This window comes from Phyllostomus hastatus, unplaced genomic scaffold (assembly GCF_019186645.2).
Source record: "Phyllostomus hastatus isolate PE091 unplaced genomic scaffold, TTU_PhHast_1.1 phas_scaffold_28, whole genome shotgun sequence".
In the NCBI taxonomy this organism is placed as follows: Eukaryota; Metazoa; Chordata; class Mammalia; order Chiroptera; family Phyllostomidae; genus Phyllostomus; species Phyllostomus hastatus.
The window spans coordinates 2,128,319-2,272,497 of NW_025334022.1; the positions used below are offsets into that span (position 1 = coordinate 2,128,319).

General features: G+C 39.4%; 1 protein-coding gene across 4 annotated transcripts; it reads right to left on the reverse strand.

Annotated features, from left to right (window-relative positions):
* Nucleotides 1-5,674: 5,674 nt before the first annotated feature.
* AMOT (angiomotin) lies at nt 5,675-76,661 on the reverse strand. Of its 4 annotated transcripts, XR_006783274.1 has the most exons (15): nt 76,219-76,661; nt 68,671-68,740; nt 54,819-54,966; nt 51,969-52,902; nt 44,151-44,634; nt 40,359-40,503; nt 39,414-39,506; nt 36,787-36,932; nt 20,340-20,489; nt 19,380-19,570; nt 10,259-10,381; nt 9,264-9,496; nt 7,505-8,152; nt 6,978-7,151; nt 5,675-5,986 (listed from the first exon to the last, which is right to left on the reverse strand). XR_006783274.1 is itself a non-coding variant. In XM_045817697.1 (14 exons), exons 4-14 carry the CDS (start codon nt 52,838-52,840, stop codon nt 7,054-7,056), a joined length of 2,793 nt encoding a protein of 930 aa, XP_045673653.1. In that variant the 5' UTR covers nt 52,841-52,902; nt 54,819-54,966; nt 68,671-68,740; nt 76,219-76,661; the 3' UTR covers nt 5,675-7,053. The 4 variants fall into 4 exon arrangements, 3 of the variants coding, with proteins under 3 accessions (XP_045673653.1, XP_045673651.1, XP_045673652.1); XM_045817697.1 differs by having other exon boundaries at nt 5,675-7,151; nt 44,151-44,244; XM_045817695.1 differs by having other exon boundaries at nt 5,675-7,151.
* Between the last annotated feature and the right edge of the window lie 67,518 nt (nt 76,662-144,179).

Consider the following 144,179-nt stretch of genomic DNA (forward strand, 5'->3'; position numbering starts at 1 on the left):
AACAAGGCATGATAATGATTCCACTATAATAAGAGCCCAAGATATCTGGGTTTCAAATCCACAATCCAGAGTTAATTGTTTTACCTCTTGTGGCCCCAGTTTATTATGATTGTAATGGGAAGCTTTTGAAAGATTTTAAGCAGGAGACATGTTACTAATTATATATGTTGCTGAATAAATATAAAAGCATAGAATAAGTTAGGGGCAGATGAACTTACGTGACTATGCTATTGAAATAGTCTAGGTGAAAGATAATATTAGCTTAAAATATTATCCCAGCAAAGGACATATGGAAGTGCCCTATACTATTAACAGTAGAGTTGGAAGGTAGTGAATAGTTTTGCAATTTATTTTGTTAGCATCAGTGATGGATCAACTATAAGAGAGAGGGAAATGTCAAGGATGATTCATGAGTTTCTGTCTTCTGATGAATGGTTGAGGTTTTAAGGAATATGAATGATTTGAAGATTCAGGTATTTGAACATAAGGCCAGATCAGGTAGGTCAGATCTAAAAATGTAGGAGGAAGTGGGGCATCAATGGACTTGGGGTCTCTTAGAAATCAAAGGGCTAATAAATAGGGTCAGAATAGAACCAGGAGGGTGGACGCCCATGGCCAGACAATGGGGTACTTGTGTTTGTGATTCACTTGGTGGAGCAGTTCTGCATGTTGACCAGGTCTGGGTTAACACAGCAGGCTGAAGTGGACTGGATTTGAGGTGAAGGTCAGAGGAGTTGTAGAGGTCAACAAACTCAATAGGCCAAGATGCTGATTGGGTCAGTTGGGGCTGGAGAGGACAACTGGACAACTGTAATCCAAGGGCCAAAACCTTGGGTTAGTGACCAAATGCATTGATGAGAGAAAACAAGAAATAACTGGATAATCCAATGGAGGATGATGAATTATAGCTTAGAGCCTACACTGGAAAGCCTTTAGAAGTAAATATCTTCCTCTTTGATATGTGGATTGTGGGAGAATGAACCCCTCCATTTTTGAGAATGTAGGTTTTAATATAAGGCAGGAGCATGGATCAAAAAAAAAGTTTGTAAATACCAGAGCACAAATATGCTATCATTTTTTTTTTGGTTGGCAAGTTATATATTTTGTTTCCAGGAGTAGCACTTCCAATTTTTTATTAAAATTTTTATATGAATAAATACTGGAATATTTCTGGATAAAATTCTATAATGTCTGGGATGTGCTTCAAAATAACAGGAAAAAGTAATATAGGGTGGATGGGTAGGGGTTATAAATTAAGCGAGATTGGCCATGCATTGATAAGTTTATAATGAAACTCAGCAAAGGACACATGGAGGTGCCCTACACTATTCTGTTTGTGTGTTTGAAATTTTCTTTAATAAAAATTTAAAGAAACCATTTCATCTTTACAGATTCAGCCCATTGTTCTGACTGGCATCTTTTTATATTCTCACTTTGTGAAGCTCTTTTATCCCCTCTCCATGAGTTCCACAGGGATAGGTATTTATCCTTGTTTTATTGATAAACCTCTCTGATCTTAAGGGACTTTTCCAGGGCCTCGCTTAGTGGCTGATTTAGGACTAGAACTCCATGTTCTTTTGACTTATGGACCAATACCTACCACCCCAGTGAGTCTGTAAATTTCCATTAAGATGTTAAAATTCAGAGTAGTTCTCCAGGGCCTTTGACATTAGAAACACAGTCTTCATTTGACTGCAGATCTGACATAATGAGATTGCTTTTACACATATTATTCCTTCTGCAGGGAATATTCATCCCCATCCCCTAGTTCACCATTTTAATGCTCACATATACTTCAAAGCTCAACTCAGTGCCCTATCTTCACATTCTGTCTATGCCACCCCATCTCCTTCTTTGCATTTTTTTCTGTATCTTGAAACTTGTTCCATTTCATATATCACCATGAATTTTAACTGTGTACGCAGTTTTCTCTAATAAACAAGAATCAGACTGTGTTTTTAAACTTTAGGGCCTTTTACATAATGACATATAATATGTAGTTATTCAACAACTCAAACATGCCTGAAACCATTGGTCAAGACAACGGCAAATGAAAACAACATGGGAGCCAAAACAAATACCATGGGCTTGGTCAGTTTGTACATCTGAGGCATGGATATTTGTGATGTGGTATGAAATTCTAAGGTTGTGGAGAACATTTTCTTTTTGGAAACTCACTGACTTAGGGGTCTTCACTCAAATACCAGGGCGATTGCCAATAAATATAGAGTGTTTGAAGAGCAAATCACTTATACTTTTTTCTCCAATAAAAACCTTCCTGCAGGAAAAGATGGAGGTGGAGAAGGTGTAAAGCAGGAGGTGTCTGTTTCTGCAACTGTGTAATTCATGGACTGTACAAATTGCTTATCACAGGAGGGCAGGTCCACAGGAAAGGAGATGAAGTACCACACAGATAACAGATCAGTTACAATACTGGATAATGTCTAGAAAGGCATCAGTGTGATATTTTTGAAGGAACACTTGCTTATTCTTCCCACAAATGACTATTCATTAAGAACCAGGCACAATATATTTCTGAAAGGAATGCTTCACAAAACTTTGTAAGAGGTTGTGGTTAACTTAATACCATCTTCTTTGTCCTGAAAAAAGAAGGTTGGGCTTTCACTCAGAGTTTTTAAAGTACTTATTATAAATATGGAGAGGAATGCAGCCCAACTTAATTAAAAAATAAAACTTAGAATGAATTATATGCCTTCTCCCATTTATTTTGTAACAGCCATCAAGTCTATGTTATTGCAAAAAGTGTCATTTACAAACCTGTGGGAATCTCATCATCTCAGTCAAGCTGGGACTCAGTGGTAAACAGGAGGCACAAGGAGGGCAGTGTAAAGGCAGCTTTAACATTTTCAGTGAAAAGAGCCAACTTGTTTGTGGTATTGATTTGCTTTTAATGAGCTCCCTCAACCAAAACTGATGAATTGGCATAAGAATAAGGGTACAAAGGGAACATCAAGGGGCCTTCCAAAATGCTAACAAAATGATGAATTGTATGCTTTGGGTGGCCATCACTTTATCCCCTGGAACCAGGAGATAAAAAGATGCAAAGCTTTTAATATATGCTGCCTGAAAGTATTTAAAAATACACACACATACACACACACACACACACACACACACACACACACACACACCGATTAGAGCATGCAGCCAGTGGTGATGTCTTAATACTTTACAATCAAATTCCATACTTGAAGCAAATGCAAATTCTTCTGCATGCTGCCTTTAAAGGGTGATTTCTCTGCATACTGAATTGAAAGTAATCACTAATACAAGCTCAGATAAAACATCTGTCGGGTAAATACCAAAGCACTTTCCACACAGTAATGCATTTCAAAATAGCTAACTTTATTGTCAGTGAAAAGATAGGCACAAAGTGGATTCAAACCTGCTTAATTTTATTGGAACTAGCTCAGCTGATTATAGAATGGGGTCTTAATCATTATGGGGTAACATACATTTCAAACCAAAGGTGATTCTTCTCTAGCCATCTGCCAACCCCAGCTATCCATTTTACAAACACATGCTGTTAACCAAAAGGGATGTCAGAAAGAGGTTTGATGGCTTTATGTAACCCATTGCTGCTACCAGGGAAAAAAAAAACAACAACAAAACAACTCCAAAACACTGGTCCTACTGATAATGGATGGCACTTGGAAGATACATTCCAAGGATCACGCCGTGTTGAAATTGGTGGCAATTAGTCCACAGCTGATGCCTTCCTTTGAAAACATGTTCAGTAAGAATGCACACATTTAAGTAACATATTCTATATGGGAATAAGCAATTGAAATAACAGGAGATTGTATGACTAACAGACATGAGGATATAATGTATAAAAATTAGTGTATTAAGTATACACTTTAAGTTGCCACATTATTAGTGTTTAGACTTTTCATAAAAAGTAGTTTGCACAATAAGTTTGTTCATTTTCCAATTGTTGTACATACCCAACTGTGTAATAAGAAAAAGAGAATGTGACAGGTCTCTTAGCATGTGTCCTATGGCAGATGATGGCAGGTATTTCAAGTTCCTGCTGTCCTCTCATCCTGAAGCTCAAAAGAAGCACTGAAAACAAATCCTTCATTAAAACAACAATCAAGATACATGATTTTATATGAAATCTCAAGCTACTTTTATTTAATAAAAATTGTTAATAAGAATATTATATCAAGTAAAGTTTGTTCTAATGAAGTTTTTCTGTACATGGGACATTGAAGTAAATCTGACTTAGAAGGTCCCCAGAGACCGCCTTGCAGTGTAAGACAACAAGGTCACCCTCCTGTTCTGAGGTGTCAGTAAAATGCATAGATAAGTGGGAGTGCAGAAAGATCCCCCAAATATCACATTGACACAATTGTGAAAGGGTGGCTACCTTGAGATTTCTCCCATAAACCTAATTTTAAAAATGATACCTATTAGCAACCTTCTAAAAAGGCTTATTAATCTATCTTCTTCGTAAACATAATACACTGACATGGACTTCTTCCATCTCTTAGATGTGCAATTTATTTTAGCAAATTACCTGGGATTAAAAACTGAGCCAAAAGGACCCCCTCTGGTATGATGGGGCAGAGATGTTGTGGAAAGTTCAAAATAATACTTAACTAAGAACTTCCTTCTTTCCCCAAAACATATGAACCTAAAGAGATGGCTGCCACACAGTGTGGAATGCATGACATTTGTCACCTTACAGAATGTAATTAAAACCATGGCTCCCAAAGCTAGCAAAAATTCTGGCAATATGTTATAACCATAAAGAGAGTAAATGAAAAGGTTGATTTTTATTTTTACTTATTTAATTAGATAGAAAGTAGCAGTCCTAAAGTTTGCTACTTGTTTTTACTATTTAAGTTTTTTTTCCCCCTATGACTAAAGGGTAGTGCAAATGAGTAGGAATACAACTTTACTTTTAATTTTTATTTGGGATTCACTTAATAACTGAGGACTAATGTGTAGGATAATCACTTCATTATTTAAAATGTCAAGACTGGCTGAAAGAAAATCACATCCCTTTCCCTCTTATCTCTTCCTTGCCCCCACACAAAATAATTTCTTTGGAACGTAATTAGGAGTGACACAAGAATACTATTAAATAGGTCATTCCTACACTTACAGAGGAACCCTGTAAAATAATCCAAGACAGCCAATCTCAAAGTAACAGAAGTGAGGTTGATTTCTTATGGCAGATGTTTCATGTGACTCTATATTGAAGTCAGAGTCAGGAAAGAGGAAAACCTTGCACAAGGCATTGCAGGAGTGACAAGATAGGAACTCAGAACCCTAGAGAATCTCCTCAAGGCAGGAACATTTTAGAAAATTCTTGTGCCCTGGGCTGTGAAGATACCTTTTCATAAAATGGGGCTTTTTACATATGCAGGTTTCCCAAAATAAGCATGGTATTTGGCAGAGTGGAAAGCTGTGTTGTACGATCTTGAAAAGTCACTTAAACTCTCCAGATGTCAGATTCCTCATCACTAAAATGATGGGGTAGGGCTATTGTATTGCTAAAGTTCCTTCCAGCCACTATGCCTCACAATGTAATGTATCAGACCTATTCTTCTATTAATCTGGTTTCTAACTAACAGATCCCCAAACCTCTTCCCCTCACCCTTACATATTACCCCCATTCCCCACACCTCCCCCATGCCCCTTGAAAACTGATATTGACATTGACTGTGTATTTATCATCTGAATGAAGGATAAATGACAGACAGTAGGGACCTGTGGCAAGAGGCAGCCCTTCTGTGTCCCTGGAGGCAACCCTTAGGCCAAGCTTGGAGCCATGACCTGCTTGGTCCCTGTCCACATGTGCATCTCCTGCTGCTCTACACAAGTATTCCAAGATGGAGTCACTGGCCATGAGAAGAGGTAGCTGAGGACACTGCTGCATCCCACCTCTCTCCCACTGCAGCACAGTACTTTGGGCTTCTGATGCTATTCCCTTGGAGGTGATAGTCAAATATGCCTAAGAATTTAGGAAAACAAAATGAGTTATTTCAAAATAGTCACCAGAAATTCAAAGCATTCAACCTGTCACCAAAAATACTTCCTCATTTTGCAAATGATAGGCAATTTGAGACTGGTGAAACAGCCAGTGAATTTGTGCTAAAGAAGAAACAGACATTAAGTAGATTGGTCTCAGGAAAGGCAAGCAAGCTATTCATGGCTAGACACAGACCACTGAGGTCTACATACAGCAAGCCCCTCATGCAATTCCCCATCAAGGCCCCTAAGAGAGTAAGTTTCAGCTAATTTACTATCCTAGCAGCTGAAAGCAATATATTAATTACCCAAATGCATAAATTACTCCAGAGTGTGTGTGTGTGTGTGTGTATATATATATATATATATATATATATATATATATATATATGAATATATGAACCTCCAAGAGGGAACCAAAAGAATCTACTTCCAAACCACCACTGAAATGAAGATAAAAACAACTACTTGGCACAGGGTAGCTGAAAAATTGGAAGGGAAAATTAGCTCTAGCACCCTTCCACACCAATACTCCCTGCCTTTCCTCCAATTTACATGGCTCCCAAAACTATTCCCTTTCATGACACTGAGGCAAGAACTCTCTCTGGATGCTGTCTAAATGGTAACTCTACAAAACAGCACACAGTCAAATTCTCTCTGGCTTTCCACTTCTGAACTACATGATACACACTGTCTTCCAAACCTACTGTGCTCTTCAAGAAAAAAATATCTGGAATATGAAAAAGATAAACAAGTTTAAACACATTGAACACATTTGGTGTATATCCAGCTAGTAACATCCCAGAATTTGTATGAATCCAAGTGATAATCTTTAGAGTATGTTCTCATTAATCTGTCTTTAGAGGTACTCTCTAAGTGTACCAAAATAGTTGGAGTTCATATGGTACTATGTAAGTACTATAATGTCTCAATAAAAAGTCCCTTTAAAAACATTCCCCAACCCTTGTCCTCACCCTCAAAATAAAAACAAATGGAAAAAAATGATTAAAATCATTCTTGCTAATAAATTGCAGCTCTTGATTAGGCCATTTAGATGAGATATTCCACCATTTCTGCATCAGGCTCTTGACCCAGGATCTGAACAGCAGCTTTTCTTTCCAGTGTACTGGAGTGGAAAACAGGACCATCTAAATAGAAATAAGGGATTATGAAACACTTAGGGACAGCATAAATACACAAATTTCTAGAAATGGACAGTTTTAAAGCCCTTATAAAGCCAATGGCCAAGTGAGACTTGCTTGCCACCCTGCCTTGTTCACCTGCACATTTATTTACCTCTATTTGGAGAAAGGCCTTGACTCATCCCTGTTCCCATCCTGGTGTCAGGTATGTCATTTACAAACTCCCCACCCTCCTCTCTTCTGATTAATCCTCTTTAGAATATGAAGAACCTCCCTCCAAAACCCAAACAGCAGGCATCAACAAACAAATCTGTAATTGAGGGCAGAATCAAAAGCTACCTGGTACAGAAGATTATTACCTGTCTTATCTGGATTACACGTCAAATTTGGTATAGACAAACGCTGTGGTCCACAAGCAGCAGCTGGAGTTGCAGGAGCCTCAGCCTGAGCCAAAGCTGGAGCTGGAGCTGGATTAGCAGCTGCAGCTGGAGATGGATTTGGTGTCTGAGTCTGAGCCTGAGCAGAAACCTGAGCCACTGTTGGAGTCAGAACTGGAGCTGGAACAGGAGCTGGAGCAGCTGGAGCAACCTGAACAGCAGCGGTGGCAACAGTAGGAACAACAACAGTAGCAGCAACAGCTGGAATCTGAACAGCGGCAGCTGGAGAAACAGCAGCAGCAAGAGAAGCAGCGGTAGCAGTTGCTGAAGACGGGACAGCAATGGCAGTAGCAGCAGCAACAGCCACTGGAGCAGCAGCTACCATGGTGGTGGTGTTGGTAGCAGCATTGGCAGTGATGGCAGCAGCAGTGGTGGCAGTGGCAACTGTAGCAGGAATAGAGATGGGAGTAACAGCTGAAGTTTTGTTTGGTTCAGTTCCCCGTTCTGTTTGGGTGCTGCAATCTCGGCTGCCTGTCTTAGAGTGAGCTGAGAGCAAGGGAGTCGAGGGCGGCACAGGTGAAGGTGTAGAAGGGACAGAGTCTGCACGGTAGTCTCCACCCAGGAGAATGCCTACAGAGGAAAGACAGAAAAAGGTTAGAAAACTATATTTTAATCAAATATAGATATGCCATTATCTCTTTTTCCTTGTAGGAGGTTCAGGAGAAATATGAATGGGTCTAACTCTTTACTTTGTACTCACGCAAACCCAAAAATCAGTTTGTCAGGCACCTCCCCCATCATTGCTAAAATTTTCTTGCAGACTTGATACATCCCTTCTGGTTCTCATTCTCCAAGCCCCAACACATTATATTAAACCTTTAAGTGTCTTGGGTAGGTGTTTTGATTTGTTTTTCTAATGGTGATTGCTTTCCAATGAGCTGTCAGAATGCTTCTACTTGGTTCCACTTATAACCAACACCATCCATTACTAGACAGATGGAAAGGATTGGTGGAAGATGTTTGTAGTTATTGATGAGTGTAATAATAATTGTGTGATCTAAGGTTCTAACCATGACCATGGTCCCCAAAATGCCTACTCTAACCAAAGGACACTGAAAGTGTCAGAGAACCAAGAAAGGTATTAGAAGCGACAAAAAGAGTGAAAATTAAAATACCACAGCTTACTTCCTCAGGCTCTAACAATGTGCCTCATGGTATCTCAAATACTTCTGGGCTTGTATTAGAGGGGAAGCAATGGACAGGGAAGAACTGAAAAAGTACATTCTATTCTCATATCAGACCATTCTGCCACCCAGCTCCAGTTAGCTTAACAAGAACTCTGAGTCCTCGAAATTTGTGGGAGAAAATAACAGAAAAAAATTAAATTAAAAAAAAAATTACTGCAGGAAGGGAAGGCTGCATGGGCTTTGAACAGACAAAAGATCCCACATGGTAAAGGCTAAATCTGAGAATTTTTAGAGGAAAAAATTTTTCTTCCCACCTAAATAGAACTCAGGATTCTTATCTTCTAAGGCCTTGGCTTGAACCAATGTTCTCTCTCAGTCAGACTTCACACTGTGGGGGAGATGCTAGCTGCATCTCAGGAGGACAAAACCCCAATGCTGTATCTTCCTCTCTAGAATCTAGACCATGACTCCTTTCCCTTGCTGTGTGAGCACATATCTAAGTCAGAGCTCTCTCTAAACATGTCACTTTAATCTTCCTTATTTGTTGTCATTACCTAGGCTCCCCTTCCAGCTTTTGTCATCCCGTTTCTCTTCGATAATAGGGGTGCCAGTCAGGGTGGAAGAGTGGGAGAGCAAGCCAGATCCAGCATTGGAAATGGACATCAGAGACTTTGCTGGCCGCATGGATGACAGCTGCTCTGTCTTGCTAGGCTCCTTCCGGGAACGCTGCTGGAGTACTTTGATCATGGCATCCTTCTCAATAATCTGGGCATGGAGAGTCTTAATCCTCGGAGTCAAAGACAAAAAAACATATAAATACCATGTTGCTGCCTCCATGTTCTGGTTTCACTGCCTACATGGGCTTGAGCTTCTGTTATTCTTTTGACTAAAGGGTATCCTAGTTATCTCTCAGTTGTAAAACAAGGAAGAGTATGCTACATTTCTTGAAAATGCCTTTCTGCACATCCAAATGGATAGGGAAGAGCATCCAGGAGTTGTTGCTTAAATTTTAGGAAGCCAAAGTAAAATATTGGTGAAGAAAAAGCTGTATATGAGAGTAAACTGCTAATAGTGGGTGGTAGAGTAAAGAATCTGAGTCAACAGAAATGAAGTCAGTGAGAAGGTAAGAACTTCTTTAGATGGGCCACAACCTTCAGGTAATAAGTAAATAATCTTGAGTTTATAAGAGACATCAGGTATCATATGAATGGATGTCCTTTTACTGAGCACTCTGATGTGTAGTGCTAGAAAGAATACCCCAGAGTGCAAATATCAATAGTTTAGCTCTGGCAGAGGGCAGATGGAAAGCAATTATCAAGGCCAGCGGGGGAAAGAATTACTACTTGGAATTCCACACTGAGTGAGAATACAGGGTAAAGGTCACTGCATCTCAAATCCTAAGTAACAAGGTGGCAGGGGTGTAGGGGTGGGTGGGGGCACATTATCAGGTTTCCCAGTTGTGAATGAAGATGCTTGCCCCTTCCCTATTGACCTATCTGGTCTCCATACTAACTTCTCAGATCCACCAAGGTCCAGATCAACCTTTTACCTGCCCTCCATGTCAAGGCAACGCTTGTTGGCCATCAAGATTTCTTCTTCCTCCTTCTGAATACGAGCTTCTAGTGCTGTGTCATAGCTGGTGTTAGGAGAGTGACTGATGACTGTTGTGTCCCTGGGAAAGAAAATGGCAGTAATAATAATGGGAGGGCAGCAAAATCCATAAATCCTATATCCTTCCTAAGTCAAAGACATTGCTGGGAAAGCCCTAAACTAAAACAAACTTATTATGAATGATTGGTTTCTGGGTAACTTACTAATAAGAGCTTTCAAGGTAGGAAAGTCCAGCTTTCCGAGTTAGAAAAGGTCATTGGCATGGATGAAGCTGCAAAACTCCGTAAGGGGTTCTATGAGAGGTATGCATGGGTTTGCCTTCAACACCAAGCAGACAACTATCCAAAATCTTCTGGTTTTTAGATTATGCTCAGGCAACAGAAATATATTGATATTTATATGTTTACTTTGTATTATATTACATGTAAGATATTATATATTTCCATTTGATTCCCATGATAGTCATAAAATAAAAAGCTATACTTTGAAGGAAGTTGAAGAATATATTAAACAGCTATTGCTACAGATGAATAGCACCTGAGAGATAGAAAGAAAGTACAGACATATCAACAGGGAGGGCACATGAGCTGAGTGAGAAGCAGGATAATTATTAATAATTAATAATTTATTAATTATTCTTTGAGTCAGTGCCATGTGATCCCAATGTAACATATATCTTAAATATTCTGGTTCCAAACCATTGAGTCTCCTCCAACTGACTGTTCTCTTTCCAGAATCCCAACAGCATGAGGGATCATCATGTTCTATCTTAAAGTGTCTCAGATCACTGACTCAAAGAATAATTAATAAAAAAAAGTGTGTGTGTGTGTGTGTGTGTGTGTGTGTGTGTGTAAGAGAGAGAGAGGAGAAAAAGAAAAGGGTCTAGCCCATGGGTAAGGCTGATGCCTAAATACCACAAGTCAAAAACATATGGAAATCTTTCATTCTGTTATAAGTCAGGTCATGCATGTTCCTTTAGTTCATTTACAACTAGCAGTAGAGAAAAAAGAAAACAAAATGAAGAAAACTGGACCTTATTTGAATAACTTTGAAAAGGAAAAGAGGCTAGGAATAATATTGGTGTAATTATATTGCTCTCAAAGGAAATCAGACAATAGGCTGGGAAAACAATGACCTGGCACTGCTTCATTATATTTCCTATGAGAATGCACATCTGTGGGAGAACTCCAGGCATATTTTCTGCTGGCAGCTAGCTGTATTGTCTTAGCTTGGAGATTGTGACCAGTGCAGATGAAAGTAAAGGGGCAGTGGAATGAAGAGGCAGAAAGTTGGGATATTTTGGTGTGCTCCTGCAAAAATACTATTCCTCCAAACACTTGTGCCTTATATGCAAGACTGAAACGATTTGTTTGAATATGGAGATAACTGGAGAGCAAGAAGGGAAAGGACTACAATGGCTCTCATGATTTGCTAAATTCAAAATATTTTAGCATCTCAAAATTCTACACTTGCTCTGGTGCAGTTCACATACTTAAAGACCTACTGGGAATCGCCCTTGTGTTCAAAGTACCCAAGAAGAACTGGTATTGTGTTGTGTTGAGAGCATGAGCTCTGACTATAGTCCACACCAGGGTCAAGTCCCAGCCTTCCCAAATACACTGCCACTAACAAACTCTATGAACTGAGGAAGTCAGTTAACTGTTTGAAGTCTCAGTCTCCTCATATGTAAAATGGAAATAGTAATTGTGCCTATATCTCATGGGATCTTTAGGAAATGAAAGTGAAGTATGCCAGACAGAGTAAAAGTGTTCAACAAAGTTATATATTATTAAGAGAGAAAAGTATATGTAGAAGGTGAATAGCATTCAAAAGAGTATGACTTGAAAGAATTCCAGCTCTTGGTATAATCCTGGCAATTCCTGCAGTACAGAGTTCCAAGGTGATGGCTAAGGCTTCCAAGCCAGACCTCTCTAAAAAGTGCATGGTATCTATGGACACTGGGAACTTGAGCATATGGTTTGTCACTAGGGAAGCCAGGGCTGGCTCACTGCCATGTTCATTGCATAAAAGACCATTTGCAGGATTCAGAACCCTGCCAGCTAATTGATATGAACACTGTGAGCTCCTCAGGAATAGAGCCTGAAAATGTGGGGCACTTACTGAATTCTTACAGAGCTGCCAGGACAGCCTTCAACATCAATCTTCTTTCTAAAAGATGGGCTACTAAGCAAATGACTTAGGCCAAAGCAAGTAAGCACAAAGTTTGAAGGAGCAACTTTACCTAGTAACTTCCAATACTGTGAGACAATCCTTATGCACATCAGTAGAAAAAATGCCGAGCTTGAAAACATAACCTGCAAATCACAAGCCCTATATCTCTAAATTTGCGATCTCCCATCTCCAATTCTGAAGTAAACAGTTTCTGGAAATTATCTCTTTAGTCATTTTCTTGCTCCTTCCTTTCTCCAAAACAGTTATCCCCATCACATTACTTACATTGCTCTCTAAAATGTCATCTATGACTTCCTAATTAAAACATCAAGTGGCCATTTAAACTTCAAGTTCATCTTTTCATATAGGTAACATCATTTTGTTTATTTAATATGTGAACTCAACCATGAGTGTAGTGCTATAGGAGAAGTTACTAGGAGGCTGGGGAGTGGCTAGACATGAATAAGACTAGTCCCTGGCTGCAGGAAACTTGTATGGGGAGACAAAAAAGTTAATAATTAACGACTACAGAAATGAGTTTGGACTTTACTCCAACAGGCACTGAAAATAATTAGAGCTTTTCAGGACGAATGCAATGATCTCAGCTGTGTGTTAGTATGATAGCATTATCTCCTCCTGAAATGTGTTAGAGGGATTAGAGAAGCAATAATACTAGACTCAGGCAGACTGGTCAAAAAGGTTATATTGTAATAATCCCAGCAAGAGATAATGAAAACAGGAACCAGTGAAGTGGCAAGGGAAAATGGAAACAGACTATATAGAAGGCACATTTGCTAGAACTTGGAGACTATTTAAATTCGTATGTTAGGGTGAGGGAAGAATGAATAAGAACTTTGTTGTTTCTAATCAAATGACTACACTAGATGGCATACCACACATTTTCTGAGATAAAAAACTGAGGAGAGATTTTTCTCAAAAAACACTATAATGGGCTTTGATTTTAGGTACACTGGAATTAAGGTGTCACATAAATGACATATAGCAATATCCAACAAGTTGTTGCAAATTCTAACTTTAATTCTAGAGATATCAGAGTTACTATTTGAAGCTATAGTACAGAACAAGATAACTAAGACAATGGGGAATGGGAAAAAAGCTGAGGATGGAAACTGAGAAAGGCCTACAATGAAGGAAAAGGTAGACACACATAATGTGTGTAACCAGCTTCTTTCTCCTGGTTTCCCTTTCTTCCTTCTTTTTCCAGGTTTACTTTGCCCAAAATAAAAATAAAACCTGAACATTCTGAAAAAGGTAACAACCTGACTTAATAAATATAAGCTCATAAATTACATGGCTGGTCTATCTTTTATCCTTTTACTGCTCTTCCGAAATAAATTCACTGTTTGTGAACTGAAACTAAAAATCTGCACTGCCAACTCAGTTCTTCTGGGATCGAACTCCTATTCGGTAATAATTTTCCTCATCTATATTAAGCATTTAGAGAGGAATCTCTAGGGACACAATAATACAGAGTCATACTATAGGCCCTATTATGTGATTATTTATAATATTTTAAGTGACTAAATAATAAGCTTCAAATAGCAACTCTTGAACAGGTAATAATCCCTATTTCATTATCTTTGAAATCATCAATATCTGGGAGACTCTGGGAGCAGAGTATAGTGGTTTAAGGTGTCAAGAATGTAGATTTAAATCTTGTTTCTTCTGTCTCTTGATAGTTGTGTGTGATCTTGGGCAAACTATTTAAACTATGCCCCTGTAATTGTAAAGTGCTTAGAACAGTACCTCATATAGTAAATACTCCATGTGATTTCTTGCTTTGACATCTTTCTCACTTCATAGAATCAAACTGTTGGAAAGGGTATAAATAAATCACCTAATATGTATTCTCTCCTGAGGAAAGATAGTTGTCTATCCCTATGTTAAAAATCTGTATTTTATTATTTGCAAAGGCTAAACACTAGAAACAATTTGAATATCTTCATCAAGTGAATGGATAAACAACTGTGATAAATCCGTACTATTCAGCAATAAAAATGAATAAACCATTGATACATGCATCAACTTGGATGAATTTCAAAATAATTATGCTGAGAGAAAGGAGTCAAGCAAAAAGAGTACATACTATATGACTCTTCATATGACATTCTAGAAAAGGCAAAATTATAATGACAAACAGCAGATAAGCTTTTGGGGGGCAGGTGTGGGAAGAAGGGATTCAGTTAAAGAGGAACAAAGATACTTTAGAATGTGTCTACTGTTTTTGTTGTGGTGGTGGCTACATAAGTGTATACAATTACTAATATTCATGAAACCATACACTTATAATAGGTGAGTTTTTAATATGCAAATAATACCTTAATTGAAAAAATTCTACAACTACCAATAATACCATCCAAACAGCATGTCAGCCCTGGCTGGTGTAGCTCAGTGGATTGAGCGTGGGCTGGCAAACCAAAGGGTCGCTGGTTCGATTCCCAGTCAGGGTACATGCCTGGGCTGCGGGCCATGTTCTCAGTATGGGACACATGAGAGGCAATCCCACATTTATATTTTTCTCCCTCTCCTTCACCTTCCCTTCCCCTCTCTCTAAAAATAAATAAATAAAGTCTTTTTAAAAAAGAAGAAAAAAAATGTCATAGTCGTGCAAACTGTTATTTACATATGAGCTGTTATCATAGGAATATATTAAGTGTGAGATACTAGCAGAATACTAGGGGAACCCCACCCCAAAACTGGAATTATCTTCCAGAGGGCAGGCCCCTTGTAGTACAGGCTTCCCCCACTAGGTGAATATTCTAGGAACCCATCTGTATCAGTGTACCAGCTGGTGTTGTAGTGACAGGGTATTTTTGGCTTCAGTGAATTTTTTTGAAGACTCTTTCAATGTGTTTGCCCATTTCATGTTGGGTGATTTAAGAGTGTACCTGCCCACACCACGTTGAGTATTTGTTGAGGTCCACCCTGCCTGGTCCCAGGAAAATGTAAGAGGCCTCCGAACTAGGAGACACTAAGGAGACAAAACTTATTTCTCTGGCATGGACGCTACATGTTCTGTGCCGGCCCCCAATACTTGATCAGTTAGCCAATGATGGGTAAGATTTCCCATGGGGGGAATTGCCTAAGACAGGCATGATCACTTGAAGGCCTCAAGGAAGGACTTGGGGGGCTGTGGAAATGAAGGGGTGACATCGACCCTTGCCCCCTTGGGCTTCGTCAAAGCCCGAGTCCTTGTTCTTAGTTGTGAGAAATCCAAGTCTCCTGGCTGTCTTTGCCTCCTCTGCCTGACTCAAGCCTGTGGAAATAACAGGGGTGGTGCAATCCAGACCAGAGTCGGAGGACCCCTGGGGTAATCAGACCTGAGACATAGAATACGAAAGATCCTGTAAGATCTTCTTGCTGGAGGATGCTCTTTAATTAGAATATGAAGGCACTGGAAGGAAATGAAACTAGTCTTTTAGGTCCTGTAGTCTTTTTAAATGATAAAACCCCAAAAGCCCAGAATCCCAGGGGGAGATCTGCCACTCCCTTTCAAAGCTAACTACTTGTTTTATCTTCCTTGTCAGACTGTAGTTAAAAAAACTGTATCGGTATGTTTAATAAAAGCCTGCTTGAGCAGGAGAATGAGGCACTCTCCACTTAGAGAGGGTGGCCAAGGCGCTCTCCACTAGAGAGAGTGGCTGTTTTGTATCTATTTCTCCACAGGACTTGGTTGTCCGTGTGTATGTTTTCCTCGTGTTTTGACAAGCATCTGCAGCGATGGATGCCACTGGCCTGGTATCCATCTCAACTCTTCAGCAGATTTTGACTAAAAATGGCATGACCCCAATGTTCTACCCTCCCTATTCACCCAATCTTTCCCCAAGCGACTATTTTTTGTTTCCCTGGAAGAAAAAAGCCCTCAAAGGGAAAACAGTTTGCTGATGTTGAAGAGGTGAAACAAAAAACAACAGAAGCACTAAAAGGTATCAAAATTGATGACAAGCTCAAATACCATATGATCTCACCTATAAGAGGAACTTAATGGACACAACAACAAAGGCTGACAGTGACCAGAGGGGAGAGAGGAGGGGGATAAGGATGGAAAGAAGGGAAAGGGACAAGTCAAAGAACATGTATGAATGACCCATAGAAATGGACAACAGGGTGGGGATTGACTGTGAAAGCCAGGGGACAGTGCAGGAAGCAAAGTAGGAAAAATTGGGACAACTGTAATAGAACAACAATAAAATACTTATTTAAAAAACTGTTTTGAGCACTGGAAAAAAAGTCTCAATAGGTATACTGCATCAAATGGGGAATATTTTGAAGGCGACTAAAGTTGAAACATGTAAGAATAAATACACATTTTTTATAAATAAATTCAGTGTTTGGGTGGGACACCTCATACTAGAACCCAAGCATGCCATTAAAATGGGGCATTAGATTTAGGAATTTCAATTATAGATTTCTCTTTCCTTTCTTTTTTCCCCCTTCCTTTCTTACTCAAATATATGTTGGGTACTCTCCATCTGCAGCCAATATCCTGGGCATTTAAAAATTATTTTGGAAGAAAATAGAATACTGTATAAAGCTTTTACCACAAAAAAAGAGCAGATCTTAGTCAATACGTATATTTAGGGCTTGGTGGAGGGAGAGTGAAACCATCAGACAGAAAAGGAATAGCAGAGGATGTTGGAAGGGAAGGCAGAAGAGCCTACAGTTTCTGAAATAAAGTTTTCTGAATGTTACTTTCCAAATTTGAAATCTTATAAAGGAAAAAAGTAAGAAATGGAAACCAATGTCTATGGCAGGGCATTAAAGGATACTATTTTTGTAAACACAGTATAATTCTAGAAATGAAAGGATTTGAAGAAATCATCTAGCCCAATTCTTTCTTTTTTTACAGGAATTTGAATACAATCTGTCAATCTCTCCCATGGGTTGGAATAATAGGCATGCAAAAGGCACACAGAACCAATATGGAACATTTGCCTGAGGAACTGTCATAAGGTGTTCCTACTAAAAGGGAACTGGCTGGTTTTGTACTAAATAATAAGCATGCACATTTTACTGAAAACAGAAAACTTTCTACCTGGTGATTTAAAGGAATTCAATTTAAATTAAATCTACTTTGTGGGAGCCAACAGATTCTGGAAAGAAAACCATTTGAAAGGGGTTTCTCCAAAAGAAAGAAAGGGAGGGAGGGAGGGAGGGAGGGAGGGAGGAAGGAAGGAAGGAAGGAAGGAAGGAAGGAAGGAAGGAAGGAAGGAAGGAAGGAAGGAAGGAAGGAAGGAAGGAAAGGGGGGTTGTTTCTTCATACCAGGCCCCAGTGACAACCTCCTCACACTTTCCTGCATCTTGACCTGGAGTCTTATTCTGAAGTCAGTTTCAGCAGTGAACCGCCCAGTACAAAGAATCCTGGCTTTTCAACATTTTCTCACACTGCCTAACTTCATGAACCATATCTTTCTAAGTTTCTGCCCAAAGATAACAAAACTACCTTAAATCAACTTTTTGGTGTTAGGGTTTCCTGAATAAATTCTGAACAAGTGCTGGGCACAGGTGTTTCCTTGGGAGTAAGGAGCTAAACTTAGAATTAATTCTGCTTCTACTCTACCTACAAACTTCTCAACCATTTTCTAGCATAGCAGGGGTTTCTATGCACTCTGTCACTACACTGGAATGTACTGAGCACACTGTTCTCAAGAAACAAAGACAGGTAAGCTTAAATCCATGAGGAACCCAAAATCAAGACATAGGTGATTTTAATCTATTTATGGTTTACAGAGGATATCTGAAAACAGGTAGAGCACATCAGAAAAATGTATGATGTCTTCCTGGAGAAATGGGAATAGGTTTACAAACTACCAGTCCAGCTCTTAAGCTGGCCTCCCTCTGATTTGGCACAAGAGAGACTCAAAACTAAGAGTATCAACTGTCCCCTCCACACACACATATCCCAGCTCAAAGTGTGGCAAGCATTTCCAGACTCTTTCAGCTCACTATGTTCAGGAGAATATTAAAAACAACACTGTGGTTCTTAGTAACTTTCTGCATAGAGACCTAGCTGGGTGCAATATGCTATAGCCCACCTTAAATACCAACTCAGATCAATGCTCTGTCTTTATCTTCACAACCCATATCATCTCAGTTTGTATCTAGTGTTTGTCATTGTTTCATTCTTCCCAACTAATGATTATGAACAGCAGAGAGCCAGGCAAACTAGATTAGGACATTGTTTCCTCCAAATATCAAAAATCAATGTTTATACTGTGAAAAGGGGAACAAATAAGTAAAAATATTTTTTAAATCCTCCTGCCACGTTCCCTCCTTTATGAAATAGAATGTGATGGCTTACATGTGATAGACTCATGTACACAGAGAATGTAGCCTTCAAATATAGACTTTCTCAAAGGGCAGGGATGGATTCATGTTAAGCATAGCCTTTGGCATACCTTGGATGAGCCAGAGGTATCAAATGGCAGCAGCCACTCCCGAAAGACATTTCACTTCTGAGTGGCATTTCTCTGGAGAGCTTTTTACTCCAGTTTGGGGACTAAACAAAGAAACCTACACATGTGGCTGAAAGAAATTGTGGCTCTGGCAAAGTAGGTGTGCAAATGTTCAGTTGGTCCCATCTACAATTGTTCTGGCTCCTGAGGAAAACTGAACTATGATTCCAACAAGTTTATATGTAACTTTCATTTTCAAATCCCTGACCCTCTGCCTCTACAATCATTCAGTTCCTGCATAACCAGATGAAAGAAAACACTTAAGCAGAAACTGGGGTGAAATACAGAACATTATGGAAGAAAAAAGAACACACTGGAAAAATCTATTAATCAGTCAACTTTCCGTTCTCCCCAACCCCCAACACCCACCCTCTGCCCTTCAAGGAGTCACTTCACCAGCAAAGTACTTACCTCTGAGCAGCTACAGTTGCAGCAGCATCAAGAGCAAAATGTCTCATCACGTTCTCCTCTAAATACTTCTGCTCCCACTTAGTCATATCAGCTTCCAGGGCCAAGATTCTCTCCTCCTTCTCACGAAGGAGCTCCATCAGTGCAGCAGCATTGTATTCCGAAACATTGGTGGGCTGAGAGTTGCCCTGGCGCTGTTGGGGGAGATGCCGAGACCTCTCAGATTAGTGGAAGAAGCATGGTGAGCAAGTCCCATCTGAAGAGTCCCTGTATTTGAAAAGGATTACTGCCCAAGCCACTTCAGTTTGGATTCTGATTCCAAAGCAAAAGGAATTTTTTTCCTCCTAAGCCCACAGGACTGTCTGTCTTGGGCTTGAATATGAGATTCCCTTAATCAGGTAAAAAGCTTGCCATATCAAATTGTCATGCTGCTCAGAAAGTGGATCAATGTTTTACAAATCACAATCCCTAACTGCCTGTATGGTACACAATGAAAGTGGGAAGTACAAATCTAGGTTGTGGTCTTTACCTTGCCCCTGACTTGTTGTTTGACTTTCAGTGAATGACACAAACTTTTTTTGGTCTTGGTTTTCGTTCACGTGAAAATGAGGAGGGGTATGACCAGATGATTCTAAAGACCATTTCCAATTCTAAAATGATTAGGAGTCTGTTTGTATAGCATCTTCACTTCTTATTGAGTCTACTGTTTCTGGGGTTCATGTGCAAAAATAAAAGGTGCAAAATAATAGCATTAAGGATTTTGCTGGGATTGGAAGCTAAGTAAGCAGGCTTCATCTTCACAATTAGGAGGCACTGTGGAGTAAGATCAGGTGGGGCAAAAATCCTAAAGATGAGCATGAGGTGTTTTTTTGTTGTTGTTGTTTTGTTTGTTTGTTTTTTGTCTTCATGTCAAACACCAAGGGAAAAAAAATGAGCAATCAGGAATGTTCAAGTTCTCCAAACCTGTTGAATTCTGAGGGATTCCAGTTCTCTCTCTAGTCGTGTCCGGAGACGGTGCTCCAGCTGCTCACGTTTTTCACATGCTGCTTGGAGCTGTACAAGGGCCTGCTGCATCTTCTCCACCTTATCTACATACACCTGCTTCTTTTTCAGCTGAAAACCCAGGTTCAGACCATCACAAGATTCAAGGAAAGAGAACAAGATCAGTTATGCAGGTTCCTGCCCCCCAATCCAGCCCTTTCTTTAGATCTTTTCCTGTCCAGCTCTAAAAGAGTAAATCACGAGGTTTTTCATGATGAGTAGCAGACTGCCTTGAATTTATCACACAGAGAATGTGACAAGGGATAGGAATTAGGGGCCCCTTTTTAAACTCTTCCTCCTTCATATCTTTTTCTAGTAATAGAGTCCAAGACACACTCTACTGATGGAAATAATAGTACATGGCCAGTTCCTAAGATTCCTATTTTGGACGTCCTCACCTTTGCTCTTAATTTCAAACTGCAATATTCTGAGGGAAGGTATATCTTACTTTGGTCATTACAATAGAGAAATGCTAAAAAAAAAAGAAAAAGAAAAAAGAAGAAGAAGAAGAAGAAGAAGAAAGAAGAAGAAGAAAGAAGGAGAAGGAGAAGGAGAAGATGACTACTCTCCAGGGAAAAAATTCGGCATGGGAAGGAAGCTCACACCCCTTTTATGGAGAAGTCTCCTCTCCTAGTGAGAGAAAAAGGGTGGTCAATTGTTGAAAATACAAAGAGTCTATAATTGTTTTTTTTTAAGTCCTGGTCATTACCTTTTATTAGAACAGAGATCATTTGCAATTTCTGCCTCACACATGAGCCTTGCCTTAGTTGATAATATTGGACTATAATCTTTCAACCATTTTTTCTGACACCTTTAAAGACTCCTAAAGACTCAAATTAATAAATCAAATCTAAAGCTAACTAAGTCAAATAAGAAAGCCTCTCTGAGGCCTTCTTCCTCTCTGAAAGCCTATGAACCATATCTGAAAGCAAAGGCAGAAGTAGGCTGGGACTAAGAATTTAAATTCTTGTACCCATGAAACTTACAAGCCAAATCCTGGCTCCATGGTAATGAAGGAAAGAGTGGCTCCCTTTAAAGAATGTATACACACCCTCAACAACTAAGAAGACAGGGGAATGTGCATCCTTACCAATTTGTTACTAAATAAACAGATATGCATTTTTTAAGACTTATAGAATACCTTTCTTGCTAATGAAATCAACCCATGGACTCTTTATAAAGCAGAAAATTTTCCAATTGTCATCATCATTTTCATGGAAGCTGGGGTTAGGGATACTTTCACTATTATGATTTAAATCTGAAAACATTATTGATAAGTGAATCAAAAGGAAATTCAAAAATTCAGCTAAGCTGTAACCCTTCAACAAATTCTTAACCCCTTGGGCTCTCTACCAGCATTGCCGATACCCATTTAGCTGGGGCCAAGACAGCAAAACCTGACTTCCCCATTGCAGAAACCAGGTAACTGATTAACGGTAATTAGTCCTAATCAATACTATCTAGAATGCCCAGTCAGACACCAACGGTATGTTCTAACGGGGAACTCTCCTGTCTTATAACTGCCCTCTCCTCAAATTACAATTGTTGAACTTTCTCCAGGTAAAGGAAAGCCTGTATTTTATGTTCGTAGCAGCCCCATGGTATGTTTTCCCTTAAGTGACTGAGAAAAGAAACTTTAATTTTTTTTCTAGACTTTGAGATTTCCTCTCATTCTGAGGTCTAATTCAATCTAACCTTATAAACCAGATGAGATGAGCTATTAATCTAGGTTTTTTTTATCCATTAGCCCTCTTCCTAAGAAGTAAAACAAACAAACAAAAATTATCATTCTCTTTGCCTCAATAAGCTTAAACCTTCCTTTCCTTGGATCCATAACTACTTACTGGTAACAACACTGACTAGGGTGATGAAGACCTTAGGCCATGGATGCCTCTGCTTTCCAATTTGCTAAACTTCAAATAATTGGAAAGCAGGATATATCCTCTATCTTTCACCTTTTGGGTTCTGCAATCCTCATAAGCTATTTAAAGTTGAATGTGTTTATTTGTGAATCACTCTGAAAACTCTAGGGGAGCAGTGAAATGTTAATGCGAAGAATGCTAACTATAATTACAGAGGCTTACAGCAGTTATATTTAAAGGCAGTTAAAGTTACATAGCATTGTAGTTCTTGCCTTGATGGTAAAGTACTGCGATGTAAGCTCAGAGAACTGAAAAATAAGCAGTCTAGAGTCAGGTAAATTTCTCCATGCTCTGCCTTTCTTGCAAAATAAAACGTCAGTATCTATCAAAAGCATCCTCAGAAAATTCTATAGTTGAGCCACCCTTCTGGAAGGGAAAAACAATAAAGGACCAGACAGTTTTCTGAGTTGATTGAAGGTAGGCATGCAGACCAGACAACTTCCACAAAGCAGACCCAGAAAAATGCCATTACACTTTCTTTCTTTCTTTGCCACTGGGATGATGTCCCCACAAGGTACAAGGACCTCTGTTGCTGGTATAATTCCTCTGCCTCCTTTAAAAGAAGAAAGAGTGCAGTGCACTCATAAACACCATGATCACCTAGTAAATGCTTAATCTCTAGATAAATAAGGATAGAAAAAGATAATTCTTGCCCTGGCTGGGTATGCCACTAGGTTAGAGCATCGCCCTGATACACCAAGGTTGTGGGTTCAATTTCCAGTTAGGGCATATACAAGCATCAACCAATGAATATACAAATAAGCAGTACAATAAAAATTGATTATTCCTCTCTCTCTCCCTCCCTGTCATAAAGAAACAAAGAAAGAAAGAGGAGAGGGGAGGGGAGGGGAGGGGAGGGGAAGGGAGGGGAGGGGAGGGGAGGGGAGGGAGAAAGATAGACAGACAATTCCTGGATGCTACCAATGCAAGACCCTATAAATGCAATCAACAAAGTCAGCTATCATTTAAGTTACATACTGTTTTCTAGATCTCACCTATATGTAGAAAGAAGTAAAGGTCTATGGTTTATTAAATTCACCACTATCTTAGATGTTATATGCCTCAGTTTTACCTTTATCATGGAAATCCCCTCTTTTTTCACCTCACATCTATAAACTCATCTCCTGTGCTAGGTTTCTGAAATGTTAGATCAGTATCTAGGACATCCCTGGTCCCCAACTTCACTTTCCAATGCTAGCAGAAATGTCAGTGGTTCTTCTTATGTAAGGAGAGGGGCCATGCCCTGACTGGTGTGGCTCAGTGGATTGAGTGCCAGTCTGCAAAACAAAGGGTCACCAGTTCAATTCCTGGTCAGGGTATATGCCTTGATTGCAGGTCAGGTCTCCAGTTGGAGGTGTGCAAGAGGCAACCACACAGCGGTATTTCTCTCCCTCTCTTTCTCCCTCCCTTCCCCTCTCTCTAAAAACAAATAAACAAATAAATCTTTAAAAACATTTAAAAGAAAGAGAGGAGGCATATAGTCAAATAGTAAAAGTCATGAGCTCTAGCCTCAGACTGCCAAGGTCAAAATCTTGGCTCTCCTATTCACTAGGTATCCAACCTCAGGAAAAGTACTTAATCTCCCTGAGCTTCCATTTACTCATCCATCAATAATATGGAGATGATAATGCAATATACCTCTATAAAGATCAAATGAGATAACACACGAAGTATTTAGTAGAATGTCTGGTACAGAAAGTACTCAGAGTTTTCCTTTTTAAAAGAAAAAGTTAATGCCAAGTCACACATGCTCTTGTATTTTCAACTTTTCAACATTCACTCCAGATAGCCTTGCCATGGTTCTCATGATCTCAGTAATTCTAATTATCATATCAATCTCTAATTACGACACTAATAATGCAGAATTTTTTTCCAGAAAGACATTAGGCCTGAAACACTTTATAAACAACAGCTTCAGATATCTTTATAGGGCAAGACCCTTCATTAGAGATACAATTAAATGAAAGCAATGAGTAGCTACCAGGATACCATACATAGTCTCTCAAAATGATATGATTTAGGGGCATCTCCACTTTAGGAGAAATACATACTTTTAAGGTATTGTTTAACTAAAGACCCTTACGCAGAGTGCATAACCCACAACATACACACATGCATGCTTACACACTCACAAACACAGATACATATCAGAACTTTCTATTTGACAGCAAAATGAAAGGGAAAAGAACAAGGTGGTAATCGGAAGACTTGGATTCTAGTCCTAGCTCTACTCTTAATCATAATATGCTTACCTGTTTTCAGCTCCAGAGTCCCCATTTGTAAAAAGTGAGGGAGGTTTTAGGACTCAGCAAATCGAAATAGTCAGCAGCAGGCCAAATCCAGCCATGCCCATTCACTTATGGATTGGCTATGGCTGTCTTCCTCCACTAATGGCAGTGATGACCAGTTCCGTTTGTAAAAGAAACTATATGATCCACATAACTGGAAATACTCTCCAGTCCTTTACAGATAGATTGTCAGGCCCTAGAGTGATTTTCAAACTGTTCCAGAGTACTAGTTCTGTGGAGTGCTTTAGAGGTCACTATGGTGGGTCCCCTGATATGTATTTTATATATTGGGGTTTTACATAAAATTCCATTTCCAAAAGAGATTGCTAACTCTTAGAATGAATATTATTTGTATGTTGTCTATCTTCCCCAGAGAATGGAATTCCCATTTTACCCCACTCCTTCATTTTTCTCACACTTAATACTTGAGCATGGTTACATAACTTAAAAGATTCATGAGGACCCCATGGTATTTCATCCCTCATTGCCTTTAGATATGATATTCTGCCTCTTAGAAACACCCTGTGCACTAGGTTTTAAGAAGTTTAAACAATACTGGGCTAAACAGATGCTCTAGATGTTCTCTAATAGCCTTTTAATTCACAAATATTCTATGAATCTAAGCTTCTTCCTTTCACCTTCAACACTAACCAGTATGTAGGAGAACTAGAGAAAATGGGACCCTAGAATTCCATACAAGCATATGCATGCAAGAGACAGAACATAAATGTGTATAGTTTCCATGGGATCTTAGATGACTTATTTCTCTATGTTTTCAGTGTTCAAGGAAGTAAAAGTTCACTTGAAATGTTTCTAAAGCCAAGGTGGGGACTCAGGTCTAGAGATGGGTGGCCACGGGTCCCTAGAAGCAGTGAGGTAAATCCATCATTTAAACCAAATTCCCTCTATATACTCAGCAAATTGGAGACATCATTCTATCCATTCAAATTTTCTTACCAAATGCCAATTTTCAAAATCTTGCAAAGCCCCCTTTTCCTTGCTTTTCCTAATTCTATATTCTCCTACTGTGGTCCCTTAAGTCACTCTTACTTTCTGTCTTAATCATTTAGACCCACCTTTCCTTCCAACTTTACCCCTCACCTTTTGCTATACCCCAAAAGTCCAATTTATGGTAGTTTACTCTTTTGCCTCTATACCAATAGTTCTTATTTGGGCACAGTTTTCCCTCCAGGGAACATTTAGCAATGTGTGGAGACATTTTCGGTTGTTACAGCTGGGGGTAGGTTGCTACTGGCATTTTGTGGGTGGAAGCCAGGAATACTGCTAAATATCCCACAGTGCAAAGGACAGCTCCTTAGAAAAAAAGAATTATCTGGCACCAAATGTCAATAATGTTGAACTTGAGAAACTCTGTTCTATACCTCAGCACTATTGGAGATCTCCATCATGCCATATTTTCAACAGTTACTTTTATTCCTGTTTTTAAGGCTATCATGATCTCTTTCATCATAGAACTCAAGCTGAGTGTAAGATTTCTCACTTTGACACTTAACGTACTCCAGACTGCTTTCACTTTCTCCCAAACAGCTGGATAGTTTAGTCATTATAATTATTTACCTTTTCAGTCTCAAAATTTTGGAATTGCTATTCCATTCTTTCCTTTGTCCACCATATCTTATCTATCACTATGTCTTAATTCTAACTAACATATCCCATATTCTTTTATTTCCTTATATTTTTATAGCCTACACAGTTTAAATCCTTATTTCATAACTACGTTATTATAATAACATATCTCCTTACTTTCAGTTACCCTCTCCCATCTACATACAAGCACACATATCCACACACACAATCAATCCATCCTACAGTTGCTATAACAGAGCCCCCCAAGTAGTACATTATTAAACTGCCTTATTAAAGAAGAAAAGAAATCTACTACTAGCATATCCATTCAAGCAGTATTGATTAGGTAACTGCTATATCCAAGACACTTTTATTCCTCCTCTCTCATTTGTTTGGACAAGAGCTCTTCTCTCTCACCCATATATCTCAAACCACTTAATGCTTTTCAATTCACCCATGGTCTACTATCAAATTGTCCCCTGTCCAGCCTAAGTATGCCTCTTAAAAATGCCTGTAAAATGCCTCTTAAAAATGCCTTAAAAATGCCTTTGATCAATATTCTAGGCTCCTACTGCTTTAAAATTTAACCAGGCCTACAATGCAAGTGATCAACCTTTGCATCATCCTGGTCATTTTATCTTTTCTTAACATACTAATAAATTCTACAGGAGTCCTTCCTTGTTTTTCCCTAGAGTATCTCATACATAGTGTGTACACTATAAGCAATCATTTCATAAGATTTATTTAATATATATGATGAGGTCTATCCAGAAGGCATTGGGCACATAATATTAAAAGTAGAAACATTTATTGAAGAAGTTACAAGATACAAGAAACACTGTATACAGCACAATGATGCCTCAGTCCCCTTCAAAGTAGGCACCTTGGGACTTCACACAGTTCTCTCATTAGCTGCTTTGTTGTATTTTCCTGAATCTCACCTACAGCCTGAAATCTCTTCTCTTTCAAAAGTGATTTTTGTTTTGGGAAAAGCCAGAAGTCACAGGGCACCAGATCTGGGCTGTAGAGGGGTGAGTCACCTGGGTGATTTGATGTTTCACCAAAGAACTCTGCATGCGACGTGATGCATGAGCAGGCGCGTTATCATGATGAAGCTGCCAATCGCCAGTTGCTCATAGCTGCAGCCTTCTGAATCATCCAAATAGTTTCCATGGAGGAATGTTCAAGCTTAATGCAAAATTTGATGTAGATTTATTGTTCTATTCACTCATTTTGAGTGCATGACCACACAGTACACATGCTCACTCAATGGCATCTACCGCCCCCACTGACTAGTCCAGTGAAGTCAATATTGTTCATACATGCACATTCCAGTCCACTCTCCTTGGCTGCCAAGTAACACTGATATTATGCAAACTATTCTGGTTATATTAACATTGGCTGGACTTTTTCCAGAAAGATCTTGTATATTCATTCATTCATTCAACAGGTATTTACTGAATGATTATCACATGCCAGGCCCTATTTTATAACTGAGAGCAGGAGTTACACAATGGGAAGCCAGACAAAGTTCTTGTCCCATTTGAGGGCATTATCTCATAAACCACTTAAGGCCAGGGCCCTTCTATTTTCCTTCAAATGTCTCATAGATTCTAGTTCTACTTCATTGCTTACTCTTGGTGACCAGTTAGTAAATAATTATAAAATACACAAAAAAATGAGCATAGCTTAGCTAACTGCAAATATACAAACAAAAAAACACACATTGTTAAATGTGTTTACTCTGATAAGTCAAAATAAGGGTTTCAAATACTTTCTATTAAGAGAGAATTTTTTTGAAGATTTTTTATTGTTATTCCCTTATTGCTGTCCCAATTTTTCCCCCTTTGCCCTCCTCTGCCCATCCCACCCCCCATTCTTGCAGTCAATTCCCACACTGTTGTCCATGTCCACAGGCAATTCATACATGTTGTTTGACTAGTCCCTTCCCCTTTATCCCCCTCACTCTTCCACTCTAGTCACTGTCAGTCTGTTCCATGTTTCCACGTCTGTAGTTCTATTTTGTTTGTTAGTTTATTTTGTTCATTAGATTCCTCTTATAGGTGAGATAAGTTTTCAAAGGGAAAAACTAGGAGAAAGAATAGCAGGAAAGTAACCTATTGAAGAATAGAACAAATACTCGAGCTCAATCATACTTTTCCATTGCACTTCTGCAACAATTTGAACCCATTCCCAAGCATTTGGAAGATATTTTAAACCCCTTCTGACTCAGGAAAATCTGATCCTTGCAAATGAATACCATGTGATGGCATCTCTTCCCTCCTTCCAACAACTGTGGATGTCTTTCAAATTCAGTTTTTAAAGGATGGCTGTATAGAAAATTACTTCTAGGGACCCTAAAGCTATGAATTTGTCTCAGCCGTCTGCAAGGAAATGATTTACCATTAACCTTCTCCATTTATTCACTGATAAACAAAGCACAGGCTGGGATATTTTGGAATTAAGAGATTGGGTTTTCCACTAGATTTATCACTCTAACTGTATAATCTGTATGCACTTTGATTTGCTAATCTATCAAAAGAATATAACACTTGAAAGATTTGTAGAGTGGGGTACAATAATATATTTGGAAATGTTTTCAAAATGTTAAAAAAATTGGGGGTAGGAATGAATAGGTAGAACAAAGAGGATTTTTAGGGCAGTGAAAATACTATGTATGCTACCATATTGATAGAGACATGTCACTATTTCCAGGGGTAGGCAAAAGTAGGTTTGCAGTTGTGAGAGCATGAAACAGTTTATTCTTGTATTACTATTTATTAATTATTCCATTATTTTCCATATAAACACCTGTAAACCTACTTTTGCCCATCCCTGGGCAATTATGATGCATCAAACAGGTTCATCAATTTTAACAAATATACCACTCTGATGGGAAATTTGGATAATGTGAGGGGCTATTCATGTGTGGGGACAGTGGAAATATGTAAAAAATTTCTTTGCCTTCCCCTTAATTTTGATGTGAACTTACAATTGTTATAAAAAATAAAGTCTTAATAAATAATGAAAAAAATATATAGGTAGGTAGGTAAATGGGGTAGACTATTATTACTAGCTGGATGAACCCCAACATATACAAACACTCCACTGACTAAGGGACATTGAGAACCAATAATACAGAACTGGGTCCAGTGCCACATAACAAGAGGACATCTTTTATTGTGTCTTTCCATCTATTGCCCACAACTTCAAACACTCATTGTATCACTAATGTCACAAATGAAGTGTACTTTCATGCTCCTCTTCTTTATATATGTAGTTATATGTTGCTCCATGAGCTTTCATGGATTTCTGTTTGATTTGATTTAGCCTTACCCAGGAGTCCCTGGCTCCAAGTAACAGTTCCCTCTGAAGCAATTTGGTAATACGCTACCCTGGTATTAGCAAGCTGCCTCTGTCCATTGCCAAGTGAATGTGGTCTACTGGTAGATATTAAAGGAATTAAAGAGTAGAAACCATCTCTAGAAACCTGCTACCAAGGGGATGAAGTTCATTCTGGTAAAGAAACCAAAGAAAAATGCACAGGGCTTCCAATTTGGGAATTGTAAAAGCCAAAATCATCAGGAAAAACTGAGAAAATCAATAGAAAGATCAGTCCATCTCTATTTGGCACAGAAGCATACTTCTTAACATACTGGTTGGAGTAACACCTATTTCAAAGAAAATATGCTGTCATAAATATAGGAAATGCCATCCTTAGATGAAATGTCCTTCGAATAACCCAACGAAGTCATCAAAACATTCTGGAAGATTCCTGGTGGATATGTACTTTACATGAATTCCTATCAACACTCTAAATGCTAGATTTATAATCCATGATAACCATTGTGTAAGTTTTGATTACACCAAGAAAATCTTACTGTTTGAAGAGTATTTTGGATTAAACATATCAATGTCAATGCCTAGAATACCTTCCTTTAATGTTGAGAAACAAGGACACTAGTTATGGTAGTGCATGGATAGGTATGATGGCAGAAAATTATGTATCTATAAAACCAAAGACAACACAAATCAAATGAGTAGAAGATAGCTTAGAAATAATAGGAAATATTAGCCATAGACTGTTAATGGTGGAAATGGAGTAAACAATTTTAGTTTAGAGACTTAAGTAAAAGTGACAAAAGGGCTCAAGAAAATGTACTGCCACTAAGAGTTATCACTGTGATGCCTAAATCATCACCAGCCATTGTAGTTCATAAAAGGTTAACACTTGGGCCCCAGCTGGCATGGCTCAGTGGGTTGGGCATCGTCTTGCAAACAAATCAAAAAGTTACTGGTTTGATTCCTGGTTGGGGCCCTATCTTTTCTCCTCCCTTCTCCCTCTCCAAAATAAAAAATAAAAATGAAGAGAAAGAGAAAGAGAGAAAGAGAGAGAAAGAGAAAGAGAAGGAGGAGAAGGAGGAAGAGAAAGAAAGAGAAGACAAGACAAGACAAGACAAGACAAGACAAGACAGAAACAAAGAAAAGGTTAACACTTGGGCCCCTTTTTTCCAAATTTCTGTGGTTGTCATTCTCACCTAAAGCCAAAGAAGGAGACTCACTTATCTTTCTGTCAGCCCTCTCACGTTCCACTCTGCTCCTTCCTGTGCACTTTGCTCAGTATAAGCAGCCCGCCCACAGCATCTTTCCTCTTTGATCTTGCCAGGGCCCTTTTCCCACCATCCCTAAAACAATTACTCAAGTGGTGGTTCAGCTCTAGATCATAAGACAGAAGCCAGCCAAAAGCCTAGGCTGCCTTGAGTCTTGTGAGTGAATATGCCAGGCATCTGTTGAAACTCTCCAGAGAGGTCAAATTAGTGGAGGGAGGGGAAGGTCTTTTTGAATGGGAGAATACCACGGTTGCTGTAGGACACAAAGTTCTTTTGACTTGGAGTTTAATGAGCCTCCACTTCAATAGAACCTACATGTCCTGAAAGATAAGGGTAAGGATGGAAGGGCCCCATTTGCCTTAGCTGGCTGCCTATAGCATAGGCTGAAGATTGGTGGCAAGCCCTGGGTCATAGTAACTCACAAAAAGAAAAGGTCTGCTCTTTAGTTGGACTGCTATCCCCTTCCCTGCAAGATACCTCCCTCCATGTCAGCAGACCAGGGTCCATGAGAGAATCTTTGCTGAATTTTGAAGAGAAAGCTGTGATTGCAGGAGAAAGTTTTCTGTAAGCCTGAGGCACCATTTCAATTATAGAGCTTACAACACAGTGATAGAGTATCATGGGCAAGAGACTTAATAGGATTAGAAAAATGGAATGGATTTCAGAAGAAGCATCTACATTATGACTTTGTAGAGAGAAAGATAAATAAATGTATGCATGGATTCTCAAACCACTGAAGTAGGCATAATATTTCCCTGACTATCTTATTAAAACTTTTAAATTTTTAAAATTTATTTATTTTTTGAGACTTCTGGCAAGATGGAGGCATAGGTGGACGCACCATACCTCTATGCACAACCAAGATCAGAACAACAACAACTTAGAGCCAGAATAACACCCAGAACTGACAGAGAATTTATCTGAATGGAAGTCGGACACCCAAGAAGTTGAAGTAGACCTGTTCATCCAGGCCGGTAGGAGGGGCTGAGAGGAGGAGCGGGCACGGTCCCGGCGCGCGGAGATTGGGGGAGAACTGGGTGCATAAGGCAACTGGGAGTGCGTAAGCCTTCCAGGACGCAGCGGTGGACCCTGAGTATGCAAGCAGCGGCTGGCGGACCCAGTGAGGCGGCATTGTGGACCAGGGCAGAGAGCGCAACCCAGGATCCCAGAGAAGGGACTGAGATCCCAGGAGAACGGAGCTACCGCCATTGTTGCCCCCCCACCCCCACATACAACGTCACAATCTAGCGACTGGGGTGCCCAGCCCAGGTGAACACCTAAGGCTCCGCCTCTCACCATATCAGGAGCTACCAGACCGGAAAAAAAAAAACAAAACGGAGAGAGAGAGAGACATATCTCCAACAGAAGAACAGATCAGTCCCGTAGGACTCATCCTTTTGAGCAACCAAGAAATAGCCAATCTATCAGATGCACAGTTCAAAACACTGGTGATCAGGAAGCTCATGGAACTGGTTGATTTTGGGCGCAAATTACATGAAAAATGCAGGTTACCATAAAAGAGATGAAGGAAGATGCATGGAGAACCAATAGTGAAGAGAAGGAAACTGGGACTCAAAACAATAGAGTGGACCAGAAGGAAGAAAAAAACAACCAAGCAGGAAAGAATGAAGAAATAAGAATTCAAAAAAACGAGGAGAAGCTTAGGAACCTCCAGGACATCTTTAAACGTTCCAACATCCGAATTATAGGGGGTACCAGAAGGGGAAGAGGAAAAGCAACAGATTGAGCACGTATTTGAACAAATAATAAAGGAGAACTTCCCCATTCTGGCAAAGGAAATAGACTTCCAAGAAATCCAGGAAGCTCAGAGAGCCCCAAAGAAGTTAGACCCAAGAAGAAACACACCAAGGCACATCATAATTACATTAGCCAAGGTAAAAATGAAGGAGAGAATCCTAGAAGCAGCAAGAGATAAGGGGACAGTCACCTACAAAGGAGTTCCCATCAGACTGTCAGCTGATTTCTCAAAAGAGACCTTGCAGGCAAGAAGGGGCTGGAAAGAAATATTCCAAGTCATGAAAGACAAAGACCTACATCCCAGATTGCTCTATCCAGCAAAACTTTCATTCAGAATGGAAGGGCAGATAAAGTGCTTCTCAGATAAGGTCAAGTTAAAGGAGTTCATCATCACCAAGCCCTTATTTTATGAAATGTTAAAGGGACTTATCTAAGAAAAGAAGATAAAGAAAAAACATGTATAGTAAAAGGACAGCAAACTCACAATTATTAACAACCACACCTAAAGCAAAACCAAAAGAAACTAAGCAAACAACTAGAACAGGAACAGAACCACAGAAATGGAGATCACATGGAGGGTTAGCAACAAGGGAGTGGGAGAAGGAGAGAGGGGGAAAAGGTACAGAGAATAAGTAGCATAGAATGTAGGTTGCAAATAGCTAGAGGGAGGGTAAGAATAGTATGGGAAATGTACAAGCTAAAGAAATTATAAGTATGACACATGGACATGACTAAAGGGGGGGATATGGGTGGGAGAGGGTGTGCAGGGTGGAGGGGAGTGAAGAGGGGAAAATGGGACAAGTGTAATAGCATAATCAACAAAATATATTTAAAAAATATATTTATTTTTTAGAAAGAGGGGAGGGGGGAAAAAGAGAGGGTAATATTGATATGAGAGAAACATGGATTGGTTGCCTCTCGTATGTGCCCCAAACAGAGACTGAACCCTCAACATAGGCATGTGCCCTGACCAGGAATCAAACAGGCAACTTTATCCTTTGAAGGATGATGCCCCACCAACTGAGCAATACCAGTCAGGACTATCTTTTTTAAAATTAAGATATAACTGACATATAACATTATATTAGTTTCAGTTGCACAATACAATGACTTGACATATATATTAATCTGAACATCTTGCCACAGTGCATAGTAGTTACTTGAGTTACTTTGTACTTAGGCTAACAAAATATTCCCTAGACAAAAGGCTTAGTTTACATAAATTCCCCTATTTAATATTTGCTAAGTAGACGAATGAGGTTTTTTTTGGAAGAACTTGTAAGAAAAATTTATGCTGTCATTTATAAACCATAACCAAACTATTGGTTTACATGAGACATAGGCAGTGATCTGATATATCCCTCTGCCTTCAAATATGACTTGACTTGAGCCATCTCAAAGAGCAGGATACATTTTTCTATTCATAATGCCCTTCTTGATTTAGAAATCTACTAATTTTGTTAAGGAATCAAAATAAAGACCCCTTACTACATTAGTTCTAGAGCTACCTATTCACCTTAAATACCTCCTTAATGTTCCATACTTAAAAATTTACCCCAGGAACAACAAGCCCTTAATGGGGGACAAGTCACAGCAGAAAAGCAAAACTTCAAAGAACTAATACCAACTCTGAGCAAGCCTTGCTCTCAAAAGCTGCTAAAACAAAAGAGGAAATAAGAATCATTGTATTTTCCCTGCATCATGATTTCAAGCTTCTTTATGTGCTAGAGGTGATGTGACTTGAGAGTCTTGAAGACATTACATGGCCTCTGTTTCTGGATTCTCTCAGGAAGAAGGCTATCATCCTGTTCTACCCATCAAATGATGTACCTCCTTTAACAACAGCAACTCAATTTCCCAACAACTAGATTGCATGAAAAAGTACAAATTGGCTGAAGACTAAAATATAACAATTAATTAGCTTATTTGAGATATCTGGCCACTATATTCAATCCTAGGCCAATATTTAGGACTTCTTTTAAAATTATAAATTGTAAATTTATATATTTGGGGACAGGGCCATGGAAATCTAAAAAATCTCTGGAACAAATGCCCAGAAAAGCCTAGAAGTTGGCATAAAAGCAGAAATGCATTTCAGGCAACTGGTGCAGGGAGAGCTGCACAGTAGGAACTACAGATTAACATACTCTCTATACATGTATATTATTTTCATAATTAATAATCAGTTACAATTGAGCCCTCAAACAATGCACGCCAACATGGTTAGAGAGTCTTTGTCCCCATTTTCTCCAACTAGTTGGGTACCCTTCCTGGAGGGGCAAAGTGAGGTTGTTTCATATACCTCAACCTCAGAGCAGTTGGAATAAGCTTCTTATAGTCTGTTGAAAAGGAAGGGCACAATGGGTAAAGCAATTTTTTTAAAATTCAAAGAAGCAAAGGTTACTAAATCTGAACAAGTGCCCACATTTTCTTTTTGGGAATGGAACCAAAGGATGATTCAGACAGGGAGATAGGCAGCAGAGTCTAGGGAATGAAGAGTCATGAAATTCCAGTTTTATTCCTGGCTCTACCCAAAACTTGCCATGTGACCAGCAGCAAGCTACTTCTTTTCAGCAGGTCTCTCAGTTTTCCCCTCTCTAAAAGAATACAATCTTATTCTCATCCTATAATTTATTTACTCTGTGATTTCCATGCAAAAACAGGGTGGAAGGGAACATATGAGGTGTACCAAATGGCTAAAGGGTGTGCTAAGCTCCCTAGATTTGGACACCAGGAATATATAAGTACTCCTCATTTACAATAAAACATCTTAATGATATTTCTGATGTAGACAAGTCATGAAGCAGGGCATTAGCCTGATTTTACACAACTTGAAATTTAACAAGCAATTCAAGTAAAAGGACATCATAGGTTAGATAGTATTACCTACTAGAACAGTATAAACCTATAACCCAGCTCCAACAAGCATTTTAATACCCAAGAAAGGAAGCAAAGTATATCTGTAAGTCAGGATAGTTCTAGAAACTAGAACCATTCTTACTCAGAGTGAGAGGAAACAGGCAATGAGTGAAGGTAAGAAAGATAACTCATACAATAGCCAGAATGCTGAGGGCTTGTTCACTAAACACTTTGGTTTCAAATTTATATAACTTTCAACTTGTTTTAATGGGGGCTTTTTCTCTTAAAACAATTCAAATTTTAGAATAGATAAGTCAGTGAGATATGAAATTTTGTTTATGAAGTTATACTTTAGCACCTTTTTTTTTTGCTGGAACACACCCATGTCCTGAAGCGTAAAACATCTAGGAGTCAGCAGTACTCCAATACAATGACAACTGACATCCAGAATCAATTAATAACAAGCCAGTAGCAAAGCTTTCTGTATTTCACACAAACACAGCTTATTGTTGAAATTAAGTAAGATCTACATCGAGACTAATCAGATATATATTAATCATATGTTTAGTAGTTTGGGGGCCCTTGCATTTGTCAAGGGAAGGATCCAGCATTGCACACAAATAAGTGACAACTTCACCCCATCACATACCTACATTCCAGAACCTAGCCAGTAAGAGTCAGGACCCATCTTTTGGCTTGCCATAAAATGTAAACTGTCCCTGGGTCCCATCCTGTCTGAGACCCTCCAGATTGCTTTTACCCTAAAATCAATCTGCAAAATGAGTCCAACAAAAAGAGGAAGAGTCATCAAGATTCATTTTTCACCTGAGGGAACCAACATCCCACCATTCTAATTTCAAGACCATTGGAGTACTTTATTTTATTTATTTATTTATTTCAAATATTTTATTGTCAAGTACAGTTGCCTGCATTTACCCCCCACCACTGCAGTACTTTAAGTTATATGAAATAATTTTCTAGCCCATCCAAAATAAAGCCCTGTAAGGGCAGATATGTGTGTGAATATATCAGAGGTCACAGGCTTAAGGCAGGGCTAGGTACACAGTAAGAACTTAGGGGGAGGTTGTTAACTTATTATACGAATGAGCAAATGGAAACTGCTCCTTCACTGTGGTGATTTTCTATTTTGGAGTAAAAGGAAGAAACTTGTGGAAAAAAAGAAATCAAAAGCCACATACATCAGCATAGATATAACTAGAAGTATCAAATGATACTTTTCTGGTGGGGGACTATGCAACTGCTAGTTCAACAAAATTGGGAGCCCTCGGTGCCCTTGATTTCCCAACTCTTCCACTGTCAGGCTATGTGAGGAAACAACACATACCTCTTCCTCAAGCTTTACCACCTTGGCCTGGGCGTTGCTTAGGGCCTGGTCTCGGATTTCGATGTGCCGCCTTTGGTCCTCGTTGGTAGAGCGGGCAGTGGCCAACTCTGCTTCAAGCTTTTCCTTCTCCCGCTGGCTTTCCTTATCTATCAGGACATGAAATACCAACACTGGCATTCTAAATCTGGCTCAAAACCTTACCTGAGTATAACTGTCAAGCATATCCATTACTAAATATTCTTGTGCTCTAACACATAACAAAATGAACCAGGAAACCAAGATCGCTGGCTCTACCACTAACTTATTTTATAAATTAAGAATAGTCACTTAACAGTGGTTGCTGTGCAAAAGCAATGAGAAAGTAGCTATAAAGACTGTTACAAGTATTTCACAAAGGAGAATAGACACACTCATCAGAAGAACAAGTAGGCTTCTCTAATCAATTTTATATCTTCAAATGGTCATGTATTGGCAAAAGAACAATTAAAGTACTACCTTTCAATTCCCCCATTGCTTCTTCATGAAAGTACATTAAATCAATCTAAAAATTATATTTCATAAAATGCATAACACCTCAAATCCCACCTTAATTCACTAACATTTTTTTTAACTAAGATCCATCCATAAGTGCATTGTATCTACAGATGACCATAAAGTTATTCTCCATGCTTTTCTAGGTCTCTCCCCTTTTAACTAGGACAGACCTTGTACCAGAAACTTGAATGAGCAGTTTTGATTCTCATTTGGAGGTAGAGTACTCCCTCTTCTTGAGACATTAATACTTGAGTTTTTAGGAGAAACTTTAATAGGGCAGCCTCGCCTTCCTGCCCACTCTGACTTTACATATCTATTCAGGTATAGCTCGGCAAAAATGAATATTTGTTGAATACTTAGTGCATATCAGGTATTGATATGAACTTAATCCTCAAAACAACCATATAAGGAAGATATTATTATTCTCTATTTTGCATATGAGAAAACAGAGACGCAGAAGACTTGAGTAACTTGCAAAAGGTCCCACAACTGGTAAAATAAGTAGTAGAGACCATACTTAATTAAGTCCAAGCTCTTCTAAACTCTTTCTACTGTACAGTAGTTTGAGCACACTCCTCAGGGAGGCTTTTCAAGAGGGCTTTCTTGGCTCCTGCCACAGTTACTACTGAAAGCAAAGTCCAGAGGCAATAGAAATTAAAGGGCCACAATTCATGACCTCTTCTGTGCCTATGAGGTAGAGCCCACTTTTCCCTTCTAAAACCATTTAACACTTTTTCACTCTGCTGTTAGTACAGTTTGATCTGATACATTACCACATTTTATAAATTAGTAGCAGTTACCAGAACACCTGAAATAACTACTCCACATAGGGAGGTGCGTTGACTAACAGATCCAGCCCAAGAATCCAAACATTTTTTGTTTTATTTTGTTGTGTTTCATTTTGTCCTGGGAGGCTGCCACCCTTTCTACCAGTGAACTAGCTTCCAGGATAACTGTGACACCAGAAAAGCAACTTCACAACAATTTACACTAGGCACTGATAACACCAGAAAAACTACATTCCTTCCTCTAAGACATACTAACAATAGAACAGGAGGTTTAGGGAAATAAGAAAGAAACTGCCCCAGTTCTGAAGCCAGAGCACAATGGAACAACCCAAAAAGGGAGGGCAATATTACAAGTGAAGATCAAACAAACTTGTAAAAGCTGACTGTAAGCTACATGGAATGACCTGAAAGGGCCATGGATAGGCCCAGCAAAGATAGAGCCTGACAAGTCCCACCAAGAACTACTCCATCTGGGAGCCATACTAGGGAGGCTGAGGGCAGAGGACACCTACTAAGGGCATCTGCACAAGTGGGGGTAGTTCATGTTTCCTCTGAACTCATCATTCTCTCTATGGACTCAATCCACTGTGTAGTTTTTATTGCTTGTTTTATAGTGGCAATTGGAAAGAATGAAACATTGTCTAACTGGGTAGAGTCCATTAGGGAATGATAAAGAAGAGATTAATTCATTGTTCTGGTCTTAGGAGTATTTCCACACAAAGGAAAAAACACTATTATAATGAAGACATAGTTCTGCAATCCCCCATACCCTCCAACTCTGTAAACAGAGTCAATAGTTCAAGCCACAGCAGTGTTCTCCCTCTAGCTACCCTTGTAGCCCACCAAGGAGTAATGATATGATAATACAAGGTGTTTTCATTAAGAGGGTTCCAGGAGCAGGTTAGGTATGCAAACAGTAACCATCAGTCCTGTGTGCTAATCCCATTTCTACCAGAGCCAGCACATGGAGCCTTCAACAACAAATCCTGTCAACATTAAAGGACCCCAAGGTCACTAAGGTCCTTTTCAGCTACCCATGACAAAAGCATGGATTTCAAGAGATTTCTCTGGTTTAATAAAAAAAGAAGCCATGTGGATGTGACTAGATGTTGTAGCAAGTAGCTTTCTTGGCCTAGATAGTAAAGAACAAATTCTCCCAACTTCATGCCTGAACAGGAAAAAATATTCCCTAGATGAAATTCACTCTGTCCTGGCTGCTCTGGGCTAAAGAGAACTGTGTGACCTTTTCCCACAGCTCATTCCCATCCACATACTAATGCCGGCTGCTAAAACTTTCAGACTTACTTTTTGCAAAGAGATGAGAGATGGTTTTTCTGGTATCCTCTGTCCCCTCATATTCCTTCTCTGCAAGCTGCTTGTTGGCAGTTTCCAGACGCTCTGTGGAATTGAGACAATCAGCAGAGCCCCATATACAAATTTCCATGCACATGCTGTTGGCCCTTTCAATATTGATCTTGGGCAAAACAAGCCTGATTCTTCTTGTTACACAAAAAATGGTAACATAGACATAGGTTTGCAAATGTGGATCGCCAAACAATACTAGACCTCTTCCATGCCTATAGCAAAGAAAGAGGAGTTGAGTACTTAACAATTTCACTTCTTGCTAATAAAACCTAAGTGCAGAATTCTAAATTTCAACAAAAGAATCAATCCTGGAATATATATTTTTCATTCACCTGGAGAAAAACATCAGTTATTCAGTATAAAGTCTTTAAAATCATGTAATGTCAAAGCTGCAAGGGGACCATAGGCAGCATCTAGTTCAGATCCCTTATTTTATAGATAACATAACCTAAATTCAAAGGTAGAAAATAATATCCCCAAGGTCAGTCATCAGTTTTTAAGGGATTTGAAAGCGTTATTTCTCAACATTTTCAATCTTACTATGTTAAGGTAAAAATACAAGGAGGGAGTCCTAGAAACAATGTAAGATAAGACCAGCCTCTGTAAAACCTATAAAGTAAGAGAGGCAGCACCAATTATGGCGGTGAACCAGGTGGGTCCAAAAGTCCTAGGCTGGGTACCATCTGATTAACACATCAGCTCTTCCCACTTGGATTAAGCAAACTTGGGGCCAAGTGCTATTGTAGTCACAAAAATCTGGCCTGGTGTGTGCCCTATAATTTACTAATCATACTAGTAGGCTGAACAAACCTAAGAGCCTCAGTGTATGCTCCATAGCCCTTCCCTTCACCATCTTGACTTATGCTTCAGAAGTAATTCCCTCACCTCTCAGGTCCCTGTTGAAGTCATGCATTCTCCGAATCTCCCCCTCAAGCTTGTTTCTCATGGCTTTCTCCAGGGCTTCTCTTTTGGAGGATGACTTTACAAGATTCTCATATGCCTCTGAGACACGCTGGATTTCTGTCTCCACCTGAAAAAAAAGACAAGATAATGCAAGTGGTTGGAGCAATGGAAAAAAAATGGTCTGAAAACACATGCAAATCAATGACAGCTTTGCCCAGGGCTTTTTAGATGGCCAGGAGGCAGAACACTAATAAGAAAAGTTTCCCAGAAGGATTTCAAAATTCAACCTTAAGCTCAGTAATTATCTCACTGGGTCAGGACAGTTCCTCAGGTTAAAAACAAATACAGTTTCTGCCTTCAGAGAAGCTGGTAGGAGAGAATAAATTTCATAAATATAGTTATAAATGATTTTCATATCTTAGTAAGAATTGTTTAATTTTGAAAATAATAATGTATATAGTATATAATTAATGTTATCCTAGAGCACTTAAAGGGCTTTCAGATTTATTTCAATTTACCCTGATAGCTGTCTTCACAAGGATACCTATCCCCACTTAAGCAGAGAGGAGTTACATTGCCTGTCCCAATATGAAGTTAGTGGCAGAAGCAACCCGTAGAAACTCTAAGCTTCAGACTCATAAAATAGTTCAGTTCAATTTAAAAAAAAAAAACAAGGGCCAAATATTTAGAAAAAATCTTTAAGACGCTGTGGGTGCGTAAACATGAGTGAGAACATTATCATTGCCCTCAAGGAGCTTTTGAATTAATTAAGTAAAGAATACAGGGAAAGAAACATTATTAAGAAAAGTAGATGTAGTCCTATAAAGTGCAGGGGAGGAAGAGGTTATTCCTGGTTGGGGGTGAAGGAAGAAGAGGACAATTTCAGAGAGGAGGTGGCATTTAGAATCAGATCCTAAGAGCTGCATCAAGTTTCAGTGAGCAGAGGTGAGAGGAAGGGTATTTTATTCTGAATTTGAGAATGCATTCCCAGAATGACCAGTACTCCTATTTGTCTAGACACTGTAGGGTACACAGAAGGAAGCTGATGAGATCTGGCTGCACAGATAGACTGGAGTCAGATCATAAAAGGGCCTTAATGCCAGGCATTTGAACTTTACTCCATAGTCAGTGGGAAACCAGCACAGATTTTTGAACAAAAATGCATGGAGTTGTATTTTATGACACTCCTAAAAATCTCGTAAATGGGAAAAAAAACACAAAAAATCAAAGGGAAAGAAAAGATTTTGCCATGAATCAGCCCCAAACAACAAGAAAATAAGAAATTAGACTCCAAAGTCTTTCTGGAACCAGTATAGTTTCATTGCACATATAATAAAATAACCATAGAGATATTTGCATATAATTTGTATAAGACAAATAAACCCCATGGTCTATTAAGCAATTTTCAGATTAAATTAGATCCTTGCAAACATTTTACATTCCCTCTCAGTTTTCCACTATCCTCCTTAACAAAGCTCAGGGTACTTTATGGGGAGACATATCAGGTCCCCAGTGGGAGACCTGAGGAAAGGTGGGTTTACCAAACAACTCAGATTCCAGCTGCCCTTGCTCCAAAATTATGCCTGATGCAGGACTGCCTGCAAACAAATGAGGCTTACACCACAGAAAAGAGCAGACTTGAAAGTGTTTTTCTCCTTGCAGATGGCACCAACATAGCAGCACAGAAGGGGAAAACTGGTGAGTGACATTTAGCGACATGATCTGCAAGGCTTGAGCCTGATAAAGCTTCTGCGTGATATTCAAGTGCTCAGTAGAGAAAACAAACATTTCCATTTGAAAGAGCAGCTTGGTGTTGGTCTACTCTGGGCAGCCTTTAGAATACAAGGCTTTCCAGTTCCCCACAGAATGCCACACCTGGAAGGCAGTTCCTCCACTCATATTGTTCAGAGTACTATGTCAAGATCTTGTACCAATCCTTCCCCTACCCTCCTGTGTAAATACTGTACCCTCCAAAAGGGCAAGTTCTATCCCTGTCAACAGAACCTTCCAGGAAAAGAAGTCACAGAAGGGACTATCCTCTAGTTTGCTCGGCATGATGGTCAGGGCAGGGGAGAGGGAGGGTAGTGGTGAATTTACAGACTTATTCTGTTTATTTATTTATATCCCTCATAAACTTTGGGCCTCCTTATTTGTTCTAACTCCATCTAGTATCTACCTCATTCTCCCCACTTTCTTTTCCTCTTCTACCTCACCTGTGCCTCTCATCCACTGCAGTACTGGGTTGGCCTTCACTTACCCCAACACTCAAGCTGTTCTAATTATACTCGGTTGAGGCATCTTTCCCCATACTTGGGAATAAACAACATAAATGTTATTCTGCTCCTCTTCCTGTCACTCTTCCTCTCCCTCAAAAAAATTCACCTGAGATCCTTTGGTGAAGAGGGCCTATAGACAATCTGAGTCCATCCTTCAGTTATTGCATCAAAGATGTGGCTGGGGTCACCCTGAATAGAGAGTTTGGGGAAGGTATCAACTGTTAAACCTAATCAGCCAAACCGTGCCAGTCTGCCACTAATAGGTGAATATGATCCACTTAGTGAACCAGTGTTAAAAGGGTGGCGGGTTTTATAATTAAATGAGTGAAGGGAGAAAATTTTAAATTGAGAGAAAAGCCATTGAGAAACAGTTCTCATTTAACCCCAACAACCCTGATCCTGATTTGGGAACATTGTTGGTAAGTGTTTTTACTACATAAATATACTTAGCTTATGGTAAGTCCTCCTCTCCTCTTTAGGACCCAGATTTGGTGTTTACAAATTTTCAGCTTCATTCAGACCCCTGAAATTTCCACTTGTTGGTATCTCCTAAGGACAGAGTTGTTGAACAATACCAAGAAACCTTCCCTCCCTCCCCTGCTCTCCCCTCGATGAACAGTTCACATTTTGTCTGAGATCAAACCACATGGGCTCTACAATGACAAAGGCTGCAAAGAGGCAACCAAAGGCATAACCCTATTCACCAACAGCCCCCTGGAAGCCAAGAGCTAAGGTTCCTAGCTTAGGGCATTCAAGAGATAAAAACCCAGCTGCAGGAGACAGGAGGGGCCCAGGAAAAAATGGGAACTGGGCACATTCATTCCTTTTTCTACTTCCTCAGCCCAGGGCTGTCACCTGTCACCCAGCTGTGGTGTGAAGCCCCTCCTCACCCCACACACACTAGAGAAAGAGAACAGATGTTGACTTTAAACTGAAAGGAAGGACCAAAGCAAAAAGGAGGATAAGGAAGGGAGTGTTGAAAAAGTTACCACGGGAACTCACACTAGGAAAAGTGCTCTAAGCCCTTTGCAGAAAGAGGCAGGGAGGATCTAACTTCAGTGGTGAGATATTTCTAGGAACTATGGTTTTATATTTACAATTCAAATTCAGTGTTTGAAAAAATACAATCAAGACAAAAGTCTTTACACTGGCAGGTCCTTTATCTACACAGATATCACCAGTGTTCTCGACCTTATGAAGATGCTTCTTTACCTACTAGAATTCTAAAACAATCAATTAAGTTTACTCAAGGCTATGGTGTCTGGGAAAACTGTACAAATATGTTTTTTTCCTCCACATAAATGTTAAATGTTACTTCTCCCAGAAAGACAGGCAGAGGCATATTCCAAAATTTGATCCATATCTAATCTTCAGATATAAGAATCCTGAAGACCTGCCCATAAGTCTGCAGGTACCCACAAATAGAGACTTTTACATCGATATTAAACATGTAAGATTTAAAGGAGACTCTAATATCCCAACACGAGGAGGGGCTCACCTTCTGCAGTCTTGCCACCTTCTCATAGCATCCTTCCAACTCCTGACGCAAGTTTCGGTTCTCATCTGAGAGGATCTCAACCATCTGCTGAGCTCTGGAAACAATGGCAAAAGGGTCTGCTGGCATTGGCTGATAAGAAGCAGAAGACTGCTGAGCCCTAGGCATAGCTGAATAGGCTTCTGCTGGCTGCTGCTGGTGATGGTGGTGGTGGTGGTGCTGCTGTTGCTGCTGACTCAGGCCCGGCTGAGTGAGACGGTAATGATCACCCTGGTGAGCCTGATTAGGAAGGAAATGTTGCTGCGGCTTAGGTAGGTGAGCTGAGTGGTCTCCTTGGTTTGGGATCAATGGATGTTGGGCAGGAGATAATCTAGTGGATGGTGGAGACTGCAGCAAGGGCAAGGAACCCCCAGACGTGAGGGAAGAAGTAGGGCTGTGAGGCTGAGAGTTCCTGGCTGACAGCGTCAATGAGATGTCCTGTATTGGCCTGTAAAACATGGAGGGCATGCTAAGGTTAAGCTATCTCTGAAGGTACTGGAGGAGAAAGGCACAAGAAAGTCAGATGAAGAGGCTTCCAGTAACCCCAGGACACCTGCAACATGAAGAGTGGGCAGTGTTAGACTAGGACTATGGGATCTCTGCCAAGACCTCTATAATCCTTTCCAGGCCTGACCTTCTGTGACTGCCTAACAGACAGGTATGTCATCCCATGGAGGACTGAACCAGATGATCTTCAAAGGTTGCTTTGTGAAAATCAAAGTGATGTACGCCTATGCACTTGGTGTTCAAGTTGAGGGATTTTAAATGTCTTCTACAAGGTAATTTTTTTCACCTCATTTTAAAGTAAACCTTTTCTGACATGCTACATGTGCTCTGGTACACATAAATAATCAAATTTAGAAAATGTGTTCCACTTGTCCAGAAGGAAATAGCAAAAAGTAGTCAAAACTAGCCCCCTTTCTTGCTATATGCAAGTCTCTTTGATAATAAACATTTCCACAAAAAATTACTTGAGGATATGTAGATTCTTATTAGAGATACCAAATAATTGTTAATGATTATAGTTATTAATAGTTGGCTGATGTCTACTAGTAGTAATAATACCATGGCTTTGAGGGGATTATATGCAATATTATTATACAATTTTTGATGTACTGAATAACAAACTATAAGAACTGGAAAGGCCTCAATGAAATGATTTAGGCCAACTCTATCATTGGACAGAGGGAGAAACAGAGGTCCAGAAAGGGGAAATGATCTGTCAAATATTACAGTGAGTTAGTGGTGTGCCAGAGTAGAACCCTTGTTTCCCAATTCCCATTTCCAGTGTCCATCTACTACCATAATATATGGATTTTCACACACTGATGTTCAGATTGCCAGCCTATTGCTTATAGAAAGTTACACACGGCCTGGGAACCAGTGTCCCAGGTTCGATTCCCAGCCAGGGTACATTCCTGGGTTGCAGGCCATAACCCCCAGCAACCGCATATTGATGTTTCTCTCTCTCTCTCTCTCCCCCTCTCCCTCCCTTCCCTCTCTAAAAATAAATAAATAAAATCTTAAAAAAAAAGAAAATATATTTATATAAAAAAAAAGAAAGTTACAGAAAGAGAACCTTGGTACATTGTTTAATGTAGTTCTCCCATTTTTATACCTAACACCGTACTACCAGCCATTAAGAGAAACAATCAGAGTATATGAATGGATCACTTCCATCATCACCACTACCGGAAGAATATCTGTCAATATACACTAATGACAAAAAGCTTATACACCCCACCCCAAGCATGGCCAGTGAACCTCATACTCCCACATCCTGTGGATGCTTGTACTGTAGTTGATATATGTCCATCCAGGGAAGACAGTTGGCTACAGGCATGGGATTTGGATCCCAACAGAGTTTAAAGATCTTTTCTACTGCTAACTAGCTGTGTAACATCGCTCAAGTTATTTTATTTGCAAGAGCCTATTTCATTCCTGAGGTTGCAAATGAATGACAAAAATACTGGGCTCTTCTCATTTTGGAGCTGAACAGGAATTACAAAGAGTCTCTTATCTACCTCTCAGTGAGATTGGTTGACCCTGTTAGTAATTTTACATGTGGGATACCCATTTAATCTTTACACTAAATTGCAAAATTCATGGTGAAACCAGGACAAGTCACCAGAAGCAAATAACTTTTAACTGATATTCTGGATGCTAAAGCACATCCCTCCCATACATATTCCAATTATCATTATTGTTCATTTGTATATTCCCTACAAAAGATCCTCACTATTAGGACTTTTTACAGCTACAAAATCATTCCAAACACTTACTCATGGATACCCAATTACCTGGATGTTCAACAGAGCCCTCAAACCTGCTCAAGCCCTAGATTCTGTCTCTTAGCCCCATCAATGCCTCTGGTGTCCCCACATTTTTTAAATTTCATACATGTCACTATAAAGAATTACTGAGTTTTGAAAAGGGCATGAGAACTATTTGTGGATAGAAAAAATTACATGGTTCTCATGATTACAACTGGAAAGTTACTACCTTTACATAACCTTTTTTCCAAGAACTCAAAGCACTCATCCAATCAAAAGCCTGGGAGCTGTTTGTAAACTTATTTGGGGAAGAGTCTTTCTCCATTTTCCATACTGTGGATCCTTAGTTTCCTTAAAGGTAAAATTGACTATGTGCTCTTCTTTTTCTTCAAGGAAAAGCTAATATTATATATAATAATTATTATAATTGTATGATATTATATATAATATAAATCACTTTCAAAGGTAATTTTAGTTTTGGGAAAAGCCGGAAGTCGCAGGGTGCCAAGTCTGGGCTATAGGGGGGCTGAGTCACCTGGGTGATTTGATGTTTCACCAAAGAACTCTGCACAAGACATAATGTTTGAGCAGGCGCATTGTTGTGATGAAGCTACCAGTCACCAGTTGCCCATAGCCGTGGTCTTCTGAATCATCTGAATAGTTTCTTCAGGGGAATATTCAAGCTTAACACAAAATTTGATGCAGATCTGTTGCTCTACTTACTCAGTCATTTTGAATGCAACAGCCACACAGTACACATGCTCACTTAATAGCATCTACCACCCCCACTGACTAGTACAGTGAAGTTGTCATTGTTCACACATGTCCATTCCAGTTCACTCTTCTTGGCTGATTGGTTACATGTCACAGAAACTCTTCTCCTTATATTAAAATGGCTAGACTTTTTCTGGATGGAGATTTTATATTTATATTTACCTCTCCCTAGAGGTAAATATAATGTCCCAGGATTTATTGGGGCTTTTGAATATGTTGGGCAGAAAACAGGAGCTTACATTTCATGGTCTCCAATATAGTCCTCAAAATTTCAAAATTTAAGGGAAAAATGACCATATTAACCTTCATCTTCATTGTCAGAATTTGAAAACCCAAGGCCTGGGAGATGTTCTCTTTTAAAGACTGAATGCCCAGTTCTGAATGGGCTTCCTCCCCACCCTCTCCAGCTCCCTTGGGCCCCAGGAGCAACCTAGGCCTCTCCTTCAAACAAATGGGCCACTGGTCTCCCTCCTGCCTGGATGCTGAATGGACCCTCCATGCACTGTAAAGGTTCACAGCCTCCTGGAGAAGACCACAAAATCTGTGAAAAGAGGCATTCAGAGTCAAATAAGCCCAGGACTGCAGTGGCCCTGGCCATGACTCTAGGCACTGCCTAAGAGATAAGTGGAGTCAAGGTAGCTACCCCTCAGTTTCCCCAGGCTGGAAAAGGAAGCCGATTTAGTGCACCATGGTGTTGGGAAAACCAAGAGAGTCCATCCCTGGCAGGTTTGCAAACATGAAGCAAGGCTTGGGCAGTTGCAAAGGAAGAGAAAGCCCTCCAGGCAACGAACTCCCTCTGGGATCCAGCATCCACACACCACAAAAAAGCGGGACCACATTAACTCTTGTGAAGTTCCTACTTAGAGGAGAGGACTGAAAAATGGCAAGGGTAGGGGAGAGCTGGAGGGGTGTCAGAGGAAGTAAAAATACACTCAAGATTAAGTAATAAGAGTAACAGCAATAATAAAGGTGGTAGCTGGGTTAGTAGCACACTCCCCAGCACAACAGCATGAATTCCTGCCCACTGGCATATTAACCAGGAACAAGCCTCGAGCAGACAATAGAATCATATGATCCCATGGAAGCGCAGACCTGCCTCCCTGCCCCTTCTCTCCCTTCATCTTGCCCCTTCTTAAGACAACATGGGTCCCTAGTGCTCTGCAGAAAAGGGAAAAGGGCATATATGCAGGACTGAGGCCAATGGCCAAAATCAGCATCCCCCCAGAGCAGGGAGAACTCCCTCCCAGACATAGACAGCTTACAGAGACACAAAGGGATAGCAGAGGTAAGTCCACTAGGTTGACATAGCACCTTCCACCCTGCTACCTCACTGACTGGAGGCCCCCACATCCCTAGCCATGCAATCACCCACCCCCCACACACATACTACATACTCCTGGCCCACATGTGTACAAGCCCTCACACTCTCACCAGAGCAGGTACCACCAACAGCCTGGAACCCAATTTAGTCTCCCTACAGAAATTGGGCCTTTTCCAGGCTCTGAGATGGTAAATATGTGAATCCAGGAGAGGGCTGCAAATTTTTTATTGTTTCTCTTGCACAACCAGCTCTGCTCTGAACTGCAGGGTTAGGTCACCCTTAGATTCCACTAAACAAGGATTTCAAGAAACCTCAGATCTGGGCATGATTTCAACAACTGAAAGGAGGTGGCTGTTTTACAAACAGAAAATACTTAATTTTTAAAGGCAGTTGATAAATGTATAAATCCCAAAAATAGGCTCAGCAATTAAAAAGCCAAAGATTCAGAAAATGTTTAACTCTTCACATGGCTTGCTTGGCCTGGTTTGCTATCTGGAGATCTGAGCATTCAGGTTATTTATTTTTTAAGTGGGAAGGAGGGCATATGGAAGATGAAGTAATAAAAATGTTGTTTTTAACCTTTTGTTCATTTTAACAGCAAATCTCTAACATTTCACTGTACCTTGAAAGGCAAACAAAAGTTTTTTTGAACAGCACTTTTTTCAAAGAGCTTGCTTTGCATCCATATCTGTAATTTGTGGATTAAGAACTAAGAATGTAGGCCCTGGCTGGTGTGGTGCAGTGGATTGAGCGCCGGACTGTGAAGCAAGGGGTCACCAATTTGATTCCCAATCAGGCTACATGCCTAGGTTGCAGGCCAGATCCCCAGTGGGGGTGAGGCATGTGAGAGGCAACCACATATTGATGTCTCTCTCTCTCTCTTTCTCTCTCCCTTCCCCTCTCTCTAAAAATAAATAACATATCTTTAAAAATTAAAAAAATAAAAACAGAACTAAAAATTTAGTCTTCTAATTATTTGGTGCTAGCAGCAGTTACTTGGAAAGGTACTCACAAACCTATTAAAGGAGATAAGGAGGACAAATGTATCACCACTTAAAAGTGTACATTCTGGAATGCAATTCAACTACCTCCCCTTGCCAGTTATTTGTCAATAGGTTTCACTCCCTTGTCCCATGCCCTGCAAACATTTTATTGCCAGAATTTGCCTGATGTAGACCCAAACTTCACACAGAGCATCTTTTAAGTTTGAATATTCATCAAGCATATCAAGCACCCTGTTCCTCTCCCATAGGGAAAAATAAAAACTTTTAGATCAAAGCTGTGTATTAAAATACTGCTCAAGAGAGAGTAATCAGCATGGGCTCTACTGCTTTTGGGGATAGAAAAATAGAGCCACAGATAATGCATGAGGGAAGAGAAATACAGTATCTTCCTGTAAAATAGATGCAGCTAAATTTCTCTGGTGGTTTAATCAGTATGGGAAGAAAAAAAATCCCTTTTTGGGTTCCTTATTATTTATTTGGGCAGATCAAAGGACTTTTCCATCTAGCTTTAAACACTGTGGGAGCCATTTCAGATCATGAACAATACTGGTGAATGAGTTCTGAAAATAGCTTTCCTGGGAAGGGGGCCCATGTGCTCAGTGGGGCTTTGGATTCTGCTCCACACCCCAGCCAACACACTCCCCTCACACAAAGCAACAGACATCAGCCCATACACATACAGTAGGTAGGGAGTCCCACAGACTCTTCCATACTAATGGGAAGAACAAAACAAAAAAAACCAGCTTCATTGACATTTTGCTGGCTTGGACAAGTTTCCACTAAACTAAGCAATCCAAGAGACCAACCTCTCCCTGGGTCTTCCGTTTCATTGGGCAGGTGGGAATTAGGTTCTTGCTCTCATTTAAACTGGGATGACCCTGTCTATTACCCCATTTCCTGTTCCAAGCCACTTATCAGAACTTAGGCTCCTGCTCTTTGAAAGCTGCACAGAGAAGGTTGAAAAAGGGTTAGGAAATGAACCTGAGTTAAGGAAAAAATATCCTAAACTGGAAAAGTTAGGGGTGGAGCCCAAAGTGAATTGCCTCTAGCTAAAAACTTGGATCTGGAAGGAGAAAATGATGAAACACCAGGAAATGCAGAGGCATGCTCTTACCTGACCTCTACTCCACCCTCATAACTGCCTTGTCTCCTGAGTCACCCAGTGAAGAACTTCAAGCCAAGAGGCTTTTCCCCAAAGGAATGAGAAGGAGACAGGAGGCAAAGAGACATCAAAGAGATAACAGATCTAATCTAGGAATCCCTTATAGATAAGGCCACCTTAGGTCCAGGCACTTCAAATCTCATGGCCACCCATAATTACCCATGGTAACAGAGCAGGAATACCACATGACTTCCATCTTTGTTTCCCATGGTTGAAACATTCCCTCTGTCCCATATGCTGACATACTACTGATCACAGACACAGTCCCAATAGTAACAATAGGAACAATGAACGAAATAATGGAATCTAAGGTCTGGTTGATACAGTTGGCCCTTAAATAAATCAGAAGTATACATGAATAGGCAAAAGCAGGTTTGGAGTCGTAATACAACTAAATAATACAATAATTAATAAATAATAATACAAGAACAAACTCCATCTTTCACACACTCACAGCTATAAGCCTACTTTTGCCCACTTCTATATTTAAGAAGAACTAAATATATGGAACAGTACAGTACTCCTGAACTAACAGCAAGTGGTACAAAAGACTTGGGTGTATTTTGTCTTCTATATTTTAGCATACAACCAAAATTTCTATATAATATGATGTAAATTTAAATTAGATATCTAAAAACATAATAGGCAACTAACAAAGTCTCTGCAAAAGAAAGATAAAGCAATGCAGACTTCATAAACTAAAAGGAAGTACAAGACAAGTTGACAAGTTACATTCTGAACCTACATATGTATAGTTTCCCCACAGTAATATCTGGGTGTTTGTTTGGTGCTTAAAAGAACCACAGTAATTCTTAAGAAAGATGTGTTCACAAAAAATATGTGATGAGAGCTTTGCAGAGGCAAATAAGTAGAAGTGACAGGATATTCCAGACAAATTAAAGTTCAGGATAATTTGCTTCTGCTCCTAAAGGGCTTAATAAGTCACAAGATGGAACATTGACCCTTCTTTCAATATCCTAAGAGATGAAACAGCAAACACAGCTGCTGAAATCATCCACTAGGCAGTTGAGGCCATACTCAACCTATAAAGTTCAGGGAATGTTAATGCAGTGCTAATTATGGATAGAAATTCAGGTTGGCAGTAAATTTATTAAGTCAGGGGCCAGCCATGCATTGCAGAGTCTGTTGTCCCAAACCCCTGCCCATTCCTTCCCTTCAGATTCCTAACACACAGCAGACGCTGGTTGGGGAGGAGGTCAGAAAATTATAGAAAGAGAACTCTCTTACCTGGCTGCTCCATACTCAGGGGGATGCTGGTACCTCATCAGTTGTCCCTCTGTTCTCCCTGGCTGGTTCAAACGATGTTCACTATAGAAGTGCCCTGGCTCTTGGGGCTTACACACTACAGACTGGGGTGGCATGCCCTTGAAGGGATACTCTGGTGGGGGGCCTCGGTGTTCCATGCCCTTCAGGCTATGCTGACTTGCAGGCAGCCCTTGAGCCTTGTAGAAATCACTGGAACTTGTGGGACTCTTGTAGATGTCATTGGGTTGTGGTGGGGCTAGGGGAGTGCTGGTAATGGGTGGATGGGCCTTAACTCCACTGGTGGCCAGAGACATCTGCATTAGTCGTTCACTCAAAGAGCGGACATGTCCTTGCTTAAGGTCTCTGAGTCCTTCATCTTGGTGCATCTTCCCAGGATGAAGCCGCTGAACTGATGGGCGTCCCTCAGTCCTCATCTTCTGGTTGGTGACTCCAGTGACATAAAAAGCAGCTCCAACACTGGCATGCTGTTGGCCACGAAAGTACTGGGACTGGACTTTGGCTTCTTCATAGGTTGGGAGTTCTTCATTATTTTGCATACGAGGGGAGAGCTGCTTCTCCATGATAATGTTTTCTGACTGGATTTCCTGCCCCTGGGGTTCTTGTCTAGCAGGATGTGCCACAAGCTGTTGGTGGTGATCCTGGGAACTCAACACATCATTCTGAGGACATGGGTTCCCACTGCCACTGGAGAAAGGAGGGCCATTTCCTGTGGCTTGCTGGTGTATGGCAAGCAGGTTGCGATTCTCACTAGGATTGCCATAGCGAAGCTGCTCTTGTAGCAGACGCTGCAACACTGTGGTTCCTCCACTTGGCTGTTCTTCAGAATTTCTCATCTCTATTGCCGGTGGTGCCTTGTGAAGAGAGAGAGAAATTGGGCACCTGGGCTGCCCTTGACCTAGGAAGGGGAAACAGGAAGCTTAACACTCAGTTGATGGATAAATCATTCCTCTAAAGGGGAAGAAAATGGGTATTTGGGGTGAGGATTCCATTGCAGATACAGAAAATTGAATCTAGAATTAATAGATTAATTATTTGTGACTCTTGACTCTAGCATTGATATGATGAGGAACTTGGAGGCATAAGCAGCTTTGTTTCCTGTTTCACTTTCAGCATGGGTTAAATGTTCAATCTTGACTTAACTACTGAGAGGACTGGGAAAGCCTGGAGCAGTCAAGTAGAGTAATCATAGAGAACAAATTCCCTAGGTCCTTGCTTATAATGTTTATCTCTCTGTATTGTATTTAAATAAAAAAAATATCCAACTCTTATGGCTGAGGCAGTGTAGGCAGGACAGTAGAGAGAAGTTACCTCATAGACAGGATCTGTAAAGCAGTTCAGTATGTAAAGGAAGTTATAAAATGCTAAATAATAAGCAATATAAATAAAAAGTCGAGAGAGCTTGGCTTGCACCAGATAGAAATGATCCCTGCTTAATGAAAATAATTTTCTCTGATCTCATAAAGCTCTGAAACACACACACACACACACACACACACACACACACACACACACACAAATCTTTTTTGTATTGTCCATTTTGGATGCTCCTTGGCTTAGTAAGAGAAAGGCTTGGGACAATCGTTATTGACAAAGTTTCTCTTTCAGCCACTTTGGGATGTTGTTGTTGGGTAGGATGAGTTTAGAGGGAAAACCCTCTTTCATTTGAACTGTGACTCTGACAGTATTTAGAAACTGAAACATAAGAAGGTCATCCTTTTGGAAAGGGTATAATTATAATATCCTTTCCCTACCACTAATTTTTCTTAAGGAAGTAATGTGGATTGAGTGAAACATAGTAGTAAGACAACTCAAGATTCAAATTCTAAGCATGCCGTGGTTTTACAGGATAACCCAAACAATTGATTCCTCCTTTATTGTCTTTTGTCCCCATACCTGAAGATTAGTAGAGGTGACCTCTCACTCTGTCTCTCTCTCACTCTGTATGGTATATTAGTACACACAAACTCATTACAAGCTCAAAAAGTCTTTGGACACAATCTGTCTCTCACATTATGTACTGCAATTTCACATTACTGTTTAATAATGATACTTTCACTCTAAGGATCTTAAGTAGTATTGGATAATGGACATGATGTCACACAAAAAGTCACAATAAAGGTCAATCTAACCCACCTTCAGGTTCCTAGATCAGAATTCTGGAATTTTGATTCCAAGGCCCTGGTTTCTATATTAAATAGCCTCCAGTCTCTCTGGAAACATGAACCCCTTTCTTTTAATGTTACAGGGAAAGAGTGACCCAGAAGATGTATATGGTAGATGGAGAGAAGCCATCTGCTCTCCTTTCACACTTCTTGCATGCTTACTGCTACCTACTTTCCAATTATTGGGCAGAGTAGTTTGACCCCACAGTTAACCTTGCAAAGGCCCCTTTTAAGTTGCATTAATCCAATTTTGGGGGAAGTGTACACCAAGGGTTTGAGCAACCTGCAGTCGAGTTCTCTTTTCCTCCCTCTCAGTGACCCATTCAAACTCCTGTATTTAAACTATCAGATTAGGAATTTCTGATAGGCTGACAAGTATAACATATATATCTCTTTTGATGTCTAAAAACTGGAAAGATGACTACCAAACCACTTTTCCTTGCTCACACAGTGGAAACAGGAGTATGTATGGTTACACAAAAATCACTTATAAAACCCTCCTGCAAGGCAGGAAAATCCAGACACTGAGCTGCCCCAGACCCTGAAGGAAGTACAATACCCCCTCCCATTCCACACCCACCCCACCCTGCATGCACACAGGCATGAACACACACACAGGCAGACACGCACATATACCAATGATCCATACCTATTTCTGCTTTCTTTTAGGCGTAAAGCCTTGATCAGGATAGGGAATTCTTGCTTATGAGCAGCTCCAGAAACCGCAACAGCAGATTACCTCTCCCCTAACACTCAGGTTCACGTTAAGTGCCGCCAAAGTCCAACCAGTGGTTACTCTGAAATGTTCAGGAAGGGGAGGGAGGAGAAATAAAAATGTTGTTTCCATTTTGCCACCAATGGCCAACAGTTAAACAAACCAGTCCTTCCAAGGGAATAACTTGTCTTCCCATGTGCTTATCTTTTATATGAGTGGCAGGGTCCATTTCCACCAGGACAAAAAGGAACCTCACTATCTAGCAGTATGTTCAGGAGATTGGCCAGTCTTCAGGAGGTGGAAATGTGCAGGTCTGAGACTTGAAAGTTTGCTCTTTCTAGCCTCACAGCCACAAAAAGCTGCTGCTTCATTTCTGAGTTGGATTGACGGGTGATGACAGAAGCCACAACCACTGTGACCTTTAGGGTGCAACCTTTAAACTGCTATCAGTGGTAGGACAGGTGAGTGAGGCTTACTGCCCCACATCCTAGAAGGAAAGGCAGTCATCAAAAGGTAGGTTTTTGGTCAAAGATAAGTGCTCAGTGGAACTCCTGATTCAACTGCTATAGCCTCAGATGGGCAGAAGCAACCCCAAATTCCTTTTTAACCAAGTCATTAAGTATCTATTGCAAACTGGGTATTCCAGACATATGCCAGTCTCATGTTAAACTCAATGAGGAATACAAAAGACACATAACATATAGTTCCTGCCCTCAAAGAGCTTACAATCTGATCAATGGCCCATTCATTCTTACCGGAGTAGCAAAGGCAACTACCCTTCTCAATGCATAGGAGCAACCCTTGTCCTTCAAGAGGATGCCCCCACTTGCTTTCTCAGCACTTGCACAGCTCTAGTATCTCTGCAAAAGGAAAAGACTAGATTCACACTATAGAGATTAGCTGCAAACACTGACCAGATATGGATTTGAGATATAGTTCTCAGTTCTAAATACCATTTTGTCCCTCAGAAAAGGCCTGCAGGTCCCACCAAAATGTTTATCAAACAGGCATTTGTGTTCAGGTGGTGTTCACATGATCCACATACTGATTTTCTGTCCTGGCTTATCCGTGACTCACTCTTATCACTTAAAGGAAAGGCTTTAACCTGCACCAGAGACACCATTTGTGGAGCAAGGCAATGCAAACAAAGCACACATGCATCTCTGTATTTTGAGAGCATGTCCAAAACATCCAAATTTTTAAAAAATCCACAAAACCACACAGTGATTAATTTAACATTATTGCCTTGCAACATTGCCAAAAATAAACTGAACAGATACAGAGTGAGCAAACATGGAAATCTATCTTTCCACCTTGTTTCAGCCCAATGTGTAATCACAGTCAAAAGCAAAACAGTCTCTAATCTACAAGGTAATTATTTGGGGGTGTCTTCCCTAATTTCAAAGAGAGGAACTTGTAATTGGAATCAAAGCTGGACTGTTGACACAGCTATGGCAAATAACCACTGTGCTTCTATTGTCCAATTCTGAACACAAGTTGTCTTTTTTTTTTTTTCAACTGAAACATGCAGAAAACAGCCCAAGTCTTTTAAACTAGAACCCCTGGATAAAAACTACCATATAATTCTTTGCCAATACTATTTAGGTTCTTCATGTTAATCTTGATGGGCTTGCTCCTGATGCCTAGCTCCTCACCAAGAAAACTTTACTTGTCCAAAGTCTTACTCTCTTCCCTTAATTTTATCCTCTCTCTTTCATATCCTTTTGAAAACCCAAATAATTTTATGTCAATCAGACACAGACTGTCCCTCCCCATTACCACACCCCCTGGCCTTTTTTGTTTTTGTTTAAAAGAGGAAAAGAACTCAGCCTAAGGAAAAAAAAAAGCTTTGATTTCTCTCCAGTTTGCTGATGTTTTTTCTTAAAGAACTTACATTAATCTACACATTAAGAGTAACATAAAAAGGAAGACACTACCCCATTTATTTATTAGAGAAATGAAAGGAAAATATTCCTGTTCTCATGTGCAAGAACTAAAGTGGTATGAACTCTGCAACCTTTAATCTGCCCACAGCTTTAATCACAGCAACTGCTAGGGGTCTGACATCATCTTCAATCAGTAAAATAACCTTGCTTTTCCTGCACACACTATTTCTGAGGATATTTGATAGAGGAAGATAGGATATCCATGGTTTTCTCTTTAAAAGTGCAATTTGAGTCTATATATTCAAGTTCTGTAATAATAACAGGGCAGCAAGGTCCAACTAAATTCTCACTCCATTTGCATTCATTGGCCTCTTCCAGTATACCTGGGAGATGGAGCCAAAACACATTAGTGAGAGCCCAAAGTTTTCCAAGCCAAGTCCCAGAAAATCAACATTACAAGGTGGCCAGGGCAGACCCAATTTCTACCCTTCAAATAAATTTTGAAATATGCCTATAAGACCTTCTCTCTACCCCTTCTATCTTCTCCTCCTATTCTGCCCATCCCACACTCCACCAACCAGGATGAAAAATCTAAGTCTAAGAAACCTGTTTCTCTGCAAAATCTTGGTCAACTTGTTCAAACAATTTTACTTCCAGCTAAATTGAAAGAAGCCAGTTCAAAGTTTTCCCTATATCTGCATGTATGTACATGTGCATAACACACACACACACACACGCACACGCACACATGCACAAACTTCCCAAACAAAAAGAGAGGCAAAACGGCCCACTGAATTATCTCATGTTCTCTGAGATTGGTCCATATTGTGGCCTGAAGTGTCTAGCGAACAGCTTTCCCAACAGTCTTGTAACTCAAGATACTAATTCACTTCCTTTGAGAACTAAAAAACAATGGCAATCTACAGGTTATTCCTAAACTTTCAGTGGATAATAGGCAGGCAGTATAAATACCATGGTTAAGAGCCCAGGCCCAGAGTTACCCTGTCCAAGTTGAAATACTGGATCTATGGCTTACTAACAGACCTCATATGTGTCTCTTGATGTCCTCAAGTCTCAAATTTCACCATCTGCAAAATAGGGATAATGGTGCTTACACCTCATAAAGTTTTTATAAAGATGAAATCAGATGATCCCTGTAAAGTGTAAACACAGAGCTTGGTACATAGTAAAGGCTCAATAAAAGTTAGCTGTTAATATTATTATTTCTTTTTTTTTTCCCCTTAAACACTTTTTTTTAATCATTGTTCATATACAGTTTTCTCCTTTTTACTCCCAATCCAGTCCCCCCCCTCCCACCCTCCCCACTTCCCTCCCATTACCACCCTCCCCTTAGTCTATGACCATGTGTCCTTTAAGTTTGTTCCTGTGAACCCTTCCCTCTGTCCCCTTAAATTCCCTCTTCTCTCCCCTCCAGTCACCATCAGCCTGTCCTCTATTTCAGTGTCTTTGGTTACATTTTGCTTGTTTCTTTGTTTTGTTATTTAGGTTCCTGTTAAAGGTGAGATCATATGGTATTTGTCTTTCACTGCCTGGCTTGTTTCGCTTAGCATAATGTTTTCTAGCTCCATCCACGCTGTTGCAAAGGGTAGGAGCTCCTTCTTTCTTTCTGCTGCATAGAATTCCATTGTGTAAATGTACCATAGTTTTTTGATCCATTCATTTACTGATGGGCATCTAGGTTGCTTCCAGCACCTAGCTATTGTAAATTGTGCTGCTATGAACATTGGGATGCATAGGTTCTTTTGAATTGGTGTTTTAGTATTCTTAGGATAGAGTCCCAGCAGTGGAATTGCAGGGTCAAAAGGCAGATCCATTTTTAGTTTTCTGAGGAAGTTCCATATTGCTTTCCATAGTGGTTGTACCAGTCTGCAGTCCCACCAACAGTGCACTAGGGTCCCCTTTTCTCCACAACCTCTCCAACACTTGCTGTTTGTTGCTTTGTTTATGATGGCCATTCTGTCTGGTGTGAAGTGGTATCTCATTGTGGTTTTAATTTGCATCTCTCTGATAGCTAGCGATATTGAACATCGTTTCATGTGTCTTTGGATTTTCTGTATGTCCTCCTTGGAGAAGTGTCTGTTCAAGTCCGTTGCCCACTTTTTAATTGGATTCCTTGTCTTCTTAGAGTGCAGTCGTGTAAGTTCTCTATATATTTTGGAGATTAGACCCTTGTCTGAGGTGTCATTGGCAAATACGTTTTCCCATAGAGTTGGTTCTCTTTTAATTTTCATACTGTTTTCTTTAGCTGTGCAGAAGCTTTTAATTTTGATGAGGTCCCGTTTGTTTACTCTTTCCTTTATGTCCCTTGCTCTAGGGGACACATCAGTAAAAAAGTCTCTTCATGAAATATCTGAGATTTTCCTACCTACGTTCTCCTCTAGGACTTTAATGGTGTTATGTTTTATATTTAAGTCTTTTATCCACCTTGAATTTATTTTTGTATATGGTGTAAGTTGGTGCTCAAGTTTCATTTTTTTTGCACGTGGCTGTCCAGTTCTCCCAACACCATTTGTTGAAGAGGCTATTTTTATTCCATTTTATGTTGCTGCCTCCTTTGTCAAATATTAATTGACCATAGAGACTTGGGCTTATTTCTGGGCTCTCTGTTCTGTTCCATTGGTCTATGTGCCTGTTTTTACGCCAGTACCAGGCTGTTTTGATTACAGTAGCCTTGTAATATAGTTTAGTGTCGGGTATTGTGATCCCTCCTACTTTACTCTTCTTTCTCAATATTGCAGCAGCTATTCGGGGTCGTTTATAATTCCATATAAATTTTTTGAAGTGTTTGTTCTATGTCTGTGAAATATGCCATTGGTACTTTAATAGGAATTGCATTGAATGTGTAAATTGCTTTGGGTAGTATGGACATTTTGATGATATTAATTCTTCCAATCCATGAACACGGTATATGTTTCCATTTGTTTCTGTCTTCCTTGATTTCTGTCTTCAGTGTTGTGTAGTTTTCTGAATACAGGTCTTTTACCTCTTTGGTTAGGTTTATTCCTAGATATTTTATTTTTTCTTTTTTGCTATTTCAAATGGGATTTTTTCCTTGATCTCTGCTTCTGCTGTTTCATTGTTGGTGTTCAGAAATGCCCTTGATTTCTGGATATTGACTTTGTATCCCGCTGTTTTGCCAAATTCATTTATTAGGTCAAGCAGTTTTTTGGTAGAGTCAATAGGATTTTCTATGTATACTATCATGTCATCTGCAAACAGTGATAGTTTTGTTTCCTCCTTTCCGATTTGATGCCTTTTATTTCTTTTTCTTGTCTGATTGCTGTGGCTAAAACTTCCACTACTATATTGAATAGAAGTGGTAAAAGTGGACAGCCTTGTCTTGTTCCTGATCTTAATGGAAAAGGTTTTAATTTTTGCCCATTCAGAATGATGTTGGCTGAAGGTCTCTCATATATGGCCTTTATTATTTTGAGGAATGCTCCCTCTATTCCCACTTTGCCGAGTGTTTTTATCATGAGTGGGTGCTGTACCTTATCAAATGCTTTTTCTGCATCAATTGATATGATAATGTGATTTTTCTCTTTGCTTTTGTTTATGTGATGTATTACATTTACTGACTTGCGAATATTGAACCATCCTTGCATCCCTGGAATGAATCCCACTTGGTCATGGTGTATAATCTTTTTAATGTATTGTTGGATGCGGTTTGCCAGTATTTTGTTGAGGATTTTAGCATCAATGTTCATCAGGGATATTGGCCTGAAGTTTTCTTTCTTTGTTGTGTCTTTATTTGGTTTTGGAATTAGGATGATGTTGGCGTCATAAAAAGAGTTTGGGAGATTCCCATCTTTTTGGATTTTTTGGAATAGTCTGTGAAGGATAGGGGTTAGCTCTTCCTTAAATGCTTTGTAGAATTCTCCTGTGAAACCATCTGGTCCAGGGCTTTTGTGTGTTGGGAGTTTTTTGATTACTGCTTCAATTTCTTTGGTTGTTATTGGGCTGTTCATACTTTCTGCTTCTTTTTCATTGAGTTTTGGAAGATTGTATTTTTCTAGAAAGTTGTCCATTTCATCTAGGTTTTCAAATTTTTTGGCATACAGTTCTTCGTAGTAATTTCTTACAATGCTTTGTATTTCTGTGGTATCTGTTGTAATCTCTCCTCTTTCATTTCTGATTGTGTTTATTTGGGTCTTCTCTCTTTTTTTCTTGATGAGTCTGCTTAAAGGCTTGTCGATTTTGTTTATCTTTTCAAAGAACCAGCTCTTGGATTCATTGATCCTTAGAATTGTGCTTCTAGTCTCTATATCATTTAATTCTGCTCTGATCTTGCTTATTTCCTTCCTTCTGCTTGCTCTGGGCTGTCTTTGTTGTTGTTCCTCGAGTTCTTGAAGACGTAGCGTTAGGTTGTTTGTTTGGAATATTTCTACCTTTTTTAAGTGGGCCTGTATCGTTATGAACTTCCCTCTCAGAACTGCCTTGGCTGTGTCCCATAAGTTTTGGGTTGTTGTGAGTTCGTTTTCATTTGTTTCCAGAAACATTTTGATTTCTTCCCTAATATCACTCTTGACCCATTCATTGTTTAATAGCATGCTATTTAATCTCCATGATTTTGAGTGTTTTTGGTTTTTTTCCTTCGGGTTGGTTTCTAGCTTCAGTCCCTTGTGGTCTGAGAAAATGCTTAGTATGATTTCAATTTTCTTGAAATTCTTGAGGCTTGTTTTGTGTCCTATCATGTGGTCTATCTTTGAGAATGTTCCATGTACATTTGAAAAGAATGTATATTTAGCTTCTTTTGGATGGAGGGCTCGGTATATATCAGTAAAGTCCATTTCATCAAGGGTATTGTTCAATGCCACAATATCTTTGTTGATATTTTGTTTAGAAGATCTCTCCATTTTTGATAGTGGGGTGTTAAAATATCCCACTATAATTGTGTTGCTGTCCATATCTTTCTTGAAGTCCTCTAAGATTTTCTTTATGTATTTGGGTGCTCCTATGTTGGGTGCATATATATTTACAATATTTATGTCTTCTTGATGGATTCTTCCCTTGAGTATTATGAAGTGACCTTCTGGGTCTCTCTTTATGGACCTTTTTTGGAAGTCTATTTCGTCTGATATGAGTATTGCTACCCCAGCTTTTTTTTCCTGTCCATTTGCTTGGAAGATTTGTTTCCAGCCCTTCACTTTCAGCCTGTGTAGGTCTTTTTATCCTGAGGTGGGTCTCTTGTAGACAGCACATATGTGGGTCATTTTTTCTTATCCAATCAGCTATTCTATGTCTTTTGATTGGAGCATTTAATCCATTTACCTTTAAGGTTATTATTGATAGGTACTTATTCATTGTCTTTTATGTACGTGTGTTCCTCTCTCTCTCTCTCTCTTTCTTCTGTCCTCCTTAAAGCAGTCCTTTTAGAATCTCTTGCAGAGCTGGTTTAGTGGAGGTGTATTCTTTTAGACTTCTTTTGTCTGGGAAGCTTTTTATTTGGCCTTCTATCTTGATCGAGAGCCTTGCTGGATATAGTAGCCTTGGTTGCAGACCTCTGGTTCTCATTACCTGGAGTATTTCTTGCCATTCTCTTCTGGCTTGAAGTGTTTCCATGGAGAAGTCAGCTGTTAGCCTTATTGGGGCTCCCTTGTATGTTACTTCCTTCTTCTCCCTTGCTGCCTTTAAGATTCTCTCTTTGTCTTGAAATTTTGTCATTTTAATTATGATGTGCTTTGGGGTGGTTCTCTTTGGGTTCCTCTTGATTGGGACTCTCCGTGTTTCCTGGATTTGTGTGACTTTTTCTCTCGTCAAATTAGGGAAGTTCTCCTTCATTACTTGTTCAACCAGGTTTTCGATCCCTTGCTTTTCTTCTTCACCTTCTGGTATCCCTATTATACGGATATTATTACGTTTCATATTGTCTTGCATTTCTCTTAATCCCTCCTCATTCTTTCTGAGCCTCTTTTCCTTTTGTTGCTCTTTCTGGATGCTGTTTTCCACTTTGTCCTCCAGCTCACTAATCCTATCTTCTGCTTCATCAATCTTGCTTCTCATTCCTTCTACTGTGTTCTTCAGTTCAGAAATTGTATTCTTCATTTCCTCTTGACCTTTGTTGAGAGTTTCTATTTCCTTTTTCATGTTTATATAGTTTGCAGTGAGATTGATGTAGTTTCCCTCTCATTTCTGAAAGCTCATTGTGAGTTCATTGAACTTCCTGGTAATCATTGTTTTGAACTCACTATCTGATAGTTGAGTTGCCTCTATTTCATTTAGCATTTTTCCTGAGGCTTCCTTGTTTCCCTTCAGTTGGGGGTTTGTTTCTTTGTTTTCTCATTGTTCGTGGGTTTCTTCTTTGTTCTTCTTGTTTGTTAATTTGATCTGTTCTGATTCCCTGTAATTCTGGTGTGAACTTCTGTGGTAGAATTTTTGTGTGTTTCAGTGGTGCAATCTCCTTCGTGTATCCTGGTGGTCACAGCTTCCCCCTACTCTTTTTTGGGATCAGTTGGCGGAGTAAGGCAAAATGGTTTAAAACAGCAAGATAGTGTACTATGATATTTACTTTAGCAGCCAGTAGAGAAGAGATGGGTTATCCTTTGGCTCCTTATAGTGTAGCCGTGATCCTCCACCCCACTATCCACATTTTAGAAAGGATGGAAAGAAGGTAAGACTCTTATTGGGGCCGAGAGGATTGTTAGTGGATCTAGAAAGCTGTGAGGCTGTGGGAGGTCAGCTTCTAAGGTAGGGTTGGACTAAAGATTAGTATATAGGAGTAGTGAGTAAAAGAATAGAGACAACCCCCACAATAGTATAGTTCAGAAAATTGCAAAGTGGGCTGAGATCAGGTAGGGGTATTGAGAAGCATTTACAATTGTATGGACTAGGTCTTACTAGCAGTCATAGTAAAGTGACAGTCTTGTGGCAGAATCGATGAGGTCTAGATAACAAGAATAAAGAGTATAGAACCTTGAGAAGTGTATTAATGGAACGCAGATGAAGGATAGTAACTTATCAACACCTTGTGACTGAGATACCAGGGGGAACCTATCAAATGACAGTATAACCAGCCAAGCAAAGAAGATTATACAGAAAGAAAAAGAATACCAAAATATTATTAAAATAAACAATGTCGGAAAAGTGAGAAAAAGATAATACAAATTTACAGTAACTTGCAAGATTAAAACAAAAGGAAAGAAAAGCAGAAGATGTGCAGGAGAGGTAAATTTGGAGTGGAAAGAATAATATTAGGTTGAATGGAAGAGAAACATAAGGGTTTGCGAGATAAAAATAATGAGAATTGAAAAAATAGTCACATAAAACACAAGATAAAATCAGTCAACCAACAACAGCCAGAGAAACGAATCAAAACCAAACAAAACCAACAAACAAACAAACAAACAAACAAACAAACAAAAAACCTCTTGTTGGTTTCTAACTGGCCAGACCAGTTTTTCTGATCTTGCTAGCTTCAGCTGGCTGAGGGGCCTTTGAAATGCTTCTCTCTCTCACAACCAGAACTCAGCAAGTCTGTCAGGTACCCGGGGCACTCCCAAAAACACTGGCGCGCAAGAGTCAAGTCTTCCCGACGAAGGTGCGGGAGCCCAGCCGTTTCCAGCTCCATGTTCCCCGCCGAACGGCTCTCCGACGGAATATTGGCACCTTTCCTGGCTCTCCCGGTCGGGCTGGCTGGAAATCTCTGAGCCACCACTGAAGGAACGCACCCAGCCCCTCGTCCCTCCTGGGATCGAAGCGCGCGATTCTGGCCTTCCTATTGGGCGTGAGCCGAGCACGGCGGGCTTGTGCTCTCTACCGATCTGCACTTCCACGGGGCTAGAGATGCCCCTGGTCCTGTCGGCTAGAGGCTCTCACTTCTCGTTCTCTGGGTGGGTTTTCATATTCCCTGGGCAATTTTTTCTCAGTCCAACTGGCCAATCTGTTCCTTCTAGCAACCCGTTCTCCCCTGGAGTTGCTCATCCCCGTATTCGGGGGAGGGAGGGAGCAGCAACTTCCCTCTCCCGGGAGCCCTGGGGCAGAGCCCGGAGCACCGGGCGGGCCTGGGGTCTGTGCACCCCCAGACCCCGCGCTGATCTCTGGGCCCCTTTTGTCCTGTAGCCATCTCCTTACTGTCTGGTTTTCCAGTGAGTGCAATAATTTCTGATGTCCTGCTTTCAAAAGTGATTCGGCAACCCAGCCCACTTGCTCTGCCTCTCCACCGATCCACGAGTTTCCCCCCTCTTCACAGAAGCCGAGAAAAACGCTGCCTAGAGTAAAGCTGCCATCTTCCTCCTCTGTTAATATTATTATTTCAATGTGGCTTTTTTTCCTAGAAGGCTGCAGCAATTTTATAAAGTAAGGTTGTTTTTGTAAAACCTTTATTTTCAACTCAGCCTGTATGCAGAGGTTCTTCAGTCAGTGGATGTACAAACAAGAAAAACTTTTGGGAGACCATCCAGTGGTCCGACCCCCTCTTTTTATAAATGAAGACACCAGAGCTTAAAAGTGGTCAGAGCTAGGGCTAGAATACAGGTTTTATTATTCATAGGAGAATAGTACTTCCACTAAAATACAGGGTCTGGCACAAATAATGTCCCTTTTTTATTACAAATTTTTATTACAAAATCATATAAACATGTAATTATGTAACAAACAATATCACACTCAAGCACAACATGACATTTTAGGTGAAATGTTCAAATTGTTGTCCATGTTGTGTGAGAGATTCACATACCCTACCAACCACACTTAAGCAAGTCTTACTTCTGCCAGACCCTGTTTATTATATAGTATATTAGCTTACACATTGGAGATGTTTAATAAATATTTATTAAATTGAATTGACTCTAGTTTTAAGAGACTATGACCTGGCTTAATGATACCGCCAATTTTTCAATTCAACTGGAAGTAAAATGACAATGGCAGTGGGGGAAATCCAAATAGGTAAGAGGGATGTATTTAGTAAAAAGTATGGCAGCAGAAGCACCTTACACAGTCTCTCCTTTTTAGATGAGGATATACAGATAGGTCAGGGAGTAAGAGGAACCTCCACTGATCAATGTTTCCAGGCCCCTGTTCTAGGTATTGTCAATATAATAACTTGGTCCTTACTCTTACTTATGTCTAACACTAGCTTAAGTAAAAGCTTTGGGTCAGCCCCATCTCTTTGCTCCTATCTCTACCTCAATCTAGATTAGGTTAGAAATTTGTTTTAAGAACCACAGTAAGGCCTTGGCATTTCCAAATCTTACTGAGAATCAGTGTCACTTATCTGTTTCTGAGATGGCAACTTAAAGGTATGCTCAATTTGATCCCAGTTTTATTTTTCTGTATTATAAAGCAATTAAGTTATCATGTTAAAAGTCAACAAAATTGATTAACCCTAAAATGTATACTACTGGGTGACTAGAAAAATACTGTTGCCACCAGCCCTCCACCTCTCTCCACACACATCAGTTCCAAGGGAGGAATAAATAGAACAAGCTATCACATTCCATTTCTTCTTGCCTCAGGAAGAGTATAAGCAGTCCACAAAATCAGACGGAGCATAAACTGAGAAAAGTTTCAGAATATAGCTAGAAGCTGTCTGCTTTACCAATATCCTCTCTTCAATGGCATACTACCCACTTTTATTTTTACCTTATTTTATAAGTAATATATGCACAATACGCAAATACTTATAACAAAGAAAAATCACTCACAATCTTAACAACTAAACCCAAACATTGTTAACATAGAATATTTCCTTTAGCTTTTTTTCTTTGTGTATTTGTGTTTTTGCAAAGCAATGAAATATGAATGTACATATAACTTTGGATCCTACATTTCACTTTATTATAAGCACCTTCTCCACGTTGGGGCATGAAGTTCATAACAAACATTGCAATGACTGTGTAATAGTCCATTAAATGAGTGTATCAAGATTCACTTACCTATTTTCCAATTATTCAGACATTTAAATTGCTTTTAATTTTGTTCTAATCTAAATAAAGTTACAAAAACATCTTTGTGATTTAGTCTTTTTTCAATATTTTGGATTGTTTCCTAATGATAAAATCCCAAAACTAAAATTAATGAGTCAAGAAGCATGAATGCTTTTTACCCACTAAAAAAGTAAACAGACTAAAAACCCACTAAACCCACTAAAAAGGTAAAACTAGCATAACACCAAAGCCCCATGAAATCTTCCCTTCACTTAATGAAAAGTTATCTTCCTCCCATTTCTCCACCACAGCAAAGCAGGAGTCCCAGGAAGGAAAAGAGCCAAGAGAAGCAGTGTAGTAGTATCCCAGTGGCTTTCAAAATGGCAGAGTGGAATATGGGCTCCCTTGTGAATCCAGCTTGCATGCACTTGTCCCAAATTGCCACCCAGACAAGAAGCTAATTAGTAAAAGCATCAGGTGGGTAAGAACAGGTTCATGGCCTCTCCTTTTGAAGAGGCCTGTAATGGTTTATCTCATGTTTCATTTTTGCCTTTGGAATGAATGATCTGACAGTCAGCTTGAAGGCATTCATTCAGTTCTATTGACCCAACCTGCTAAATTCTCAGAATTAAATGGATTAAATTGGTTAGTTTTCAGATACCAATATTCAATATATTTTAAAGGACAATGTGCTATATAGATCTAAGCATACATAACCAATGAGCCTGTGTACCTCTGTTTTCAGCCACAGTTAAAGGAGGTACATTTAAGGTCAGCACAATTTAATATTATATGGCTAAGTGGCACCTGTCTTAAATGGTCAATGTGTTATAGACAGAGGTTTGTTTATTTGCACACTCAACCATAAAAGTCATCTAGTCCTAAGGCAAGGGAGGAAACAGGCCAGAGATGCCTTAGCAAGAGCAGACACAACAGGCATTTCTTCCCCAGGCTGCTTAGTGAGAATTCTCTGAATAGGATAATGCTTTCCACCTTCTCCTTTAAGGTTTTTCCCTAGTCCTCCTCCATCATCCCCCTGTCCCCAACTCCACTCAACATGGAAAACTAATTCTCTCTCCTCAGTGTTTCTACTGGACTTTATATACATCTCTATTAGGGCACTTATCATACCTTATTTTCTACAAACATTTATCAAGCACTTAACTATAGCCAGACACTGTATAGGCCCTAGGGTGGATTTTAAAAAGAGAAATAACACAGAGTCCAGTCCTCAAGGAGCTCCAAGTCAAGCAGTGGGGCAGGATCCAACAGGAAACCAGAGGTATAAGCAGATTGCTCTGGCAACACAGAGGACCCTGCAAAAACTCTGAGCCACCTAAGCAAAGCTTTGCAGAAGAAAAGACCTATGAGCTGTGTAAGAGACATGGAATCTGATAACCAACTTGAGGTTGGGGAACATGGAAAGGAAGGTATCAAAGATAGGTTGAGATATATTTTGGAGAGTGATTAGCATATGAATAACAGCTAAGGTCAAAGAGTGGGCTGGACCACATAGAGCAGGAACAGAATGGAACCAAAGATGAATCTAGGTTGGGACCCTGAAAATAAGTGAGCACATGTTAGGTACTTTGCAAGTGTCAGAGTGAGAGAGAAATCCTTTTATTTACCCATGGCTCTCCCCCTGCACCCCTTCCCCTTATACCTTCTATCTAGACCTTGGGATACACTGCTCCAGGAATGAAAGTCCCTAGTTGGAATACAGAAAGGAAAAAGAAGTTAATTTTTGTCCTTTAAGCCTCTAAGTACCCAGGCAGAAATCACTGTAATAGTTTGATCCAGAAAATGAAGTTGCTAGACTAGAAGATCTTAGAAAGCATGGGCTAAGTGCAAGTTTTTACTGTCATTCCTAACAGCCAGAACTTTAATTGGTAGATAAAATATGCTTAATAATTGCATATTGAGTAAATAACAACTTCCCAAAGACTTTCCTAGAGTCAACAGAAGAAGAGAAAAGGAATGAAAGTCAGAGAATAGCAATAACAATAATACCATTACCTTTACTTTCTCAGTCTTTCTTCTAAGACGAAATCTCTTTCACTTCTGTTATTTGTCCTTCGCAGCAGCTCTGTGAGGAAATAAAGGCAGATGTGATTAATTTCATTTTACAACTGCCAAAGCTTAGATCCAGGGCAGATAGCTAATGATAACTAATTTGACCAAGGTTTCACCACGGCTCACTGGTGGGGCCAGAATAAGAATCCAGGTCTTGTGACTTCCTGCCCTGTGCTGGCTTATTAGACACAAACCTCTACAGAATTGACTCTTAAATACTGGACTCTCCAGTATTTAAGAGGACAGTTCACAAGATAAATTCATTAGGAAAATAGATTTCCCCCAAACTCCAACAGTACCATGAACAAGTTAGTGGACTGCACCTAGAAGAAAATTTCCCCTTACCAACACTGTAACAGCTAAATATAATTTGCAGCGGTGCTCCTCTAACATAATTGGGAGTTCCCTGTTTTGCTGTACCCCTTTAGAAGGGAGTCCCATTTGCCTTCAGTCTGTTTTTTTGTGGCTGAGTGGGGCTCAGGTGCTGACTACAGGTGTGGAATCCAGCAGGTGCAGGGACAGGAGCCAACGTTTCATATCTTCATACCAAAGGGCCTGAGTCATTCCCCAAAGTCAGCCCTCCTCACCCTGACTTGCAAGCCATAAGAACCTGCCTTGACTGAGTTGCCATTGCAAACAAAACTAAATCTAGACCCTGCTTTCCCAGGAAAGACTAGAGTAAAATCAATTAAACTACAAGTAATATAACCCAGCCAAATTGACCACTCTCCAAAACTCTAGTGCAGACATATGCTGCAGGTATAGTGTCAGGGAATATATGTACAGAATGACTGACTCTTACTATTTTGGGGGAAAGTGAGCATCACAGCATACCCACATTACATATTTAGCTACTGAGCACTTATTCTATTTCAAATGGCCCTGAAACCTCAGGAGCAAGCATTCATTCACTTTAAAAAGGTGGAGTACAAAAGAAATAACATGCTAGGAATCCTGTGCTCCAGTTCCCATCACTCTCCTTCAGGCTGCCAAGGGATAACTACTGGTCTAGTCACAAAGAGTACTGGGTCAGAAAAGTCATCACATTGACCTAATGGAAGCCTAACTGAGAGCCCAAGGCAAATAAAATGTTCTTGGGAGTAAAGGGGTATCATCAGAATTTTTTCAGGTCCAAAAATTGTTTGCTTTAAAAAAATTTGCCTCTCCCAAATGCATACACACAGAGCAAACACAAACTAACTGAAGAAAAAAAAATGTTATCTTAATAAAATGGTTTGTTGTCATTTGTCATATTTCTCCAATTCATACAGAAAACTCAAATTAATAAGCTTTGGTTTACAGTCCATGCTCAAGAAAGTAAACCTGGCTACTAAACTGAAATGTGATCATAGTATATAAACAGATTGAAACAAAAATCTGAACTAAAAACATAATGTAATAATGAGAAAATTAGATTTCTTCATATAGGTAATTTAAATAATTTCCCCCACCTGTGATTTTATCGCAGGTTCCTATCACATGAAAAAACGTGTTATTAATTCAATACAAACACATGGCTCTTAAAAACAACCCAAATGATTAATAACATACTAATTAGCTTCCTAATAGAGAAGGTTTTAATTGAACTATTCTATAATAACCTTCATCAAAGTTTCCAGGGCAACTTCACAAAAGGATGTCAAACCTGACCCATATTTTTATGCCCTTAAAAATAATTCTCAATGCACAGAAACACAAAAAAGCTTATTTCTTTTCAATGCTGTTAACACTCAGGCTACTAAATTTTCTGATGTCAGCAATCCCCTTCCCACAAATATTCCAAGTATGCACAACCGTCATTCTCCTTTCAATTATGTGGTTTCTCTGCTCCTTTACTGATTGAGTCCAGGCCTCTCAGATAATGAGAATCATGTGCAGGGAAAATGTGCTCTTAAAAAACACATACATCAGTTTAATCTTCATTATGATGGGAGGGGAAATCATTTGTTCATATCAAAATGATCAAAATGTATAGGTTGCTATGAGTTATACAAAGAAAAAAAAGATTGGTTTCATTGCCTAAACTTGGGGGGCAGTTATTGTGATCTGAAGCAACACCAATACAAATAAGAGAGACCCCCCAAAACACACCCTTTCCAGCTTGGACACACTTATATTTAATGTTATCTTAATGTTGCTTTGGGGGGTATTTAAGTCCTGACATACACATGGAAATGAGCCACAAATTGTACAGCAAGCATAAATATTCCATTATTAATAAAAGCCAGCTGTGTATAAAACACAATGGCTGGGTTTCAGTTACTGGCTATCATCAGTATGTGTTGTGTCACAAGCAAATATTACTCAAAACTTTCTCCTTTAAAACACCCACACACTTACATACAGATAGACACACAGAAATTTGCTTTACTCTTTTTAATCTTCTGGAAGAGCTCTGAAGAACTCATTAAACTTTATGGTACATTCCAACTAATGTCTCTTTTGTAAGCTATTTTTAATCACCTTGGGGGATGTCAGAGTCCTCTTACTAGAACTTCAACTTACCCCATAGAATGAAATGTTTAATTATTTTAAGAACCAAGAGGGTCAATAATACAAATAATGGTACAACCAATTACAGTCAATAAGGCAATGAAGCAAAGGACACTGTAAGAGAGCAAATCTTATTGAAAGTCAACACCTGCTCAGGACCCTATAATATGCGTGCTGTGCCATCATGCAAACACCTTTCTTCCAATGACCTCAAAGCTTGTGCCCAATATGAAGCATGCCTGAACACCTCTGTGAAGTATTAATATCCTTACTTCCCAGAAGAGTAACTGAAACTCATAGTAGCTAATTCATTTACCCTGGCTCACATGGAAAATCAGAGAAGGTTGGGCAGAGAAACCAGATGCTAGCTTCAAGTCACACAGTGTAATGATATTTCATGAAGTGAGGGCAATAGTGAAAGTGACTTTACAAATGTGAAGGACAATAGATAGAGTTGAAAATCTACCAAAAAGTAGATTTTCAGAAATTATCTTAGGAGATATTAGCAAATATATCCATCTGCATTTCCCCATGAATACATATCATAAAAAATGTTCCTGTACTGAATTTGGTACTAAGTACTAAAAAATCTATACTTCATCTTCCTACTCTAATTAAAGAAGTTTAATCCAATTTACGATAAACCACCGGTTTCCAAAAATGAGTCCATCAAAAAATTGAAGATCATATGTATAACTTTACTATCAAAGGAAAATTAAAGGACCCTGTAACTAAACTTCCACTATATGGTGAATGTCTCAAACGAAGAACCCATTTAAAGTGTGTTATCTTACTACACCTACATCTCTATTTAATTGTCTACAGTCCTTAGTTTCCTTACTACTGTTTTGTGCAACTTAAATGTATTGTTTTCAAAGCTGTAAAATCTTTGTGTGTTCTTGCTTTGCTTTTCTCATTTGGGAGATTTCATAGTCTACGCAAATTTGTACCCTCTTGATTGGACATCATGCTGCAGTGATTTGAGGCTCATTGTTAGTGATTTAGACAAAGCAAACTGAACCCTCATTTGCTTTTTGCTTAAAAAGAACGATGGAGGAGTGATGGCAGGTGAAGAAAGTATAATTAATAGCCCTGCTAGCTGCATGATCACACCTAGTCTCTCCTGGCATTCGAGAAATAAACATGTGATTTTTCATGTAAATTCAGCCAGGTTCTGACTTCATGCCTCCACACAGGTTTACAAAGATAAGTCTTAGGTGGGCACCTATTTAAAAGCAACAGTGGACATTTCTATGACTATGTAAAATTCACGTAAGTTCAGAAACAAGGACTGAAAGGAACTAGAAAAAAATGAAAGCAGGTGATCTGTTAGATGATGAGATTCTTGACAAAGTTTTGGGCAGGGTCTTAGGTTTTTAATTAGATATGCTGTTAAAATAAAAAACAGAATGCATTTATATTGATATATCATTCCAGACTTTTACAAAATATCCATATGACATGATTGTATTTCTTACAACCGTTGTACCCCATTCTAGTAGGAATCATTCATATTCACACCAGAAACCGAGGCCTAGGAAGAGAACCATAAACTCCTGAAAACTGGTTCTCAAAATCACCCTGCCCAACCCTCACAATTCACAGAGGAAGAAATTTGCTAAGGGTGGTAAACTGAATAGCTTCCTAGATTTAAGTTGCTGTTATTTACCTAAAGCAATTTTCTGTTTCCTTGGGTTAGTCAAATACAACAACAGAAATTAAAATATTTCACATATATGGTGTAGACCTTCCCATTATTGCAGTTACAAAAATCTGTGAAATCTGATTTATTTCCAGAAAGTCATACTAGCTCCCTTCTATAAGTGGTTGTAGGCTAGGACTAAATGTGGCCAGCATTATTACAGGCCAAAATGATTCAGACAATTAATTCCATCCCATGCAACAAAAATGTTTCAAAGGACAACTAATGAATGGCCTTACTTAATTCAAACAAAATCATTACAACAAAATTCTAATGTCTCCTGTTCTGCAATACATGTTTCTGAGAAGGCTCAGTTACAGTGAATTTTTATATATCAACTAATAGCTCAAAGGCACTAAATAGGAAAGCTAGTTCTTTCAAAGAAACCTGTAGTGATTATTTTATAAAGCAAATTACCTCCTATTTTCCATTTTTTAAGACTAGATTTTATGTGTTGTGAGTGGACAGGGCAACTTGCCTCCTTTCTCTGGTTTAAAAGGGTTCCAAAACCCACCACAAAGCAGAGTAATACAGTATAAACAGTCTGTTTATTGAACTCTTTGTTCCTTAGACCGAATTCTAACCCTTGACTTGGGGGTAGGAGCCTAGAATTTAGACCCAAGTCTACAAAAGACAACAAGGAATAAAGAAGTAAGCAAGACTGAAGACATCATCTCAGAGTAGTAAACCAACAACAACAAAAATTTCTGGGGACCAGAAATCCATGGAACACAATTCTAAACAAGTTGGTTTAGTCCCAAGCTAATTAACTTGTCAAGCAGATCTTCAAACCCACTGGATCCATGGGGATAAAAAGGTGATATAATAGGAGATCTGGTAACATTTACCAATTTACTATCCTAAAAGGCTCGGTCATGGACACACATACCTCTCCCCACCCTTTTCAGTGGTTTTAAGCTAATGGGTACAAAGGACAATGTCTTCCAGACTGTCCCTAAAAATAGGCTGTTCTTATGCATTCCAAGTGCTCAGCCCACATGGAGGAAGCTACCTGGCCATAGGCATTTCCAAAGAGGGAATATATCCTCTATTCCTCCTCATTGGTAAACACCCCCACAACCAACAAAATAAAAGAACTTCTAATTATCCTGAGAATGTAGGAGAAAGAAAAAAGAAATCTTAAAAGGGAAGTAGAAGAGTGTGAAAAACTCTTGTCTCCAAATGGAAAAAAACACATTAAAAAGCTGGATCAAAGGAAGAAAGGGGGATGGGGGAAGACTGCTTAATTACAAAGACACCCTTTTAAAGAAGGCACAGGCCCTGGGAGAGCTTTAGGAGAGGCTAAGAAGCAGATGTACCTACTTAGAATTCTGGCACTCAGTGGGACCTCAAGGTCATAGTATCCATCCCTCTGCTTTCTGAATAGATTGTTCTTAAGGCATTCTAGAAAGACTCTGATTCATTCTTTACAAAACTTCAGATAAAGTAACTCCACAAGAATCCTTGGTTGTCCATCAGTCTAATAAATCCTATTTCATAAACCAGAAATGCGATTTCAATTTCCAAATTCGAAAGAGTACTGAATATGATTTTAAAATTCCCTTCTAAAAATTTTAAATAAGTAAACAGATACACAGATTTCACATAAAAACTCTATATACAAGCATGGTCAAACATTTACTTCATATCGAGAATATTGAAGTTAGGAAAAGCACTTTCAATTTTAGAGACCCAGTTTTTTTCAAAGAAAGAAGTATCTTAAAATGAAGTATGATGTAGGGCCACAGACAGTCTGTAAATGACACAGCATGAACCCATACAAAATAGCTGGAACCTGAGTTATCATCTGTAAATAGATGCAACTACTTTACAACCACCTGGCTATTAAAATGTCCCAGGACAGTTATAAAATATAGTTTGGTCCGGCCAACTTATCCCTCTCAGCTGATGTGAAACATGATAGCCTTTAAAATTGTCACCCTGTAAGGTTCCTTCTCTCCCTTCCTGCTTTCCTTTCCCCCATTAAAATCAACCAATGAAATTATTTTAAGATATAAGTCAATAATTTGTTCCCAAATAAGCAATGGGGTTGTAAACATCTTGGTAACAGGTCTTTGAACACCGCCATTCTTGTAAGTCTGCCGTGCTTGCCCAATTGGAGATAGGTGAAAGATGGGTGAAGATTTATTCCCCATCCAAAATGGCATCTCAAATTATTCTTAGCTGCTAAATGAGGGTGCTGAAAGGTCTAACTGAGGTGGCTTCAGAAAGGTTGGCTTGAGAAAGTAGTATTCACAAGCCTAGCTCAAGAAGACTTAAATAACCTTAGTCCTCCATTATTGAAGATTATGGTGATTATCTTCCTCTCTGAATGGGAGAAGAGGGTTATATTAAAAAAAAAGTTTTACAATGCCTCCCAACTTCCACTCTTCATAGTGGGGCAGAAGGAAGAGAGAAGAACAAATCAGACATTCCAAGGTGTCAGAAAATTCTTTCTAAAATACATGCTAGAGATTAGAAATGCTGTTTCTCACAAACTTTCCCTTTCCTCTCTCATTTGATTGTATTTCATCCCTTACTGCAAATTATTATTATATTACTAGTAGTAATTTACCAGGGATTGCTCACAATCTACAAAGACTGTCACTTTCCCTTCTCTTCATTTTCATATATGGACAAGTCCATGTTGCTGTTGAAGCACCAACATAGTGACCCAGGCTTGGGACCCTGAAGACACCTGCACAATCCCACAAAACTAATCATTAACATATAAGGCAGATAAGAGGCAACCTCCTACACACACACACACACACACACACACACACACACACGCACGAGTGTTATTATTGTAGATTACTCCCAGACTTCAAGGCTTCAAGAATTCAGGGCCCTCAGGGGATGGGAGTGTGAGCTCCCACCCCAGCCCCAAGCATTTAGGAGGAATGCATCTAGCAATCTGAGATAAGCACAGACTTCCCTGCTAAGCTAAATGTAGATTTCAAGTTCCCTCAAGTTTTTAATTTCTTTTGTGCTTCACAACCTCGAGACCTACCTTCCTACAAGAACCCCAGGAGGCAAGAAAGTACCACCAAGTTGTGGTACCCACTAGCATCTGGTACCCACTAGCATCTCCATAGGACGGGAAAGGGGCACCCATTTTTAACCAATTTAACTTGCTGCACATCTCGGAAAACTCATGACCAGCTGCTAAGAAAATATAAAACATGGGTATCCCCACACGCTTGTAGATCGACTCACACCGAGGGCATGGTCAAGTTCATGCCACCATGGATCCTGCCCCAGTTCCCCACAAAAATTAACCACGAGTCTCCTACCCCTGAAGGCAACGAAGACAAGGTGATGACTCTCGTTCAAGTGGCTTCGTTCCTGGGCCAAAGGCCAGGGATGAGCAGGGGGGAAGCCCCAACCCCCGGCTGCTCCTCTCCTCGCTGCTCTCTACGGGTCCTCCTCGGTGGCGGTGGACAGGCAGGATACCGGGCCGGAGGGTGGGGCAGCGGATGGTAGGAGGCAAGACAGATTGGAGGTGGGAGTGAAAGGGGCAGTGAGAACCAAGAGAAGATGAAGCGAAAGAGAGAGGAGATGAAGAAATAAATCAGGGACAACCAGCTAGGGGAGTCAGAAATCTCCTCGGAAGGAAGGGGCGTGACTGCGAGGAAGGCAGCTCCAGGGCAAAGGATAGGAGGTAGGGAAGGGGAAGGAATGGGTGGCTTTTCTTTAAGCGGTGAGCGGCTAGAACCGCCCAGGAGCAGGAGGCTGGGTGGGGGTGGGGGGGGGGTGGGGATGGGGGTGGGGGGGTCGGGAGGATGGACTATGGTAGGGGGCGGAGTCGAGGGCGGGGACTAAAGGGAGGGAGCCTACTTTGACCCTGGAGCCAGGGGGGCGGTGGGTAAGAGGGGAAGGAAGAGAGGCGGGGCCAGAGGGCGGGGGAAGTGTCAAACGAATGAACAGCGGGGTCCCGCCCCTTCGGCGAAAGCTCCGGGTCCTCGCTCTTATCCTATTAACGTGGCACCATTCGGTTACAGTCTACACGAGGACTGGCTGGAAGGAAGGAAAGGGTTTTGCAAGACAACAATAATAATCTACAGCAACAGCGCAGCAGAGTCGCGTGGGAGAGCCAGTACAGCTCCTCACCCCACAGCAGGAGGAAGGGAAAAAAAATAGAAATGCTGAAAAGTCGCTTCTCGCAAAGCTTACTTAAAATATGCGGAAAGGAGCAGCACTCCGCTCGTTTGTTTTCCTTCCCCTCTTGCTTTCTATTGCCAGCAGGCCCCCACCCAGGTGGCAGCACTGGGAGGCACCCTCTTTTCTTCTTCCCCACCCCCACGTACCCACCCCCCTCCCAGTGGCGGCCGCGCTAGCGTCAAGGATGGCGTGGGAGGAACTCTGGGGAGTCTCCGCCTCTTGGAAGGGCTTGACGTCCGACCTGGTGCAGCAAGCGAAGTGTAAGCCCCACCCACCATTTTTTGCAACTACCGGTTGGTGAAACCTAGCCTAGGATTTGCTTGCAATTGGTCGCATACGCCATCGATCCAATCCTTTTTTCCCACCCGCCCTCCAAATTAATGAAACCAAACAAGAGGCTATTGTCTAGCTCTCCATTCTCCCCCAGCTACAGCTGAGAAGAAAAAGATGAGGCGCTTGACTTCTCAGAATCCTAAGAGTGTGTCGGCCGGCTCCCGTGCACCCTTATGGCATTGCCTTGCCCTTTGGGAATAGGTTAACTTTTGTTTCCCTTTTATTCATTAAGCCATGAGGGGGGTAAAGTACGTGAAGTGTCATCACGTTTCCTTACAGCGAAAAAAATGATGTTGCTTAAGAACACAAGATTAAGAACATCATCCTGGGACACTGAAAATCAACCATTTTACATGTGGGAAATGCAAGCACAAAGAAACAGTGCAGGGGTAGTAAACAGAAACTTGTCAAATAACATGGAATTTGGAAGTAAAGAACTCATATAGGACTGTAGCACTTATCAGCTAATTGTGCGACTTTTTAATTATTTTTTAAAGATTTTTATTTACTTATTTATTTTAGAGAGATGGGGAAGGGAGGGAGAAAGAGAGGTAATGAAACATCAGTGTGTGGTTGCCTCTAGCACACCCCAAACTGGGGATATGACCTGCAACCCAGGCATGTGCCCTGACAGGGGATCAAACCAGCGATGCTTTGGTTCACAGGCCTGCGCTCAATCCACTGAGCTACACCAGCCAGGGCTAATTATGCGACTTTTAAGTCGTTTAACCTTTCTGAACCTTAATTTTCCTATGTAAATAAAGGCTGTAAGATACACCCTATTAACTTAATGGCACTGGTATATGAAAATAAAACGAATAGTGTGTGAAATCTCTGTAAGTCACAAAGCATTCACACCCATTTGTGTTTCTACTTGTGCATGTCACATAGTGGAGAGACTCACAAGTGTTTGAAAATCAAATATTTTGCTCATCTGTTTTAAACATTTACATCCAAGGTGTGTATGTTTCATGACTATATTTTTTAAAGTCAACCCGTTTCTTACAGTTTTGGGGGTGGATATAAAGTTGGCTCCCTGAAGTTAGAGTAATAAATTACCCTTTTTCTAACCAGGGTGGGTGAGATTTATTTTTTAAACAGTTCTTCAGTAGCACTGCAGCTTAAATCTATTGTACTGCTGGTACTGAAAAAGGAAATCATGCTGGGTATATCAGAAGTAAACTTGAGAAAACAAATATGAGGGAACATTTACCATGGAAACCACCATTCTCTACAGATCCATATTTCCTAGAAAAATGTTAGAAAGAGGAAGCAAGTCTAAATACATGTAAAGGCCTTGACAACACAAATCTATTATAGTGAATTCATGCCAATGAAAAATTAACATCCAAATCAAGCCTACCTAACAGGAGTTTTGTGAAGGGCCATGGATCAAGGCATGCAAGACAAAGTGTGCTTGCTCTTAGGGAACATTGTCACATCATGAAGAGAATCTCAGTAACCTCAGTATGTAGAGCACTCTTCTAGTGCTGCCGAAAGATTCAGAAGCAGAAGCATGGGCAAAATGTACTCTCGGTATGATTATGTGTAAAGTGAAGTTATTCGGATGATTTTTCATGGGCAAGGTGAAATTTAGAGTGTTAAAGACATGGAGACACCTGTTTTATGAATCAAGGGAAGATTATTCTTGCTTTGTTATTCAGAGCTGGGGGTGGACAGCAGAGCTTGACAAAGTAGGTAAATGCTGCAGACTACTACTGGCAACAATGGCAACAGGATAGTTGTTAAAATTAACAATGTTGTTAAAATGAAAAAAGTAAAATATAAACATGGTAAAATTAAAACTGTACTAAAAAAAGTGAAGAATTCCTTTCTACCACTCCATTCACATAGTTCTTTTCTCCCTTTCTCTCTATGCCTATGTGTAATCTTCAAAATATATTGTCCTTTAAATATCCTTCCATCTCAGGATAATTTCCTTTACCTCATTCCTAGTCATGATAGCTCAGTATTCCATTACATAGATATGACAAACTTCTTTTTTAAAAAGATTTTATTTGTTTTTAGAGTAGAGAAAGAGAGGGATGTGTGTCGTTGCCTCTCACGCATTCCTTACTGGGGACCTGGCCTGCAACCCAGACAAGTGCTCTGACTGGGAATCTAACCAGCCACCATTTGGTTCACAGGCCGGCACTCAGTCCACTCAACCACATCAACCATGGCAATATGACAAAATTATTTTTCTCATTCTCCTTCTGAGAGGTGATTTTGGCCATTTCCCATCTTTTGCCATTACAGAAAATGCTGGGGAATGAATCCTAGTAGCAAAGGCCTGGTGGCTTTGTTTCTAGGATGCCTGCCCCCAGCCTTGAAGTTGCACTCAAAAGACTTTTCCAACCTCCTTCCCCACAGCTAAGGGGCCTTAATACAATGAAAATTCCTAAAACACATGATTTCCCTAATACTCCCTCCTCAAATCCTGCCTTGGGCATTATTTTTCTCTTAAAATTTAAATTTTGATAAGGAAGAATGAGCAAAGCTCTGAAATGAATGGTGGATCAGGTTGTATGTGAGTCCCTTGTTAGCCTGTGGCAAACAACAGATTTTAGGGGTATCTTGGAGGCTTTGTCCAGGTCTCTAAGCGTCTTAGGTATTCCTTGTCTCCTGATACTCAACACTCTCTTTCGTTTTTACCCTGAAAACCCTCCAATTTGTTTAAACTGAATTTGAATTTAAAGCTATGTTTTGCTAGCTCTACTTAAAAGGAAGGGGGAGGGGAGGCAAACATCAACAAACATTGATTGAGTTACTATTATGCACAAAATTGAAAAAGCCAGGAGGGATGGTACTTGGCTCCTGCCTTCAAGGTTATATGCAGAAAAAGACAACTAATAAACATTTATTATGCGCTAAGTAAATGGGATGGACAATGAGAGCTGTGAAAGTTGAAAGCAGGGAGTGAAAACTAGTTCCAGAGTGTGAGTTTATACAGCAAAGTATGCCACGCACATTTAATTAATCCCCAAAGCATCCCTATGTCTTTATATCATGACTGTAAAATATGGAGAAGCCTCTGGCAGATACCAGGAGAATTAACTGCTAACTGGAAAACACCTTTGTAAAGACACTGGGCTGCCTAAGTACATTAAGAACCTCCACATATTGATAATGGATATAATGATCATTTTAAGCTTAAAAGTCAAGAGTCTCCATTCCCAATCACCTGTCTTGTTTGACCTTTATCTTTTTTCAATAAAACACAACTCCTCCTTTAATATGCAATAAAATCAATGTCTATGCTCTAAAGGAATCAGTCTCCCCTAAAAACATTATGCTAAGTAAAGAAGCCAGACACAAAAGGATAAATATTGTATGATTCTACTTGTATGAGCTACCTAGAATAAGCAGATTCATAGAGACAGAAAGTAGCATAGTGGGTAGGAGGGCCTGAGGAGAGGGAGAAATGGGAAACTGTGCTTATTTAATGAGCACAGTTTCTGTTTGGGATGATGGAAAAGTTCTGGAAATAGTGGTCATAGTTGTTCAACATTTTGAATGTATTGAACATCACTGAATTGTACACTTAAAATTGTAAATTTTAGATAGATTGTAGATAGATATATAGATAGATATAGATGATATAGATATATGCACAATAAAAAATAGAGGTAACAACCCTCAGGCTTGGTGTTAGGAAGCAAGACCAATGATGGAGGCTGCCAAGAAGAAGGCAGGACCCATGTATATGGGGCAGCTTTTCCATGGTCAACACAATGGGAAATGTAGGCCCAATGTGGCAAGGACTTCTGATTTTTCAAGAGAAACCAGAAATGAAATGTTTTAATGTAAAATCTCCTGGTTCTTAATTTTAGCAACTAATAAATGTTTTAATTTAAAAAGTTTGTCTTTTGAATGCAATACTTTTGCCCAATGTACAGGAAAAGTAGGAAGAAGAACACAACTCACAATCTATTCCTCAATCCCTGGCTAAGTTCTTTTAGAAGAAAAGACCACAAAGCTATAGTGCTTTGTATTGAATGACATTCTTACTCACCCATCAAGTCACTGTGAGTGTGAAATGAATGCATCTTCTTCTAATTGCCTGGTGAACAACTAAATTATTTAATGCATTTGGAAACAAAAGCAAAGGCAAGCACCTATACCAGATAAATAAATCATAAGGATTTATTACTTTACATAATTCTCCCCTCCCACCCTATAAATATGTGAGACAAAAACTGAAAAGCAGCCTCCTCTAGCACACCTCCTAAAACCAGTCTCCTATTTCTTCACAAGGATACTAGCCTTGCTCATGTAGAAGCCAGCTGATCACAAAATAGCAGCTTTATCTGAATGCGAGAGGAACAAAGGGACACATGTACAATACAAGCATTGAGGTAAATGTTTTTCCTTTTGGATCCCTCTCCGCCCTTCCCACTCTTTCCATGCATGCGCGCGTGCACACACACACACACACACACACACACACACAGAGTCCAGACACAGGAAGTTTGAAGCCTGATCCATGTGTGAAAAACAACAATGTGGGAATTCAGGAAACAGCACCAGAACTATGCTCCAAGGCCAAGACTTGCTGCAGCATTTGGGAGCCAAGTTACTCCTGGGGTACTTGTGGGATCCAGCATTTTGGAAATAAATTGACTGTAGAAAAATAAAGCTGCCTGCAAGTCTATTCCCCAAGCATCTGGTAGGGTCCTATTTGAGTAACCTGGGTTTGCCTCTTTATGATTTATGCAGGGCTTCACTTCAGCTTTACTAAATACCATATCTCCTTCAGCAGCTTGAGTTTCTGGAAAGGGCCAGACTGGCCATAATTCTCAATAGGGTTTGTTGGCAAAATCCTAGGTTAGCTGGAGCAAGAGGGAGGTAGGAAGACCAAGGAACACATATCAAAGTCTGCACTCCAAAAAGTGGTGGAATAGGAGGAAGAGTATGACTTAGTCAAGTGATAAAAACAAATCACTGAAAGTGAGTCAGATAGAAATGAAATTTCTGAGTCAGTAACTCTTTAAGTGTACAGTGTTTGCACAATTGAAAAGAAGTTCATGGTCCAGCATTACTCTTTGTAAATAAACTCTTGATTGATTTGGTGCTTTCTGTGTCTCTATAGTTGCCAAACTGTCTGAGAGTTGTTATCCCAACTGGTGGAGGAGAAGTAGGCTGTGATTGCAGTGGAGATTTATCTTCTCTGGCACACTGCCCAACTTGAAGAACTACACACAGAAATTAGGTCAATGCCATTCCCATGTGATTTAAAGCAGGTCCAACTTGCAGACCTCAATCAGCTTCCTCTTCTGATCTGCCATGGTCTTGTGATATTCACCAGGAAAGACCCTTGTTAAGGTGAAAATATGTAACCTGGGAAGGGTTAAATATTAAACCATCTTTGGTGTGCTCTGATGGAAAAGGTATAGACTTTTGGAGTCTCTCAAGGCTGGATGCCAGTCACAGCTCCAGTATTGACTAATGAGGTAAATTATTTAACCTCCTTGGGCCACAGTTCCCTCATCTGTAAAGTGGGGGTAATTTGTCCACCGTGAGGGGTTGCCGTGAGGATTAAATGAAATAACAGTTAGAGGCCATATCATGGTGCCTAGCATCTAGTAGTCACTTAACACAGTTTATTCCTTTCTGTCCCTCCATTCAGTCTTTTTAGGGAATTCTGGGGGGTAGGTCCATGGGTTTGCTTAGTGGCCTACAGGGATCAAGTCCATTGTAATCACTCTTGCCTATCAACCTTTTTCAGCAGTGCAATGTGGTACTAAGTATATGGGCTTTAGTACCAAAAGGATCTAGTATCACAGTATGTGTTCTGTTGCTCACTAGCTATGTAACTTTGGACACATTTGGAGCCTGTTCCTTCATTTGTAAAATACATAGTATCAGCACCTATTTTATAGTGTGGTGGTGAAGATAAAACGACAGCCATATACAAACATTAGCTGATATTGTTATTTGTAATATTTTGTGCAATGAGCTGACTAGTGTTTACTTCTTGTTGTAACAAGCAGTTTGTAATCTAAACTAGTAAATGGTTTCACCAAGTGTTGAAAATCCTTAAGCGATGACAGCTATGTGTCCCTGGCTTCCTAGTCTTGGGTAAAGAATTTGGGGTGGTACTAGAGCATCTGTAGAAACCTTGGTCCCAGGCTGTTGGACCTCTCCATTTCCCTACAGGATTTTCATAGTGCTTTGAAAGTAGGTGAGCAAAAAGAAGGACTCCTAGGAGGTACTAAAGGAGGTCCTGGGATAATAGAATGTTGTCACTGTGGAGTGTGGGCCTGGGACACTCAGGTCTATAGCTCTTCAAATCCCACACTTTCCCCTTCCTTAGAATACTTACATATAATTTTTTCTGCCTATGACACTACACATAACCCCTGCACTCTATCTACTCCTTTCCTGCTCTTCATCCTGCTAACTCAATCTTATTTCTCAGGCTTCAGCATAAATGTCACTTCTTCAGACAATTATCCCCTGAGCGGTAACCTCTATCCCAGTCTCATATTTATGTTTAAACATTCATGTTAATTGCATATTCTATATGATAAACAGAAGTAGTTTTAATATAAAATGATATAATATTTAACTTATTCAATAGGTAAATTATTTAACTTTGTCTCCCAGTATAGAAAATTATTGGTCAAGGGAGAAGCTTTAGGCTTATTCTGTAGCACTGTGTATACCCGGCACCTTCTTACTTACTTCCTTTGCTTCCTTATGGATACCCATAGGATGGCCTGAGTTAGTAATTTTTTATAGTTATCCCTGTCCTTTGGTGGGAATATTGAACTAAATGATCTTTAGGTTTCCTTGTAACTCTTGACTGCTGACAGTTTTCAGAATGCTGATGAAATCCTAGAATGTGAAGCTATAGCAGAAGTGTCAGCCACATCCTCCCACCTCCCAATTCCTTGATCTTGGTGTATAACAGGGAGTTTTAAAGTGTGATGAAGAAATGTGGGTGTAAACTCTTTAATCAGAGGTAGTATGTTTATTTCGTGCCTAGCAAATAAGTGAGATCAGAAGAAAGTGCAGGCATGAGTAGTAGGGAGTAGATTAATTAGAGTGTGACTGGCTGTCTCGGTGCCTGTGATGGCAAGAAGATAGTTCCAGATAATTTTATGGATAATGTTGCTTCCTATACCCCAATCAGAACTGCAAACCAGGAATAGATTTACTAAAAGGCAGCTCAGTGTAGTTGCAGACAGACATTTTTCATTCAGGCAGTACTGAAATAGTATCTCCACAATCAGCTGGTTATATGACCTTGGATAAAGCACTTAAACTCTCAAGTCTCAGTTTTAAAATTTATTGGTTAAACAAATATGTATTGAGTATTCACTATGTGTTCAACACTGTTCTAATCATTTGGGATACACTGGTGAACAAAATAGGCAAAATCCCTTCCTTTATGGAGCTTACATTTTGGAGAGATGTGGGAATTGTGGGTAGACGTGTAAAGATCTTTGAGGATTTGTGATGTTGTCCACACAGTCTTGGACCATGGTAGGTACTCAATAAATAGTATTTTTATAATAATAATAATAATTAGTAGTAGTAGTAGCAGTACTATTACATTTTAACAAAGTGCTCACCATCTGTGAAACCACGTAATTTCTATACAAACTTAAATTTCTATCCAAGGGGTTGCTAAAAGACCCTTGAAGAAAACTCAGGTGAAGCCAGGTAATTTCTGTATAAGAGATAACAGAGACGAACAAAGTTCTTGCAAAATAGTAATAGTAAGTGGCTTGTATGAGTTTTTCCATCCTAGGTGGCAGTTTTTTTCTACTATGGGTTTCTCAGTAGAGGTTTACTACAGCCAAATTTACTACAGGGTGGCCCTAAGCAGTAGGTTTAAACTCCATTTGGGTAAACTTTTCTCCTTCATTGTCTCCAGGTGATCAAAGAGCATAAATATGGGATCATGACATGCCTTTATAACACAGGTGGCGAACACAGGGCCTGTGGGTTGAATCCGGCTCTCCACCTTGTTTTATTCGGCCTGGCACTGTAACTGGAAAAGACACCGGTGTTCGGGCTGCCTGTCACTACCAAATTCAACAAGCAATGACAGCGATTGAATCTTTTATGGCTTTATTCAGATGGCCAGCGATCCGAGAAGATGGCGGCTTCATACCCTAACAAACCATCTTGCCGTCTCTTTCCTGGCCAGATCTTTTATAAGGGGGGTGGGGGAGGACAAGAAAGGTGCGGTGAGGGCATTGAAAATCAGGGAGGATTAGGTGAGCGAAGCTGCAGCCTTCCTGTTCTTGGCAGTTAGCTGTTCGCAAGGGGTGGGGAGTGGTCACACAAAAAGCCCGGATGCCTCCAACCTGTCCCCAGGCCATAATCTCTAGCCAGTGCCCCAGGAGGTCGGCTGCTTTTCTCAGGAGCCAGGAAGGGCCTTATCTGTAGTTTCTGAAACAAAAGCTTAACATACACATTACTTTCTAGACTTACAGCTTTTTACCTTAAGCTAAAATTTTCCAAGTTTTGAGTCCCCTATCAGCACCTTATTTCTACCTGGCAGCAGCATCAGCTCTCACTTACCTGTTAAGGAGTAGTTACATTTATACAGTCCTAAAATTACATTTGGCCCTTTGAAGGCAACCACGAGGCTGATGTGCCCCTAGTGAAAATGAGTTTGACAACCCTGCTTTACAATTATTTTTGTCATGCTCCTACCCAGGTGACACTAAAGAACCAAAGTTTTAATAAGAATTCAATACCTCACCTCTCTAGTCCCACAGTCCCCTTTCTAGAAGCATAGTGTCAGAAGGGGACAAGAAAAGGAATGTGTTCATAATTTTTCGTGGTTCATAGTTTCTAGCTTGATTTTAAAAAGTTGCAGTTTTACCTTGTTACAGAATAACAGAACCATAACTTATGTTTCACAATTTTGGTAGTTCATTTCACAAGGTGTCATGTTTCATGCACTATCACATTTCCAGCATTTCCATTACTGCCAGGAGCCAGGAAGCCTGTAGGAGTGGGGCAGGCATTGATCAGGTGTTACAGTAACATTGTGTACTGGGCTAGCAGCACCCTCTCTTCCTCACCCTTAACCTAGGTTTCAGTTCTTACCATAGGTGGCCCTCTATCAGATTACTTATTACATTATTTTGTCATTATTTATTTTCTGGATTCCCAACTAGACTTCAGGTTTCCCCAAGGTCACAGATAATGTCTTATTTGCTGTTGTATCCCAACACCTAGCACATACTGCATCTGGCACATAGAGGGTGCTCAGGAAATATTTATTGAGTGAAAGAAACTTGTATTTCATGACAGATTTTTGTGTAAATGAGGCATTTGTAATCCTTTTCAATTCCCCATCCTGCTGAGGCAGTAGATAGTCAGGAGGGAAGAAACTCCAGAGGTGCCCCAGGGCTAAGATAAAAGACATTGATACAGGACAAAGAGCCTGTTCTAAGACCGGTTATTCCTGCTTTCTGGAAAGGCACTGAATCATGGTGAATCATGAATGCATCTGGGCAGATGTTACAGGACCCCTGCTTCATTATAATATCATTATAATAAATTAATATTGTGGGGCTCCCTTCCCTGGTGACCAATCATGGAAAATCAGGGGAGACCTCAGGCACAGTAGCTTTAAAGTAATATAACTACTTGTACATGTGCAATAAATCCCTGCCAAAATAGCCAGGAATTATCCACTTTATAAGAATAGAATCCCTCCAGCCCCAGAGGTCAGTCTCTGTCCAGAGTTGGCCAATTCCCATGTTCTGTGGAGTGTACTATTGCTTAATAAATCCGCTCTGCTATAAACTCTGTGTGTTCAGTTTAGTTCTTTGTACATGAACACCAAAAACCTGGTTACCCGTGCCCACCTGTGATACTACTTTGTGTTTAAATTGAAAATCAAATATATTTTTCTCAGCATTTTGGTAAACTGAGTAGATAAACTCATTGCTCTAGTGTATCCCTCTGCCCCAGGTGGAAACCCTTTAAGGCCATCCCAACCCCAACCTGGCTTTCACAGGTTACCCTAAACATTAAAATAAAAACTCATCACCCTGTTTCCTTGGAACACAAACTCTAGATTCAGAACTGTTTCAATTTAAAGGTCTTTTCAATTCCCAGCCTTCTGAAAGCCTTAAGTTTTTTCACAATTCCTCCATCCTAACCTAATTGTTCATTTCTATCCCACCCTCTCCGATTCGCAACTGAGCCACCTCTCCCAGCAATGTACTTCTTTGCCAGCCATTTCCCACCTTCATGTTTCTAAGAACACTGGCAGTAGTGTAAAAGTAGCACTAGGTTTGGAACCTTGAGAGATTTGAGTGTGATGCTGCTACTGGCAAGCTGTGAGAACTTGGACAAGTAGCTCGACCCTTGTAACTCTCAATTTCTTCATTTGTAAAAAATAGGGAGAACAATCTCTGTCCTGTCCTTTAAGACCACACTGGCTTGTTGTGAGCTTCAGATCAAACAATGTTTGTGAAACCTTGATAACTTAAATATATGGTTATTTTTACACTAACCCTTCCTCCACTCAATTAGGCACCAAGCATTTATTCAGTCTTAAAGGCTCTAGCTTGGGGGTATAGTGGATGAAGGAAAGCATTGTTCTTCCTATCATCTTGACAAGTTGATCTAAGCTTAAGAGTTATTGCCCTCAGGTCTGTTTAGTAAGCATGGGGGAACCCCTCCCTTGGTTTCTCAACAGCATATTTTTCAGGTGCTCTTTAGATGCTATGTAGTTTCTACCTTCAGGCCTGTTTTCTTCTCCCTAGTGAAAAGTGGTTCCTGTGGAGGAAAGGGAAAGCCAACATGTCTAAATTCTTCCTCTCTTCCATCAGAACTCTCAGAGTCCCCAGACTACAATTTTTCAGGCATAATTCCTTTACATCCTTAAGGGTCTACTATATAAGGTATTTTATACTGATCCTAGGCAGGTAAACTACATTTTGCAGAGATTTTACTTATTCCCAAAGTGCAGGCTTGGTTGCTCCGTACAAATCCTAGGACATCCCCCCTCTGTCTTTGTGGTCAAAAAAAAAAACACCCTGAGGGTTTGTTTCTCCTTGAGCCCTGGCTTTACATTTGGGTCTACTCTGAAAGCTCCTAGGGGAACTCCCCAGGTTCAATTTGACCAGATGTTTAATGTCCTGCTCAAATCACATTCCCAATTATTTTTTTTAATTTGAATAGTTTTTGCACAGACCCTTATATTCACTCAAACTTGGCCCTTACTCCAGCTAGTTCTTCATGGTGGGAGTAGTTGCCTTATTTGCAGGCTCAGGATCCCTGGTTCATTAGTCTTGGATTTACTCTTTCACTCATTCAAAATCATCTTCACATTTATCCTAGAGCACAGGTTGCAAACACAAGGCCCACGGGCCAAATCCAGCCCTCCACCTTGTTTTATTTGGCCCAGCACCTTGTTTATACCCTGCAGGAGCACCAAACTCCTTGCCCCTAGTTAAGTAGTTACATTTATACAGTCCTAAAATTACATTTGGCCCTTTGAAGGCAACCGCAAGGCTGATGTGGCCCATGGTGAAAATGAGTTTGACATCCCTGTGGCCTAAGAGGGTTTCCACCCTCTGATTCTGTGGAATTGATTTTACCACAATAAGTATTTTTCAAGTAAAGATCAAATTGAAATTTATACCACCATCTTCTAGAGCAAGAGTGGACAAACTACTACTAAGAATTTTTTAAAGCATTTTTAAAGAGTTGTTAAAAGAAATAGAAAAGAATGTGTATCTGAGACTAGGTGTGTAGCTTGCAAAGCCTAAAATATTTACTATCTGGCCCTTTACAGAAAAATTTTGCTGGCCCCTAGAATGTCCCACAATATCCAAAGCAGAGTTTTAAGCAGTTTTGACCTTATCACCTTCTTTCCCAAGTTACAGGAAATTTCTGACTTATTTATTGCCATATTTTACCATTTCATTTATGTGTTCCATTCATTTTCTAGTCTAGCTGTGAAGAGTTTAAAAGGCTTCTGTTGTACCTCATGAACTAAGGTTTCATTTCTTTCCCCAGGAATAAACTAACTTCCTTTGGTGAAATTAGCTCCCAGCTCCCTTCGCTCCTCCCTTTGGCTTGGGTAGACACTTGGAAAGTGGGAGATCCTTGTTTATTTTCCCCAGGTCTTAGAAAAATGACCAAGATAATTTAAAGATGGAGCAGATGTGCAGGGAAATTTCTGTGGGGAAATTTCTGTGGAACACTAAACCACTGAGACACTTAAAATACCACTGCAAATGGAAACTAACTGTTCTACCCACCAGGTGATTTATTTCCATAGCTCTTTGGAGAAGGCAGGATCGGTTTACTAGGGCTCAGCTTACTCAGCAGAAGGGCTAATCTCCTCTGCTAAAATGGATTTTCTGCCAGAATTTAATCTTACTCATTGGTTTTCTTTGTGCATTACCTTCATAGTTACAGAGGGAGGGCCACACCCAAAGACTGTTATCAGACTCAAAGATAATCAGCAGTTAGTCCAAACACAAATACTTAGTGAATAACTATGAGATACCTAGCACATGATTGGGGGCCATTTGGGGTACAAAGAAGTCTAAACTTGGACTCAGCCTCCAAAAACTCCAGTATAGCTGAAGATACAAATGCTAAAATAACTGTGTAAGGGGTTAACTAATACAATTCAGGTGAGAGAATAACCTCAATTTTAGACAGTCTCTCTGGATTGTCCTTCTGATTGCACAAATATATTTGTCAAACAACTATTTTATTTTGAAAATGTGAATGCTGTAACCAGGTTTGCTGTAATAGGGAAGAGAGCCCCATGAATTTTCTTGGCAAAGAAGGTATATTGAATGTGTTCAATGAAGACACCTTGAATTACTGTAGGTAGAAAGTTAGAAGGGGACATCCCAAGCTCATGCAATAATATCATTGCTGAGGGTTACAATCTGAAAAACTCTGGTTTGTTTCCAGTAAAAGTGAGTAGACAGTATGGGTAGAGGCTAGGTAGGAAAATTTCAGCTGAGCTATGTAATTAAAGTTGACCTGGAGAAGAATATACTTGTCAAAAATGACCCCTGTGATAAACTAGGACCAAATTTTTGGTTTTTAAAATTTATTTATATATTTTAAAGTATTTTATTGATTATGCTATTACAGTTGACCTATTGTTTTCACCCCTTTATGCTCTTATGCTCTGCACCCCCCTCCCACCAGCATTCCCTGCCTTATTCATGTCCATGGGTGGTACATATATGTTCTTTGGCTTCTACATTTCCTATACTATTCTTAACATCCCCCTGTCCATTTGGACCTACCAATTTTGATTCTTACTCCCTGTACATTTTCCCCCATTCTCCACCTTCCCCATCCCATGTGATAACCCCCCATGCGATCTCCATTTCTGTGATTCTATTCCTGTTCCAAATGTTTGCTTAGTTTATGTTTTGGCTTGTTTTTTTAGGTTCAGCTGTTGATAGTTGTGAGTTTGCTGTCATTGTATTGTTCATATTTTTGATCATCTTCTTTTTCTTAGCTAAGTCCCTTTAACATTTCATATAATAAGGGCTTGGTGATGGTGAACTCCTTTCACTTGACCTTATCTGAGAAGCACTTTATCTGCCTTTCCATTCTAAATGAAAGCTTTGTTGCAGGATAGAGTAATCTTGGATGTAGGTCCTCATCTTTCATGACTTCAAATACTTCTTTCAGCCCCCTTCTTGCCTGTAAGGTTTCTTTTGAGAAATCAGCTGATAGCCTTATGGGAACTCCTTTGTAGGTAACTTTCTCTTTATCTCTTGCTGCTTTTAGGATTTTCTCTTTGTCTTCAATCTTGGGTAACTTAATGATGATGTGCCTTGGTGTGTTCTTCTTTGGGTCCAACTTCTATGGGACTCTCTGAGCTTCCTGGACTTCCTGGAAACCTATTTCCTTTGCCAGATTGGGGAAGTTCTCCTTCATTATTTGTTCAAATAAGTTTTCAATTTCTTGCTCTTCCTCTTCTCCTTCTGGCACCCCTATGATTCAGATGTTGGAATGTTTAAAGTTGTCCAGGAGGTTCCTACACCTCTCCTCATTTTTAAAAAATTCTTCCCTCTTCATTCTGTTGTGGTTGAATGTTTATTTCTTCCTTCTGCTCCAAATCATTGATTTGGGTCCCAGTTTACTTCCTTTCACTGTTGGTTCCCTGTATATTTTTCTTTATTTCACTTTGCATAGCCTTCACTTTTTCCCTCTATTTTGCAACCATACTCAACCATTTTCTGTGAACATCCTGATTACCAGTGTTTTGAATTCTGCACCTGATAGGTTGGCTATCTCTTCATCACTTAGTTCTATTTTTGGAGTTTTGATCTGCTCTTTCATTTGGGCCATATTTCTTTTTCTCAGTGCACCTGTTCCTTTGTAAGGGGCAGAGCTTTAGGTATTCATCAGGGCAGGGCAACTCATGACGCCGTGTTGTGGCACTGCTAGTGGGGGAGTGTTCAGAGAGGGAACAATGCTGCCTGCTCGGCTCTCAGCTGGCTTTCAGTCACTTCCCCTGCTACCCACATGCAATTAAGCCCTTCTGGCTCTGACTCCCAGGTAGGTTGGTTTGTATACATTCTAGGACCCTGTGGGTCTCTCCAACAAACTCTCCTGTGAGACTGGGAGTTTCTCTTTCCACCACAACCTCCATGGGTTTTACAGCCAGAGGTTTTGAGGCTTTATTTTACCATGCTGGAACCCTGAGTAGTGTGGTCTGTCTCCTTCTCCAGCTGTTCCTCCTAATTTATCCACATGCAAATGTGGGAATGCCCAGTCTGCCAGCTGCCCCCTTGCCTGCCCGAGTCCTCCAGCCACCACCTTGCCACACATCCTCTCCACCCCAGCTGTCCGTGTCTGCCCCTCCTACCAATCTTAATGAATGTTTCTTCTTTAACTCCTTGGTTGCCAGACTTCAGTACAGTTTGATGTTTTGGCAGTTCTGGTTACTTTTTGTTTTTAAATTTGTTGTTGTCCTTCTTTTGGTTGTGCGAGGAGGCAACGTGTATCTACCTATACCTCCATCTTGGCTGGAAGTCTAAAAATAATTTCAAACATCAAAGTTGTAGGAATAAAATAGCACATAGAACACACACATACCCTTTACTGACAATAGTTTCACCTATTGTTAGCATTTTACCCATTTTCTTTTACGTAACTATCAAATCTATCTGTAGTCCCAAACCATTTGAAAGTAAGTTGCATGCAACATGACCTTTGCCTCTAAATTATTTGGTGTATAATTCCTATTTATACAGATATTCTTTTTCATGCCACAGTACAGTTAATAGCTTCAGTGACTTAACATTGGTATTATATTTGAACCAATCTACCACTTGTTTGTAAGTGTTTTTTGATTAGTGCAATAATGGCATTAATTACATATTGTCTTCCAATACAGGACCCAATCTAGGATTGTGTATTTAAATTAGTTTTCATGTCTCTTTAGCCTCATGTAATCTGGAAGATTTCCACAGGTATGCTTTACCTTTTACAACATTGGATGATCCATAATTTTTTTTAAAAAATGAAATGGAATACTTTTACAAAGTATAGTAGTTAAGAACATTAGCTCTGAGAGTCCAAGCTCTGCACAAATGAGGTGTGCAAACTTAAGCAAGTTACTTAATATCTGTCTCAGCTTTCTCATATGAAAGATAGGGTTGATAATGGTACTTCTTAAGGCTGTTGTGAGGATTAAATGAATTGATACACATACAATACACTGAATAGCAGCTAGCATATAAGTACTCAATAATGTTATACATATATATCAATTTTTCTGATTCCAATGCTAAATCAAATTATATAAATTTACTGAGTACTTCTTACTTGCAAGATATTTTACTAGAAACACACAGAAAGAAAATGGCCTTGTGAATATGGAGTCAGAGATTGGAGTTATACTGACACAAGTCAAGGAATACCTGTGACTACCAGAAGTTGGAAATGGCAATGAAAGATCTTCTCCTAGAAACTTCAGAAGCAGTGTGGCCCTGTTAACACCTTAATTTTGGACTTCTGATCTTCAGAAATGTGAGAGAACACACTTCTGTTCTTTTAAGGCATCCAGTTTATGGCACTTTGTTAAGCAGCCATAAGAAACTAATGCATGACCTTATTTGGGTACCCATGAGACATTTACTGCATGACTACTGTGTGTCAGGCACTATGCTAGGCATGGGGGAATACAGAACTAAGACTGGCCATATTTTCTTGTGTTAAAGCAGACTTCAGTTTTCTTTGACAAATTAGGGCATTTCCAGGGCCCCACATATGTCTTTTTCTACCCTGTGACCTGGCAAAGACATATATTTTTTGCCTTATTTTCTCCTGTATATACACTGTGTAAGTGCTCTAAAGATCAGATTTCTCCGGGCATTTCTGACAATTCCTTTTATCGAGGGGCACAGTCATTCACACAGCTCCCTCCCATCTGGGGTGGCCATCAAAGGAGAGTGGAAAAGAGAAAGTTTGTAGGAATGCTCTTATTTTGTTTCCTGCCTTTACCTTACCCAATGAATCCATATTACCAGTGGCATTTCTCCTGCTTTAAAGTGAGGAGCTCCTCACACACTTTATGAAACACTGTTCAGGCACCACACTGTGGCACTACTTCATTCCTCAAATGTAATAAAATACAGTTAAATTTATATCACAATATGAGCTTTCACTTCAGGGTTTATTGTGAGTGTGGGGGGAAAGTGGATATTAAATATCAAGTAAATATTAACCCCAGTAACAGAGTCTAGGCCTTATCTCTTGGACCTTGCTGCCACCATGATAAGCCCTTAGCAAATTGAGGAAGTAGGCAGGATTTGTCTTTATTTCACTTCTACATTTATGGTTGAAGACCCCCTTTTATATTATGCTCCACTTTCTCCCCTCTGCTTATCCCCAGTAAGTGCCTTTCTTGAGTCCTTGTTACATTCTTTGTTTGGCTCACTGTGGTAACTTTGCCTGCTGGGGTACTAACTGATAAGGGATCAGCATAAGGTATTAACTTTCATAAACTATTTTATTTATTTTTGTTCTAAAACATTTTAATATATTTTATTAATTATGCTATTACAGTTGTCCCATATCCCCCTTCACTCCCCTCCACCTTGCACACCATCTCCCACCCACATTCCCCCCCTTCAGTTCATGTCCATGTGTCATAAGTTCTTTAGCTTCTACATTTCTCATACTATTCTTACCCTCCCCCTGTCTATTTTCTACCAACCATCTATGCTACTTCTTCTCTGTACCTTTTCCCCCACTCTCTTCCTCCCACTCCCCTGTTGCTAACCCTCCATGTGATCTCTATTTCTGTGGTTCTGTTCCTGTTCTACTTGTTTGCTTAGTTTGTTTTTGTTTTAGGTGCGGTTGTTAATAATTGTGAGTTTTCTGTCATTTTACTGTACATGTTTTTTATCTTCTTTTTCTTAGATAAGCCGCTTTAACATTTCATATAATAAGGGCTTGGTGATGATGAACTCCTTTAACTTTACCTTATCTGAGGAGCACTTTATCTGCCCTTCCATTCTGAATTAAAGCTTTGCTGGATAGAGCAATCTTGAATGTAGGTCCCTGCCTTTCATGACTTGAAATATTTCTTGACAGCCCCTTCTTGCCTGTAAGGTCTCTTTTGAGAAATCAGCTGACAGTCTGATGGGCACTCCTTTGTAGGTAACTGTCTCCTTTTCTCTTGCTGCTTCTAGGATTCTCTCTTTCATTTTAATCTTGGCTAATGTAATTATGATGTGCCTTGGTGTGTGCTTCCTTAGGTCCAACTTCTTTGGGACTCTCTGAGCTTCCTGGACTTCCTGGAAACCTATTTCCTTTGCCAGATTGGGGAAGTTCTTTATTATTTGTTCAAATAGTTTTCCCCCTTGTCGCTCTTCTTCTTCTCCTTCTGGTACCCCTATAATTCGGATGTTGGAATGTTTAAAGATGTCCTGGAGGTTCCTAAACCTCTCCTCATTTTTTTGAATTCTTGTTTCTTCCTTCTTTTCTGTTTGATTGTTTCTTTCTTCCTTCTGGTCCACTCCATTGAGTTGAGTCCCAGTTTCCTTCCCGTCACTATTGGTTCCCTGTGCATTTTCCTTCATTTCACTTAGCATAGCCTTCATTTTTCATCTAATTTGCGACCAAATTCAACCAATTCTGTGAGCATCCTGATCACCAGTGCTTTGAAGAGTGCATCTGATAGGTTGGCTATCTCTTTATTGCTTAGCTGTATTTGTTCTGAGGCTTTGATCTGTTCTTTCATTAGGGCCACTTTTTTTTGTCTTGATGTGCTTGTTACATAGTGATGGCCAGAGCCTTAGGTGTTCACCAGGTCTGGCATCCCACATAGCTGCAGTGTGGCTCTATTTGTGGGGGAGGGTCTGAGAGGGTATAATGGTGCTTGCTCTCCTCTCTGCTGGATTTCAGTCCCTTCCACTGCTTCCCTCAAGCAAACTGAGCCCTTCTGGTGCTGATTTCCATGTTGGTAGGTTTGTGTACATTCTAGGATCCTGTGTATCTCTCCAATGAACTCTCCTGTGAGGCTGGGAGTCTCTACTGGCACCTCAAACCCCACAGGTATTTTCAATTTTTTTTAGAGGCTTTATTTCCCTGCGCTGGAGCCCTGGGTTGTACGGTCTGTCTCACTCCCTAGTTTTGCCTGGTTTATATGAGTGCAAGTGTGGGACCACCTGGTCCACCAGCTGCCTTGCGTGCCATGCCCGTCCAGAATTCACCACCTCGCTGGGTTCACCCGCTGCCACCCCATGCCCAGGGTTGGCCAGCCACCACTTTTTTTGCTGTGACCCCTCTCTGCCCCTCCTACTGGTCTGGATTAATGTGTCTATTTTTACTCCTTGGTTGCCAGACTTCCATACAGTTCAATTTTCTGTCAGTACTGTTTTTTTTTTGTTTCTAAATTTTCATTGTCCTTATTTTTGTTGTACAAGGAGGCACAGTATGTCTACCTATGCCTCCATCTTGCCCAGAAGTCTCCCTTATTTTTTTTATTTTTTTAAGATTTTATTTATTTTTATTTTTTAGAGAAGGGAAGGGAGGGAGAAAGAGAGAGAGACATCAATGTGTGGTTGCCTCTCACATGGCCCCCACTGGGAATGTGGCCCGCAACCCAGGCATGTACCCTGAATGGGAATCGAACCTGCGATGCTTTGGTTTGCAACCTACACTCAATCCACCGAGCTACGCCAGCCAGGACTTATTTTTTTATTTTAAAGGAAGCCTATCTTAGAAATTAAAATTCCTCACAACCAAAAGAAATATAGCTCTAATGAAGAACGGGCATGCAGTTGATGAGCCCTTTTGGGGAGGCCCTGTACCCTGTCATGTTCACATACTCAGTTACAAAGGATATATATGAAGCATGAACTCTTGGCCTGATTGTGCCACACATTTTATTTACCTAATTCAGATCCATGTATTCTTCACAACAACCTCATGAAGTAGATATTGACATCCTAATTTTAAGGAAAAGAAAACTGAGGGAACAGAAAATTGAAGTGACTTCCCATGGTCACAGAGCAGTAATGTGTAAAAGTTAGAACTACCATATTTTGCTATGCATAATGTGCACTATTTTGCCCAGATTTTTGAGTGAAAATAAGTGTGTATATTATACATGGGTAGTACTAATTCTGTGTCTATATGTTTTTATTCTTTTGTTTATGCTTATGTGTTAAAAGTGTAACACTAGAATGCAATGACATCTGTTTGCAAAAAATACACTGAAATATAGTAATCAGTTTTTGTTTCTAAATGTAAATAAATAAATAATTGAATTAAAAATTAAAATGAAAGATTTTTTTTCTTGAAGGTTTGGGCCAAAAATGTGGGTGTGTGTTATACACGAAAAAATGTCTGTCTGCTTCCCAGTCCCATACTCTTTCTTCTGTACAGAAATGCCTCATTAAATATGTTATAAACCAAAGGAATGCCTCCTTATCTGCAAGATTCTGCTTTGATCCTTATGGGATGAGGTGGAAATGAGTACAGCATGCCCATGCCCTCTAAGAACTTAAATATGTTTCCTTCAAATAATATCATGTAGTCAGTGCCTCAAGGCCACTCTTACACCCCTAGAATATCTAATAGATTGTCTTACAAAGGTCTAAGGAACTCTCATGCAGAGAGTCAGTCAGGGTCAGGGAGAAAAGGGATAGGTGGTTCGCTATGCTTTCATTCAGTTGCTTTCTTGAAAGCAAAAGTCTAAAAGTCTTCCTTGTACAATATAAGTACAATTTCTCTCTGGGTAAGCAGTAGCCTCCTGTTAACCTCCACTACACTGCTAACATCCCACCTCCCAGAAATCAGCTGACTCTCCTGAATAGGTTGCACTTTTTCTCTTTTGAAATACAAATTCTTATATCATTAAGGCTTGGCCCTCCAAGCCTTAGGCAGTTTCTGTGGTATTGTCAGTATGACTTCTTATCTACTCATAGCATCCCTGAATCCTCCACATATGAACATCCTCCCTGCACCCATATTTTCAATCTCCTGTCACCATGATGTTTTCCCTTCTTGTATTTATCAAACCTGCTCTCCAAAAGGAATCAGTTTTCAAACTTTTATATATCATATGAACACATTCAAATTCATTCATCCATCCCAGTAACAAATACTCTGGAAGATGCTATATCTAGACATTATTGATAGGAAAAAAAAAAAAAACATGAACACTTTCCCTTAAAGAACTCATTTTCTAGTGGGAAAAATAGACAGATCATAATGATATAGTAAAACATCATTCATTTTATTTTTTTATTACTTTTAAAGGGTTTGTTTACTTAGTTTTAAAAAGGGGAAGGAGGGAGAAAGAGGGAGACAGATATCACTGTGTGGTTGCCTCTCTCACACCCCCTACTGGGGACCTGGTCTGCAACCCAGGCATGTGCCCTGACTGGGAATGGAACTGGTGATGCTTTGATTTGCAGGCCAGCACTCAATCCACTGAAACACACCAGCCAGGGCATAATTAGTTTTATATTCAAAGCAAGACCATAGTACCATTGAAAATAGCTGAACATCTAATCCACACTAGGAGAGTTGAGGAATCGTTCCTCAAAAAAGTAATGGATAAGACAAGTCTCCAACAGTCAACTAGTAAAGAAATAAGCAATGAAAAGGTAAGGATTTCAGAGAGATAGTTGTGGGGGCAGGGAGTTTTGTAGATCTGTGGTTCTGGCTAGGGTAGTTAGGCAATAAGGTGAATGGTGGTGTCATTCACGGAGATGGGTAATACAGGAGGTGGCAGATGAGAATAATGGACAGATGATATGTTTGGTTTTTTACATGCTAATTTTGAGATGTCTATGTAATATTCGGGGGATTTTATCAGGCAGGTTGATACACAGATCTTATAAGAGATGTGACAGGTGGTATTGATTTTGGAATCATTAGTCAACCTGTCTCCTTGATTTTCTGTGAGGTCATAAAATGTCTTTGGCTTCTGAATACTCAACAGCAGGTAGAAGAGACATTTGTATTGGGGGAAAACCTCCAGGTATCTTTGAAACATTTTCATAGTCTTGGCTATTGGCTGGTCTTGCCCTGCCAGCTCAGTCTGGCTGCTCTTGAACCAGGATAGGTGTGTGGACTTTGTTTGTGAACTATGATGTATGTAATGATTAAGGTATTCTTCAGGGGGTGGTGAAAGACACAATAAAGTCAAGCTTGGTACCTGTCAGTCTTGATCCCTCACTAAGAAGCATTTATGCATCAAGAAGAACAGGATGGAATGTATAAGAGGTGTATTCCTGGCACTGGCCTTCTTTGTTCTTAATGCTTTGTAATGTCTTCCTAACCTCTAGTTTATACACACTCTAAACATTCTGAACCAACACCAGGTTAACTTTCATAAAATACCACTTTCATCAGTTTCACAAGCCTCTAAATGAAACACTTCTGATTATTTTGGTTGGTATTCAAGTTCCTCAAATATCTGGTCCTACCTTACTGTCAAAAAGAGGTTGCTGCTGCCAATCCAGTGACAACAGTAGTCATCAATCTGGGGTTCAGTAAAAGGAGAGACTTTATTGATGAGAACAGCTCACAAAGTAGAGAAACACAGCCACCAGTGGAAAATGGAAGTGTACTCCCAAAGATAATTGGGAAGCTGACTTATATGCTTATATATAGGAATTGCCTGCCCTGATCCCTGACTGGTCTATTTCTGTGCAAATGAAGACTCCACATTTGCACAGTTTCTTTAGTCCAAAAAGCACTGTCCTGAATGGTCAAAATTGCACATCCTGATTGGTCCTCACAGAGCTGTTCTAATTGGTTGGTAGATGCAAATAAAGATATAGCTGCACAGCACCAGGAAGATGAGGCAGGTCTCAGCCCTTTGGTAGAAATACAATTCCATGAACTCCTATATAAAGGTAGGGATAGCCACCAGGAACATTTTGCAGGAGACTTGGCAGAATAGTCTGTGGCTTTTCCCTGTAATTCAGCATGCTTGAGAGGCCCCATGAAAACATTGGCTGCAAGACTCTGATTACAAATTTGGGATCACTTCCAGCCAAGATGGAGGTATAGGTAGATACACGTTGCCTCCTCGCACAACCAAAAGAAGGACAACAACAAATTTAAAAACAAAAAGTAACCAGAACTGCCAAAACATCAAACTGTACTGAAGTCTGGCAACCAAGGAGTTAAAGAAGAAACATTCATTAAGATTGGTAGGAGGGGCAGACACGGACAGCTGGGGTGGAGAGGATGTGTGGCAAGGTGGTGGCTGGAGGACTCGGGCAGGCAAGGGGGCAGCTGGCAGACTGGGCATTCCCACATTTGCATGTGGATAAATTAGGAGGAACAGCTGGAGAAGGAGACAGACCACACTACTCAGGGTTCCAGCATGGTAAAATAAAGCCTCAAAACCTCTGGCTGTAAAACCCATGGAGGTTGTGGTGGAAAGAGAAACTCCCAGTCTCACAGGAGAGTTTGTTGGAGAGACCCACAGGGTCCTAGAATGTATACAAACCAACCTACCTGGGAGTCAGAGCCAGAAGGGCTTAATTGCATGTGGGTAGCAGGGGAAGTGACTGAAAGCCAGCTGAGAGCCGAGCAGGCAGCATTGTTCCCTCTCTGAACACTCCCCCCACTAGCAGTGCCACAACACGGCGTCATGAGTTGCCCTGCCCTGATGAATACCTAAAGCTCTGCCCCTTACAAAGGAACAGGTGCACTGAGAAAAAGAAATATGGCCCAAATGAAAGAGCAGATCAAAACTCCAAAAATAGAACTAAGTGATGAAGAGATAGCCAACCTATCAGGTGCAGAATTCAAAACACTGGTAATCAGGATGTTCACAGAAAATGGTTGAGTATGGTTGCAAAATAGAGGAAAAAGTGAAGGCTATGCAAAGTGAAATAAAGAAAAATATACAGGGAACCAACAGTGAAAGGAAGTAAACTGGGACCCAAATCAATGATTTGGAGCAGAAGGAAGAAATAAACATTCAACCACAACAGAATGAAGAGGGAAGAATTTTTTTAAAAAATGAGGAGAGGTGTAGGAACCTCCTGGACAACTTTAAACATTCCAACATCTGAATCATAGGGGGTGCCAGAAGGAGAAGAGGAAGAGCAAGAAATTGAAAACTTATTTGAACAAATAATGAAGGAGAACTTCCCCAATCTGGCAAAGGAAATAGGTTTCCAGGAAGTCCAGGAAGCTCAGAGAGTCCCATAGAAGTTGGACCCAAAGAAGAACACACCAAGGCACATCATCATTAAGTTACCCAAGATTGAAGACAAAGAGAAAATCCTAAAAGCAGCAAGAGATAAAGAGAAAGTTACCTACAAAGGAGTTCCCATAAGGCTATCAGCTGATTTCTCAAAAGAAACCTTACAGGCAAGAAGGGGCTGAAAGAAGTATTTGAAGTCATGAAAGATGAGGACCTACATCCAAGATTACTCTATCCTGCAACAAAGCTTTCATTTAGAATGGAAAGGCAGATAAAGTGCTTCTCAGATAAGGTCAAGTGAAAGGAGTTCACCATCACCAAGCCCTTATTATATGAAATGTTAAAGGGACTTAGCTAAGAAAAAGAAGATGATCAAAAATATGAACAATACAATGACAGCAAACTCACAACTATCAACAGCTGAACCTAAAAAACAAGCCAAAACATAAACTAAGCAAACATTTGGAACAGGAATAGAATCACAGAAATGGAGATCGCATGGGGGGTTATCACATGGGATGGGGAAGGTGGAGAATGGGGGAAAATGTACAGGGAGTAAGAATCAAAATTGGTAGGTCCAAATGGACAGGGGGATGTTAAGAATAGTATAGGAAATGTAGAAGCCAAAGAACATATATGTACCACCCATGGACATGAATAAGGCAGGGAATGCTGGTGGGAGGGGGGTGCAGAGCATAAGAGCATAAAGGGGTGAAAACAATAGGTCAACTGTAATAGCATAATCAATAAAATACACTTAAATAATTGAAGGAAATTATTTTCAAATAAAATATTTTTAACTGTATCGAACAATTATTGGGAAACCAAATGCCTCCCCTTTGTTAAAGTACTTGTATATTTATTATGCTAAATAAGTAAATAAGGTATTTTAGCATTATTATCCAAATATGCTAATGCTTATTGAATGCCCACTGTGTTCTAAGGACAGTTACATGTATTTTCTTATTTAACAAATCCAAACACTATGCTATTTATTATAATCCCATTTTACCAATGCAGAAACTGAGGTCCATATAGGCCCAGTGGTTTGTCACCATTATGTGACAGAGCTGAGATTTGAATCCAACTCCTCTGACACCAGGTCTAGTGGTTTTTACACTATATTACCATGAACTCCAGGTACAAATGGCCCATTTCAACACCCCTGAGCATAAAAATCTTTATTGTTATTCCAACATTCTGCCCCATTGATCAGAAGGTCAGTTGGAGGGTTTTCTGCCTTCTCTGGCTCCACTAGAGAGTATATACTTGGCCCTGAGGAGCCAAAAAAGGAGGCTCAATCTAAAGGAACAATATTTCTATCCTTGTTTGGTAAGTGGAATTAGCACTCTCATGTGAACAGGAAATGTTAAATTGTTAATAGCCTCCCTTGGGTTTATTAGGTACAGAATATCTACAGGTCTTAGCTTTACCCAGAAAGTATGTAAAACAAACAGTCCCATCTGAAAGTGAGGCTGTCTTTTTTTCTGTCAGTCTGTCTATTGAAAAGAATAGAGATTAAACATACTGCCTAATTTTATAATATTACAATGGCACAAACATAAATTTCTTAAATGTTGATTGAAATATTTATGATAGTATGGACATAAACCAATCAATATATTTATTGAATGTATATAATATTCATAGTTCTGGAATAAATACAGTTGGCTCATATGGTAGATACAGACTATATTCTCAGGACTTAAAAAGCAATTAGGAAAATGAAACAAAAACAGAGAATATTACTATAGAAAAAGGTGATGCTTAGGAAATGACTATATAGGACAAAAGTGCCATAAGTACCCAAAGGTTAGATAATCACTGTGATCTGGATCCACTAGGGAAAGCATGTTTTTTTATGAACTGGACCTTGAAGGATGAGCAAAGTTTGGACAGGCAGAGGAAAGGCATTCCAGCAGATGGTTATCAAGGTGGGAAGGCATAGGTCCCATGAAATAGAATTGAGTCGGATTGTAAGGAGTCTTAAAGTTGGTCAATGGAGGCTTATTAAAAGTTTTGAACAAGTATGCCACAAAATCAAAGCAGTGTTTTTAGAAGTCCTGCCAGTAGTGAGTAGAATGGAATAAGAACTAGTTCACAATCTGGATATGCTTTAAAATCAACTAAGGGCTTTAAAAAATACTGATGCTTTGGTTCCAACCCTAGAGGTTCTGATTTAATGGTATGGGGTATAGTCCTTGCCTTAAATTTTTAAAAAGATCCCCAGGTATTCCTTATATGCATCAAAGTTTGAGAACCATTGCAATAGAAGAAGGAGATTCTAGCATGGAGGCCAGCTGGAAGGCTATTATAATGCAAGTTTAAGATAATGAATTCTGGGACTGCTGAAGTGGGTGGCAAGGGGAATAGGGAGGAAGGTTTGGATTTGGGTGACATTTCAAGGAAGAATTTACTAAATTTCAGGATAGACTGAATACAGGGAATGAGAGGAAAGATTTAAAAGGAAGATTTAAAGATACCAACATGATTTCTGGGGTCAATGTCTTGTTCATAGTAAACAAACAATTTGGAGACTCATGCCCCATTAACAGAAATCTGTATATCAGGGAGCAAAAGTCAATTTGGGAGGAAGAGGAGGATTTTGTTCCAAAGGCAAGTACAAGATGACAGCAGGTTATTTTATTTAAGTCATCAGTCACTTTTGAGAGCTAGGACTGGCATTCTGAGGCAAAATTAGAACTGATGACAGCCAGTTAGAAAACATCGTCACAGTTTAGAGTTGAAATCCTGAGGTTGGAAAATATCACCTAAGCAAAAGAACAAAGTAAGAAGAGAACCAGGTTGATGATAAAATATTAGGGAAGGCAGAGTCATGTTTTTGTTGTTATTGTCTTTACCGGTCAGAAGGTCCTATACACACTGGTAAGCAAAGAAGAGCAAGTTAAAACATCTAGCAGGAACTGTAAGAATAGAATTGTATAGCTATTTTAAGAAATAGAAATCAAGATCCCTCTCTTCAAGTAGATTATAATCCAGCTGTGTTGGCAAGCCATGGCAGTGGCTGTTAGTTGAGTTGTCCATGCTAAATGTGACAATAAGTGCTAGAAATGTCCATAGGAAGGCAAGAAGGTTGATTTTGGACTATGACTTGGTGCACATGTTGTTTTGAGATTGCAGGGAAGGATGAAAACATGAATTCAGAGATAGAGAGAAGCAGAGGTAAGGAGGCCAAATTTAGCCCTCTTAAAAAGCAGGGCCCCAGGCCCATATCTTCTGTCACCTTCCCTGAACTTTTCAGCCCATTGTCTACCCCATCTACCTTCCACAGGCCCCACCTTTAACATATCCATTCCTTTTAATCTAGCCTTGGCCTGAGTCAGTAGACCATACCCTTAATTTGCCAATGATGTCCCTGGGAGAACATTAAAAAATATTGTATGTCTGAGTAGATGAGTTCTTTAAATGAGTATGAATCAGGTGGTTAAAATAGGAAAAACTATCAGATGACTTTAGTCCATCTCACAAAGACCTAAGAGCCTTCTTAATGTTCATTCATTTAAATATTTAGTGAATGAATGTGTTCTATGTGTTAAATACTCTGTATCCAGAAGGACTGCGGGAGTGTGGCCCAGACAATTCCACTGTTGCTGTGGGGCAGGCATGACTGTGCCTCTCAGAATAATTTGAAGTTGCCCACCTATGGTGTAGGCATGACCTGAGACACTGCACAGGTTACTGAATCAGCTCATTATTTGTTTAATGCTCTGCCATTTGTTTGACATTGCATAGACACAAGGCTGTTTTGAATGAGGACATTGTATTTGCAAGTAGGATCATACTTAACTGGGGCCTTCGAATTACAATCCAAACAACCTGTCACACATTTCAGTCACACATAGCAGGAATTTAATTCTGTTGCTTTGGAAATAGTTGAAAGCTAGTTTTACAATAAGAAGACAAGCTCTTGAAAACTGGGAGGGGTGGGGCTGGGGTGTGATTGACAGACTGTCATTAGTATTTGACAGACATCCATGACTGTTTTTCACAAAAATGGTGATTCTTTAAACCAGTTTTAGATTCTTGCTTCTATTTTTTTTCATGAAGAAACCCTCTTTCTTCAACTCTTCTGTGTGGTGTCAATAAATGAACTGTTTTCTCTCAAATCGTGTATATTGCCTTGCAGCCTTCAACTACACAGTGATATATCACAAACATTTGGATGTGGGAAGGCGAATGACCAGAAATAACCATTTAGGTCATATGGCCTTTCAAATGCATCTGTTTACATACAGAAGGCACCTACATAGAAGATTTTTATTTCAGGGGATATTTTACCCTGATGATGAACTGTGAGTCAATGAGGCATTTTTTTATGGTCTGAAAATTTGTAAAAGTATTTGAGAGAGGGTGCATCACTTTTACAGGCTGCTTGTGTCCTGAAGCAAAGTTGCAGGGATTGTGTGTGACACATATAGGTTATATTGGATGATGGATCTTTACAAGAGTGGGTTAAAATGGACACCTGCATTTCCCATGTTATTTCAATTACCTTGTTATATAATAGAATACTAGTTGCAATGATGGATATTTTGAGAACTACACATAAGATTGGTATAATATAGTCATAATACCTATCTATTACAGTTAAATATAGCCATTATAACTTTTCCCCTGATTAAAACTCTTCATTTTCATATATCTCTAGATTCCCATAGAGATACTAACTGTACTTCCAAGAAGAATTCAGGAAGTCTCTAAGTTAAGTTCCAAAGGTTTGTTTTCTTGAACTCAGAAATAATTTCCCCATATAAACAATGTTATAAATTATGGGCATATTCCAGTCCACCCAAGACTACTTAACCCATAATGTGCTTGAAGTAAAGCACTGTGTACAACATACACAATAGCATTTCTATGAAAAAAAAAAAAAAGCTCACTTCCAACACAGGGAGACCAGAATAAAGTTTCTTTTCCTTAGTGACTCCTTTCCATTGCTGTCCACTCCAGCAACTTTGAATCCTTTATCAGTCAGGAGGTATAAAAGGGAAACACCCTTGGCTCTAAGACTGATGTGGTCTCTTTAAAGGCATTAGAGAAAAAGGAATGCAGAGATTTTAGGCATTTGAGGCTGGCCACCCCTTTTCTTTCCCATCATTAGGTTTTGGTCTGCTTGCTGCCCTGACAACACAGAGTCTCTTTAAGAATTTTTTTAAAAAAGGATTTTGAACAGCCTGACACCGGCAAAAAAACAGGCACATGGACCAATGGAACAGAATAGAGAGCCCAGAAATAAACCCAAGTCTCTACAGTCAATTAATATTTGACAAAGGAAGCAGCAACATAAAATGGAATAAAAATAGCCTCTTCAACAAATGGTATTGGGAGAACTGGACAGCTACGTGCAAAAAAATGAAACTTGAGTACCAACTTACACCTTATACAAAAATAAATTCAAGGTGGATAAAAGACTTAAATACAAACCGTGACACCATTAAAGTCATAGAAGAGAATGTAGGCAGGAAAATCTCAGATATTTCACGCAGAAACTTTTTTACTGACATGTCTCCTAGAGCAGGGGACATAAAGGAAAGAATAAACAAATGGGACCTCATCAAAATAAAAAGCTTTTGCACAGCTGAAGAAAACAGTATCAAAATAAAAAGAGAACCAACTATATGGGAAAACATATTTGCCAATGATACCTCAGACAAGGGTTTAATCTCCAGAATATATAAAGAACTTACACAACTCCACTCTAAGAAGACAAGGAATCCAATGAAAAAATGGGCAAAGGACTTGAACAGGCACTTCTACAAGGAGGACATACAGAACATCCAAAGACACATGAAAAGATGCTCAGCATCACTATCTATCAGAGAGATGCAAATTAAAACCACAATGAGATACCACTTCACACCAGTCAGGATGGCCATCATAAACAAAGCAACAAACAAGTGTTGGAGAGGTTGTGGAGAAAAGGGGACCCTAGTGCACTGCTGGTGGGACTGCAGACTGGTACAACCACTATGGAAAGCAGTATGGAACTTCCTCAGAAAACTAAAAATGGATCTGCCTTTTGACCCTGCAATTCTACTGCTGGGACTATATTCTAAGAATACTGAAACACCTATACAAAAGAACCTTTGCACCCCGATGTTCATAGCAGCACAATTTACAATAGCTAGGTGCTGGAACCAACCTAGATGCCCATCAGTAAATGAATGGATCAAAAAACTATGGTACATTTACACAATGGAATTCTATGCAGCAGAAAGAAAGAAGGAGCTCCTACCCTTTGCAACAGCATGGATGGAGCTGGAAAGCATTATGCTAAGCAAAACAAGCCAGGAAGTGAAAGACAAATACCATATGATCTCACCTTTAACAGGAACCTAAACAACAAAACAAAGAAACAAGCAAAATATAACCAAAGACACTGAAATAGAGGACAGACTCACAGTGACCAGAGGGGAGAAAAGAGGGAATTTCAGGGGAGAAAGAGAAGGGTTTACAGGAACAAATTTAAAGGACACATGGTCAAAAGCTAGGGGGAGGGTGGTAATGGGAGGGAAGTGAGGAGGGTTGGGTGGGTTGGCTGGAAAGGAAGTAAAAGGGAGAAAACTGTACTTGAACAATGATTAAAATAAAATAAAAAAAAAAGAATAGAAGAAAAAAAGGATTTTGATAGAAGTGGTGGAAATGGGGATAAAAATGAACAGATCTGTGCTTCCAATTTTCTATATTCATTCACTCACTTAATAACATGTTAATCAATTCCTATATTGCAAGTACAGTGCTCTGAACCCTGGGGATACAACATGAATGAGCTATAAGGTCCTTCCAGTCTAGTGAAAGACAGACATACAAACAAACCTTTGCAATGCAGCATGCTACCTGCAGTGATAGACTGCTGTATTAGATAGAGTGGGAGTACAAAAGAGGCAGTGTTTTGCTTGGCTTTATGTGGGGTTCTCAAAGAAAGCTCCACAAGGCAGACACTAAGCCTAGTTTTGATGGATGAGGTGTTCCTCAGGCAGATAAGGGACACTGAGAAGGCATTTTGGCAGAGACAAGAAGTCATTAAATGCCTCATGTTTGGAAATATAAGAAAAAAATTGGTATGGCCAGAGATACAAAATAGAGCAGTGTTAAGAGATGGGGCTAGGCAGAGGCTCTAGGTGAGGGGCTTTTTATGTCAGGCTGAAGACTGCATTTTATCCCGTAGTAGGGACTGCTGTGGTCAGATTGACATTCTAATGGCATTATGGAAAATAAGTTGAATGGGAGACAAATGGGAGGCAAAAATCTTCTAAGAAGGACAAGAAGAGAGAAAAACATTTTCATTCAGCTATTTTAATTTTTTAAACTTTTAATTGAAAATTAAATTATAAAATACATCTAACACAAAGTTTAGCATCTTAACAACTTTTAAGTATATAATTCAGTGACATTAAGTACATTCATATTATGCAACTGTCAGCACCATCACTCTTCAGAATTTTGTAGTCTTCCCAAACTGAAACTCCTTACCCATTAAAAAATAACTCCCCAAGGAAGATGGCAGAGGAGTGAATGGAAGTCACACTGTCCTCCTCCCAGGACCAATGTGGAATTACAACTCAGTTGTGGAGGAACCACCTGGAATAAAACACTGAGCAATAGCCTAAGAGAAGCATATAACTTCAGACACACAGAACCAGCTTCAGCACAATTGGTCTGGTAAGGAGGGTAGTGGAGACTTGAGAGGGCTGGATGAGCACCCATAGGTAACAGTGTTGGCAGGATAATTGAATGGCCAGTTGGATACCCTGATGAAGATTGAGGTCTAAACCCTAAGCTAGGATTCCCAGCCTAGAACACCAGAGCTCAAAAGTACACAGATAACAACCAGTGGAAAAAGCAGCAAGGTTGCTCTCTACCAGAGACAGATGGCTGGAGATGCAAGAATCATTTAAAAGGCCAACACACAAATTTTCATTTGCAGCCATTTACCCAGGGCTCAGGAAAAAGTAGGGGCAGAGTGGGTTGGAGACACCTGAGGAGAGACTAGGGACTGAATCCTTGGGGGGAGAACTGAGAGAGTAGCCTCTGGGATCCCAGTGATGAGTCATCCCCGAGACAGCAACAACCTTTTGCTCAGGAAGACCACTCCCCTCTGAGTGCCAGTAGCCTGAGGGGAAACAATAGCCCTGACCCCTGGAGGGTCTCTGCTCTGGCCTTTTGGTGCTTAAGCCTGACTGCTGAATCCTAGTGAGCAGATAAACAACTGAAGAAGACAGCAAGATATAGTAGATCACTGGCAAAGGAGGCACAGAGTGGACTAGAGAGACTTGAAAAGAGACTGGGGATGGAAGCTTTGGGGAGAGAGCTGAGAAAGCAGCTGCCTGGATCCACTGCTGAGCCAACCCCAAAATGCAGCAATCATCCTGCTCAGGCAGACCACTCCCCTCCAAGCAGCAGCTACCTGAGGGGAAATAATAGCCCCCACCACAGGAGGGATTTGATACCGCCCTGCAGTGCTTAAACCTGACTGCTAAGTGCAGAGGGTCCATATTAACAATTGAAAGAGACAGCCAGTGACAGCAGATCACTGGAAGTATTGAACAGGCTGCCTAAGGTCAGACAGGGTCAACATTTGATGTCATCAGAGGCAGATCCAGAAAAAAAAGTGGTAAATACAAGAGACTACCAATATGAAAGCCGTTGTGGTTTCCTTCATGATTTGTAACATTTTTTTTTCCTGCATAGCTTTATCATATTCATTTCTTGTCCAGCAAATTTGTATATAATGTCACTAGATTTTATACTGTAGTGTATTTCAATTTACACATTTTGCCCCTCCCTTCTTTTAGCCCGTCTTACCTAAGTCCTCTTTCCTTGCAATTTTCTCATTTCAAATTTGGTTTTCTCTCTAGCTACAACTTGTTTCCATTCCTCACTCTTACTATTTCTCCCCTGTTCAGACACTAAAAACAAATTCTTTTGTCAAGTGTCATTTCACATACTTTGGCCCAACTATTAAAATACCCATGTTCTCTATAATCTGTAACAAACTTTGCTAGTTGCTTGTGGGTAGGGTAGTTGTTGTTGCATTGTTTTTTCAAAGTTATCTCTAGAGCTTCACTAATTGTGTAGTTCAAATAACACATTTTACTGGACCCCTCTCCTACTCTTTTTTTTACTCAAATTTTAATTATGCTTTCTTACCCTGTTTTTTTCTTTTTCTTTTTTGTCTTTTTTCTATTTCTCTTTCATCCTGCCCTTTTATTTATCTTTATCCTCCTTTTTTTCTATTACTTTACATCCAAAATTTTAATTTTTTCCTCATTTAGTCTAGTTTTTGTTCCTCACTCTTAGTATTCCCTCTCCCCCTATCATTGCAAAATCACTCCCCATTCCTCTAAACATCTCTTAGACTTTTCTTTGTTTCTTTTTTCCTTCTTATTCCCATATGACCTATATTAATCTTAGCTCATTTGTTGTTAGTACTCCAGTGGATCTTTCTCTCCAATTTGGCTCCTATATTTTTATTAATTATTTAATATTTTTCCTTATGTTTTCTTTCTCTCTCTCACTTTATTTTATTTTATACTATTTTAATTTCTGTTTAAACCTAATATTATATGCTTCCCTTCTCATATCCCATTCCACACTCTTCATCTCTTTCTTTACTCATGAGGTAAACTGAACCTTCTGTCCTCCCATCGCTCCAACTCCCAACTCTTATCAGTGCTCTTCCCTCTACCCTCTCAAAATCATTTCTCTTTTGGTAGGTCATCTCATATCCACTCTTTTCTTATAATAGTCTTAATCTCATTACATCCTCATTAATACTGGTTCATTAGTTATAGATAGTGGGATTGTGGGGGGGAGTTATATTTGCAGGTGTGGGTTTGTTTCTTTGGCTCTGTGGTTCTGTTCAGGCAGTGCCTGCACAATAGCACACAAGACATGGTAGACGAAGTGACCCTCAGTCAACCAGTAGCAGGGAAGGATCCACAAAAGAATGACCCAACAATAATCAAAATCCAATTACATCCAGAAAACCAGCATCAAAAGCTAAAGGACATCCCAAGAACATCAAGTTCTGGTGATGAAGGAGACTGCATCACTGTATTTCACAGGACTCCCACCATAGAAGTTCATACCACAAAGTCAGAGTGTCAAAACAGATCAGTTTAGGAAACAAGAGCAAACAAGAAGCGCCCCACAAACAATGGGAAGACAAAGAAACAAATCTAAAGGAAAATATAAAGGAAATCTAAAGGAAATCAGGGAAGGAATCTAAATCTAAGTGCCAAATCTAAAGGAAAGGAGGGATCCTCAGAAAGAATGCTAAATGAAATAGAGGCAAGTCAACTATCAGATATTGAGTTCAAAACAATGGTTATAAGGAATCTCAATGAACTCAGCGTGAACTACCAAAAACTACAGGGAAATTATGAGGAGCTTACTGCAAACTATATCAGAATAAAAAAAGACATAGAAACAATCAACAAGGGCCAAGAAAAAATGAAGAATAAAATTTCTGAATTAAAGCATACAGTAAAAGGAATCAAAAAGGAGGCTCAGTGAAACAGCAGATTGAATAAGTGAGCTGGAGGACAAAGTACAAAAAAGAGGAAATAAAGATAAAAGACTGAAAAAGAATGAAGAGGGGTTAAAGGAAATGCAGGACAACATGAAACAGAACAATATCTGTATAATAAGTATACCCAAAGGAGAAGAAAAGGAGAAAGGGATAGAAAACCTGCTTGAGAAAGTAATAATGGAAAACTTCCCAAATTTGATGACAGAAGAAGCCACACAAGTTGAGGAAGCAGAGAGCATCCCAATCAAGAAGAACCCAAAGAGTCCCACTGCAAGACACACCATAATTAAAATGGCAAAATTCCAAGACAAAGAGAGAATCTTAAAGGCAGCAAGAGAGAAACAGGAAGTAATGTAAGGGAGCCCTGATAAGGCTAGCAGCTGTCTTCTCAACAGGAACATTACAAGCCAGAAGGGAATGACAAGAAGTACTCCACCAATACTACTTTATCCAGTAAGACTCTCAATTAAAATGGACTGCCAAATGAGTTTCCTGGACAAAAGAAGGCTAAAAGAATACACTTCCACAAAATCAGCACTGCAAGATATGCTAAAGGGACTGCTTTAAGAAGAGGAAGAAAAACAGTGAGAGAGAAAGGAACAAAGGTACAAAGGGAATAAAATGACAATAAATAAGTACCTATCAATAATAACCTTAAATGTAAATGGATTAAATGCTCCAATCAAAAGACATAGGGTAGCTGAATGGATAAGAAAACATGACCCATATATATGCTGTGTACAAGAAACTCACCTCAGAACAAAATACCTACACAGACTGAAAGTGAAGGAATAGAAAAAAAATATTCCATGCAAATTTACAGGAAAAAAAAAAGCCAGGGCAGCAATACTTATATCTGACAAAATAGACTTCAAAACAAAGGCCATTAAAAAAGACCCAGAAAGACCCTTCCTAATATTCAAGGGAAGAATCCATCAAGAAGACATAAACATTACAAACATATATACATCCAACATAGGAGCACCCAAATACATAAGGAAATTCAAGAAAGATATGGACAGCAACACACTTATACTAGGGGATTTTAACACTCCACTGTCAAAAATGGATAGATCTTACAAACAAAATATTAACAAAGATATTGCGTCATTGAACAGTGCCCTAGATGAAATGGACATTATATATATATAATCACCTTTGATCTCCAAGAAACAAAATATACATTCTTTTCAAATGCACATAGAACATTTTCAAAAAATAGACCACATGGTAAGATACAAAACAAGCCTCAATGAAGTCAAAAAAATTAAAATCATGTCAGCCATTTTCTTGGACCACAAGGGCTTGGATTTAGAAACCAACCTCAAGGAAAAACTTGATAACTATTCAAACTTGTGGAGACTCAAAGTGTGGTATTAAACAATGAATGGGTTAATAATGAGGTCAAGGAAGAAGTAAAAACGTTTATGGAAACAAATGAAAGTGAACTCACAACAGTCCCAAACTTATGGGACACAGCGAAGGCAGTCCTGAGAGGGAAGTTCATAGTGATACAGGCCTACCTAAAATGTATAAAAACATTTCAAATAAACAACCTAACTGTATATCTATAAGAACTGGAGGAACAACAACAAAGCAAGTAGAAGGAAGGAAATAACCAAGATCAAAGCAGAATTATATGACATAGAGACTAAAGAAACAATCCAAAGAATAAATAAATTCAGGAGCTGATTCCTTGAAAAGATAAACAAAATTGACAAGCCTCATCAGGAATAAACGTGGAGATATTACACCTGATACTACAGAAATACAAAGCATTGTAAGAAATTACTATGAAGAACTATATGTCAAGAAATTTGAAAACCTAGGTGAAATGCACAAGTTTCTGGAAAAATATAATCTGCCAAAACTGAATGAAGGGGAAACAGAAAGCCTGAACAGACCAATAACAGCTGACAAAAGGAAAGCATTAATCAAAAAACTACTGGCACATGAAATTTCACAGAAGAATTTTACAAAGCTTTTAAGAAAGAGCTAACCCCTATCCTTCACAGACAATTCCAAAAAATCCAAGAAGACAGCAGACTCCCAAACTCTTTTTATGAAGCCAGCATCATCCTTATCCCCAAACCAGGTAAAGACACAGCAAAGAAAGAAAACCACAGGCCAATATTGCTGATGAACATAGACGCAAAAATCCTCAACAAAATATTGGCAAACCTTATCCAGCAATACATTTAAAACATCATACACCATTATCAGGTGGGATCCATCTTTGGGATGAAAAGCTGGTACAATATTTGCAAATTAATAAACATAAACATCATATAAGCAAAGACAAAAATCACATGATCATATCAATAGATGTGGAAAAATCATTTGATAAGGTACAGCAACCATTTATAATAAAAACACTCAGCAAAGTGGGGATAGAGGGAGCAATCCTCAACATAATAAAAGTGATATACAAGAGACCTACAGCCAACATCATAATCAATGGGCAAAAACTGATCAGGAACAAGACAAGGATGTTGGCTTTCACCACTTCTATTCAACATAGTATTGGGAGTCCTAGTCATAGCAAACAGACAGGAAGAAATAAAAGGCATCCAAATTAGAAAGGAGGAAGTAAAATTGTCATTGTTTGCAGATGACATGATAGTGTACATGGAAAACCCTACAGACTGCACTAAGAAACTACTTGATCTAATAAGTGAATTTGGCAAAACAGCAGGATACAAAGTCAATATTCAGAAATCAAAGGCATTTTTGTACACTGACAATGAAACACCAGAAACAGAAATCAGGAGAAAATCCCATTTGCTATAGCAACAAGAAAAATAAAATACCTCAGAATAAGCCTAACCAAGGAGGTAAAACATATGTACTCAGAAAATTACACAATACTGAAGAAAGAAATTAAGGAAGACACTAATGAATGGAAGCATATGCCATGTTAATGGATTGGGAGAATTAACACCGACAAAATGTCTATAGGGCCCAAAGCGATTTATAAATTCAACGTAATCCCTATTACTATGCCAGTGACATGTTTCACAGATATAGAACAAACATTTCAAAAATTTATATGGAACCATAAATGACCCCAAATAACTGCAGCAACTTTAAGAAAGAAGAATAAAGTAGGTGGGATTCCTGTACCTGACATCAAACTATACTACAAGGCCATGGTAATCAAAACATTCTGGTACTGGCATAAGAACCAACATATAGATCAATAGAACAGAAGAGAGTCTAGAAATACACCCCAGTCTATTGGTCAATTAATATTCGACAAGGCGACAGAAACTTAAAATGGAATGAAAATAGTCTGTTCAACAAATGGTGTTGGGAGATCTGGACAAGTACATGCAAAATATGAATCTCAGCCACCAACTTACACCATACACAAAAATAGAGTCAAGGTGGATGAAAGACTTAAATATAAGTCATTATACCATAAAAGTCCTAGAGGAGAAGATATTCAGGGAAATCTCAGATATTCCACTCAGCAACATTTTCACCAATATGTCCCCTAGAGCAAGGGACATAAAGTAAAGAAGAAACAAATGGGACTTCATCAAAATGAAAAGCTTCTACACAGCTAAAGAAAACTTTAGCAAAATGAAAAGGGAACCAACTGTATGGAAAACATATTTGCCAATGATATCTCAGACAAGAGTTTGATCTCCAAAATATATCAAGAACTTGAATAACTCCACACCAGGAAGACAAACAACCCAATTAAAAAATGGGCGAAGCCTGGCTGGCATAGCTCAGTGGATTGAGCGCGGGCTGGGAACCAAAGTGTCCCAGGTTCGATTCCCAGCCAGGGTACATTCCTGGGTTGCAGGCCATAACCCCCAGCAACCGCACATTGATGTCTCTCTCTCTCTCTCTCTCTCTCTCTCTCTCTCTCTCTCTCTCTCTCTCTCTCTCTCCCTCCCTCCCTTCCCTCCCTAAAAATAAATAAATAAAATCTTAAAAAAAAAAATGGGCGAAGGACCTGAACAGACACTTCTCCAAGGAGGACATACAGAGGGCCTAGTGACATATGAAAAGATCCTCAGCATTACTAGCCATCAGAGAGATGAAAATTAAAACCACAATGAGATGCCACTTCACACCAGTGAGAATGGTCATCATAAACAAATCAACAAACAATAAGTGCTGGTGGGTTTGTGGAGAAAAGAGAATTCTAGTGTACTGTTGGTGGGAATGCAAACTGGTACAGCCTCTGTGGAAAACAGTATGGAATTTCCTCAAGAAACTAAAAATGGAACTGCCTTTTGACCCAGCAATTCTACTGCTGGATTTATACTCTAATAAGCTTGAAACACGAATCCAAAAGAACCTATGCACCCCAATGTTCACAGCAGCACAATTTATAATAGGCAAGTGCTGGAAGTAGCCTAGGTGCCCATCAGTAAATGAATGGATCAAAAAACTATGGTACGTTTACACAATGGAATGCTATGCAGAACAAAATGAGAAGGAACTCCTACCCTTCTAGACAACATGGATGGAATTGGAAAGTATTATGCTAAGTGAAGCAAGCTAGGCGGTGAAAGAGAAATACCATATGATCTCACCGATAAGTGGAACCTAATTAACAAAACACACTGGCAAGCAAAATATAGCCAGAGACACTGAAATTGACAACAAAATGACAGTTACCAGAGGAGAGGGAGAGGGAAATAATGTGGAAAAGAAGGGAAAAAGACATAAATGAACATGAATTAGGCACCCAGGGATGGAGCCAAGAGGAAGAGGGATTGAGAGTGGGAGGTGGGCATGGGTAGGGCAGGGGAAAGTGGTGGTGGGAAAATGGTGACAACTGCATTCAGACATCAATAAAAAAAGTACAAAAATAAAAATAACTCCCCACTCTTCCCTATCCCAAACCCCTGGCAACCACCATTTGACTTTCTGGCTGCATGAATTGACTACCCTAGTTACCTCATATAAGTGGAATCATATAGTATTTATCATTTGGTGGCTGCTTATTTTATTAATGTAATTTTAAAAATAAGGGTAATTCATGCTTATGGTTTTAAAAATATAAATAATATCAAAAAGTAAAAGCATGGAATAAGTGATGGATTTAGTTAAAGAGATTTTCAATACCTATTTGGGAACTAACATTTGCTGAGTGTATGCCGTATAACTCTGTGTTGAATGATTTACACATGTAATTTAATTTACCTCTTAAGACATACACAGTGTTATTCAATGTTGAAGGTTGGGTTTCCATGGTTTCCAGATTATATACAGTTTCTAGAGAAAAGGGGTCTTACAAGAACTAGGCAAGTACTCAAGGTAAATGCCATAAAGACTGGAATGTAGAAAAGAGTGTCTGTGCCAGCAAGCAAACCAAAATATTCTGTGGAAACCAGAGAAGCCCAACCTTCAATAATGAACAGAATAGATCAAAGCGGGGGGAAGCATATAACCCAGGTGGGATTGTGGTTCACAGGATCCCCCTTATACACACTGGTTCCTGAGCTTGAAAGAGTAGTCAGACATGTTCCCTGGTGGGGATAGCACTCTTATCAAGCTTTGTTTGTGTTGACTTAAGAACTTTTTAGGTTGGATTGTTTGTCAACAAAACAGTCAACCCAAACAGGTGGTAGGAAAACAGAGACAACTATATTTGAACAGCAATAAAAAAATGATTAAAAAAAAGAACTTTTAGGTTGGCTGCCACAAACTGCTGACAGTGCTTTGGTCCTCAGATACAGATACCAACTGATATATTTCATAGCTATTGCTACACTAGCCTAGCCTAAGATTATTTAAACTGTATTTCATGGAAACATGCTAGTTTTCTATAAGATGTTAGTATGTAGTTATCAAAAACAAACAAATAAAAATCCCTGGTTAAGTATATTTGGAAAACAGTTCACACTATAAGGTTCTACAAATTCATAGCACATATGAGCTATTAAGACCTCTGAGATGTCCTGTAATAAATAATAGATAACCTGTTGAACATTTAAATCACTAATTCCCAAAGATTTTAACCACCATCCTTTTTTTTTTTCTTTTATCCCTAGCAACATCAATATATATGTGGTGGAACTCTAGTGTTCTATGGGACCCAGGTAGCACCTTGGCTAGGCTGTATCACTTACCCAGGAATTGACAAAGTCTGCCCCGAGGCAGCATCCCAGATATGCAGGATTCAGAACAGTGCTCAATAAGTAAGAAATCAAGGAGATATCCTTAACTTCAAGTGTGATTAGAGTATTTCCAAAATGCATGAGGTGATAGTTTCTGCCAAAAGGTTTAACTAAATTTTAAACTCATAAGTTCAAGTTCTTTAAGACTTCTTTGCACAGAGCCAGCTCATCACTTCCTAGTTCCCACTCCAGTTCCATAACTATTATTGAGGCTTCAGTGTCATCACTGTCCAGGATTGATGACTGAACCCTCTTATCCATTACTTCCTAGGCTACATTTTCTCTTGCCTAGGTCCCTGAAAGGCATACACATTGATGTGAATTTGAGAGTGAGATGAGAGGAAAATCACCTACCAATTGAATACAATGTTATTACCAGTTCATGTTCCTCTGTGTAACAGCTCTGAAATTTCCCAGAGATATATGAACATTAGATTTCCACATTGACTAGAACAACATGGGATTACCAGTCTACTTTCACAGTAATGTGATGTACTCTAAGGTCCTTGCTTGAGTGAATGGAACACCTCATTCTGGACAGATCTAGTGGCAACATCAATTTTATGAAAAACTCCAGAAAGGTCAATTCATCCTTCTAAGTATCAAGTTTCTCATCCTGTGAAAAATAAAGATGCTAACTACTAAAGTTCACATCATTCTTTACACATCAAAATATGCCATAAATTGCCTAGTCTCTCTAGGTTTCAAAGGATAATCAGTAACTTTCCATGGGAAGCCTGTGCCATAGTGTTAAGAACACAAACCTTAACACTGGATAGACTAAATTTAAACTCCAACTTTGGAAATGAACAGTTCTGTTATCTTAGCAAATTATTTAATATGAGTAGCAATACCTATCTAAATATGGTTATTGCCTCATAATATATTTAAAGTACCCAGCATAATGGTATAAACAGAGTAATAATAATAATGAAACCATTGACTATATAATTGGTATGTGTTCATTGTACTAAGTACTTTATATACATTATATAATTTAATATCTCCAACACTGTTTTATGCATGGACCTTTATTATTCTGAATTCGATTACAGATGTGTCATGGACTTTGGATCTACAATATGATCCATTGTTTTGAAACTGGATTCTCTCAAAAATACGCACAAACCTATGCATCCTTAGGCAAATTTTCTGCTCCCTATCATTTCTTGACTATAAAATCTCCAATTGTGGCCCAAATATATCTCCTGGATCTGGAGGGTTCATCTTTGACAGCTTACTCTTTCATACTTTTCATCTTTACACTATCCCCATATCTTTGAACAATGACTCCGTTTCTATATTTGTTACAGCAAAATATGTAGGTTGCCTAATGACCCTCAATAGACTCTTATAAGATCATATATTTAACAGGTTACATATTTATCAAGAATACTCCATTCTAGATCAATGTGGTTTTCTCCATTTTATCTTCCAATTCCAAGCATGTCCACTGCTGTCTTGACAAAGATTCTAACACCAAAAATATTCTTCAGCACAGCAACATCCTAGAAAAAAACTTAGAGAGAGGGAAGATGGTGACAGGATAGGAGGGAGCAGATTCCACTTATCTACACACGGGAGAAAAACCTAGCTGATCTATGGAGGAACAGAGCAAACAGCCAACAGTACCCCAACATATATGAAAATAAGAGACCAAAAATTGTAGCGGACACTGAAAAACCAGACGGCAAAGAGAGTGCTTCAGGTCAATAAGGTCCCAGGGACCAGATCAGGAACCAGGGCAGCTGCAGCCCAGGCCTAGTGCCTGTCCCTGGGTCTGCCACAGAGTCCTTGGGAGAGAGCCGGGTCAACTGCTCCCTCTCTCCCTAGCCAATCAAAGTTTAAACAGAACTGGGGGAGGCCTGGTTGCTTGAAGTGGCAGAGAGGGGAGAAGGAACAAATTGGCACACACAGGGGCTACGATCACCCACAGAGTCGGTGGATACCAGCTTGGGAGAGTTGAGAGTCGCACAGTGATGAGCACTGACCCTGAGAGTCACTGCTCTGGCTGGAGAACTGGGCTGTATGGAGTGGCAGGCTTGAGTAGGAGGAATTTCTCAAAAAGCAAAATTGTTTGGGGAATACTCCAGCAACAGCTGCTCAGCCTCCCCCCACCCAGCCAGGCAGTGATCCCGAGTTGGTGTGGAAGTTTTCACAGAAGGTTCTGTGAACTCCCATACCATTAGGAAGGGTGTGCACCTGAGCCAGCAGGACAGAGGCAGCCTGGCTGAGCGAGTGTGCGCCGCACCCCAGCCCATAGCGGTAACCCTGGGGTGAAAGAATGCTCTCAGGAAGACCTGATTTGGACACCCAAGGCACAGGGAGGGAGGCATCAGGCTAGACATGGGGAGAGTGGGGACAAGACTGGCTGAGTACAGATCTGGAAGGGAGAAAAAGCCATACCAATCATCCCTCAGACTGCTGCAGCCAGCAAGACCAGAAAAACCTGTTTGGCCAATTTGAAACCAACAAGAGGGTTTTTTAAAATAAGTAATCTTTTATTTTTTAAATTTTTATTATTGTTTTATCTTTCAATACATTTTCCCTCTCTTTCCTTCTTTCTTGTTTTATTCCTTCTTCCTTTCTTTCCAATTCTATGTCTTCTTCCTCCCTTCTTCTGCATTTTCATTTAAGTACCCACAAGTGAGACAAAAAAAAACCCCATGGAACTGTCAAAAGACCAGAGTTGGACCCAAAGAGGGGGCATCCCAACAATTGAGACAGTGAGACAAAATTCCCTTTGCTACTAAAGAGAATCTGCAAGTTATTGCATATTTGTATTATTATTTTTTATTATTCTTACATCTTTTATTTTAATAGTATGTTTGTATTCCTCTTCTTTCTGTATAGTCTGCTTTGCTTGACTGGTTATATTGTATCATTTGACAGGTTTCCCCGGTTCTCTCTTTCATAGTGTATTGCTAATTTACTGTCCTTCATGTCACCTGTGTTCCTTTAGCACACTACTCAAGGTCCTATAGTCCCTATTCTTGTTATCCAGATCACATAGATTCTGTCATATGATTGTTGCTCTAATATTATTGTAAATAATAGCTATTCCATACAATTATAAATACTTCACAACACCCCTCCTGGAACTTAGCACCCTTCACAGTTTCCTGAACTCTATACTGCAGTGGTTAACTCTATTCTCTCACACACTACATCTATTTACTATCCTTTACTCTCACCTTCCCTCAGAATCTGACCTCCCACAATCTAACTGCTTTCTAGATCAAATTCACAATCCTTCCCTCCCCAAGAAGAGTCTTATCTTCTTTCTATCCTTTCTAAAAATTGGCTAGTTGGGTGGAAGATCATGTTTAATACTACACATAGCCAAATAATCTCCTACCTCTTCTCTACCGGCTGCTACTGTAAATATCATAGAATACTCTCTTGCTGTTTTAAACCATTCTGCCTTCCTTCTCCAACTGATCACAAAAAAAGAGTAGGTGGAAGTTGGGAACACCACAATACCCACTGGAAGAGGAAAACTAACAACACAGGAACCACCAACAGATAACAACAGAAGAAGGTGAAGGAGGAGTGGAAACCACACAAGCCTCAATCCAGGACCTATCTGGAAATACAACTAAATGGTGGAGAAACTACCCAGTACAAACAACTGAACAAGAGCAAGAGAGAATCCTTAAAACCTTGTACACACAGAAGAACCAGCTTTAACACAACATTCCCTCACAAGGACAACAAAATACAAGAGTTGGTGTACAGAATGACCCTCAGTTAAGGAGCTGGTGGGAAGGACCCACCAAAGAAAGACCCAACAACAATCAAAACCAAAAGAAAGATGCAGAGCCAACTTCAATGAAAGCCCAAGACTAGTGAGCTGAGGAAATCAAGGAGACTGCATTACGGAATCTCACAGGTATTCTACCACAGAAGTTCACACCATAAACCCAGGGAGCCAGAACAGATCAATTGAAGAAGCTGAGGCTAACAAGAAGAGTCTCACAAACACTGGGAAGACAAAGAAACAATCCCCAAATGAAAAGAGAGGAGGAAGCTTCAGAAAGAATGCTAAATGAAATAGAGGCAACTCAAATATCAGATATAGAGTTCAAAGCAATGATCGTCAGGAAGCTCAATGAGCTCACAATGAGCTACCAGAAACTACAGGGAAGCTACAATGAACTCACTGAAAACTATATCAACATGAAAAAGGAAAGAGAAACTATCAACAAAAACCAAGAGGAAATGAAGTATACAATTTCTGAACAGAAGAACACAGTACAAGCAATCAAAAGCAGGATTGATGTAGCAGAAGATCAGATCAGTGAGCTGGAGGACAAAGTAGAAAAAAAAAACCTAAAAAGAACAAGAAAAGAAAAGAGGCTCACAAAGAATAAAGAGGGATTAAGAGAAATGCGAGATAATATGAAACATAATATGAAACATAATAATATCTGTATAATAGGGATACCAGAAGGAGAAGAAGAAGAGCAAGGGAAAGAAAACTCATTTGAAAAAGTAGTGATGGAAAACTTCCCTAATTTGATGACAGAAAAAGTCACACAAATCCAGGAAACACAGAGTCCCAATCAAGACGAACCCAAAGAGGCCCACTTCAAGACACATCATAATTAAAATGGAAGAATTTCAACACAAAGGGAGAATCTTAAAGGCAGGAAGGGAGAAACAGGAAGTAACATACAAGGGAGTCCCGATAAAGTTAGCAGCTGACTTCTTAAAGGAAATGCTCCAAGCTAGAAGAGAATAGCAAGAAATATTCCAAGTAAAGAGAACCACAGGCCTGCAATCAAGGCTACTTTACCCAGCAAGGCTCTCAATGAAGATAGAAGGCCAAATAAGGATCTTCCAAGACAAAGGAAGTCTAAAAGAATACACCTCTACTGAACAAGCTCTGCAAGAGATGCTAAAGGGACTGCTTTAAGGAAAGGAAGGAAGAGAGAGAGAGAGAGAGAGAGAGAGAGAGAGAGAGGGAGGAACACAGGTGTGAAAATGGGAATGAATAAGTACCTATCAATAATAATCTTAAATGTAAATGGATTAAATGCTCCAATCAAAAGACATAGAATAGCTGAATGGATAATAAAGCATCACCCACACATATACTGCCTACAAGAGACCCACCTCAGGACAAAAGACCTACATGGACTTAAAGTGAAGGGCTGGAAACAAATTTTCCAAGCAAACAGACAGGAAAAAAAAGCTGGGGTAGCAATACTCACATCAGACAAAATAGACTTCAAAAAAAGAGCCATAAGGAGAGACCCAGAAGGTCACTTCATGATACTCAAAGGTAGAATCCACCAAGAAGAAATAAATATTGTCAATATATATGCACCCAACATAGGAGCACCCAAATACATAAAGAAAATCTAAGAGGACTTCAATAAAGATACTGACAGCAACACAATTATAGTAGGAGATTTTAAAACCCCACTGTCAAAAATGGATAGATCTTCCAAACAAAATATCAACAAAGATATTGTGGCATTGAACAGTGCCCTAGAGGCAATGGGCTTAATTACATATATACAGCCATTCATCCCAAAGAAGCTAAATACACATTCTTTTCAAATGCACAAGGAACATTTTCAAAGATTGACCACATGATAGGACACAAAACAAGCCTCAACAAATTCAAGAAAATTGAAATCATACCAAGTATTTTCTCTGACCACAAAGGACTGAAACTAGAAACCAACCCCAAGGGTAAAAACCCAAAACACTCAAAATCATGGAGATTGAATAGCATGCTATGAAATAATGAATGGGTCAAGAATGAAAATAGGGAAGAAATCAAAAAGCTTCTGGAAACAAACAAAAATGAACTCACAACACCCCGATACTTATGGGACACAGCTAAGTCAGTCCTGAGAGGGAACTTCATTGTGACACAGGCCTACCTACCTGAAAAAGACAGAAATATTTCAAACAAACAACCTAACCCTACACTTACTAGAACTCGAGGAACAACACAAAAACAGCCCACAGGAAGTAGAAGGAAGGAAAAAACCAAGATCAGAGCAGAATTCAATGACACAGAGACTAAAAACACAATTATAAAGATCAATGAATCTAGGATCTGCTTTTTTGAAAAGATAAACAAAATCAACAAGCCTTTAAGCAGGCTCATCAAGAAAAAAAGAGAGAGGACCCAAATAAACACAATCAGAAATGAAAGAGGAGAGATTACAACTGACACCACAGAAATACAAAAGATTGTAAGAAATTGCTATGAAGAACTGTATGCCAAGAAATTTGAAACCCTAGGTGAAATGGACAAATTTCTAGAAAAACATAATCTTCCAAAACTCAATAAAGAAGCAGAATGCCTGAACTGACTAATAACAGCAGATGAAATTGAAGTAATAGTAAAAAAAAAAAAAAAAAAAACTCCCAAGACACAAAAGTTCTGGAACAGATGGCTTCACAGGAAAATTCTACAAAGCATTTAAGGAAGAGCTAACCCCTATCCTTCACAGAATATTCTAAAAAATCCAAAATGATGGAAGACTCCCAAACTCTTTTTATGAAGCCAACATCACCCTAATTCCAAAACCAGAGAAAGAAACAACAAAGAAAGAAAACTTCAGGCCACTATCACTGATGAACATAGGTACTAAAATGCTCAACAAAATATTGGCAAACCGCTTCCAACAATACACTAAAAAGATCATACACAATGACCAAGTGGGAATCATCCCAGAGGTGCAAGGGTGGTTCAATATTGGCAAATCAGTAAATGTAATACCTCACATAAACAAAAACAGAGAGAAAAATCACATGATCATATCAATAGATGCAGAAAAAGCATTTGATAAGGTACAGCACCCATTATGATAAAAACACTCAGCAAAATGGGAACAGAGGGAACATTCTTCAACATAATAAAGACCATATATGAGACACCTACAGCTAACATCATACTCAATGGGCAAAAACTAAAATCTTTTCCACTAAGATCAGGAACAAGACAAAGTTGTGCACTTTCACCACTTCTATTCAATATAGTATTAGAAGTTTTAGCCACAGCAATCAGACAAGAATAGGAAATAAAAGGCATACAAATTGAAAAGGAAGAAACAAAACTGTCACCACTTGCAGATGACATGATAGTGTACCTAGAAAATCCTATAGACTCTATCAAAACACTGCTTGACCTAATAAATGAATTTGTCAAAACAGCGGCTACAAAGTCAATATCCACAAATCAAAGACACTTTTGTATACCAACAATGAAACAGCAGAAGCAGAAATCAAGAAAAAAATCCCATTTGATATTGCAAAAAGAAAAATAAAATACTTAGGTATAATAAACCTAACCAAGGAGGTAAAAGACTTGTATGCAGAAAACTACACAACACTGAAGAAAGAAATCAATGAAGACACAAACAAATGGAAACATACATTGTTTTCATGGATTGGAGGAATTAACATCATCAAAATGGCCATAGTATCCAAAGCAATTTACAGATTCAATGTAATACCTATTAAAGTACAAAAGGCGTATTTCACAGACATAGAGCAAACACTTCAAAAATTTATATGGAACTATAAATGACCCTGAATAGCTGCTGCAATTTTGAGAAAGAGGAGTAAAGTAGGAGGGATCACAATACCTGATACCAAACTGTATTACAAGGCCATTGTACTCAAAACAGCCTGGTACTAGCATAAAAACAGGCACGTGGACCAGTGGAAGAGAACAGAGAGCCCAAAAATAAACCCAAGTCTCTACTGTCAATTAATATTTGACAGAGGGGGCAGCAACATAAAATGGAATAAAAATAGCCTCTTCAACAAATGGTGTTGGGAGAACTAGACAGCTATGTGAAAAAAAAAATGAAACTCGAGCACCAACTTATGCCATACACAAAAATAAATTCAAGGTGGATGAAAGATTTAAATATAAGCTGTGAAACCATTAATGTTCAAGAGGATAACATAGGCAGGAACATCTCAGATATTTCATGCAGCAACATTTTTACTGATATGTCCTCTAGAGCAAGAGACATAAAGGAAAGAAGAAAGAAATGGGTTCTCATCAAAATAAAAAGCTTCTGCATGGCTAAAGAAAACAGTATTAAACTAAAAAGAGAACCAACTATATGGGAAAACATATTTGCCAATGATATCTCAGACAGGGGTTTAATCTCCAGAATATACAAAGAACTTACAGGACTCCAATCTAAGAAGACAAACAATACAATTAAAAAATGGGCAAAGGACTTGAACAGACACTTCTCCAAGGAGGATATACAGAGGGCCCAGTGACATATGAAAAGATCCTCTGTATCACTAACCACCAGAGACATGCAAATTAAAACCACAATGAGATACCACTTTACACTGGTCAGAATGGCCATCGTAAACAAAACAACAAACAACAAGTGATGGAGAGGTTGTAGAGAAAAGGGGACCCTAGTGCACTGCTGGTGGGACTGCAGACTGGTACAACCACTATGGAAAAAACAGTATGGAATTTCCTCAGAAAACTGAAAATGGATCTGCCTTTTGACCCAGCTTTTCCACTGCTAGGATTATACCCTAAGAACCCTGAAACACCAATTCAAAAGAACCTATGCATCCCAGTGTTCATAGCAGCACAATTTACAATAGCCAAGTTTTGGAAGCAACCTAGGTGCCCATCAGTAAATGATTGGATCAAAAAAACTATGGTACATTTACACAGTGGAATTCTATGCAGCAGAAAGAAAGAAGGAGCTCCTCCCTTTTTGGACAGCATGGATGGAACTAGAAAGCATTTTGCTGCGTGAAATAAACCAGGCAGTGAAAGACAAATACCATAGGATCTCTCTTTTAACAGGAACCTAAACAACAAAACAAACAAACAAGCAAAATATAACCAAAGACACTGAAATTGAGAACAGGCTGACAACAACCAGTGCAGAGAGGGGAGGGAATTTCAGGGGAAAAGGGGAAGGGTTTACAAGAACAAGTATAAAGGACATATGGACAAAAACTGAGGGGGGGTGGAAATGGGAGGGAGGTGGGGAGCACTGGGGGTGGCTGGATGGAAATAAAAACAGAAAACTGTACTTGAACAACAATTAAAATAAAAAATGTTATAAAATATATAAAAATAAAAATAAAATAAAATAAATTAAAAAAAAGAAGAAAACTTAGCTACAATCTGTTTCAAAGCCCTGGAGAACATCTGAATAATGATCCAAATCTGGACTCTTCAGCTTTTCAGCTCAGAAAATTAGATCAAGTGCTTTAATCTTTTTGTGGTTATATCTTGGTTTTTATGTCTAGTATCCCTGCTTCCTTTAGAGGAACTCCTCCTTCTCCTGTCCAATAATGTGATTCTGGTGAGAAAGCTGCTAATCTTAACACCCCATCACATTGGCCACTAGCATGGACTTTTGACCCAGGCCCCTTCAAACATAAAACTCCATTCCTCTAACCATTCTGATTGTTCTTGGTTGAGCATGTGATGAAGCTGAGCCAATTCATGTTCTTCCTTGAGATTTTCAAGTTTGAGCTAGACAAAAAAGGCATTGCTTTTTAGGTCATAAGTCTAGAAGAAGAAAGGGAGCTAAAAGCAATCCTTATTCTTGGCATAAAGAAAGTCTACCTTATTAGAAGAGAATGAAAAAAAGAGAGAGAGAAGAGAATGAGGCCAACAAACAAAGGAAAGCAAAGGCAAAAGATGGATAGAGATATTCCTGATGGCATTAGTTGAGTGTCTGATCAAGATATTCCAGATATATATCAGATTTTCCAGTTATATGGCCAAATAATTCCCTTTTATTCTTCAAGTGGCTTTGATTTGGGATTATGTCTTTTTGCAAATGTGCTTTCCAATACCTCCCATTGACTATCTGGTTGCTTGGCTCTGTCCACACCTCACATATATTCTGTGTTCCAGAAACCCCTTCTTCTTTTGTGTAAACAAGACCCCACCCCACACCTGGCTCTTTGTGGCCTACTATCATTGAGCACCAAGCCAGTAACATTAGATTCTAACTGATAATGGGGCAGACATTTAAACAGTAGACATCCAGTCACTAAATTGGTCATCAACATCAGCATAGTATGAAGTAGGGGCAGATGGAATTTACATCAAATAATGAGACATCTTAATAAGGGACACATTACAATAATGAGGGAATCCAGAAGTCAACAACACTTACCACATGAGAATAAGAAGTTAAAGATGAGAGGAATGTGATTTTCTCTTTTTTGGTGTTCTCAAGTTATTCTACTTATTTCGTTAACTATTTATTTGCTTACCACTAGTTATATTTAGTAACCACGTTATTCAAATAAGAACTGGGATATTAGAATTGACTTAAATGTATTCCTGATCTTCTTGGCTTACTCCAATCATTATAGTTATTTATCTAGTTATTACTTATCTAGTTATAGTTAACTCTCTCTTCTATTTTATCTAATTTTTCTATAGTTATCAGTTATTCTAACAAGAAATAAGAAATAAGATGTGAGGAAGCTTCCAGTCAAGTTGGTGATGTAGGCAGACATGGCTTGCCTCATCGCACAACCACACCAAAATTACAACTAAAGTATAGAACAGCCACCACCACTCAGGAATGTCAAAAATCAAGTTGAATGGAAGTCTGACAACTACAAAATTGAGTTGAATGGAAGTCTGGAAACTACAAAGTTGAAGAAACCATATTCATCCAGACTGGTAGGAGAGGTGTGGATGTGGAACACCCTTGTCCCACATCCATGTGGATAAAAACTCAGAAGGGATATCTTGGGATTCAGGAGTCCCAGACCCATACCAGGCCCCACAGCCCAGGATTCCAATGCCAGGAAGAGAAGTCCCTACAACCTGTGGCTGCAAAAACCAGTGGGGATTGAGTCACTGGAGGAGGATGCTGGAGGCCTAAGCAGTTCCTCTTGAGGAACACACACATGGAATCACCTACTCAGGCTTGTTACCTCTGAGCTCCACCACTGGTATTGCAGCTTGAAGGACACCGGTGGTATACAGGGAGAGATGGAAGTATCTGGCATTGGGGCAAAAAGAGGCCATTGTCCATTTTCTGAGCCCTCCACCCACAGAGCCAGTAGGCTGGTATCATATATGTGACTCCATCAACCTGGCTAACACTGTTTGACTCACCTTGGAGATCCACAGAGGCTCTACTGCACCCAACTTACGGACCTACCCAAGTTGCTTTTCCACAATAATGGCTGGTTTTGGCTCCTAAATCCTATCAAAAAAGCAAGAGTTGTTTTCAGTGAGCCCTAACAGCCAGCAGATTAGAGTCATAGCTTGGCTTCACATGGGAATCAACAAGCCCAGCACAAGTAGCAGCCTTCTCAGATTTCTTTACAGTTCAGGCAGAGTGCTCCAGGCAAAACACAAGTGGGGAGGTTATCTTGGCCTGAACCACCTGGGAAACCCCAGGGCCAGTGTAACTTGTGGATAGCTACAGACCACATTGGAACACCACCACCCTTCTTCTGCACAGCGGATCCTCCACGGAGAGCAGAGGTTGGTGGTCAGTGGTCACAGCCAGTTCTTGCAGCTGACTGGCCTGGGTAAATCCCTGCCATTGAGCTGCAAACAGCAACCAAGCCTCAACTACAAGAGAAGGGAGTAGACAGCCCACACAGTGGGCACACTTTAAGTACCCAGTTTGGGTGATAGGGGCGGCTGTGCCATTGGGCCCTACAAGATACTTACTACATTAGACCATACTACCAACACACAGTGTCAAAGAAGCTCTACCTAATTCATAGAAACAAACACAGGGGGTCTGCCAAAATGAGGAGACAAAAGAAACATGGCCCAAATGAAAGAACAGATCAACACTACAGAAAAAGAACTAATGGAAAAGGAGATAAGCAATCTATTAGATGCATAGTTCAATACACTTGTTATAAGGATATTCAAGGGATTTAGTGAGGAGCTCAGCACCATGAAAAAGATCCATTCAGAAATGAAGGATATACAAATTGAAATAACATTTTACAGGGAAACAACAGTAGAATGGATGAAGCCGAGAATCAAATCAATGACTTGAAACATAAGGAACCAAAAAACAACCACACAGAACAAGAAGAAAAAAGAATCCAAAAAAAATGAGAATAATATAAACAGCCCCAGTGACAACTTTTTCTTTTTAAAAAAGAAAATGAGTATTTGTACATACTTTGGAGAACATAAATCAAGATAAATAGCATTGGGTATTAAATAAGGAAAGCACTTCAAAACAAAATCAGTTATTATTCCCAAGTAATATTTTACTTTCATTCTCTTCAACATACAGCCCAGAGTTGTATTATTTGCACAAATCTAACCTCCAAACTTACAGAGAGCTATGCACATACATATTCAGTAAGGTCCAATTAATGTCAAAAGCACAATTCTTTGACAAAGTATCAAAATTTATATTTTGTGGGCATTAAAATTTAGATTACTGAAACATGTGTGTGTTAGATCAAGATTGGTTAAACCCTAAATTTTGGTAAGTTTACTAAGAAAATGACACCTTTGGTAGCTGTATTGTGAACTTGTATTTTATTATTGTTCAAGTACAATTATCTCCATTTTCACCTCACCACACACCCCTGCTTCACCCATCCCCACCTCCCACCCTCAAACCTACTCCCTTTGTCTTTGTCCATGGATCTTTTATACATGTTCCTTAATGACCCTTCCCCTATTATCCTTCTCCCCGCTAGTTATGTCAGTTTGTTCTTTATTTCAATGTTTCTGGTTGTATTTTGCTGGCTTGTTTGTTTTGTTGATTAAGGTCCAGTTAAAGGTGAGATCATATGGCACTTGCCCCTCACTACCTGGCTTATTTCACTTAGCATAATGCTTTCCAGTTCCATCCATGCTGTAACAAAGGGTAGGAGCCCCTTCTTTCTTTATGTTGCATAGTATTCCATCATGTAATTGTACCAGTTTTTTTATCCACTCATTTACTGATGGGCACTTAGGTTGCTTCCAGCACTTGGATAGTGTAAATTGTGTTGCTATGAACATGGGGGCGTATAGGTTCTTTTGGAGTGGTGTTTCAGGATTCTTAGGGTATACTCCCAGCAGTGGAAGTGCCGGGTTAAAAAGAATTTCCATTTTTGGTTTTCTGAGGAAATTCCATACTGTTTTCCACAGTGGCTTCAGCATTCTGCATTCCCACCAACAGTGCACTAGAGTTCCCTTTTCTCACATCTTCTTCAATAGTTGTTGTTTGTTGCTTTATTTGTGAAGGCTGTTCTGACTGGTGTGAAGAGGTAATTAATTGTGGTTTTAATTTGCATCTCTCTGATGGCTAGTGATGCTGAGAATCTTTTCATACGCCTCTGGGCCCTTTTATGTCTTCCTTGAAGAAGTTTCTGTTCAAGTCCTTTGTCCATTTTTTAATTTGGTTGTTTGTCTTCCTGGAGTGGACTTGTGTGAGTTATTTGTATAATTTGGAGATTAAACCCTGGTCTGAGATATCATTGGCAAATATGTTTTCCCATACATTTGGTTCCCTTTTCATTTTGCTAATGTTTTCTTTAGCCATGCGGAAGCTTTTTATTTTGATGAAGTCCCATTTGTTTCTTCTTTCCTTTATGTATCTTGCTCTAAGGGACATATTGGTGAAAATATTGCTGCTTTTAATGTCTGAAATTTTCCTGCCTATCTTCTCCTCTACGATTTTTATGGTGTCACAACTTATGTTTAAGTCTTTTATCCACCTTGAATTTATTTTTGTGTATGTTGTAAGTTGGTGATCGAGTTTCTTTCTTTCTTTTTGCATGTAGCTGTCCAGATCTCCCAACACCATTTGTCGAAGAGGCTATTTTTACTCCATTTTATGCTTCTGCCCCCTTTGTCAAATAATTGACCACAGACACTTGGGTTTTTTTCTGGGCTCTCTATTCTGTTCCATTGATCTATGTGTCTGTTCTTATGCCCATACCATACTCTTTTGATTACAGTGACCTTGCAATATATTTTAATATCAAGTATTGTGATCCCTCCTATTTTGTTCTTCTTTCTCAAAATTGCTGCAGCTATTGGGGTCATTTATGGTTCCATATAAATTTCTGAAATGTTTGTTCTATATCTTTGAAATATGTCATTGGTACTTCAATAGGGATTGCATTGAATCTATAAATTGCTTTGGGTAATATGGACATTTTGATGATTTTAATTCTTCCAATCCATGAACACAGTATATGCTTCCATTTGTTTGCGTCTTCCTTAATTTCTTTCTTCAGTTGTGTAGTTTTCTGAGTATAGGTCTTTCACCTCTTTGTTTAGTTTTATTCCTAGATACTTTATTTTTCTTGTTGCTACAGGAAATGTTTTTTTTTCCTGATTTCTGGTTCTGATCTTTCATTGTTGGTTTATAAAATTGGCTTTTATTTCTGAATATTAACTTTGACCTTCTGCCACTGCTTTAAAAGGTCCAACATTTGCCTCATTGGGGTGCCAGAAAGAAAGGAGAAAGAGTAAGAAACTGGAAATCTCTCTGAAAAAGTAATGAAAAAAGTTCTCTAATTTGATGAAGGAAATAGACATGCAAGTCCAGGAAGCACAGAGAGTCCCAATTATGATGGATGAAAAGAGGCCCACTCCAAGACACATGATTTTTAAAAGGCTGAAGGTTAAAGATAAAGAGAGACTCTTAAAAGCAAGAGAAAATAAATTAGTTACCAGAAGGTTGCCAGATGGGTGGAGGAGGGGGAGAATGGGTGAAGAGATGAGGGGATTAAGAAGTACAACTAGGTAGTTACAGGATAGCCATGGGCATGTAAAGTACAGTATAGGAAATGGAGTAGCCAAAGAACTTACATGCATGACCCATGGACATGAAGAATGACAGGGGAATTGCCTAAGGAAGTGAGGGGTGCTGGGTAGAGAGTGCAAAGGGGGAAAAATCAGGACCACTGTAATAGCATAATCAATAACATATAATTAAAATAATTTAAAAAGGAAATAATGGAAAACAGTATGGAATTTCCTTAAAAAAATAAAAATTGAATTGCCTTTTGACCCAGCAATTCCACTACTGGTATTATACCCTAAGAATCCTGAAACACCAATCCAAAAGAACCTATGCACCCCAATGTTCATAGCAGCACAATTTACAATAGCCAAGGGCTGGAAAGCATCCTATGTGCTCATCATTAAATGAGCGGATCAAAAAACTGTGATACATTTATACAATGGAATACTAAGCAGCAGAAAAAAGGGATGAGCTCCTACCCTTTGTGATGGCATGGATGGAACCTGGGAGCATTATGCTAAGTGAAGTAAACCAGGTGGTGAAAGACAAATTCTGTGTGATCTCACCTATAAGTGGAATCTAATTAAAAAAACAAACAAGCAAGGAAAATATAACTAGAAACACTGAAATTAAGAACAAACTGAGAGTAACCAGAGGAGAGTGGGGGAGGGAAATAATGGGGGGAAGAAGGGAAAGGGTCATCAAAGAATATGTATAAAGGATTCATGGACAAAGTCAAAGAGGAGTAGGATTGAGGGTGGGAGGTGGAGGTAGGTGGAGTAGGGGAAAGTGGTGGTGGGAAAATGGAAACAAACAATTTTATTTGAATATTAATTGAAAATGATTTAAAAAATAATATTGAATATAAACTGCAATTAAAAGATAAGTTCAAAAACAAACAAACAAACAAACAAACACATAAATAAAGGCTTTACAAAAGAAAAAAAGGCCCATAAACCAAAGGGTTGCTGGTTCAATTCCCAGTCAGGGCACAAGCTTGGGTTGTGGGCCAGGTCCCTGGTGGGGGGCATTCAAGAAGCAGCCATACATTGATGTTTCTCTCCCTCTATTTCTCTCTCCTTTCTTCTCTGTCTATAAATAAATAAATAAATAAAAATCTTTTAAAAAATAAGATTTGAGGTAAATTTTTTTAGTTATTTTGACTTTATCTCTAGTTAACTTCTAGCTAACAAGTTACCTACTTACCTCTAGTTATACCTACTTATGAATAGTTGTTCACAAATCTTGTTTATTTTTCTTAGGGACTCAGCTGAACTACTGTACTTTGCTGTGTATAATGTACACCCACATTTTTCCTAACTTTCAGGAAAAAAATTTTTTGCTTTCATTTTTTAATTCAATTTATTATTTATTTTTAGAAATAAAACAAATTATCATATTCCAGAGTATTGCTTTGCATACGGATATTATTATTGCTTTCTAGAGTTACACTTTTGATGCATAAACATAAATAAAATAATTAAAACATTTATATAGATATGGGATTAGTGCTACCCATGTATAATGAACATCCTTTTATTCCCCTTAAAATTTTGGGCAAAAAAGTATGTATTATACATGGCAAAATATGGGTACTTTTCCCATTCCTCTATTGTCTATGTGGGGTCATCTTACTTGTTCTCACCTATGCAATGTAAGCCAAAGTGATATGTCTCTTCTGGGCAGAGGTAGGTAAGAATGAAGGTGTTTTCTGCACATTCTCTTTCTTTACCCTCCATGATCATCTTAATGGCCATATGTTGAAGACAGTGGCATTGTAAGATTGAAATGACCTGGGTCCCTTCATGACTGGCTGGAGTAGATGCTCTTGTGTCTCTTTCTGATCGCATTGGACTTTGACTTAGGAACAAAGAACTTTTATTATGTAAACCGCTGATATCTTGAGGGTTTTTTTTTAACAGCATTTAGCCTATCCTGAATAATACATCCTATCATCGTACTTATCATACTTTATTGTAAATTACCTGTTTTATTTATCTGTCTCCTTCTTTAGACTGTGAGATTCTGGAAGGAAGAACTAGTATGTATTTATTCATTATTGTATCTCTAGTGTTTAGTGCAATGTTCAGTAGAATAATTATAATAATGTATATTGTAAGAATACAATAAATGAATGTATATGCACTGAAAGGATTCCCCTTTTGTCTAACTAATAAGGATCACTCTTCTTAAAGAGATGGTAATTTTTCACTAATGGAGACTCAGTGCCTTTCTTGCAAGTATTGATTGTAGGTAGGTAGAAGAACTTTATAATGGTTTTAATCAAAGTGATAATGTTCAAAGATCAACCAGTGGCTCACTCACAGTAGATTTGAAACCCTTAGTTTGCATGCTTGAGTCACATTTTAAGTTGCTTATATGCAGTCAACAGAATTTTTTGAAAAAGCTGAATTTCTCCTATGGAGTCTATAGATGTCAGTATAACATAAAACAAATATACTGAAAACTGGCTTCATGGGATAAAAAGTGTGTGTAGCAAGGATATTTTGAAGTTCATATGCATGGAGTCAATGAAATGGCAATTTGATTAGTCATTCTGGATACAAATCCAACCAATTGAATAAACACAATTAGCCAAACTGGTATTTGGCAATATGTAACCCAAAGGAAATCTGGTTATTTGAAAGAATTTTTCCCTTTCACAGGTGGAGCAATCATATACAGAAATGAGACTAGTGTTTTTAAAATGAGTATTTGTAATCATCAAGTAAATTTAAGTAAAATTTCATGAATTTCTAGCACACGTTCTTAAACGTGACAGGCATTTTTTTTAAGCTTTAAAGAAAAAGAAACTTGCAGCGTTATGTGGAAACATTTTCTGGTGAGTCTTGGAAAAGGTCACTGAAAAGATTTCTGAGACACTTCTAGAACATTTAGACTATGCCACTTCCTGAATAGGTTTGTCCAATTGAAAAGGAAACTCAATCTAAAACAAAAATCAAAACCCAAAAAACAAAAAACAAACTAAAACGTGATGGTTATCTCTCAAGGTATACTTCATTCCAAATATCCATTTTGCTTTTACTTTACAACTATCCTTTTAGCTTTGTTTGATGCAATCTGAGTATGCATGGTATTGGAGAGTGCTGCAGGGCACTGATCAACTCTGCTATAATTCAGTACAGTGGATATACTTTTTTTTTTCTTTACTGTTCTACACGCATTTTTATAACAGATCTTCTAAGGAAGGTGCAGAGTGACAGGCAACTATTGTGCTACTGAAAGACAATGAAGATAAGGTTGCAATTTTTCAAATGAAAGTCCTTAGTTATAATTGCATGCATAGCACATTCCTTAACCCACTTACATAGAAGACATTGACAATTACTTTTGAGATTCAAAAAGGGACAACTTGGTCCATATTCATACGCTAATAAGCACTGCATTATTTAAACCTTTTTTCTTTTTAAACTATGAAAATGAGAATTGAACATTGACAATAGAAACATTAAAGTAGTAATTAGTTTCCTCAAAGTGCAGCTTTCCCCATAAATATGTTTCAGCTAGGAGGTTTAGTAGCTATTTTTGACAATAAAATTTGGTGAACAAACCTCATTTTCCCTTGTAGAAAAAGCCTTTAAAATACAGAATATCAAGTTACCTCAAAAACATCTCTAAGGAAAGCAAAGTTTCTAAAAATATTGCAAACTTCCCATTTCTTATATTTGAAAACCTGCTTTCATAAATATGCTAGAACCTCCATTTCATTGTTTTTCCTTTTGGAAAAAAAATGGAGCAGGAGAGGGAGCAGAAGCTATCCCTGTGTTCTTGTTAATTGGTATTTGTTGTTAAAATCAGAGAGATTGGGGAACATGGCTATTTTAATTCTTGGAAATTAACCCAAAGAGATCTCACAGAATACCTCAGTTTTGAGATGTGACTCTCACAGTGCATATTCAATAGGCTAATGTTCAGTATTTGTTAGGTGGGCTGGCTAATGGTTAATTAAAAATCAAGCCACAAAAAAACTACTCTCTAACTTGCTAGAGGAACAGATTTTAATTTTCCAGGTTTATCATGAAATAAACAATCATGAAATCCAAACAAATTCATGCCTTAATCAGGATATTTCACACTGCACATTGATTATTTGGCACATAATGTCTACCATTCGCTCCTTATTGAACATTAGGTACCACATCTGCATAATGCCAAGTTCACTGAGCAACCTGCATGTCTGCTGCTTTAAACAATGTTTAAAAATACTGAAAACACTAGTTGAAATAAAAATGAGCATGCCATACACTGCTGTGAGATTTTCCTCTCAATCAGGATTTATAGGGGACAGAATTGTGAATTTTTCAGATACGGTCCTTCCATTCTTCATTTATCTAGCACAAAAGACAATTGATTCTTCTGAATACCAACTCATACCTTGGGTAAGTCACTTAGCCTTTTTATGCCTAAATTTTTTCATCTGTCAAATGCCTGTGATAATAAATACCTGTCTCACAGGACTGGTGTGAGTATCAAATGAGATATGGAGTGTAAAAGGCTTTGTAAATCATCAAATGCTGTATAAGTGCAATGTTTTAATAATAATAATAATAATAATAAATAATAGTAATAATCTGTTAAAAGTTGATGTGGCTTTTGTTTCTGCTGCTGCCTTTTTGCCTTAGAGAAGCTAGATATTTGCCCTCTTGCCCTTTAAAAAAATGAGAAATTCTGAATCAATTTATCTGCCTATTCTGTGTTTATGAGGTTCCAAGTTGAATTGCCTTTCAGCAAATTGCACAGGCTGCAACCACCAGTTCAATCAAAAACAAGCTAGAAGATATGCTCTGTGGCATTTGAAGTCTAGTAAAAGTTATTTCTGTACAGGTCAGGAGAATACAGTCAAAGCAGAAGTGCACATGTGGATTCTGTATAATAATGCCATATAAGTAGAAAAAACAAACAAAAAACAGCCACATTTTGAGCCTAATATGTAGTGTTGCTACAGGGTGCAGTCAAGAGGGGGGACCCCAAATAGGCATTTGAAATGGGGTCCAGAACTCAAGGTGTCCAGGAGATTTTAAGATGTCTCCACCCCTTCCCCCACAGGTGTGAGTTGGGGGAAGGGGCACACACACACACAGAGCAAGAATATGCAGGGCAGCTTTGCAGCTAATCCATGGCACGGTCATTTAACATACCTATAGCCTTTGGCTGGTCACTTAGATATGCTGAATAGCTATGGCCATGCTCTGGGCCAGAGGTATGGAAAGGGACCTCCCCCTCCCAAGATGTGACTGGGGGCAGGTCCCCTGAGTTACAGTGCCTGTGTGGGAGCTCAGAGAAGATTGGCTCCATCACATGGGGTCACACCTGCCCAGGCCCACGATGGCGACCAGAAAAGCTGGAAAAGACAGCAGATTGAGGGCAAGTGTGCCCGAGTGTAGGAGGAGTCAGAAATGGGGCTGCAGAGGAAGATTGGCGTAGGAATTTAAACCCAGACACGGCAGCCATTGAGGAGAAAAGCATGTGGTTTTGGCTGAGTGGGGACTTCCGTGGCCCTGGGAGAGAGGACCATGTCCCTTTGCCAGAGTGGGGACCCCCACTGCTTTAGAAGGGGGAACCACCACCTGGTTTTAGCAGAGATCCTGGTGACTCAGCTGAGGATGCTGGGAACCTGGGGAGGTGTCCCAGTCAAGACAGAGTACTAACTGGAAATAACCAGAGGACTGCCTGAGCCATGGACTTCTATTTCCTTTCCTGAGATACGGTACTCTGGACTGGGCAAAGGGGGAAAGAAAGACTGTGTCTGTTTGTGGGTGTTTTAAAGGGTCTTTAGGATTTTTGATAAAGACATTAGGTCACTACTTTAAGTTTGTATAGCATTAAATAAACATTTCCTTTCATTTTCACGAGTCTCTGGCATTGAGAGACATCTTTCCTCTGGCGGCGGACATAACGGACCTGGGGGCTTCTTTCAATAATAGTATATCATCCTAGGACCCCCCTTGTTTGTTCTGTAACAGTGTGACTGAATGAAAAGAGGGTCATTTATCATTTTTGCTTTTCTCCATGAAATAATCCAAGATATGTCTAGATTCCACAGCAAAACCTAGCTACTGTATAAAAATCATTTTAATCAATAGGAGAATTAAAACATATATAAAAAACATACAAGGCTTTGTAATCCATGAAATTTCAATGTTTAATATATTGTCAGGTCTGCATGAAAATATTTCTTTGGAAAGCTGATCTTATAGCTAATCCAAATGCTATAATTTTCCAGGTGTCATTTGAGCTTAATTCCCTTAGAAATGTGTCTGTCCACTACTTGAATGTTCCCTTTTAGTTGGAGCTTCATTACGGGACCTTAAATTTTTTACTCTTCTTATAATTTTTCTTACAAATGTATTGCAAATACTTGTGCTTTATTTAAAATTATGGAAAACGGATTTGCTATTGACAACTGAAAGTCTAAAAAAAGATGATCTCTTGACAGACTAAAAGAAGTAATCCTGTAGGCTAAGGGGCTTCAAATCCTTTTGTGAGAGCAGGGATGTATCATGAAAAATCATTTGGGGAAAGAGAGCCCAAGGTTATTAAGTGCTCAATGGAAGCGGTAAACATTGAAGATTATGGAGGCCTCATCTGCTTTAGCATTTTCCCCTTGTAGACATATTCAAAAGAGGCATTTTATGACTGCAGTGACCTTGGAAGATAGAATTGCACAATTACATATCTGTTACAATGGCAATGTTTAGAAGTTTGCTTCTATCAGGCATCTGGCCAGCTCAAAGGAATTTTAATTAAGAAGAGGTTTATGAGGTAACATAGCTTGGAATCTCTTTTCTGAAGCCCTGTTGATACTAAACAAAATGTCATTCAGTCAATCAGTTGCTTATCAGGCCTATCTTAATAATAACTTGGAAATCAGTATGCAAGTTAAATTGTTAAGCTGTTACTATACTTTCTTAGAACGTGTGCACTCTGAGTGTTCATATCTGAATAGAGGTTTTCTTCATCTTGAGAGTCACAGTCGGAGCATGACTTAAAACCTAACACCAGCCAGGAAACCTCCTACTGTGTGCAGTCTCCCAGCTTTCAACATAATTATGCAAATCCATCTTTGACATTAGAGAAAGGCCAGTGACAATGTTAGGCCAATCTCATCCAACTTTCACTTAGCCACATTTTAGGTATTCACAGAGATGATGTTTAAGTGCTAAAATATGAACGTCATTTAAATGTCTAAGAGAAGTTAGCAAACACACAGGGGCTGTGAGCACCTTTGGGGGCTGTGGACACCAGAGAGGCTGGGTCGGGCAGCAGGCCCCAAGCCCCATAGTGACCGGTCTGGCTGGAGAGTTTGGCGGCGGCGGGAGAAGCCAGGCCACTGTTGGGAGCGGCAGGCTTGAACAGGAGGAATTTCTCAAGAAGGAGTGAATGGACAGACACTGTTTGGGGAATTCTCCTAAAGTGATCAGTCGCTCTAGCCTCCCTGCCACCCAGCCATGGAACGCAGGCGCACGTGCAGGGAGAGCATCCCCGCACCCCAGTGCACAGCAGTAACCCTGGGGAAAGACCTGATTCCCAAACCCAGGGCACAAGCCAGAGGAGCCACTTTACCTTCCCAGACAGTGAGGGAGCCAGTGTGAGCTCTGCTGACCGCTGACTGAGAAAGGAAAGCCATACCAATCACCCCTCAGCCTGCTGCAGCCAGCAAGAGCAGAAAAACTGGTTTGGCCACTTTGAAACCAAGAGACTTTTTAATATGATTCTATTTTTTTTAACAATTTTTTAATTTTTTTAATTTTTATTGTTTTTATTCTCTTTTGATTTCTTTTTCCTCTCTTTCCTGGTTTCTTGTTTTATTCCTTCCCCCCTTCCTTTCCTCCAATTTTATCTCTTCTTCCTTCCTTCGTCTGCCTTTTCTATTTTTTACTTTTTTTAAATTTTTTTCTAAATACCTACAAGTGAGACAAAATCCTGGATCTGTGAAAAGACCAAAGTTGTACCCAAAGAAGGGGCATCACAACAGCTGGGACAGTGAGACTCTTTTCACTCTGCTACTACACAGAACCTGCAAGTTATTGCATTTCTGTATTATTATTATTTTTCCAGTATTCCTACATCTTTTTTTCATAGTGTTTTTGTATCCCTCTTCTTTTTGTATAGTCTGCTTTGCTAGGCTGGATATATTGTATTATCTGACAGCTTGATATCTCCTGATATCCCCTGATACCTCTTTCCATACGGTATTGCTAATCTACTGTCCTTTAACTCACCTGTGTCCCATTAGCACACTACTCGAGGTTCTGTACTCCTTATTCTTGTTACCTAGATTTCACATATTCTGTCATATGATTGTTGCCATAATGTTATTGTAAATATCTGCTGTTCCATGCAATTGTAATTACTTCACAATACCCCTCCCCCTGATCTTAGCCCATTTCAAAGTTTCCTGAACTCTATTACTGTAGTCGTTTACTCTATTCTCTCACACACTACACCTATTTACTATCCTTGACTCTCACCTTACCCCAGAATCTGACCTCCCACAACCTCCCTGCCTTATAGATCCAACTCACAATCTTTCCTTCCCCAACAAGAGTCTTATCTTCTTTCCATCCTTTCTAAAAAATCAGCTAGCTGGGTGGAAGATCACGGTTAACACTATACATAGTCAAAGGATCTCCTATCTCTTCCCAACTTGCTACTACTGTAAATATCATAGAATTCTCTGTTGCTGTCTTAAACCATATTGCCTTCCCCCTCCAACTGATGACAAAAAAGAATACTGGAGGTGGTGAACACCAGGATACCCACTGGAAGAGGAAACCCAACAACAAAGGAACCACTAACAGATAACAACAGAAGAAGGTGAAGGAGGGAGTGGTAACCACACAAACCTCAATCCAGGACCTATCTGGAAATACAACTAAACAGTAGAGAGAGTTTAGCGCAATACAAACAAGCGAACAAGAGCAAGAGAGAATTCTTTAAACCTTATACACATGGAAGAACCAGCTTCAACACAACCTGCCCTCACCAGCACAACAAAATACAGGAGGTGGTGGACAGAGTGACCCTCATTTAACCAGCTAGTGGGAAGGAACCACTAAAGAGAGACTCAAACACAATCAAAACCCAAAGGCAAACAGAAAGCCAACTTAAATGACAGCCCAAGACCAGTGAGCTTGGGAGATCAAGGAAACTGCACCACTCAAAATCACTGCTATTCTACTAAAGAAGTTCACACCACAAATGCAGGAAGCCAGAACAGATCAATTTAAGAAGCTGAGGCTAACAAGAAGAATCTCGCAAACAATGAGAAGACAAAGAAACAATCCCCAAATGAAAGGAAAGGAGGAAGCCTCAGAAAGAATGCTAAATAAAACAGAGGCAATTCAACTATCAGATATTGAGTTCAAAGCAATGATCGTCAGGAAGCTCAATGAGCTCACAATGAGCTACCAGAAACTACAGGGAAGTTACAATGAACTCACTGAAAACTACATCAACATGAAAAAGGAAAGAGAAACTCTCAACAAGGGCCAAGAGGAAATGAAGAATACAATTTCTGAACTGAAGAACACAGTAGAAGGAATCAGAAGCAGGATCGATGAAGCAGAAGATTGGATCAGCGAGCTATAGGACAAGGTAGAAGAAAACACCCAGAAAGAGCAAGAAAAAAAAAGAGGCTAAGAAAGAATGAAGAGGGTTTAAGAGAAATGCAAGACAATATGAAACGTAATAATACCCGTATAATAGGGATACCAGAAGGAGAAGAGCAAGGGATAGAAAACCTATTTGAAAAAGTAATGAAGGAAAACTTTCCTAATTTGATGAGAGAAAAAGTCACACAAATCCAGGAAAAACAGAGAGTCCCAATCAAGAGGCCCACCTCAAGACACATCATCATTAAAATGGCAAAATTTCAAGACAAAGAGAGAATCTTAAAGGCAGCAAAGTAGAAAGAGGAAGTAACATACAAATAAGCCCCAATAAGGCTAACAGCTGACTTCTCAATGGAAACACTTCAAGCCAGAAGAGAATGGCAAGAAATATTCAAAGTAATGAGAACCAGTGGTCTGCAACCAAGGCTACTTTATCCAGCAAGGCTCTCAATTAAGATAGAAGGCCAAATAAGAAGCTTCTCAGACAAAAGAAGTCTAGAAGAATACACTTCCACCAAACCAGCTCTGCAAGAGATGCTAAAGGGACTGCTTTAAGGAAAGAAAGGAAAAGAGAGAGAGAGAGAGGAACGCACGTACATAAAAGGCAATGAATGAGTACCTATCAATAATAACCTTAAATGTAAATGGATTAAATGTTCCAATCAAAAGACATAGAATAGCTGAATGGATAAGACAACATGACCCACATATATGCTGCCTACAAGAGACCCATCTCAGGATAAAAGATCTGCACAGGCTGAAAGTGAAGGGCTGGAAACAAATCTTCCAAGCAAATGGACAGGAAAAGAAAGCAGGGGTAGCAATACTCATATGTGACAAAATAGACTTCCAAATAAGGACCATAAAGAGAGACCCAAAGGTCACTTCAAATACTCAAGGGAAGAATCCACCAAGAAGACATAAATATTGTAAACATATATGCACCCAACATAGGAACACCCAAAACATAAAGAAAATTTTAGAGGACTTCAAGAAAGATATTGACAGCAACACAATTATAGTGGGGGATTTTAACACCCCACTATCAAAAATGGACAGATCTTCCAAACAAAATATCAACAAAGATATTGTGGCATTGAACAATACCCTAGATAAAATGGGCTTTACTGATATATACAGAACCCTCCATCCCAAAGAAGCTAAATATACATTCTTTTCAAATGTACACGGAACATTTTCAAAGATAGACCATATGATAGGACACAAAACAAGCCTCCACAATTTCAAGAAAATTGAAATCATACCAAGCATTTTCTCAGATCACAAGGGACTGAAGCTAGAAACCAACCCCAAGGAAAAAAACCCAAAACACTCAAAATCATGGAGATTAAATAGCGTGCTATTAAACAATGAATGGGTCAAGAATGAAATTAGGGAAGAAATCAAATGGTTCCTGGAAAGAAATGAAAACGAACTCACAACAAGTCAAAACTTATGGGACACAGCCAAGGCAGTCCTGAGAGGGAACTTCATAGCGATACAGGCCCACGTGAAGCACTTAGAAACATTTCAAACAAACAACCTAACCCTATGTCTGCAAGACCTCGAGGAACAACAACAAAGACAGCCCAGAGCAAGCAGAAGAAAGGAAATAACCAAGATCAGAGCAGAATTAAATGACATAAAGACAACAAGCACAATTCTAAGGATCAATGAATCCAAGAGCTGTTTTTTTTTAAACGATAAATAAAACTGACAAGCCTTTAAGAAGACTCATCAAGAAAAAAAGAGAGAAGACCCAAATAAACACAATCAGAAATGAAAGAGGAGAGATTACAACAGATACCAGAGAAATACAGAGCATTGTAAGAAATTACTACAAAGAACTGTATGCCAAGAAATTTGAAAACCTAGATGACATGGACAGATTTCTAGAAAAATATAATCTTCCAAAAGTCAGTGAAAAAGAAGCAGGAAGCCTGAACAAACCAATAACAGCAAAAGAAATTGAAGCATTAATAAAAAAACTGCAAACACACAAAAGCCCTGGACCAGATGGTTTCACAGGAGAATTCTACAAA

What these genes read in the sequence shown, in the direction of transcription:
- AMOT (XM_045817696.1), bottom strand. Translation starts at nt 52,840, where the DNA reads ATGAGAAATTCTGAAGAACAGCCAAGTGGAGGAACCACAGTGTTGCAG. An exon ending in GCAACTGTAGCTGCTCAGAG is followed by an intron (nt 10,382 to 19,379) that starts GTAAGTACTTTG and finishes TTTCTTTCCCAG; the next exon opens with GGACACAACAGTCATCAGTC. An exon ending in TGCCTTGACATGGAGGGCAG is followed by an intron (nt 9,497 to 10,258) that starts GTAAAAGGTTGA and finishes TTTGACTCCGAG; the next exon opens with GATTAAGACTCTCCATGCCC.